The sequence below is a fragment of the Carassius carassius genome, chromosome 16 (assembly GCF_963082965.1).
Source record: "Carassius carassius chromosome 16, fCarCar2.1, whole genome shotgun sequence".
In the NCBI taxonomy this organism is placed as follows: domain Eukaryota; kingdom Metazoa; phylum Chordata; class Actinopteri; order Cypriniformes; family Cyprinidae; genus Carassius; species Carassius carassius.
In genome coordinates this window covers 24,347,564-24,491,742 of record NC_081770.1, presented here as the reverse complement: position 1 = coordinate 24,491,742, position 144,179 = coordinate 24,347,564, and the positions used below count along the sequence as shown (strand labels likewise).

Below are 144,179 nucleotides of genomic sequence, written 5' to 3'. Positions count from 1 at the left end.
ATGCTTTCACCAGAGAGCATAATTTGTAAACTAATATGTTTGAGTCTAATAATTATCACCATATGGCTCTTTTCTTGCTTGATAGCTCACCTGATATAGCATTACACCTGTGACAGAATAAAAATGATAAAGGCTTGTTGAAATAGCATGGTTGCTACAGAAAATGTATTTTTATTAGGGATACATAATATTGTGCCAATATCCAGTATGCTGATATTTTTTTCTATTCATTTTGGCTGATAGATGATATCAATACCGATAAATCCACTTCTGTTTGGAAACGACACCAAGTCGCTTATGAACAAATGGTTTTTAATTGTGTTTAGTTTTTAACTAATTAAAAAAAAAAATTTTTTGGGGGGGGGGGGGGGTGGTCTTTGGGTTGGGTAATCATCATTACGGAAAAAGTTCATTTCAAGACCACACTGCTGTGATAAACTTTTTGCTAACACACAGAACATGCAAGTTATTCATCTTACCGATAAGGCATATTGGCATAATCTTCAGCTGATGCCGATGTACACATTTTTTGCCATTATCGGCTGATTCTGGTAACGTTCCGATAATAACGTTCATCCTTAGTTTTTATTTAGTTTTTGCCTTTGTTACTATCTACTAGGGTATAAAGTTTAGTGCTGGTGGTACATTATTTTCAAACACGATAGAGCATTAAACTTTTAGCACCGCTAATCAGACATTAAAGGACAATGATACTAAAAACAGCAAAGTTTCTGAAAAGTTTTGTGTACAGACAAAAACTTTGTCAAAACGTTTACAAAATGTTTTAAAATGCTGTATTATCTTTACAAGGACTTGCACATACAATGCGCATACACTTCAATCACAGTTTTAACAATTTTATGCTTTTGTAGTTTACCAAAAGATGATGACTTTATCATTTTCTAAAAACCTGTAATTTGAAACCCGTTTTCAAAGTTTGAGTCTTCAGGCCCCCAAAACACTTTTGTGTGTAAATGAACAGCCAAAATGCATAAAATGTTTTCCATTTTTAGTAGTTAACTGTGTAAAAGCATCCTTAATCTCCAAACTGCTACAACTGTGTTAGCATGTTACTAAGCTAATGGCTCACTAGCCACTCGGATAATCTCAAAAAGACAAAACAGAAGAATTTTGGGTGAAATTTTATATGATCTCTTTTTTATTTGTTAATTTATTGCAAACTGATATTGTAATGTAGCATAAAAATACTGATTGGACATTGTCTTTAAATTAGGAATGTGCATATAATGCCTAAAATCGCTGCCTGTTTGAAACAATATAAATATACATTTTTTAGATGTAAACACTATTGTTTCCCCATATACTACCGTATGTCTTGTTTCATCAATCCTTTCCCCGGTGCACATTCAATCTTGTAACAGAGGAAGCTAGCATACACTCAAGCACATTTTCTTCTGTCTCTGAGGGAAAGGGTCTGTGTGTTCAGCAGAGAGCACTGTGGACAGATGGGTAATTGTGAGGATATCAGGCCCGTCCTGTGATACAAAGAGATATGGGCACTTCCAAGGACGAGTGTTTGAATTGTTTTTGTGTTATGCACCTTGAAGTTGGGCTTCCCAGCACCTGCACTGATCAAGAGGACGGGGTATGTGGGAATTTGCTCGACCCTGATTATTTTGACTCTTGACACAGGACTCACATATTTCAGATATTTCAGAATGTTGCTCTGCTAACATTTTTACCGGCCTCACCCTATTGAATGATCAATTTATATTTACCTGCAATGCATTTTTAAACTTGCGTATAAATAAATAAAACATGTATATATATTGAACAATATTCGAGATATATACAGAAGTCCACATTTGAACACTGCTTTTTTCTTAAGAGAAGAAAATAAAAATTAAAAAACGGAGGCAAAACATGACTGAATCGCCTGTCATTCTTAGAGCTTCCAAGACTATCATTTTTGCAAATCTGAGAAAATCTCCAGTCTGTTTTGTGTTTAGTAGCTGTTTACATCATGTGGCACGCATCTGCTTGTCAGAGAGTGTTTGTCATTGGCATACCGACCGTGACAGTAACGACGCTACACGCCCCCCTCCCCCGAGCATGTCTTAACCTGCGTTTTATTGCTCTTGACTAGCGCCCATAAAAGAGGGTTTATTTTGTGGGTGGCCATTTTGTAACTAAATTGAACCTCATATAAAGAAGCCCAGAGGCCTGGAGCAGCTACGATAGAGATGGAAAGTCTTGCGGTTGCAGAAACAAGTAAACTTGTGCCTAAAAACCATGGTATTCCCTGGCATGTGTGCATGAGAATATCCTGGACGTGCCTCAGCAGCGCACCTTATTGCAGGAGGTTAAAGGTCAAAAGTGGGCAGTGAAGGCGGGGGTACAAGCCCTGAGGCAGTAATGTGTGTTACAGAGTCTTTGTCCATCCTGGTCAGGGAGAAATGAAGTTGTGCGCAGTGGTGTGCATATTAATAAATATCATTTATAATGAATATCACTGCACTACAAAATAGGATTTACTTACTCAGTATTTTGTCTTGTTTTCCAGTACAAATATCTGAACATTCTTCAATCAAGGTACATTTACTTGATAAGTAAAGTTCTGAAAGATTTTAAAGGTTATGTTCACCCAAAAATTATTCATTTCCTTTCCCGTAATTTGGTTCAAACATGTATAAGAAGATGTATAAGAAAAAAAAATTGGTTATCAAACAGTCTACACTGACTACATAGCCACTGACTTACATAGTATGGAAGAAAGTACTATGGAAGTCAATGGCTACCATCAAGTGGCTGCCAACATTATTCAAAATATTTGTGCTCAGCAGAAGAAAGACATACAGGTTTGGAACAACATTTGGGGTGAGTAATAAGAGATTTGTAATTTTTAGGTGAATCATACTTTGAGCCATACCAATTCTTGTTTTCTAAAACATATATCATAATTAAGTAAGTTTGTGCTTAAAACAAGCAATATATTTGTAAGTGGGTCGGAAGAAAAAAAAACTTGTTTTCTTTATAAATGTAGTTTTTAATATTTTCCTTTAGCTGACTGACATATTTCTTGTTTTAAGCACAAAGTCATTTAATTTTGATACATATTTATATTTTAGAAAACAAGACTAAAGATCTAAAGTCATTTTGCTTCTCAATATAACTTTATTAAAAAATGTGTAGATATTTGTACTGGAAAAAAAAATATATATATATATATATATTATTTTTTATTCCTATTAAAATATCTACTTGAGGAATGTTACTTTTAAAAGTATTGCATTACATTATTGTGTTACTCCATGAAAAAAAGTAATTTGTGTCAGTTGCTTTTTATGGAAAGGAATGCATTAGGTTACTTTTGCATACTTTTTACAACCTGAACTGGGTTTGGTTATTTGTATTTAATAACAAAAATCCCAAAAGTTGTAGTTTTGCCAACTGTAAAGACCTTTCACACCAAAAGTGAAATGAATAAGCCTCAACCTGAAAGAAGGGCCTCTCCCAATTTCTCTCAACATGGAGACAGAAGAGCTATCAGTGGATAAATGCGTAACATGTTACTTATTTGAAAAAGTAACTCAATTTAAATAGTAATGAGTTACTTTACTAGTTACTTGAAAAAAGTAATCTGATTGCGTATATTGCGTTTCCCCCAACACTGGGTATGCATATATAGTTTTTATTATATACTATTAATTTGACACAATTAATTCTTAATTAGTTTTGCATTTCGGATTTTGCAATTTATGATTATTATTGGTTGATTTTAATCATGAATAATATATTTATACAGTGGTGGCCAAAATTATTAGAACGACAGATCTGGAACTTTTTTTTTTTCATTGTATAATGTTCATGAAACATGCAGATGGTTGCTCTGAGCACAACACATATCAGAGTCGTACTGTTTTTATCCAATTTTAACTTAAATATTTGGTACGTCCATCTTTTGCAGCAATTACAGCAGCACATCTCTCTGGCACAGTGTCAATACATTTCTTAGAACTTCAATGCTAATGTATCCCATGCCATCCCATAATCAGAAATTTACTTTAAAGTTGTTCAAATATTTTTTCTTTTTTATTTAATTTTGTTTGGTTTTTAGTTGTTTTGCAAACTCATTTTTTTTTTTTTTTTTGCACTGTGTAGTTCTGTCTTTACTGTAAGCATCTTTTTGTGTTGCAATCTTGGCCTGTTCAGAGCTGTCATCAGTTATAGGAGTGCTGCTGGACTAAGCACTCTTAGCCTTTCTTATCTTAATACATTATCATAACAGATGTACATAGCCCTGCTAGTTAAAACAACTCATCTTCATCTACATTTAGACGTTTGACTGCTTTTTTAGGTGGAGGAATCAAACCCCTGGATGGAGTTCTCAGAGGTCAGTTCTATGTAAACTTTTATCATACATATATAGTTGGTAAGCAATTCCTTGACAACTGACCATTGCTGACCATCTCTACCATAACAACTGTTCCCAACTGCCAACCAACCCAAGCTCAATGTAAAAAAAGCATGCCTGCGGCGTCATTTCTGCTAAAAGTCAACACAGAGGAAATATATTTATAGAATCACTTTCAGAACAAATTTCCCTGCTGATGAATGCTAAAATTATATAAAAAAAAAAAATCATGAATCCACATGATTTTAAATATCTTGAGCATTTAAAGTGGCAGACAAAATTTCAGCATACACTTACAGTATAATAAACAGGAAGTTAACATGCATTGGTGTGAACACTAATAAAGTTATCAGAATAGTTATTATTCTTGGTGTATTCAGTAATATATATATATATATATATATATATATATATCTTTCAGTTTATGGTTTTAGTTAACAATAATAACCCTGATTCATGAGCGCATTTTACTAAAAATCACACTATTCACAGAAATGTCCAGTTCAGTGTTATGGGATGGATATTTATTACACATTTATTAAGAGTGTAGTTGAGAAAAGAAACACCAGAGAGAAGAAATTTGAAAAGGACAGGCAAAGGACCTAAATTTGGGACTCAAACTCAGGTCATCTGAAGCTCACAGGAATATTGCTCCGTCCGTCTTTAGCTCCATCAAGCTTTGCTAAAAGCTTTTCATATACTGTTGTTGTGTCTTTGATAGTCACCGGCAATTTAGCATTTAAGTCCATTTTATCTTATCTGTCTTTACAGTTAATGGTCCACGTAGCTTGATTCATTCACCGTTTTCATCTTCCTCGCTCCCTTTCCCCCTCCAACCTCAAATTTACTCTGAGAAGTGAAGAGTTTGATGCTGTATATCTGCCAGTGCTGACCTGTATATGAGTGCAGGAGGGGGCCGCTGAACGAGGGGCCCGTTTCAGCCATTATCAGACCCAGCCATCAGTCTCAACTCAAATTTCATCCATCCCCCACCTCCCCATACCTCTTTACACTCCACGCACCTCCTCTTTTCCACCTTCCTCCACATTGTGACCCCCTGCAACCCTGACCCTGAATTATCAGTGCCAGCTTTTTCAAATAAATAAAATTCCTCCATCTTTTCCCATTTTCCCAACTGAGCGCTGTATAATGGGAACCACATTATACGCGCTGCTGCGTTTCGTTTTTTTAAGTGATTTAAGGCTCATGTTGAATAGTGTCTGTTGGGACAGTTTCGCAGTGTGCTGTGACATCCATCCACACAAGTGTCTACGAATGAACTGCATATTCTGCTCCAGAAACATTATTGTCTTTGTCTTTATTTCATCTCAGACTCTTGGTCTTGGATTCAGCTTCTTCTCTGATGTTTAAACTCTTGCTAAAGTCCTCAATTCTGAAACATTGTAGTTCTGCCATGACACACAATACACAGCGTTTCTGGAAGGAGCGTTTCAATGCCTGCCTGTTTAATTACTTCATTCCTTCAATTTTAGTTATGAGCAAAACGTCATGGAGGCCATTAGCTGTGTTTTTCCTCTTGTTGCTTTTCTTTGCTGGTCATTAATGCAAAACAAACCCTGACAGGGTGATTAGGACCTCAATGTAAAGGAGTGTAGTGAAGCGAAGAGGTGAAGAGTTTTTTTTTGCCATTTAAACCCTCTTGGCTGTATATAATCACACTTTTTGCATCCATTTACCAAATAAACAAAAAGAAAATAGTAGTGCTGTCAAATGCTTAATCGCAATGAATCACATCCAAAATACATTTTTTGATTACATAATAATGTGTATGTGTACTGTGTTTATTTATTATGTATATATAAATGCACACACATACTGTACATATTTGGAAAATTTGTACAGCACTAGAAAACACACATTAAAAATAATTTTGAGCTGAAATTTATTTGCTATAAAGTTCAATTTATTAAGATTAGTTAACAAATCTATCATGAACTAATTTAATAACCTCACATTTTTACAGTATTTGCAAATATTATGTTTATTTTAAAATATTTTAATTGTATTAAATTCAATTAATTAATTATATTGTTGATGAATAATTTATGTAAATATATTGTTTGCAATTTGTGTTTGTTTGATTGTTGATATTTGTAAATATAGACTCAAAATCATTTATTCTAAAGTGCCATGTAATGAAGAAACATACAACACTATATTAGAAAATATTGAATGTTGAAGATGAATTTTGCAAAATATTTAGATAAATCCTGAAAGGAACTTTTGTTAGGAATTGTTTGTACTGATAACTAAAGTTTCAAAATCTAGGATTAAACCTCAAAATCCAGAACAGTTCAGAAAAGTTAGATTAAATTCGATCTTTGTGGACATGCTGTTTTAATTACAGAGTACAAGCATAACATTTTGGTAGGGAATAACAGTCACAGAAGAGTGGTTTTTCCATTTTATTTTCTCAACAGATGTCACATTTTTCTTCCAAAGAGTACACATTTTTACATCCAAAAAAAAGAGAAAAAGAGACTTGGCTATGTGCACAACAAAAGAGAGAAACAACAAGCATCCCAAAGCAAGCATGGGACTTGAAAGCGGTTTTGAAAATGTTTCAAATATTTAAAAGCCCCTCATGCTGTGTAAAGCAGTTGCTCTTTCCAGTTCAAACGTTTAGATGTGCTAGACGCTGACATCTTCAACACACATACTGTATACGGTCACAAATATGTGGTGCAGGGCTAAAAAAGGGGCTGCTGAGAGTAGGGAGAATTTGACAGTTGACCTTTCCTCAATTTGGATTAGATTACTGGCTCCATTTCTCTTAACACAACTTTACTGCGCTGATAATGCTCATAAACTTGCAATTCCACATTGACACTTTTGGCTTAAACACATTCACACTTTCACAGAGAAAAACTATCAGTCTCATTGTACACGGGTCTTGTTATATTCTTTTTGAAGTAAACGCTTAATGAAGATTCATGGGGAAGCTGATTAATTCTGCCAAACAGATCAAATTAAATAGGTTGAAAAAGTTTTTTGGCATAGTATTTTTTAATCATTCAGTACCCTGGTAAATATATCAAAGTACCATGGTATTAGCACCTGATACCATCACTGTACCATAGTTATGTTTTTGTTAGTTTTCATAGTCTGGTTGAAACAAATTAGCAAAGCCATCTGCATTCAGCTTGGCAACGAATTAAAAAAAACCTGGCTTTGAAGACTTTCCCTAGTTTGTGTTTGGGGCCTGTGAAGCATGAGTACAGGACATTTTTAGAAAGCTGGCATGTAAAAAAAAAAAAAAAACACAGCTTTGTTAAAAGTATTTGTTATCCATATCCTTATATAGTACTAGTGTGTTTGTTAATGAGTGGAATTTGTTTGAGGTCAAAAATGACTCCGGGTGTTTATAGTCTTGCAAAGTGTGTCTTTGTCAGATGCAGGACGAAGACTGTACTCGTATAAAGTGAGTTTGTTTTGATTTAGAAGTAAAAGCATTTTAACTTGTTGCACTCAAGTGAGAGAAGAAAGAATGTTTGCTACAATCTCATGTTTACAAGTCAAAACAAACACAACAACTAAACACAAAAAGGGACACAGAAATGGCACTTAAAGGAAAAGTTCACCCAAAAATGAAAATTTTGGTTTCTTTTACTCTCATAACTCATGTGATTTTCTTTCTACAACATTTAGCTGTTTTTGTTTTATACATGGAAGACAATCATTCAGTTTTGGAAAGACATGAGGGTGTCAATACCAGTATTTTTGGTGAACTGTTCCTTTAAAAATACAAAAACATAATGACAGCTTTAACATAACGGCGTAAACTAGACAGCTTAAGAAAATGTCTCTTCATGTTTTTTTTTTTTTTAATCTCACAGCAAATAATCTCCTGTGCAGGACAGATGGGGTAGAGGAACAGAGGGATGTTTAAAACCTGTTTGAAGCATCTTTTAAGAGGCTGATCACTTTCAGCTTCTGTAGGCACCTCTTAGGCACAGTCCCAATGTCTCTGATCAGTGCAATTTGTTTCTGGACAAAAAAAGTCCAGGCGTCCAGTCTCCGTTTGACTCCTGTCTACCACTTCCAGATCCAGCTACACAATTAATGAGCTACCTTTAAAGAAACCTGTTTTCCAGCCTATCAACACGGTGTTTGGTAATGTCTGACCACTTCTCAGAGAGAAATTCTTGATAAGAGTCTGATATTTATGGTTATAAAAAGCGCTTTAAGGCATCTGTGAAAAATGTTGATGGCAAATGCACCTGGTTTAAATACTGGCAGTCAGTTTAAGTGTTTGGCTAGGATGCATTAAAATTTTCACAAACCCACCAGAGTTTATCTAGTGTATGCATCGCACCTGCCTGCAGGAGTCATGGAGCACATTGCCCTCTGTGGGCTGGAGGTATGAATAGCGCAATATGGTTTTTACACATACAAAGGTTTTGTACAAGCTACATTATTGTTGGCTGGACACTGTCCTTGTATTAAAGGTGTCTCGTATTCCAAGGCATTTTGCACTAAAGATGGGCAAGGGGTGATGTCATTTTGTTTCGGATGTGTCAGACCATTCTCTGGACTGGTTTTTACTCCCTCTAGCTCCAGATGAGATGTCTCATGTAAGTCCATATCAACTGGAGCCTTCAATCTCCTTCTGCGCCGGATAACCACCACAGTAGCTACAATGGCCACAACCATCACCACTGCCACAGCTGCCACGATGGGTGTGAGAGAGGAAGAATGTTCAGTCCTGTTAAAACTTGGCACGGGGGAGGAGTGTGGAATTCCTGTTGTGCGAGCCTCCATGCAGGCACTAACTGAGACATGGACAGGCTCTCCCAGAGGACTAGCACATACAGAATAGGTGCTATTTGGCTGTAGCCCTCTAAGTGTGTATTCAGGGTAAGTTGGAGGTACATTCAGCTGTAGTGGCCGTCGGTCGGGGCCTGACAAGTTTCGGTATGTCAGACGGATTCCTCGGATGTGTGGTCGTGTGTGGATGTAACGGTGAAGGTCTAATGAAATGGAAGTGCTGGTTATATGAAGGGAGCTGATTGTGCTGGGCTGGACTGTAGCAATGGTCTCGATAGAAACTCTTGTTGAAGGTGGAGGAAAGAAGCTTGGATTTTGAATCTCACAGTAGAGTCCTGACATTGAAGGTGGACACAGGCAAACAACCACCCCATTTGAGTCAAATATACACGTTCCCCCATTTAGACAAATATTGGAGGGGCATATAATGTCCTCTTCTTCAGAACCTTCTATGATTTCTCCGGGGAAGGCAGTGGTCTGGGAAAGAGGAAAGCTGTCTGTGTCTGCTGAGGGCATCTCACTTGGTGGCACCGGGGGAATGACGTGTGTGGTGCCTGCTGGTGTGGTGGAGTTTGTGGGCTTGCTTGTAGTACTGCTTGTCCCTGCACTTGTCAACTCAATGGTCGTAGTGGGACAGCCAAAATCTTTATGCTCCAACTTTGCCAAAAACTTTCCTGAGTTTATTGGTGGAAAGTGGCAACGAGTCTCCTCCATTCTAAGCAGTTCTATTTGAGCATCCTTTACCCATGCTGGAAACCAGGCCAGGGGGCAGAGGCAGTTAAATGGGTTTTCTGCTGCAGTGAGCTTCTCAAGTTTGGGGAAAAGGTTGAAGAAGCCCTCGGGGAAGCCTTGCAAATTAAGGTTGCTCAAGTCAAGCTCTAGCAAATTAACCAAATTTTGGAAGTCTTCTCGTTTCATGGATCTCAAGGGATTCCCAGTTAAATTGAGGGTTCGTAGGCCCCCCATTGCCTTCAGTGTAGGTTGAATCTCTACAAGCAAGTTCTGGGAAACATCCAGAACATGTAGGTTTACCAGGCTGCTTAGCAGCTCCTCATTTAGACTGGTCAGTCGCAGTCCAGCTATTTTAAGAGACTCAAGGTGTGGTGTCTGTAAATCTTTAGGTCCAATAGGTGGGATACTATTATAACTAAGGTCCAAGTGGAGCAGCTTGGGCAGTTGCAAAGCTGGCAATACACTAATCTGATTCCCCTGTAGCTTCAGCTCCAGTAGGTTCTCTAGTCCCTCAAATGCAGCTGGGTGAATGCTCTGAATGTGGTTACTGTAGAGATACAGCCTTTCCAGGTTGACCAGTCCAGCAAAGCTGTCTTTGGAAATGTGGGTGATGTGGTTTGAAGAGAGATCCAGGTTGTGTAGAGAGGAGAGTGGACTGAACACCCCATCAGGGATTTCACTGAGGGCATTCTGACTCAAGTCAAGCATTCTAAGCTCGCCAAGCTCTGTAAAGTCCTGCTGCTGCAAAGTATTGATGTTGTTCTGAAAGATGTAGAGGTTCATTGTGGACGAGGGCAGGCCACGAGGCATGTTGCTCAAGTTCCGCTGGACACAGAAGTTGAAACCATTGGAGTTGCACATGCACTCTTGAGGACATCTGCTGCTCAGAGATCCACACAGTAAGTGAAACAAAATGAGATGAGACAGTGGAGATAATGGCCGCATGGTTGATCACTGCCTAGCCTTTGTGACTTAATCCTGCAACAGAGAAAAAAAACAGATGCCCAATGTCAAAACTTTATAGATGATCTTGTATTGTATATATGAGTTTGCACATTATTAGGCCTTTGACATGGTTGTCCAGTCCTAATCCTGGAAGAGTACTGTCCTGTCCAGTCCTGCAGAGTTTAACTTCAGCCCTAATTAAACACACATGAAATAGCAAATCAAGGTTTTGCTTTCAGGGCATCTACTATAAGCTTTCCGTAATGGAGCAGATTGGGGCCCTCCAGGAGCAAGGCTGCACCCCCCTGGCCTATGCAGATCATGGTAATATTAATAATAAACATTTCAGTGTTTGATATTCAGATGGTTTTCCTTGCTAAACCATTTTGGTATTCTTTTTGGACCATGCAAAATGTAAAATCTGGGTCCTGAACCAAAACCATTTTTGAACAATTCCTATATATAGCTTACAAACAGAAAATGGCACACATGAAGCTTTTGTTGAAGCTTTGAAACTCCATCTTTACACAGAGAAAACAACAACCATCCTATCCTGAAGGGCAGTCCTCCAGTTGTGATGACCAGCATTGTTATGCCAAATGTAACATATTTATACTGTGGCAGAAAGTCTGTAAGTGTTTTTGAGTCAGTTCTGAATTAGTCACTGATGCCTCCTTAGTTAAGATAAATAAATAGGTGCATGAATCTCTGCACTATAATTGAAGGTTGTTTCACTTTGTGGCAAAAAAACTTTTTGTCTTTATTTTCCTTCACCATTTTCTAAGACCATCCAACAATGTATGTGGTCTATGGCTCAGCTGGCCGAATTTCTGTTGACCTGCCTTGCACTCAGTTTCACTCTTTCCACTGTTTGCTTAATGAGTTCATCTCAGAGAGTTTAGACCTCATCCCAAAATATGTCCTTAGTGCAGCCCACCCAGCATTTCAAAGCCCAGCACAAACAAACCTGGAGATTCTTCAATTATTAAACTTACATTGTCTAAACATAAGTAGCTTTCTAAACGTGCAAAAATAAATAATTGCTAGCTTAAGTGGTGCCCCTTAATTTCCAATGAAAGTCCTTGTGTTATTTTGTGTGTGTTCATTTTTGTTTTTTGTTCAACAGTCTCTTTGATTTTTTTGTGAACAAAGGCCTAGGCCAAGCCATTGCCATCTTCTCTACCGCTGTTATAACAATGTGTATGTTTGTGAGTACAAAGAATAATTTACTGTTCCAACAAGAGTCCTGGCTGCTAAAGGGCCACTCTATTGAGGGAGATGAACAACCATTCGTTTGGCAGGTACACTCAATCTTTTCATCCTTGTTTTCTGTCCAAGTTTTCTTTTGTGAACCTCTTTTTCTCGCATCAACCATTTATCTTTTTTTCTCTGCCCCTTCGTTACCTCCTCCTGTTGAAGGGCAATGGCTCGGTTATTAGGAAAACTTGTGATTATAGTTTAACTCTGTTTTATTTTTAATCTGATCCGATAGGAAAAGCCTGTTTGACTGTGTTATGTTCCTTTGTTTTGGAACATATCTACTTATTAGCTGGTCCAAGCTAGACATTGGCTGGTCGACCAGGCATCACTTTCCAAAAATCAGCTTGACAAGCTAGTTTAGTTCTACCAGCTAATTGCCAGCTGTTCTCAACTAGATGATAAACATGTTAAGCTCGACTTTCCTGCAGGGATGGGAAGGAGAGTGAATATGTATGAGTTTGCCATTTGTTTAGATGAACTGACATTCAGTTTGGTCCAATTATTGAAACTGTAATTATTCTACTGTTTCATCTTAGTCATATAATTCATCATTTGGTTTCCCTCTCCAGCTTATTTGATATATATTTTCTCTTTTATATTTTAGGCACTGTACTTTCAGCTGCAGTTTTAAACATCTCTTGTATGTTTTGGCTTTCCATTCCATCTTCCTTCTTGCTATATAATGTGTTTGGAATCTTTGCAGGTTGCTTGACTTTTGAACAGAATCTGGAGCTTTCATAAAAGGGAGTTGCTACCTTCCAATCTTTTCTCTTCTGTCTTCTCTCGCCCTCCTTCCATTCTCCCTTTCTTCTCCGGCAAATGCACAATCCCACCGGCACGGCAGGAATTTTGCAATAACCCTAAAAATCCATCTTCATCACAGGAAGGCATGGGGCCTTCTAAGGGTTTGACATTTCTCTCTCTCACTCATTCTTTATTTGTTTCAGGGTTCATGTACTGGTTTGGCAATCTTCTGTCAGAACCGATTGCATGAAAACAGGTTTGACGGGATGGCATGAGGTGAAGAAGGAGGTCACAGGTGAAGGAGAGCTGAATGTCATCAAGACTTCTGTTTTCTTCGTAGGTCACACATCAGAGTGATCTTAGTCTTAGTCACTGATTTAATAAAAAATGCAGAATGCTACAGAATGCTGAATATATATATATTTTCATACAATTAAAGACACAAAGTTGTTTTGGATCCCATTGAATTTCATCGTACTGACAAAATTCACATTTTTTTAATTTAAATCCGTAGGCCTATGTTCTAAGTCACCAGGACACCACAGTTAGCAGAAGCTAGAGATTACGGTTTATAAAGTTTTATTTACAAAAATGCACTGATTTGCTTCAAAGGGCCTTTGTTAACCCTCCGGAGCTGTGTGGAACACTTTCTTATGATGGATTTATGCACTTATATTGGACTTTAAAATCTTAAACCCCATTCACTGCCATTATATATTGCTTGGAAGAGCCAGGGTATTTTTTAATATAACTCCAATTGTATTCGTCTGAAAGAAGAAAGTCATATACACCTAGGATGGCTTGAGGGTGAGTAAATTAGGGGTTCATTTGAATTTTTGCATGAACTATCCTTTTAAGTAAGTCTGATGATTTACCGCACTCTTTTAGCCTCTCATCAAACATGTGAACACCAGCATGCTTACACACTCCCAAAAATCACCACACAGGTATCACCTCAACACACACACACTCCATCTGGGTTTGGCTCAGCATTGTTTTATTTATAAGCCATGAATGATGAATGAATGCCTAGCTGAATGAGAAATAATAATAATAATAAAACATCTGTTTGTATTCTTATTCTTATTAGACTTCTCATTACTTCTGACAAGAATGTTTTTTAATTAGTGAGTGATGAGAGAGAGGACATGGAAAGGGGATAAAACAAGATTTAGAGACTGGAAAGACAATATGAGATACCTCAAATGACCCTGTTTACAGAGTATTTGTGTGGGTTTTGTTTTTCACTCATTCCTTTTCATCCTTTATCCTTCCTTTAAAAACTGATTTTGAATGGCGAAGTTCTAAATAAATATAGCCTAAACCGAAATCTTAACCTAAATTCTGCAAAGAGGCTAAGAAAGTATTTGTGTATTTTGTGAATGTGATCATCCTGAAGAGTCCACAGACAGCAGAACAGTTGTTGGGGGAATGAACTAAACTAAAAATGACTAACTTTACATCATATAATAGTTTAGTTGTTTACTTTTTCAAACAAAAGATATGGACTTACTTCAACACTGGTAACTGATTCATTTTAGTGATTCAGTTCATTCTTTTAAATTAACCAGTATAAATATAATTGTCTGATTCAGTTTAAACTTTGTCCAGGTGGCCCTGTTCAGCTTTTTATCTAAAGTTTAAGTATCAAGTTAAATACTGCTGTTAATGAACATTTTTAACCAAAATCATAGGGGTAGTTAGTTGTTAGCTAGCCTAGTCCAGTTAAAGTTAAATACTCTGTTTATCTATATATGATATAACCTGTTATTTGATTTCAAAGATATTGAATAAAATATCCCCTTTAGTAGTTAGCTTAAAGCTGGTAGATTGCGGTATAGCTATGATTGCTAGACTATATCACAACAAATTAACACAAATATTTTGCAATTAGCTTGTTGTAGCCTTTAGCTAAACAGTAGCTTGTAGTATAGCTAACTGCTAGTTAGCAGCTTGCAGTGTTGCTTACTATATTTAGCTACAAATTTGTTAGTAGCTTGTAGTATAGCTAAATATCGTTGGTAGTAGTGTAGCTAACTGCATAATGCTAGAACTTATTTTTAGTAATCTAAGTAGTAGAGTAAATACTTTTTCTAAATAGTAGCTTGGCAATTGAACTGTTGTTAAAATGTGGGACACGCACACAAACACTCATAGTTTCACTCACTCGCATACAAGTGGATAGAGGTGTGAATTTGTATTTCTATAAATAACATACTTGTAATGCTACTTTCCTGAGATTACTCAGCCACACACACACACATATTGCCACACAGATAAATATACATTTCCGTCAGCAGCTCCTTAGCACAGCTGCATTGTGTTACCCAGAATGCATTGGGACAGTCTCTCCGGGTGACAGCGCACTCCCATTAAGTAACTGTTTTGTGATTAGGGTAGGGGAAGGATTTAAGGGAGGGAAGCCAAAAGAGAAACAGACATGTGCAGTTAAATGTGGATTCTGTACGAGTGTGCGCATGCTTGTAAGCAGCTGTTTGTGTTTAAAACAGATTCATCAGGGCAACTGTGATTTTCCTCATGGTTCACTTCAACCACAACAGAAGCTTCTAAAGCAGAGCCAGAGCCAAGTCTTTGCTTTCCTCGACTAGCACTAAAATCACAAATAAGATTGTTTTAGTATCTTAACTCTTTCTCCAGTAGACATCAATGAGACTAAATGCAAAGCAAACAGAGACTACAAATCCGAAACCAAATAATCTGAGCTCTGCTTTTTACATTAATGTTATAGCGCTAGCTTACTGTATGTCAACAATTTTTTGCATTTACAACCCATCTTTTTTTGATGGATTTAAACCATTGGGAATTGATTGGATCATGAAAAGTGGCAATATACAGTCGTACCATAAGCATTTTGGCTCTTTTATATTACCGGATAACATGCACAGCCTTGATGACATCAGCAAAGCAGGAAAGTCGTTTAAGAGGTGAAGTCATAGTAATATGACTATTGTAATATTTACTTTATTTTATATTACAAATATATAATTAGTAAAAATAAATACAATAAAATATTATACAAATAATATATCTAAAAAAAAATGCATTTTCATGAAAAATAGCAAGAACAGCATTTTGTGAATCTTGTGCAATAACACCAGGAATGCTGAATTTCTTAAAAAAGTAAAAATAATAATAATGTGTTGATTATGTAATCTTCGAAAACCCAACTCAAGAATGGGCTAAAATAGAGTAATTGAACTGTTTTGAAAAAAAAAAAAAAGGAGGATTCATTTACAGTAAACCTAGGGTTGTGAGAGAAAAAAAAAACTTAAAGAATCATTAAATTATAAGTTCACCAATTTTAAGACAGCTTTGTATTCCCAGAGAGAGAGAGAGAGAGAAAAAAATATATATATACAGTATATATATATAAGACACTATTATAAAAATGTTTTTATCTTTTTTTTTTTTTACCTTTAATAGGTAGGACAGCAGGAAGAAAGACAGGAAACAGTGGGAGAGGTGAGAAGAGAACAGAGGTAGGAAAGTACCTTTAGCTGAGACTCAAACTCATGCTTTCTGTGCAGTTGTGCCTTCATGTTTGATCTACTGTCTACAAAGCTATGGTTCTGACAAAGCTTAATTTACGCTCAGGATACTTAAATGCTAATCAAAAAATGGTAATCAATATGCCAAAAAACATGTTTACTACACATTTACTACAGTAAAACCATGGTTAAATTTTGTGAGGGGTAAATAAACCCCTTTTGATGTTTATTATATTTCTGTGGTACCTACACCAAGATATCCCTGTTTATTTGTCAGCAAAAAGTCCGTAAAACACATCATGCGGTGGACTTTCAACAACTTCAGGGCTTTTTTTTTGCATCCCTGCTCACTGACAGTCTTTAAAACTCATTGAGCCCAGTGCTTTATGAGTGTTTACATTTTCCACCTTTTTTTCCCTCTATTTGCGTAGCATCATTTTAAAGGCGCAAATGCAATTTATTAATGTTACAATGTCAAGACCTAAAATTTTAGGTTCCGATTTCTTTGGACTCTTGAAATAAAACAACCATAATTAGGTCCACTTAACAAGTAGTTTCACCCAAAACATTAACACACACACACACACACTCCAAGCCCTCCAGACAAACACTCTCTCAAATACACACAAAAGACGCTAAAAAGGCGGAGAGTTGCTTAAACCAGACTAAATGCAATAAAGGTAGACCGTCCTCCCCCAACTTTGCCCAGGGCCTGTAGGCAGTTCAAGTTACAATCTACTCCATGTGCATGTGCACACCTGCTAGCCATGCACATCGGTGGAGACACCGCATTTCTGTGAGAAACTTAACAAGACAAAAGACCAAAGAAGACCAACTTACACATGCCGCTGACACACGCCAGCCTGTCATATACTGTTACAAAGGTAACAGTGGTAGATCTATCTATGTATCTATCTATGTATCTATCTATCTATCTATCTATCTATCTACAGTATCGATATCTACCTACCTACTTACTGTGGTAAAAACTATGACTGGAAACTATAGCATGTCTGGCACGCGAAGCATTTTCAGATGGGTGTGTTTATGAAAGATGTCATTTGGTGTTATAAGCATCCTTTTGTGTTGCACATTTCTTTCTGAAGGGCTGCATTTGAAAGGTCAGCGTGTTTGCTACTTGGTTGCCTGTAATATGTTGCTGCTATGACTAGCATGCTGTTAGGTGGCATAATCTGACGCTTGGCATTGTGTGTGCATGATTCAGATTTGCTGTGTGCCTCTCTCTTTATGAATACGCACTACAAAAAAGTACAGGTTGTTTCCACACTCATCCCTTAAACACAGACAATGTAGATCAGAAACACATTTGCATACAGATATTAATACTTGTTCAGAGTTTATTTCTATATACTCCATTGGGCAAAGAAGTAGTTTGCTATGGAGTAGTTAAATTATGTTTTTTTATTTTATTAAAAGAACAAAGCACCTTTTTATGATGCTATCTATATCTCTTTTAAAGCTTGAAAGCCTTTTTATTATAACTACATGCAAAATAGCATGAAAAATAGGCTTCAAATATTAAACACTCTTCCTAATACACATTCAAATTCTTCATTAACATAATTTTTTTTTTCATCAAAATTATATATATATATAAAACTGTACCAATAAAATGTGCAATCAATCATTGATTTGTTTACAAAGGGCAAACTGCACTTGAACTGTGTTTTGACAAATTAAGAGTGAGGGAGAGCTGTTTGTACTTGTCTATACATGTCTCTTTCTCTCTTGCTCTCTCTCTCTCTGTGTGTGTATGGGTTTAAGACAGGTTCCGTGTAGTTTTTAAACTGTTCTTCTGGCTTACTGTCAGACTAAATCTGTGTGTAATAGAATTAATCATAACAGCTTTCACCTTGACATCTCTCAAAGAAAAACAAACACACACACACACACCATAAAGGAATATTTATCTGACTGAGGTGAACACTTGTACACCTGCTAAACACATTCAACAGCAAGTTATTCAAGTTAACACATCGTTTATTGTTATTCCGTGTACTACGTAACACATAATAGGTGTCAAAACACTGCTGGCATGACACCATAGATCTTAATGCCATGACTCATATGCAAGTGCACAGATTTCAGGCGCTAGTGTCAGTCACCAGTCAAAGCCTTTAGAGTTAAATTATGTTTAAAATTGATCTGCAGTCCAAGAGTCCAGCAGATGTTTACTCGCACTGCACAGGTGTGGAAAGCATCCATGCCAGGTAAAGAGAATGAGACAGAAACTATAAACTAAACCAAAAGCAAACCGACTATTTCATGGAAAGGAGCTGTTTTTAGGCTATACCAAATTCGTTTAAATTTGAATATGAATTGAATGTGAACGTAAAGTTGAACATTAATTGAACTGAGCTAGATAAAGAGAAAAACAATGAAATCAGAGTTAACCATAAAAATGATTGCATGCAAAACATTCATTTGAATTTGAATGTGAAACTGATGAATGTGAACGAGAAGTGAATTAGCCCAAATTAACTGAAAAAATATTGTAAAAAAGGAAATATATTTAAATATTTTTCTTGAACAAAATCAAATCTCATATATATATTGCATGGAATGTCATGCTAGTTATGTACAAGGAATTAATTTGAATATGAATTAAATGTGAACCTGAAGCTGGGATCCAAGGCATTGAATAGGTGCCGTCAGAATGGGAGTCCAAACAGCTGATAAAAACCGCACAATAATCCACAAGGAATCCGTAAATTAATATCTTTTTGAGCAGAAAAAGCTCCATGTTTGTAAAAAACAGATTCATCATTAAGATGTTTTTAACTTTAAACTGTTGCTTCCAGCAAAAATAGACAGTCCTCTATCCATAACATTGATGTACAGTATCTACTGAATCAGGAGAGAAATATGCACAGATCAAGCACTGTTTACAAAGAAAACAGTTGATGCATTTTGATATGAGAGGACAATAGGGGGTTCATTACAAGTAATGTAATGCTAAATTTCTCCAAATCTGTTCTGATGAAGAAACAAACTCTTCTTCATCTTGGATACATTTTCAGCATTTTTTAGGTGAGCTGTAACCTTTAATGTGAATCTGAATATGAATTTAGTGTGCCTGTAGTTGAAAGAAATTTAATTGAACAGAGTGCAAAAGGGAAAGAACTCACGGCTGGGACGTGCTGGAACAAATCGCCCCACCGCCCCCTTCTTGCTCCACAGGGGGTGTCCTGTCTTCTGACCAGCTGTGTCAGCTTGAGCGTTTCCTGTGTCAGGGGCTCTAAAGACTTCAGTCTCTCAGACCAAATCTCAAATCTGATATGTAATCAAATAATCGCATTTGTGATACTGTGCAAATGATCTCCTTTGTTGAAAAGGTCAGATGTTCTTGCTTGGCCTGAATTAAAAAGATGCTCTTCACACAGAACTCAAATGCCTTTAAAACAAAGCGGCAAACCAAACCAAATACCAAAATACTACAAAGTCAACACAGAGGCACTGTTTAGAGCTCAACACCTCAGTCCTGAATTACATAGCAGATCTATTTACACCCGACAGCCCATTAAAACAAATAAACGAATGTGATACCAGACTCAGTTCAACTCCAGTGATGATGAGGTATGTTGGAACAAGACCAAATCAATTTCTCTGCCTGTCTCGACCTGTTTGTTCCATGCATGGTGACATTGGGGCTCCCTGGGAGAACATTTACCTTCTTTGAATGATGTAGCTGTTGCTTGTGATGTGTAGACATGGAGTAAGTGTGGCTAAAGTAACTTAATACTTTAGGGAAGTTCTCTGTCACTCTCCAGCACACTGATCTGTTTGTGTGCTGTTGCAGCTCACTGAAAAGCAATGAAAGACAGTCCAGTACAATGTGTGTGTGTTTGAAGACTTATCTGATCCTGTCCTGGCAGTCTGCTGATAAATTTGTTTTGAGACCATTCAGTTGTGGCACTGATCGATTAAAGTGTACAAGTGACCTCAGTGTGACTCCATCAGTATTCACAAGTTAGTTTTGTGACTTTGCCGTTTGAATATGCAGAGGGATTAGCCATTCATAATAGATGTCGCTTACATCTAAAAAGGATAAATCTGTCATCATGCACTCATAATATCACTGTCTTTCTTCTGTGAAACAGAGCTTTTTTATTCAAACAATGAAAGTCGGTGTGGTCCAATGTTATTTGGTCAACATTGGGTACAAAAGAAGATTTAAAGATCATATTTTGTGATAGAATTGAACTATCCATGAAAGTTTTTGAGGTTATACGGTTTATGATGTTTTTGGAAAAGTCTGTTATGCTCACAGATGCTGCATTTATTTGATCAAAAATACAGTAAGAGTTATATTCTGAAAAATATATCTACAATTAAAAATGACTCTTTTCTGTTTTAATCTATATTTAACATGCAATTTATTCCTGTGATCCAAATCTAAATTTCCTGCACCCATTACTTCAGACTTCATTGTCACTGTGATACATTTATTCAGGAATCTTTGATAAGTAGAAAAAGAGAAAATAATTTATTTGAAGTAGAAGTGTTTTAAAAACTTTTAAGTGTATAGTTAGTCACTTTTGATCAATTGAATGCAAGAAAAAAGCTTAATGACTTTTTGAAAGCAGTACATATTTTTGAGCATCTTTTTTATACCAGTCATGTGCATGTTTATTATGTTTTTAATATAACCCACTGTTTCATCGTTAATATAACTCATGCAGCAGCCAAAGTAATCACAGAAGCAGATCCCTTTGATCAAACAGCATTCTCTTGAGTAACTGCGCTTGAAGGACGGCAGACGGATGTTTGCTGTTCTTAACTTGTGAAAACCTGAACACCGCCCAACAGACGCAGCCAAAGGCCATAACTCTGTCCTCTAGCGAATAACAAGATGTTACAGTTCATATTCAGAAAGAAAAAAAGATTTTAAAAAGAGTGGAAGCTGTTCTCAGTGCACCTGGGAGATGTTTTGCTTGCAGGGTATCCTTAAAGGTAAATTGCGTAATTTCCTCCTCAAAAAAAAAAAAAAAAACTGCAAAACAATGATTGTTTTCAAACAGGTTTCTGCTTTTCTCTTCTATTGGTTGAATAAACAGATAGCTCTGCCCCAAACTCACACTATTGGTTGAGCTAGTGTTGCTATGTGCTGTTGGTCGGGACTTCTCAGGGGATTCAATCAACATATGGCTTTTGTAAATCTGTCTTTGCATATTAAGAAAGTATTTTAGCATAGTATTCAGTCTTGTCCATGCTTATTTCTAACATTGTTCTGACCTCTGTTATGCTTTATGTGTGTGTTTATTTTTCTTTGTTTCTCTTGGCATTGGCTCGTGCCTTCACTCTGCTCATGATCACACACACAGCAGGGCTACAATCGAAAGTCTGTTTTTACAAGTGGACACCATGGCAGAACATACATAAAATAAATCCTAAAAGCCACATCATGAGATAATAAAGTACTTTGGCTTTTCTTCACCAGTCTTGCTTATCTCTTGTCAGCAGTGGTGGGGAAGCTTACATTTAAGATGGATTTATATTAAACTCAACTACATTTTCTTACTGTACATTTAAGATCTATATTAAATACAATTAAAAAACACTAAAACATTGTAATGATCAGCCTGTGAAGATCCTGAAAATTTAGTACAATTACTACACTTAGTTTCTCCTTTTAGTTAGTTATTTCCAACACTCCTGGTCCAAACGTTATTACAAAAACTAAGTTAAGACCAAGTTTAGTTATTGAAGAAAGCTTCAAACTCATAGAGGACATGGATATTCTCTCCAGTATGGACAATCTTGATCTGAATGTTTATTTTATATTCATTATATGTTATTTTTGATGCTTCTGTTTGTGTTTTGAACTTTTTGAGCAGATTTTTGAGGTATAATTTGAAGTAAAATATGTTAAACAGTAACTAAAAGTATAATGAAAGAACTAATAATAATGAAAAAGAACATCCAAGGGCCAGGAAATACACTGAACTTGTTCTGAGCTTTCTGACACTATTAAGGTTGAATGTTGTCCCATTGTTTCGTGCTTAATGCCCCTGTATTGCAACTCTTTGTTTACCCAACACTTGAAGGAGGAAGAAACCAAAGGAAAATCAAATCCCAGTCTTAGTAGGAGGGCTCGTGCTTTGGCAGTCACTACTGCAACAGATTTTTGTGATTTTGAGTGATCAGTATAATCCAAACAAGAAGTGGCGTGTTTCTAGAGTTTCCATCTGACCTTTAACAACAGAGTCGCACTCAAGACACAAAAGGCCCAATTTTTACAATCAAAGTGTTTCTAGCTAATCAACCTTCAGATGTCAGACACTTGATTCTACTGTGGACTAATTAAGGCCATTCTTAACTTAGCATCTGCACACACTTATTCCTGCTCGCTGTGTTTTAATGTCCATCATGCAGTTATTAACTATGACTGGGAAGCTCCTTTTGAGATACTCCCCTATTTAGTTGTCATGGTGGCATGACCCAAACACTTATTAGCTGACCCTTGGGATTAGTCCAAGCCTGGCCAGGGGGGGTTAAGCCTTCACCTCCAAATGCCCACTATAACATCCCACTAGTCCCTATAATTAAATTGCTGAGACACCGCGTCAGGAATGTTTGCCTGTGCTTTTTGCTTGCTCTCCTTCAATATATCTGTCTTTACTTTTCTCATACGCTCATCCCTCCTTCGTAGCCTAAGTGCCCCCTTCGTGTTTGCCTCTCCCAAACGATGACTGGCAGCCTGCCAGCTGATCTCTAAGTCAGACCAAACAAATATGAGAAGAACGTGTGAACATGCTTACTACAATTATCGCACATTACATAAAGAAATGCAGCCCAGATTACTAATGAGGGATCAGATTTAACTCGCAGCTGGGTTCCTGGTCTGCTTTGACGTCATTCATAAACAATATCTTACTAAACAAGCAAATAATCTCTTGGATTTTCTGCTCAAAGAGTCAGTAGAGTGCAGTGTAAATGTGTGCTTATGCAATCTGTTAAACTGTTGAAACTTCATCTGCACACAGCCAAAAAATAAAGGTTCGTCAAAGCGTTCTTAACTCTTCCAGAAGAGTATATTACGTTTTTGAGATGCTAATGTGGTTCTGATGGTTGATGACTAAAATAGTTTGTTACATTATATGAGATCTTTAGACCAGCATATTGGTTTCTGGGTTCCTGGCAGCAAAATATGGTTTTCTAAAAGACATGCTAAAGATTAAAAAGCTAAAGTCCTCTTCATAGAGCGTGCACACTCAAAAAACTGTTTTTTTTATTGGCATTGATGAAGAATCTTTACTAACCATGGGATCTCTGCACTGCACATATTATTAAAATGTTCTTCATGCGTTGTGATAATCTAGTGGGTATTTAAAGGTTATGACCATTTGAGCATCTCCTTCAGACTTCTAACCAACCACAGAGCGATGAAAAGTGGCATACAGCTGAGGAGGATTACCAGAACTATTCAGAATCACTAAAATGAATGGCCAAAATCTCAGCATGTCACTCAACCCTTGCTGTAAAGTACTTCTTAATAGAGTCCTCCACAAAACTTTTCTTCTCAATTGTTGGGGTGTCTTTGAAGCAACACAGATAATGGGTTTAAAAGCCAGAATGACTGAGCATAATCTACTTTACGCCCCATGCACTGTTTAACCCTTTTACATAACTGAAATTGATAACAAAAAAAAGATGTTACGATACTTTGCTATGATGCTGCTGATGGTCTTGCGCAATGCTGTTTTGTGGCGTCCCAACACTGTTTATGTGTATAGTCTATTTGTGCTGTCTAAAAGTGATGTAGATTCAAAGCACTTTGTTTCGTAGATGTACCGACCGATAATGAACAGAACTGTTGTGGTTATCTCCTCAGGAGAATGCGACTAACGTCTAATCTAACTTTGTGGTTAAAAGCACAAAGTGGTGTATTTGCAATCTGTTCACACATGCACATAGGTAAAACCAAGCAAACCATAATAGGGATGTCAGCCCCAGAACACACCACCATATTTGCACACAATGTAATAAATATGTAATGTAGTGTATGTATGTAATATAATATAACATAAAAGTGTTGTTATAGCTACTTTATTCACATTCTTATAACTTCTTGGCTCACTATTATGATTTGTCGCTTCTAACTAGCATGCATTTGTTATGTTTAATTGTGTTTGTTTTTATTATGACGCATAATGAGATAGAGGAACGTACTTTAATTCTCAACCATGATTTATTACCGACCAAGCAGTTCTTGCACAACATGATATATTGAATGACTTGGGATACCTGGTACGAAGCGCATAATTTTAAAACTGACGTGCTTTAGTGAAGCCACTCTAAAAGCTCACGAGACCAAGTAAGAAACTTTTAGCACTGCTATTCACTGTCAACATTTGTTTTCCTAAACAAAAGTTTCAGAATTAAAAATGAATTCCATATTATTAATATGGATATGTAACACACTGAAATGTTTTGTGCAACCCATATAGATCTATTAAAGAAACCATGAAGATATGGGTTTATTATATTTAATATTTTCTTATGTTTACATTCTGTCATATTCGGCGAGCATCTATAAATAATTCGTTGCAGTGCTTACCTCTAAAATGCGAAAAGGGAAGCAAGCGTGCGTTGTTTTATCCACAAGAGACCACGTAGCGTAATAAAGAAAATGACTCTGAAGACTCTTGTACGGTCATTCATTAGGCAGGAATCATTTCTCCTGAAGGGAAGCTCTGACACACATCACCATACAGCGCACAAACGGAGCCTCCCCGTTCCGTACAGGTTGCGTCCAACCAGACGTCTGAACTTTATGAACACGGTGGTGTTTTTACTGAGTGGCAGGAGCGCAACACCTCCAGAGTTTTAGGGAGGAGGAGCAACACTCTTCAGGCTTGACACAACTCTCCGTCGCCGGGCTGTGGTGACAAGGGGTATGTGCCCAATAATAAAATGTTAGAAATATGCAGTGTAGCCTGCTTATGTGCGTATGCAGTAGGTTACGTAGGCAGTTTGTTAGGTGCTGACACATTATATCGCGGGCAAAACTTGTCATTGTTTACTTTCAGTAAGTAGCCTAAACGTATGAAGCACAGCTCACACAACACATAGCCTATCTCACAAAACACATATGAATATGGCATATGAATTAGGCTAGCTACCGTTTTTTTCTGGAAGTGTTTTAAACCAAGCAGCTTCTGTTGAACGCGGCAAAATCTGTGAGGAAATCTTTCGCCCTCGCGCAGAATTCCCGTTGACATTTCGCCCGCGAATTAACCGAAAAACGACGAACAGATCCTTTAGTGCAGTTGTTTTTTTTTGTTGTTGTTTTTTTTTTGTGGTAATTTGCGCTTTAGATTTTTACAACAGTTGCAATAATAGCAGTGTTATCTTGTTTTTTTTTGTCTTTTTTTTTTTGAGTAGCATTTTGTTTACTTGGAGGTTTACTTGTCGTGTTAAGCTGGAGGATCTGTCACTTAGTTGTATTAGTGTGAACGTTATTTATAGCTTGTGTCTTGGGAAATCATCTATGGGGTCACTACTTCCGATATGCACCCGCACTGAGACACCATTGCCAAACCAGGACTTGAACTTGTCAGAATTTTTTCCTTTTTTAATGCAACATGCTGTATTTAGCAAACAGTGATGTAAGAAACACTTTAAGTTCGAATGGTGCTGAATGTAATATTATATGTGAGATGCATATAACTATTGGAATGCATAGCAGTTTAGAGTTGTTTACAAGAGATGAAGTTCACTCCTTCCCTTGAAAGTTTTTTAAGCACTAAATTGATGTGTACACTTTGGGTTTTTGAGTTATAGACTTTGTCCATTAAATTCTTAAAGGGGATTTTGGCTTTAGCCCTGTGAGTCAACAGTTTTGCTCTCTGTTTGTACCACTGGGATATTTATGAGATGACTTTGACAATGTCGGCCAAACATGAAACTCAGCTCTTAAGCATAAGCATGAGTGTATTGTTATGTATTAAAGCAGCTCTGCTTCATGTAACTGAATTAATAAGTGTGCTGAACTTTTCAACTAGCCTTTGGCAAAAGCGTACAGTGATTATACATTTTCCTCAGTTTATGTATGCATGTCATGAACCCACTCACATGCAAGTGTGCAGCACTCACGTACTCCATCCAACATATCCAAATCCTATATAGGCCTAGCCAGTCACTTTGAGTTTAGTTAGTTGTGACAGAGGAGGAATGGATTAAATTTCCAAAAGGTATAGTACTGCAAGCAGTTGTTATTTATGACTGAGCCAAAGAACAAAGAAAGGCCATCAAAACCTTAATATGATATAAAAAATATATTAAATTACACAATGATTAAAGTCTTATATAATTCATTGATTTGTATCATTCAATACAGGGACTACTAAATAATACTTAATAATGATCAAGTATTTTTGAATAAAACAACACATTTTAACAATAATTTCTGGTAATAAAAATTAAACACTTGTCATATGAATTTTAAGTTTTTTTTTTTACCAGTATATGTCTTGTTTTCTAGTAAAAATATCTAAACATTCTAATATTAAGTTAAATTTAAGTGAAAAGTAAGAATTATGTGTATATTGTTAATACATATACGGTATCTATAAATATACACTATGGTTAAAAGTTTGGGTCATTTTTTATTTTTCTTCAATTAAAATGTCTTATGCTCACCAAGGCTGCATTATGACTGAACCAATTTCTTATTATTATCAATGTTGAAAACAATTGTGCTGCTTAGTATTTTTTTCCCAGTATTCTTTGATTATTAGAACGTTCATAAAACGTTTAGCTATTTAAAATCTTTACTAACCTTATAAATGTCTATACTGCCCATTTTGACCAATTCAATGTCCTTTCTGATTTATAATTTCCAAGCATCATACTGACCCCATTTGAATGTAATATACAGAAAAATAGAAGCTAATATCTGTATATCGACACACAAGATGCAGTCATTCAAAAAACGGTATTTAGCGCCATCACCTGATCAGATATGATATAAACTGTGCAAATTATCTGTAACACGGGTTCAAACTCAAAGTGTGGCCACTCACAATATGTCTCTGTCTAACTCTCTGTAGTGTAACTCTTAATATTAAACGTTTCAGGAACACTGTTGGTGTCTTTGACCTCCAAATGACTTGACTCGGTGTAATCCCTCGCTCTCTCCTCCTTCTCTATTTACCTCAGATCCTCAGTCAACCTATTTTCCCTCTCAGCTGTAGTAGAACTGATGCAAACATATTTAAAAAATGACAGATTGGCACTCTGTAATTTGAAACGTAACATATTTTAATAGTTTACTTTGTGATAGGCTACATGAGTTTGGGGCTGTTTGGATCTTATTCATATTCTAGGCACTTTAATAAATAGCTGTTTGCTAATGCTAGTTAGAAATGTTAGACTTTTCTGGACTCACTGTACTTCTACAGTGGAAGTTTCTCTTAAAGTCATTTCACACCACAAGCTTTTGTTTGGTGCTAATTTATTTGTATTTTTTTCTCTCTCTCTCATGGAAAAAGTGAAATTGCTGAATGGAATCTGGCTTGCAGCGTGCAGCTCTGTTTGTGTGTATTGGTTCATGTTCCTCAGGGGAGCCTGTTAAACAGCTTTGGACCTTCGCCAAATACCGCCTGCTAGAAACCAACAAATCAGCTCACAGCCTCACACACTTCCTCTCTCTCTCTTTCTGGTTTATACCTATACTATCTCATTCAACCAGATTTTTTTTGCCTTCTCTTTTCTGCCTTCTCATTATTAGCTTTCATTCCTCCTCCACGATTGTTTTACCCTTCTTTTCCTTATTTGTTTACTTTACTCGCTTATCAGATAGAGAAGGTCAGACAGCCAGAACGCTGAGGTACACTCTCTCTCTCTCTCTCTCTCTCTCTCTCTCTCTCTCTCTCTCTCTCTCTCTCTCTCTCTCTCTCTCTCTCTCTCTCTCACACACACACACACACACCTACTCACTTTCTCTAAGAGTGATAATGCTTTATTTATCACACACGTCCATGTTGCACTACAGTTACAATGTAAAAATGTTTTGATAACATACATTAGATAATATTTTAATACATGCTATTTTATAATAAATGTGTTTTTAATAAAGGATTAAATAAATTAATAATGTTAGATATACTGTATATTAGCCTATCAGCATATTATAATGATTTCTGATAGATCCTGTGAATACACTGAAGACTGGAGTAATTCAGCTTTGCAATCACAAGAATATATTGCATTTTGTAATATTAAAATAGAAAGCAGTTCATTTAAATTGTCATAATATTTCACACTACTACTACTGATTTTACTGTGTTCAATCAAATAAATGCAGCCTTGTTCGTCTTCAAAAACATTTTAATAATAATTTTAATAATTCCATTTCAAAATAGAGGAACAAACTCAACGTGATGAGAAAATGAGTGAACAAAAAAAACAGTCAAACAAAACAGCTGGATTAATTGTTTATACCCCGGTGCATGCTGGGAAGAGGGCAAATGAGGCTCAACCAACCAACTGGCCAAACAATTTAATAAATAAATAGAATTATTATACTATTTGAACACCAACAAAAAAGCATTAATTCAACCCATGCTTGATGTTAAGACATCCATTCCTGTTTTTTTTTTCTGTTTGTGAATCCGTCCCTCCCTCTCACTTTTTGCCCATCTGTCTGGGTTCAGTTTAACTAGTTGTAACTATTTTGACTGTAAACGTCTCCCCTCTGCTGTATTAATAGAAGAGCATGTGTAATGATAGAACCACCTGGCTAAAACACAGCAAACGGATCTAACACATTCACATACTCTCTCTCTCTCTCACACACACACATGCTTTTCACACACACACACACACTTTCCCACGCATCTAAACACAGCCTGTTACATCTCTGGAGAGTTTCCCTGCTCCTGGACTATGTTGTTGCACCAGATCCAACAGAATATCTCACATATAAATGATTATAAATAATAACTATAAAAATGAATGTGGTCAGGAATTGAATTGACACATTGTCAAATGTGCTTGGTTGAATGCTTATTAGTACTTAATTAGTTATACTTTAATATTTTGGTAAATTTGTAGCAGCCTACTGTAGTTTGCCATTGAAATTTATATATTATTTTGATTGAGTACTATATTGTTACAGCACTGATTTGAGTTTCTCAGTTAAGGATTTGCAGCAGGTGTGTGTGTGTGTGTGTGTTTGTGTGTGTGGCAGCAGCACTTTACTGAGGCGTCAGAGAACAGCTGTGTTCACGCGAGAGCGGTACGTCTGATTATCAATACAGCATTCTGTATGTGTGTGTGATTCTGCTAAATGATTGTACGCAGTGGCAGACCGGCCAACTGGAGCACCGGGAGTTTTCTAGCTCAGTCAGTGCAGCCACAGCGACTTAAAAGCACTTGTCAATGTCATTTTTTTTAAACCAATCAAATTGAAGAAGGCGGGATTTACTGTTCACTGAAGCTGAGCTGAATGCGAACTGAGGTAAGATGTCAACAGCTAAATATAATGAGACAATTCAGCAATAGTTTTCAGGCATGCAAACTATAGGCCTACTGGCCTTTTCGAGTTTCTCAGATTTTAATGCCATTTACATTGTTTGCCACAGCAGACATTTGTATCGTTATATTTCTATATTTCTTATGTGTTTAAGAAATGTAAAAAAAAAAAAAAAAACCCTGTAAAACTATAGTTCTCAAACTTACTCTAGAACATATGGAAATCTGAAGACTTTCGCTTTCAAGTACTGTGATTAGAAAAGTTATATTTTTATATTAAATATATTTTCATGTAAATGGTTTAATGTTTAAATGCTTTTTTTTTTCTGATCAAAGCTGAATTTTCAGAATCTTTACTCCAGTCTTCAGTGTCACATGATCCTTCAAACAACCTTGTTGAATAAAAGTATTGACTGAATGGTGATGTTTCACATTTTCCACAAAAATATCAAGCAGCACAACTGTTTTCAACAGTGATAATAATTAGGAAAAAATTATTTGAGCAAATAAGCATATTAGAATCATTTCTGAAGGATACTGTGACACTGAAGGCCAGAGTAATTATGCTGAAAATTCCACTTTGATCAAAGAAATAATTATTGTTTACAGCTATTCTAAATTATAACTCTATATATTTCACATATTACAGTTTACTGTGTTTTTCATCATCATAAAATTCCTAGATGGACTGATATTATGGTAGGCATTTAACTTTAGCGATATTAAACTCTCCCTCTAAGAGATGTGTAAAAATATTATTTACAAATTGCCATATACAGTACACCAGGAAATACAAATTATAATGTAAGGAAGTATGACAGTCATTCATTATCATTAATTATAATAATAATAATAATAAATGTCTGTATTGTGTTTATATTTGTATGTTAGTAAGTGGTGTTAAAAATGTTTCTAATGAGCTGCGGTGGGTTTGCTCTGTGCCAAAAAGTCCATGGCCACATTTTAGCCCCAGTGTGCCCCTGATTCTACCCACTGTCCATGAGCACACAGCTGATGGTGATGATGACCCAGCCACAACCCCACCCCCCACCCCAGCCTGTGACCTCAGGGTTACCTTCGTTCCCACAGATCCAATGTACATGTCCTAGTCGCTTGCCATGGGAACCCACAGGCTTTATGGAAATCTCTAACCCCTCTACTGCCTGTCAGTAGCGAAGAGTGAAAAGACCTTGAGTAAATATTTTATCTTCAGGTCTGAGATCAGTGGGTCTACTTTAATTTATGATATATATATATATATATATATATATATATATATATATATATATATATATATATATATATATATATATATATATATATGTATATATATGTATATATATGTATATATATATATATATATATAAAAGCACATATATGTTTGCCTGTGTGTGCGTGAGTGGAATGTTCTGTTAATGCTTGTGGTTTGGATTGGGCTGCAAAAATTCAATTAACAAATCCACAAGCCCTGTTGAAAAATCCAGCATATGCTGGTTAGGTGTGTTTTGAAGCATTGGTCATGAGCTGGTTTAAGATGGTCCTGAGCAGGAGCTAGTTGTTTAGGACCAGCTAAGAATCAACCAGCTCATGCCCAATTAAGGACCAGCTTAAACCAGTTTAAACCAGCAGCCATGCTTCAAACATACAGTACCTAACCAGCATATGCTGTGTTTTCAACAGGGAGTACACACAGATATGCACAATATACTCCTAGATCTGGCACAAAAATGCTAAATAGCTAAAACACAACCCAGGTCTCAATAGGCTAAACAATCATGATTTATATGAAACAGGTTGTAGATGTTTTAGCACTTGAACTTTAGCGTGCATTTCACACCTTCTTTGAAGTCTGTGTGTTGATGACACTCTGTCTTAATTAAAGAAATGAATGAAGACCTTTGGGTTATTTTTTTTAAAGCTTAAAGCTTTGAAGTCTTGGGTGTGATTCAAAAACAACACTGAGTTTTTGCTTCTGATGCTTGTTTGTGATGGGGAAAAAAGTTTACCAAGAGTCACAACAGAGGGGGTGGTTGTTTATGAAAACAGAAATTGCGAAGCTTTTGCTAGATGTAAAATGTAAAGTGACACCAGAAATTTCAAAGGTCCAAACTTAAAACACAGACACTACTTTCACACTGTCCTGGTGTGGAGAAATTAAAATGATAGGTTTCAATTCTCAGGACGAGATTTTCCTCACTGGTTGAATTGAGAACAGTATTTTCCAAGACTGATTTCTTTTTTAAAGTTGATCTTATGCAGCAAGGGTTCATTCCGTCCTGAGAGAGCTGAAGGGAGTAAATGGACCACTCATTTACAAATTCACTGTAAAAAGCAATGGACCCTTTTCACAAGACTAATGAAGTTCTTAGCAATGCATATTACTAATCAAAATGGAAATAATCACGGCCACCCCGATCGTAATTGCGATCTATTATAAATAATAATAATAGTTTCTTAGATTTTGATCAAAATTACCTCGATCGATCATGGCAAAACGATTACGTTCGGACTGCGAAACTATCGCGACAGTTGAATCACTTGTCACTGACTTACAGGCAAATGCGCTATTGCGAGAGTTTCCGTAGCACGCGTTTCTTCCCAGCATTTCACATACAAACACATTTTCCCACACAAACACATATTTTCAGTTTCAACTATTTGTGTCTGAAGTTTTATCATTGTCCTGTGTAACAAACTGGTAACGTAGGTGTAAAAAAGGCCCCCTCGTGGCCGCTAAGCATCAGACACTTTACTGGGACTCTCTCTCTCCTACGGGAAGATTACTCGCTTCACCTGGACTCTTAGCCAATCACAAGTTGACTCAGGATCGCTGCACGCTGGTAGCATTCTGTCCGAGACTTTTGCCAGTAGTGTACGCTAACCGCACGGACTTACAGTACAACCCGTTTTGATACAACTGCTTTATCCTGTGTGAGTCTTTACAAGTAAGAATCTGTATTTTGTTGTTCCTTTACTGTCATTGCTGAGGCTAGATTGGTAGTGTTTTGTCTGTTTAGTGTTGCTAATTTAAGCTCTGGTTTTTTCTGCCCGATTAGGCCTCGCGTTGTGATGCTTCGTCCTATGTATAAATGTATATGTCTCCACTCGGGCATTATTCTTTGGTTACACATTGTAGAATACCAGTTAAGCACCTTCTGCGCATAGTTTGTAAGCTATTGCGGTGATATTTGCCTTTAATCAAGTTAATCGGTTATAAAGCACGCACCTTCCACATGTACACTGGTCATCACGTGACACCTCTCAGAGCGGCCTGTTGTAATTATTTATGTGACCAGCAGAGGGAGCCATTGTATAGCGAACGGTTTATGCTTCTCATTGTTATAGTTGTAGCAGCTTAGAACCATTGCCCAACCTTTTTCATTCTTTTAATGCCAGTTTCGGCCATGTTAAAATAATATTATTGTATTTTATTTCTGCTGTATTTTAGAATAGGATACAGTTAATACAAATAATGGTTTGTTGCATGATAATAATTCATATTCATTCAACTAATTATGTTTGTTTTTACTTCTTTATTTGTTTCAGAACCACACATCAATGTACATATTCAATCATGCAGTTGTAAATTCATTAAATACTTCCAACGAAGAAATCTTGCGTGATTCTGACCGATCACTCGCTGTGAGCTCTATCTAACAATCCACAAACTATCTAAAATCAAAGAAGCCAGTCCTCTTCTACACAAAGTGGTCCTTCGAGCCGGAGCCAGAGCCTGCAGCGGAGCAAGATGTCTACCAGCTCGGATAACGAGTATAGTGCACGATCTAGGAGGCAGCGGCCCTCCCTAATTACTTGCAAGATTATGACTTGTCTGATCTCCCGACCAGATCTCAAACCATGAAGCCTTCTGTGTCACAGCCCAGGGAGCGGCTAGACGAAGAGGACCACAGCAGACCTGATTCACGCTCTGCACCACCAGAAAGTCAGCTGCACCACAGCCCAGCGCGATGGTCAGTCACTGATAAATGGGAATCTTCTGCAGATGAGTGGAGAAGGGAGTGCCGCATACTAGTGTGTGAAAGGGAAGATCTCCTGGTATCAATTGAGGAATTAAAAATACAGAACGAGCAACTCAGAGCCAGGGCAGAGCCCAGCAATTCCCGTTCAGAGCCACGTACTGTAGCTGCAAAAGATAGACTTTACAGAGAAGGGCTGGATTATGGAGGTGCTTCAACCCAGTACAAATCAGTCTACTTCCGAGACAGGGAGACACCACCACAACGGTCCTCTGACAGACATCATGATTACAGTAGAGAGACAAAGGACTACAAGGAAACAAACAGGTATGACTCTCCCTCACCATAGCGCTCTCCCGAGCCAGTACTCATCCAGCACCAGGCTTCGTGACGAAGCTATGAGTCCAGAGAAGGGCGCTACAGTTCTCAACATAATTATGAGCAGTGCAGCCACCGCCGCTCACCCGAGCGCTACGCAAGTTACAGAGACTCTTGTTATTCCTCCAGAGAATACAGAGAACCATCATGCCGAGGTGACTACTCTCCTGCACGCCGCTTCAGCTACTCTCCAGATCAGCGTGAGAGATGTAGTCCCCCTTCACCTTGGCACGAGCCCAGACGCAGATGCTCATTGACTCCCCCTGGTGGACAGGAAAGAACATACAGAGGGCCTACTCCTACAATCCCGAACTTCAACCGTCCTAACCCAAGAGACTTTGCGAGACTTTGTATTGCCTTAGACAATCTCATTCCTAGAGATGCCACTGAACGTTTCAAGTTCCAGATATTAGTGGATCATTTGAATCTGGAGGAAGCATTGCTGGTGGCAGATTCTTACAGTAATTCTGACTACCCCTTCACTGACACTATGGCAGCTTTAAACCAGCAGTACGGGCAGCCACACCAACTCACCCTTCAGCGTATTGCCGAACTGATGGATGGCCCCAACATTCAGAGTGGAGACATCAAGTCATTCAGGTTGTTCGCCCTGAACGTCATATCCCTGAGCATGTTGGAGCAGCTCGGTTTAAAGGGGCAAGTTGAGCTGGACTCTGGTTCTCATGTCACCCGTCTACAGGGAAAGCTACCCCACGACCTGAGGTCCAGTTTCAGGCGTTACATCCGCCCGCTCCGCATTCCTATCCCCACTCTTCTGGACCTAGCAGATTGGTTGGAATACGAGCTCCAGATCCAGGAGGATATAGCACAATATCGCTTGAGAAAGGACACTGGAACTAGGCCCAAAGACTCCAAGAATACTGTAAAGTTGTCACCTAAGGCCTCAGTCCTCCTGCTGGGGGCTGAACCCAAACCTGTTAGGGAGCCAGCCAAATTCACTCCTCCAACCAGTCTAGAAGCAAAGAAGTTCTGCCCATTCTGTAAAAACTACAAGCACACTCTGAATAATTGCGCAAATTTCAGACTGCTCAGCGCCACCCAGAAACGTAACTGGATTCAGGACAACAACCGATGTTGGCGATGTGGCAGAGAACACCGATCAGCTGAATGTGATCTGAAGATGTGCTGTAAATCATGCAACAGCAGACACCTGCTTGCGCTGCACGATGTCAGCGAGAGAAGATTAGTCAAGACGGACGAAGCTGAGAGAAGGTCTGACTAGGTGAAGTCCAGTGAGAGCAATCCTTTATCCGTACCAAGTGCAGACCAAGTGCTATACATTGGCAAGCCACTGCAGGGCCTGTGTGTGCTTCTCAAGGTCAGTAAAGTTATCCTCCGCCATGGTGACCAAACTCTAGAGACATACGCTGTGCTAGACGACGGCTCTGAATGCACCCTGCTCCTCCAACCAGCTGTCCAACAACTGGGACTTGAAGGCCAGCCTGAGGATTTGCCCCTGCATACAGTAAGACAGGAGCTGCAGACGCTTCATGGGGCGGCTGTCTCATTAAGCATCTCTCCAGCCTGTTCTCCAGCCATGGTATACAACATTCAAGGAGCCTTTACTGCACCCAAGCTCGGGCTAGGCCAGCACACGTATCCCTTTAAAGCACTGCAGAGCAAATACAGACATTTGAAGAAGCTTTCTATTCCTTCATTCAAGGACATTGTCCCACTACTGCTTATTGGTTCAGACCACCCTCACTTGGTGACTCCAGTTGAGCCAGTCATCTTTGGTCCTCCTGGTGCACCGGTTGCTGTCCGCACCCGTCTCGGATGGACACTGCAAGGTCCGACAAACAATCTAAAGCAGTACCTTATCGAGCAACGCTGTATGTTCACCACCTTAGGGCCACCTCCAGCTGACATCTACCAGCATGTCGAGAGGCTGTGGCAGCTGGTGGCAACCTCCCATGGCACAGCGAAAAGGCCAGTACGAGGTCGCGGCAGGACAAGGAGGCCCTTGAATGCTTGGATAAACAGACGTTGCAAATACAGGTTAATGGTGTCCACCACTATGCAACTCCTCTCCTCCGGGTGAAGAACTTTCCCCAGCTCTGCACACCAAAGGAGGCAGTACTTCCTCAGCTCCGGAATACAGAAAGGCGGCTGGCGAAGAACCCTGAGACGGCCAAAGTTTACAATGCAGAGATCCAGAGACTTGAACAGGCTGGTTATGTTGCGAAACTACCCCCTGGCACAGAGAACACCTCAAGCAGCTGGTACATCCCTCACCACCTTGTCGAGCACAATGGCAAGCACCAAGGGGTTTTTAATTGCTCTTTCCAGTATGGCACCACTGACTTGAACAAACTCCTGCTCCCTGGTCCAACCCTTGGTCCACCACTCCTTTCAGTTCTCCTATATTCAGAGAACACTGTGTGGCCTTCAGCAGTGACATACGGGGAATGTTTCACCAAGTCAGGCTCCTACCAGATGATGAGCCTCTTCTCCGCTTCCTCTGGAGGGAGCTCAAGCGTGATGAACAACCTACAGTCTATCAGTGGAAAGTGCTTCCCTTCTGCACTACCTGTAGCCCCTGCTGTGCTACGTATGCCCTACAGAAGCATGTCACAGACCATACTCAGCCAGCTGACGCAGTGAGAGACTCTGTGTTAAGACATTTCTATGTTGATAACTGGCTACAAAGTATGCCTACAGTTGAAGATGCTAAGCCTATCATTAACAAGCTGCAGACTCTTCTTGCCGAAGGAGGCTTTGAGTTACGCCAGTGGGCCAGTGCACATCCAGACAACATCCGTCACCTCCCTGCTGAGGCAAGATCGGCTAGTGCTGAAAAGTGGATCGCCCAAGGTCACCCAGATCAAGAAGAATCAGCCCTGGGCCTGCAGTGGGACTGTCGAAAGGACACTCTGTCCTTCAAGTGTCGAGAGGCTGTAGCCGCTGAAGACATTGTCACTATGCGCTCCATCTATAAAAATGGTGGCAAGCCAATACAACCCCCTTGGCTTTTTAGTACCTTACACCACCAGGACAAAAGTTGTCATCCAACACCTGTGGGACAAAAGGCATGACTGGGACGACCCGACTCTGCCAGATCACCTGCCAGCTGCATGGAGAGAGTGGGAGGACGAGTTACCTCACCTACAGAGCATAGCACTTCCGAGGTGTTACACTGGCCGTGAGTTAGACTCTCCTACCTGTGAGCGTGAGATCCACGTGTTCTGTGATGCCTCAGAGCAAGCCTATGGCTCTGTGGCATACCTCCGAACCAAGAATCCTCATGGAGTCGTCCAAGTAGCTTTTGTCACCGCAAGATCCAGAGTTGCTCCAAGAAAGCAGCAGTCAATCCCACGCCTGGAGTTATGTGCTGCTCTGACTGGAGCACAAATAGCTCAGATCCTCAAATCTGAACTCACACTGCCCATCCAGCGGGTGATGCTCTGGTCAGACTCTACTACCGTGCTCAAGTGGCTGCAGTCAGAGTCATGCCGATTCAAAGTGTTTGTTGGTACATGCGTGGCAGAGATTCAAGATCTCACTGAGGGCGACACATGGCGATACGTGGACTCTGCACAGAACCCTGCCGATGACATAACACGTGGCAAACCTCTCAACACATTGACACCAGACAGCCGCTGGGGTCAAGGCCCAACCTTCTTGTGGTGTGAACCAGACAAATGGCCACAAAGTCCTCAGATTCAGAAAGAGGCAGATCAGAGTGAAGAGCTCAAGAAACCTCAGTTCTGCGGCTTCACTACTACCATGCCAAGTCTTCTCCCAGACGCTAAGCAGTTCTCTTCCTTCAGAGACCTCCTGACCGCCACAACGAAGACTCTACATGGGGCGGCCCCAGGCAACGTCACAGCCTACAGGCAAGCCCAGCTGGCTCGGCTACAACAGGTCCAACAAGACAGTTTTCCTATTGACTATACCCTGCTGCAGTCAGGGAAACTAGTCGCCAAGAGCAGCAGACTTCTCAAGCTTGCACCAGAGTTCGACCACAGTGACAAGCTCATCCGTGTTGGGGGACGTCTGCGCCATAGTAACCAGCTGGAACCGGATACTGTTCACCCGGTGGTGCTGGATGCCAAACACCCAGTCACGCAGTTGCTCATCCAAGAGTATGATTACCGTCTGCACCATCCAGGCCCAGAGAGGGTCTTCTCAGAGATGCGCCGCAAGTATTGGCTACCAGGAGGGCGAGAGGCTATCCGTCGCTTCCAGCGCAAGTGCTAAGGGTGTCAGAAATGGCGCGGTAAGCCACAAATCCCAAAAGTGGCAGACCTGCCTCCATCCAGAGTTCAACTTTTCAAGCCAGCATTTTATTCAACAGGAGTAGATTGCTTCGGGCCATACTCTGTAGCGATTGTAAGGAGGAGTGAAAAGTGCTGGGGAATAATCTTTAAATGCATGACCACCCGAGCCAAGCATATCGACATGCTCTCCAGTTTGAATGCAGACTCATTCCTCATGGCCCTAAGACGGTTTATCGCCCACAGAGGAAAGCCGTTCGAGCTGATTTCAGACCAGGGGACTAACTTCAGAGGTGGTGATCGAGAGCTCCGTGACGCATTCGCCGACTTTGCTCCAGACATCAAAGCTCAACTCGCCTCTCAGCAAATCGACTGGAAATTTAATCCACCTAACGCCCCCCACTTTGGCGGCTGCCAAATACGCTCTGTAAAACAAGCCCTGCAAGAAAGGCGAATTGAGATTGAAGGGATTCTCAACTCCAAACCATCAGGCTACATATCTGCAGACATCACCAACACCGATCCAATAACTCCCAACTCACTGCTCATTGGGCGGCCAGATGCCTCTCTCCCACAGGTGGTGTATCCTGACTCCGAGCTCCTGAGTAGTAGGCGTTGGCGCCATAGCCAGCTGTTGGCTGACCACTTCTGGAAGCATTTTATCCGTTTCTATCTGCCCAGCCTCCAGGCCCGACAGAAGTGGAATGCTGAAAACCCAGACCTGCACATCGGCAAGACAGTTCTCATCATTGACCCACAGCTCCCTCGCTCACTGTGGCCAGTGGGTACAGTGACCAGCGTCTTTCCTGGCCTCGACGGTAAAGTACGATCTGCTGAAGTGAATGTAAGAGACCGGGCATACACCCGCCCTGTGGCTCGACTAATCCAGCTTCCAGAGTTGTCAAACTAATCACTACCGGACGAGTGGGTGCCTTTTCTTCTTCTGCAGATTACCTTCAGTTATCTGGGGGCGGCTGTAAAAAAGGCCCCCTCGTGGCCGCTAAGCATCAGACACTTTACTGGGACTCTCTCTCTCCTACGGGAAGATAACTCGCTTCACCTGGACTCTTAGCCAATCACAAGTTGACTCAGGATCGCTGCACGCTGGTAGCATTCTGTCCGAGACTTTTGCCAGTAGTGTAAGCTAACCGCACGGACTTACAACCCGTTTTGATACAACTGCTTTATCCTGTGTGAGTATTTACAAGTAAGAATCTGTATTTTGTTGTTCCTTTACTGTCATTGCTGAGGCTAGATTGGTAGTGTTTTGTCTGTTTAGTGTTGCTAATTTAAGCTCAGGTTTTTTCTGCCCGATTAGGCCTCGCGTTGTGATGCTTCTTCCTATGTATAAATGTATAAGTCTCCACTCGGGCATTATTCTTTGGTTACACATTGTAGAATACCAGTTAAGCACCTTCTGCGCATAGTTTGTAAGCTATTGCGGTGATATTCGCCTTTAATCCAGTTAATCGGTTATAGAGCACGCACCTTCCACATGTACACTGGTCATCACGTGACACCTCTCAGAGCGGCCTGTTGTAGTTATTTATGTGACCAGCAGAGGGAGCCATTGTATATCGAATGGTTTATGCTTCTCATTGTTATAGTTGTAGCAGTTTAGAACCATTGCCCAACCTTTTTCATTCTTTTAATGCCAGTTTCGGCCATGTTAAAATAATATTATTGTATTTTATTTCTGCTGTATTTTAGAATAGGATACAGTTTGTTGCATGATAATCATTTATATTCATTCAACTATTTATGTTTGTTTTTACTTCTTTATTTGTTTCAGAACCACACATTAATGTACATATTCAATCATGCAGTTGTAAATTCAATAAATACTTCCAACGAAGAAATCTCGCTGTGAGCTCTACCTAACGATCCACAAACTATCTAAAATCAAAGAAGCCAGTCCTCTTCTACACAGTAGGGAGCAGTTAACTTAGCTAGCTTCATATTAGCTGACTCGGATGCTCAAAACTATGTTTATTTTATCTCTGAATATATCACGTTAAATGTATGTTTTAATCATGAAACATTTAATGTGATTCTACATACCGATATAATTACTATATGTTATATACAGTAACGTTACTTTTCTATGTAAACACGCTAACGTTAGATGGATGTGAATAACCGTTGCGATCTCATCATATTTGCGTTGTCTCGCGCATGATGCAGAGTTCTAGATATAGATAAAGTCAAGATAAAATTTGATACCTACAACAAAAACATCTAATATTTGCTCGATGATAATCCTAAATTTTTTGCTGTTTTTCAAACATGTTAATGTTGATATGTTTCAACATGAAACTTATGTTTTGATTTGTATTTATGTCAGTCAGTCAGTGAAATGTGTTCTGTTTTCAAAGTGAATTTCCTAAGTTTTATTTTATTAAATAACTTGAGGGTGAGTAAGTATTATGACGCTCAGGATTTTGGTAAACTTTAATAAAAAATTTCCATTGTAGGCTAGCTATTGTACATTATACATCATTGTGATTTGGGCACATACAATACTTTAAAAAGTATTTTAAGGTTGGATAAGTGCCATGTTTTTTTGCTAAATTATGTTTTTTGTGTCACCCCAAAGTAACTACTGGCCCCTGCCTGGCCACCCCTATGAAGAATTCCTGGCTCCGCCACTGGAATACAACATGCACCAACTTAACATGAAAAACATTGTTAACATTGTTAATAAATTGTAACCGGTACAGAAAGTGTTTTGTTAAAACATATGTATTGATTGTTATAATTCTCACAAAATTGTTTTTCCACATGCACCTGATATGATGCCTAAGTGTGTTGAGTATGTTTCCCCTTTAATTGCTGTGATGTCATCATGAGCCTACATAATTTCCTGTTATGCCCCCTCCTCGTCCTCTTGGCATTGTAATTGCATGGAAGAGATCTCGGAGTAAAACCGTCGCCTGTTGTCCCGTGTCTGTTTTCACAACGCAGAGAAAAGTGATTTTATAACTGGTGTCGCGAGCCACCGGTTACACGTGGTGCCGTGATCCTTCGGATAAATTGTTAATAAATTGTGACCAAAACATTTCCTTGATGCACACGTACATGACTGAGATGTCTATTTGACGTCTACAAGACATATTTTTTTTAGAGGTTGTGCTCATCTGCAATACACCTATAGGTAAATATACGTTTAGATGTCTTTAAGATGTTTATGGTTTAGAATGTATGCAAAACTGACATCTTACAGACGTCTGCCAGATGCTTGTACACAGCAGATGCTTTCCAGATCAAGTTATCTTTAACAAACATCTTGCAGACGTACGTGAGCTATCTGGGTTCAGTTAAACCTATTCAAATCTTTAAGTAATCAGTGCTTTATTGTGGCTCATAATTTAACTTATTATGTAAACAGCTCGCCCTGATTCACTGACTGAACAATAATTAATAAGAGTCACCAGCAGGGTGCAGCATTTAAACAGGAATGTCTAAAGACATTTCTTTTCCTGACCAAACGAAAAAGTAAAACTTTAACCATCATTGATCGTTTCCTTGTAGGATATCAACATTTTTTCATACATTTCATGAGTATGCAGGTCACATTCCTATGTAAATCACGTAATTCATTTATGCTGGTGTGTCATAAAAGAGGCCCACATGATGTTGTGTTACTGTGTGACCACTTGTTGGAGCTATATACAGTATCTTCAGAAAAGGATCATTACTGAGAAAGCTTGCAGTCTAGTCTTCAGGTGCTAGTGGCTAGTGATTGTATTTTAGGCTTCAAAATTCATAAAGCTTGTTGATTATATTGATAAAATGTCTAAGAATCATAAACTTTTGTTGGTCACAGAGTTTATTTTATGAGGCGCCGTGTAGGATTTAAATTTTAATCAGTACATACATAAAACACGTGCATATACACCTATAAATTACTCACATATACATGCATACTACTGGATGTTCAAAAATACATATATTAAATACACATGAACACTAATATGAAATCGATACCAATACATATAATGTTAGCAATGTACGCATACACACTTGTGAATTATTTGCGTATGTAACCGGTACAGAAAGTGTTTTGTTAAAACATATGTATTGATTGTTATAATTCTCACAAAATTGTTTTTCCACATGCACCTGATATGATGCCTAAGTGTGTTGAGTATGTTTCCCCTTTAATTGCTGTGATGTCATCATGAGCCTACATAATTTCCTGTTATGCCCCCTCCTCGTCCTCTTGGCATTGTAATTGCATGGAAGAGATCTCGGAGTAAAACCGTCGCCTGTTGTCCCGTGTCTGTTTTCACAACGCAGAGAAAAGTGATTTTATAACTGGTGTCGCGAGCCACCGGTTACACGTGGTGCCGTGATCCTTCGGATTTCGCATGATCGTCTGATTACCGATCGTCGAAGTTGCTGCTTCAACAGACTACAGTGTGCCATGAAAGATCGCTGGATGTGAGAGTGTTTCGCCGTTCGCGGAGGCCGCAGCTCATTTCATCTCGTCCGATCTCATCATCAGGGTTCTATCTTCTGTTGCTCATATCACAGACGGTAAAGGTTGAACGGTTGCCCTTTTATGAAGTATGATGAAAAACTGTTTTGACTTTTAGTAAAACGTGTTGAACTTTTTTTTTTTTTCTTTTGCACTGCTGCACGCTCATCACTGACGGGATATTTTTGTGATCGCATTTTTTTATTTCTCCTCGTGCAACGCTGTACTGAACTGTTCTTTGCGTTGCTGCAAGCTGAAGGACAGTGTTTTTGTGATCGTCGTCACATAATTTTTTTTTTTCCTCCCTAAAACTAACATTGGACTGTTTTGAGAGAGTCTAAATGAGTATTTCTGCAAACTACATTTATCTGCATATTAGTTAAGTGATTTCAGTGTTTGTTTTTTTTTTTTTTGTCTTGTTTTTTTTCCTTCTCATTTTTTTTTAAACTGTTATTGCATTTATCTTTCTTTTTCCTATTCGAACTGAGTCATGTTTGAGGACACTGTCAGTCAGGATAATTTTAGCCCTGTACAAAGACCTAGTGCCATGTTACCAGTAGGCAGGGGTAGTGGGGCTGTACTTAATCGTCCTGACAATATGTATGGAGTTTCACCACAATGTTTTGGGAGAGGGAGGACATTCTTTACTGCAGATATTGACCATGTACATGCATCTGATTCAGCTATTGGTACCTCAGGGAGCCCAGCTGCTTGCTCAACCCCTTTTGCACGCCCTAACACTGATCGTGCAGTTACCTCTGAGTCTTTGGGGAGTATTATTTCAGATTTGGCACAGAAAATTGGTGAAAGCATTTCAGCCAGTCTCAGCTTAACGCAACAGCCCAGCCCAGTGCAATCTAAGTCAAATGTACAGCATTCAGGTGAATGTTTTGATGCTTCTAATTTGAAAGTCATTGTCCAACATGATGTTGCGCCTCCACCGTTCTTTAAAGGTGATCAAAGTGATTCATTTACTGTACATGAATGGGAAGATTTGATGTACAGTTATTTGAACAGAAAGATATGCACTGATGAAACTGCCTCTGATCTCATTTTGAGCAGGTTAGCTGGAAAAGCGAGAGATGTAGTCAAAGTGTCTTTGCGCAGCTTCCCTGGGCCGACTGCTGCAGTGCTCCCCACCACCTTGTTCGATATACTGAAGCGCAATTTCAGTGAGTTGATGTATTCAAATATGCCTATGTCTGACTTTTATAACACCCTGCCTAGGGCGAATGAGAGCCCAATGGACTACTGGATACGGCTCAATAAGGCGATTGATGTGGCTGATGAGTGTTTGCGTAGACGGAACAAGTGTGTTGAGGACCCTGCTACTGAAGCTGTTATGATGTTTATCTCACACTGTCCAGATCCTGGCCTTGCTTTGTCTTTTCAGTTCAAGCCTGCTGAACAGTGGAGTGTTGCTGAAGTTCAACAGCGACTGGATAGTCATCGCAGGACTCTGAAGAGAGCTTTTGCTAGAACTTCACGCTCATTGCCTGTATCTGCTTGCCATCAGAACACTGTAACTGTCTGTGACGAATCTGTGTCAAGTTCTCCCAAACAGCCTGAACTCTCAAGCCAGATACCAAGTTTAACTGGTCAGTTGAACCCCAACGCTGCTCATTTTACTCCTGATGCTAGTATGCAGCAGTTGGTTGGCATGATGGACAGAGTTTTATCTCTCTGCACTGCCTCACTGTCCTCGCCCATCCCAAACTGTCCTGTCAGAACTTCAGACCCCAAGCCCAGTCTGAGCTCAGCATGTAGAGTATGTCAGTCTAAAGAGCACAGTACACATACTCATTGTATGCGCCAGAGGCTTTGTCGTAACTGCTTCAAACCTGGACACTTTAAGAGCAATTGTCCTAGGACGACAGGCCTTGAGCTGCCGCCTTCAGCCATTCAGTTAAACTAAATAGCCCATGTACGGAGAGGGATAACATGGGCAGTGGCGTATTTCCCCCAAAAGATGAGTCAGACCCACATGAGATTTTTGTAAATAGTTGCAAATTGTTGCCACCCGACAAAACAGTGCTGTATGTGGGATCTCAGAAAATTGATGGAGCTAGTGAACTCTTTTATGCCCCTGTGACTGTCGGTGGCCAGTCCGTGCTGAACGGTATGCTAGATTCTGCCGATGGAGTTCTCCCTCAACCCTCAGTGATTCCTGGTAATGTGGTCCTGGTGGGCTGCAGTGGTCTGACTGCTCAGCCTAAGTGCACATATGACCTGGAAATCGAAGTCTACGGGTTCAAGTTTATCGTACCAACCTTAGTAGTTTCTGGACAGAAGGATGAGTTCATTATCGGCAGTAATGTAATCAAATGTGTGCTTCAGAAGATGAAAGCCGAAAAGAGATACTGGGAACTAATTTCCTGTCAAAACAGCAACCCTGAGTGTGAAGAATTTCTTGAGCTCTTGAGCGGTGTTTCTCGTTGGTCTGGTCCCCAACAGCCCGCTAAGCTCGGCACAGTTAGGCTTCTTCAGGCCGTTACCTTGCTTCCCAGGTGTGAGCACCTTGTCTGGGAAAAACTACCTGCTAACACTAATGTCTCCACAGGAAGCTCCGTCATCGTCGAGCCCACTACGTCACGTTCAGCGCCACGTCATGTTCTTGTTGGACGTGTGGTGACTCCTATGTGGGGTGATCGATGGGTGCCGATGAAGATCTTAAATCCCACCAGGCTCCAATAACTCTTCGACGTAATGCTAAGCTGGCTGATGTGTCTCCTTGTTTGGCAGTGATGGATGTTACAGTTTCACAAGATGTGTGCAGACCTCAAGTTCCTGATGCAGCTTTCCCCAAGCCTATTCCAACTGTTGATCCTGTGCAGTTACTGCATGAGTATGGTTTGGAGGGCATTGATATCGAAGGGTGTGAGGTCTTCAAGTCATGGAAGGAGAAGTTGGCGAGTCTTATCGTGTCCTATCGTGATGTTTTCTCCAGGGACAGACTCGATTGTGGAGAGGTGAAGGACTTTGTACACAGAATTCATCTGAGCGATGAGCGTCCGTTTCGTCTGCCATATCGCCGATCCCCTCCTGCCCACTACCAGAAGTTGAGAGAGGTACTTTCTGAAATGGAAGAGAAAGGCATCATTAGCAAATCCGTCAGCGAGTATGCATCTCCTTTGGTAATGGTATGGAAGAAGGATGGATCTCTCAGAGTCTGTACGGACTTTCGCTGGCTTAATGCAAAGACCATTAAGGATGCTCATCCTTTGCCTCATCAGGCAGACTGCCTGGCTGCTCTAGGAGGCAATCTTTTCTTCAGCTCTGTTGATTTGACGTCAGGATTTTACAACGTCCCGCTCCATGTTTCTGATCATCATTACACCGCATTTACAACACCAATGGGCTTGTACGAAAACAACCATCTTCCCCAAGGCCTGTGTAACAGCCCAGCATCATTTATGCGCATGATGCTCATTGTGTTTGGAGATCTAAATTTTTCCAGCCTCCTTTGCTATCTAGATGATTTTTTGGTTTTCGCCCGCTCTGAAGAGGAGGCTTTGAAACGCTTAGAAGTAGTGTTTTCACGGTTGAGAGCTAGTAATTTGAAGTTGGCTCCGAAAAAGTGTCACTTTCTCAGGCGCTCCATCAAATTTCTGGGCCATGTGATCAGCGGATCTGGAGTTTCCGTGGATGAAGACAAGGTAGCAGTCATTTCAGCCTTTCAAAAGAATGACCTGATGAAGGAAGATAATGTCACACCTTCGCCTAAGAAACTACGATCATTTCTGGGCATGGTTCTATACTACCAGAGCTTCATCCCTGGCTGTACACGTGTCGCAAAGCCATTGTTCAATTTGACGGCCGGTCAAAAACGTTTGACGAAAGGCACAAGTAGCCGTAATCGATCTGGCACTTATCGGGAGTTGTCTCCCCAGGACTGGACTCCTGATTGTAATGTTGCCTTCGAAGAGTTAAAGAGAGCCCTTGTCGAGAGCGTGGTCCTGGCACACCCTGACTTTGAGCGTCCATTTATTCTTTGCACTGATGCATCGTTGGACGGTTTAGGGGCAGTACTTTCTTAAGTTCCCAGTGGTGAGGACAAAGCACGTCCCATAGCTTTCGCCAGCAAGTCTTTGAGCCGCAGCCAAGCCAATTACCCTGCACACAGACTAGAATTCTTGGCCCTCAAGTGGGCAGTGTGCGACAAGTTCAGTCACTGGCTAAGAGGTCATGAGTTTACCGTGTGGACGGACAATAATCCGCTCACGTACATCTTGACAAAACCTAAATTAGATGCTTGTGAGCAGCGCTGGGTTTCAAAACTTGCCCCGTACAACTTTAAAATCAAGTACGTTCCTGGACGATTGAATGTTGTGGCGGATGCGCTCAGTCGAGACCCATTCGTCAACCCAGTGAGTCAACGACTTCTGTCCGAGCCTTACTCTGAACTACTGAAGTATGTACACAGTGTGGGAGATGATTCTGTGCAGAGGACATTCCATCTCGCGTGCCAGCCACAGACACTTGAAACTGAACTCAATCTAAGTTCTGAGATAAACTTTTCCATGACTTCTGAGGATGTTTCATCTATCTTGTCTCTCTGTGATGATTGGGATTCAGGAGCTGCATCCAGAGCAACATCCGTGGGTGGTCATTTGACTTCTTCGATTCCCGACTGTCAAGACGTAATCCATGCCTTTTCATTGTCTGAACTTCAGTGTCAGCAGCACAAAGATGCAGTTATTTCGAGGGTGGCTTTCTATGTCAGCAGGAAGCGCGGACCTACCAGGCGTGAGCGTGCGAATGAGGATTTGCTAGTTTTGAGGATTTTGAGGCAGTGGGAAAAACTCTGTTTGCTTCATGGCATCCTGTATAGAGCTGTCAAAGATCCACTCTCTAAGCATAAAAAGTTTCAATTCGTCCTGCCTGCCTCTATGAAACAGCAAGCACTCTCTGGTGTTCATGATCTGGCCGGTCACCAAGGTCAGCCACGTACCCTGTCTTTAGCCTGCCAGAGGTTCTATTGGCCTGGGATGGAACGTGATGTGCGTGATTATGTCAAGACTTGTGCCCGTTGTGTCCTGAGTAAAACTCCGCAGCCAGCAGCAAGAGCGCCCTTGGAGAGCATCAAGACCACTGCCCCATTGGAGCTTGTCTGTATTGATTTCTGGTCTGCTGAAGATAGGCGCAATAAATCTGTGGATGTCTTGGTAATTACAGATCATTTCACCAAGTTAGCTCACGCTTTTCCTTGCCGAAACCAATGTGCTAAAAGTGTTGCTAAGAAACTCTGGGATGGCTTCTTTTGTATCTATGGATTTCCCCAGCGTATCCATTCGGACCAGGGAGCAAATTTTGAGAGTGGGCTGATAGCAGAGCTTCTTGATATTGCCGGCGTTGACAAGTCACGGACTTCACCGTACCACCCAATGGGGAATGGTGGGACTGAAAGGTTCAACAGAACATTAGGTAACATGCTGAGATCGCTTCCACCCAGATCCAAGCAAAAGTGGCCACAGTTGGTACAAACAATGACATTCATGTATAACTGCACTGCCCATGAAACTACTGGGTTTGCCCCTTTTTACCTGATGTTCGGGAGGGTGCCGAGATTGCCTGTTGACCTTATGTTTCGAAGCGTGCTTCGTGATGAGTCAATCTGTGATTACAATGACTATGTTCAATCTCTTGTCAGTGATCTACAGTCTGCTATGGCGCTGGCTCAAAAGAACTCTACTGCTGAACAAAAACATCAGTCTGATCAGTACAATAAGAGAGTCAAAGGATTGCCCCTGTCAGTTGGTGATCATGTTCTCATTGCCAACAGAGGCTGTAGAGGTAAACGGAAGCTTGCCGATAAATGGGAGCCCACCATGTATTCCGTTGTTGACTCCAAACCTTCACTGCACATTTACAAGATCCGTGACAAATCTGGTCATGAGAAAGTGGTACATCAGAATCTATTGTTGCCAGTTAACTTTCTTCCTTTGCCTTCAACTGAGTTTTCTGTTGGTGAAAGTGCTAGTGGTGGTCCTTGTTCCACATCTTCTCAATCTGTATGTGATGTGGTTGAGTCAACCTTACCTGTCGCTGATGATTTGTCACATGCTGAGTCCATGTCTGTCATTTCTCACATTGCTGTTTGTGACTATGATCGTACTGCTTCTTGGGTCTCATCCCATTCTTCTCAAACTGTTTCTGAAGCACAAAATGAGTTTTCTGTTGACCTTGACACTGTATCTAGTGCCTTTTCTACTGTTCCTGACAGTTCACGTAATCCTTTGGTTGACCATAACTCTGACGATCGTTACACTACCAGGTTTGGTAGAGTACTTAGACCTGTTCATAGGCTGATTGAGTCAATGATTCAACTCGAAACCTTACTTGGTGTGGAGTCTGTATCTCCTGTTATTCATGTATAGGGTTGTGTATAGTATTATACTATCTCTGGTAATACATCTCAACCAAAGTGTAATCTTCTCTATTTTATTGTGTATACTAATCCTGTTTATGTACTTGGTATGAGTTTTTCAAAGTGTAATGGGCACTTTGTGTATGCCTGCAAAATGTGTAGAAGTTTGGCCAACTTTCTCCATATTTGTATCCCTTGTTTGGGTAACTCTCTAGGTGGAGTCTTCACTGTTTTTAAAGTGTAGACCATGTAACTCAAGTGACCAGTGTTTTATTTGTTATACTCTTAAGAATTTTGTGTGAATTCTGGGGGGTGAGTGTAACCGGTACAGAAAGTGTTTTGTTAAAACATATGTATTGATTGTTATAATTCTCACAAAATTGTTTTTCCACATGCACCTGATATGATGCCTAAGTGTGTTGAGTATGTTTCCCCTTTAATTGCTGTGATGTCATCATGAGCCTACATAATTTCCTGTTATGCCCCCTCCTCTTCCTCTTGGCATTGTAATTGCATGGAAGAGATCTCGGAGTAAAACCCAGTGAAACCGTCGCCTGTTGTCCCGTGTCTGTTTTCACAACGCAGAGAAAAGTGATTTTATAACTGGTGTCGCGAGCCACCGGTTACACGTATACATAAACTTGACACATGCAGACACTCGCATATACATATAAACTTGATCCGTGCATACAGGGGCGTCGGACTGGGGGTAAAACCAGTACTGATTAACAGGGCCCCGAAGGAAGAGAGGGCCCTTGAAAAGTCTGGAATATATATTTTCAAGGGGGGGGGGCCTTAGGACTGCCTATGCATAGGGCCCGGGATCTTGTGCAGCGCCTCTGCGTGCATATACACCTATTCAACACACACACACATACATATAAACTCGCATACAAACACACCTGCACATACTCGCACATACATATAAACTTGATCTGTGCATATACACCTATTAAACACTCGCACATACATATAAACTCGATGTGTGCATATACACATCCATAAAACACTCGCACATACATAAAAAATAACATTTACTAACATAATGCATATGTTTTTCTTATCTGAATTGTTTATTTGTGTACATATGTATATGCAAGTGATTTCATATGTGGATGTGCATGAATTTTCAGTGTAAACGGAAGGCGTTTCAGTGTAAAAGGAAGTCGTTTAAGCGTGAACGGAAGTAACCACATTTGCAATCATGGACCGGGATCTGTGTCATTCCTAATAGTTTGCTCAATCATTAAAAAAAAAGTTTTTAATAACAAAGCGAAAGCTGAATGTTTTTTGTTTGTTTGTTTTTTAAATACACACATGAACTGGAATATTAAGATTCTTAATCTATTTTTTTTTTCCCAAAACTGATACATTTAGTAGATAAAATGTTCTATATAGTTAAAAAAAGGTTGTAAAATGTCTTTATACACTTTTTGTCTGTAATCATATACTGCATTGTGGTGCACTTTGAGATGAATTATCCACGGACCATGCTCTTTTTTTACAATACCCTTTAATCACGAAACATGTTTTATTAGGTTGTGCTTGATTTGATTACCTTTGATTATCTTGATTTCAAAAGTGTGGATTTCAGGAAAAGAATGTAGTAAAACTTTTAAACTGGTTAATAATACAACATTTGTATCAAATAGGCTTTTTTTTTTTTGCATATGATGTTTAAATATTACACTGATAAAGTACACATCCACCATCCCCTGCATCAGATAATAAAAAACAAACAGCTTCTCCACATGAACTGTAGGCTCTCGTGCACTTCCATGTGAAACCTTTAAGGAGAAAAAAAGTTAAATAGTTGTTACTGCATACCAGTCTTTATATATAGTTCTTTATTCTCAATGACACCAAATATCTGAGACACATTTCAGAACACCGGCGAGTTCAAAGACCATGATATCATACTCACCAGCAGTAAGTTAATTGGCAGTTTCGATCTAGAAAAAGGTGAGAATCAATTTTTTGATTTCACTAAATTTCACAATTTCACTTCTATGCAATCTTCACGAAATACCTACCAACGCTATAAAAATTACACAGAGAGAGTAAAATGTACTGCCTCTAGTTAAAAATATAAAATGTGTCCCCGACTAAGTCCCAGTCCCACTTGAGCTTAGCCATTTTCAGAAATAAAACCCTTTCGCACGAGTTTAAAATGTTCTAGCTGAGCCCCAGCGTGAGTTTCTTTAGGCGACCGTTATTTTAGAATGTACCGCCTTAATGTTTCCATGGCGACGCGTCATGCTTGTCATGTGACAACACAGCCACAATAGATCTGTATGACACATGGATCGCTTTTATTTTATTTTTCCCGTTTTATTCAAAATATTTGCAAACATACTCACTATATTATGAAATCTATGATATTCCGATTCTGAAATATGTGCAAATAGCTTAAACACTTTTATATCTATAATTTTATATTCATAATTCTGAAAATGGCTAAGCTCACTAGTGGAACTGGGACTTAGTTGGGAACACATTTTACATTTTTTAACTAGAGGCAGTTAAACTCTCTCTCTCTCTCTCTCTCTCTCTCTCTCTCTCCGTGTGTAATTTGCATAGCGTTTGGAAGGTATTTTCTAGATTGAAACTGCCAGTTACCTTACTGCTGTGTTTAATAGGTGTATATGCATGGATCAAGTTTGTATGTGCAGGTGTGTTTATATGCAGCGAGTTTATATGTATGTGCGAGTGTTTAATAGGTGTATATGCACGGATCAAGTTTATATGTATGTAAGAGGTAGGACATTAGGACACAGTAGATACCAACTCAGAGCACGTCATTGCTCATCCAGCTATTTAGTGTGACGTAGTCACAGAGCAATAAGCTAAGCTAGAATTCCAGCATAGTGTGTCGGTACAGCGTGGGGAATGAAAGCACCAGGATCGATGGTTCAAACCAGTGCTGTTGTCATTGCTTGAGGCTGGAGATTGGCCAGTGGATAAAACGGTTGTTCTGGGCAAACTGTTGCTGTAACACCGTGAGATTGTGGTGAAGACTCATTGTGCAAACATTTGTTTGCTATTCAGGACGTGTGTCCAGTCACTGTTTTTCCTATTTAGTTTTAGCTATACAAACTGCCTACCATCTTTTATACTACCGTTTGCTGAACGCCCTAGGGGATGAGAGGAGAGGGAGAGTGCGGGTCTCGTGTTTTACATTGTATGTTTGTTTTTGTTCTGTTTTGACTCTCTCTGATAACTTGCATATACAATGTGAGGTTCTCTAATTGAAATAATAGGGTGAGGTGTAGTTTTCCAAAGAGACAAACGCCTGCAGTGGTGTGTGTGTGAAGTGAAGAAGGAATATTGATGTGAATCACGTGTGATATATTAATTGGATTGTTTTACCGGTGTATTCTTAAATTATTTATTACAAGTGACGTGTGGTGTGCTTTAAATTCTGACACGTCTCAGGAGGGAAACTCCGTGCACGCCCTTAACCATTTGGTGTTTTGATTGAGGGAAGTTTCATAAAGTATAACAGTTGTCTTTTAAAAATTGTTTATATAATTGAACTATTGTGAAATAAATAAATGTATATATTTTTTGACATACCAGCTTCCATCTGCGTCCTTTAATTAGGGTGGCTTGCGTGAAACCAGGTAGTCCTTTTGAACTGAATATTGTATAATTTGATTTAAGTAGTATAGAGGGTGTTTGATAGACTCACCAAGGTCACATGTATATGCGAGTGTCTGTAGGTGTATGCACGTGTCAAGTTTATATGTATACGTAAGTTATTCACAAGTGTGTATGCATACATTGCTAACATTATATGTATTGGTATCGATTTCATATTAGTGTTCACGTGTATTTAATATAGGCTATGTATTTTTGGACATCCAGTAGTATGCATGTATATGTGAGTAATTTATAGGTGTATATGCACGTGTTTTATGTATGCATTGATAAGCGAAGTTTTTTAATTTAAATCCTACACGGCGCCTCATATTATTTCCTGGAGTAATGCCAAACCCAATGGATAAATCCTTTAGCTTTTTGTGAAGAGAACAAGGGTGATGAGTTGGCCTGCCGCCCACTCAAACAGGAAGTTGGAAGGATGTAGAACTATGTGTTCATATTACCGGCGGTGTACCTGGTAAAGGTAATCTAATTCATATTAATTTTAGCATAGTCAAAACTGGCTCTATCCTGATTTGCACAATATCCAGTGTGAGAGGCTACAATTCAGAATAGTGCATCACAAAATGTCCTTATAAAAATCTAGCACAGTTCTATCCAAAACAAAAAGAAATGCAAGGCTGAGATCATTGTTTAAGAATATGAACCTTACATGTAAAATTAATCCTTAAGTTATAGTAATGACTGTAAAATAGAACAATTCACAAACAAAAATAGATTTATATACATATATTTACAAATCTGCAGTTTCACTTAATACTCTTTTTAGATTACCGAAGCAAATTTGAGTTGAGGAAAAAAAATCAGCAATACTTAAAAGAGTAAATCAGTTGTGAAACACATAACTCATAAAAATATAAAAATGAAAAACATAATGCACATAAATCAAACCTTTGTTCTGGCCAACAGAAATGGTAAATTAATTTACAGTTTCAGTATACAAGGTAATTATGACACCAGATGACAACCTGCCCCAACAGAGATTTATGGAAAAACACATTTGCTTTGAAAACCCATTTCAACCTTTCAGTTAAAATTGTTATTTATGTTTGTGTATGTACTTTTGAGTAAATTTCATAAAACTATAAATTTCAACTTTCAAGTTGTAATAGAGCCTATAAAAGGTTATTGTAATGTTTTATGTGGGCCTCTTTACGTCCTTCCAGATGTCTATTAGTTGCTGTGGGGATCCCAGGATTGTCGTAATAACTCTAAAAAAATCTTCTCGATTATATTGTCCCAAATAGGCTCTAAACTGTGAAGGGTCTGGGGGAGATGAGGGTGCAATGCCCAATTGTTTCAGACATGCGCCCACATATGCATCTTCTATGTTAAAGGGCTTTATTTCCTTGGAAGCCTCAACTAATTTTTCTGGCAGGTCATTGGAGAAAACATATGCCATTCCCAGCAGGTACGTGGGGTATGTCGGTTCAGGGTACAATTCCTCTGAGACGTACCATTTAGAGTTTTTGTCTCTGACGACAGGGCGGTTCCACATCAAATACCCTGTGATGTAGTTCTGTCTGGGTGTGTTGGGTGACAATAAGAGGCTCATCAGGTTCTCCAGGTTTATGTACATATCAGAATCAGCCTTCATAGCATAAGTTGCTTGAGGGCAACGAGTGGCCAGCCAGTCCATGATCACCATGGTCTTTATGGTCAGATTAAAGTACGAGTCCACAAAGTTGCTCTGCAGTAAATCTCTGTGTTGTCGACTCTCTTCCTCCAGCTGCTGTTGAGTTTCAGCTCCTCCAGTCAAACCCACCAAGAACAGAGTCAGCACTGCTTTTCCCTGCACTGAGCTCTCAGTCCCCCATGTGCTGCGGATGGCGTTACGAGCCTCCAGCTGATGGGGGGCCACAGGGACCATCAAGACCAAGAACGGATCCTGCTTACATTTATCAGGTTCATCCAGGATGAAATTATAGTTGCTTGGATGAGCCACATGATGATAGATAGTTGTGCCTCTTGGTTGGATTTGTTGATTTGGCAAAGGTGCTAATAAATCATTTTGAGAACGATCAGCCAAATTGCTGTTAATTACCTCAGCATGAGTCCAATTCCTGATTTTAGTCAACCAGGTTTGAGAGTATGCAATTGTCTCGAAAGAGAAATCTGAGACATAAGCAACAGCAGACAGTAAAAATGCTAATGTGAGCAGCAGAATAAATGTCTTTTTAATGTGATGCATAAACGAGCCACTATCCTGAGCCAAGCTGCAGAGGAAAAAAAGAGAAACGGAAATAGTGAGACCACAGTTGAAATGTGCTTTTCAAATAGGCCTGTAATTTATTACCAACACAAATCTTTACCCTAATCTTTTTAGGTTTCATGAAATTAAGGTAGGCCTACATGTGCTTCATTTTTTTCAGTTAAAGATGGCTTGTAGCTCAGTTCAGTAAATCAGATGTATGTGATTTGATTGATTCAGTGAGGTGAATCATCGAAGTATAGATTTCTTAATCGCGGGCTGGAGGACAGAAAGTTCTATTTTAAAAGTAGTTTTATTCTACAGATTCCCATATGATCTTCTGTTCTGCCAACGTTTCTGAAGCAGGCATCTGATAAACATGCTAGGCTAGTTAATGCTAGGCTAGTCATCATATTCATGAATAGTGGGAGAAAGGGTTTGGCTGTAGGTGGATCAAAATTACATTTCTGAATTACATTACATATGCCTATGCCTGCAGGTTATTTGCACTGGTGGTGTTTAATTTCCTGGTAAACCAGCTAACTTGACATATATTTAAGATACAATTAAAAAGCAATTCTTACACTGATAAAACGTGTACCTTACAGCATACACTATTCTATGTAAGTTTCTGAATATATATATATTTATATATATATATATATATATATATATATATATATATATATATATATATATATATATATATATATAAATCATGTAAATGTAATCATGTAAATGTAAATCATGTAAATGTAAATCATGTAAATGTAGTACATCATGTAAATGTAAAAGTAAAAGTAGTTATAGTTTGACTGCCAGTACTGGCAGTTTTGTTATGAAATCTCAAGTCCTAACATGCTACTTTATTCCCTGCTTCAAAAAAACATTTCTTCTTCCTCTGTATCATCTTACATTTGTCTTTCAGTTTCCCTTTTCCATTACAAACTTAAAGACACTGAACAAAAACAAAGTGAAGTATACATAAAAATATATGTTTACATCTGGTCACCTTCTAATTAATGCAGATATGCTCAGTTTTAGCATAGCTAATTGTTCTAATCTGACTTCAGTCCGATTAATTTCAAAGCACATCGAGTTTCTTAAATCGCAAAAAGACTGTACGTAAATAACACAAATAACATGAAGCATAATCGCTTACCTTTGCCAAATGCTTTTAGTAGCCATTCTGGGGAGTTCAGCTATGATCTTACTGCTTTACATATCCCCTGCTGAAATACTGGTCTAGTACCTAGTAATACTTTAGGTAGGGGTGGAGTTAGCAAGCAATTGTTTTTGCACCTGTGATTTACAGGTGAACAAACCCAAAACCAAAACATATCTTTCTTTATTGATACTCATTTTGTAAGTATCATAGATAGATAGATAGATAGATAGATAGATATAGACAGCCTAAAACTACACACATCAGGAACCTATGGGAACATCCTCTCTAAGGTATTGTCCTCATTATGTGGGATTTGTTTTGTTGCTGTGAGTAACATAATAGCTACACATTTAGCAAGAGCCCTTTTATTGTCAGAAGTTATTGAATTTGAGTCTTACAGGCAATGAGGTGAAACACGTAATCCTTGAAGGTCCATATATTCAATGGAATAATGTTTCCTTGCCAAATGTACTTGAACAATGATGCTTGCTCATCTCCAGGAAGCCTGCCATATTTCTTTTTGGTTTGTTTAGACTAATGTCTGGAGTTTCACTGGATACTTTAGCTTTTGTTCACGTAGGGTTAGCACAAGCTGATGTGCAAAAGCGGAAGCAACGTTGTGAAACCAGTATTTCTGGTTGTTTTCAGCTTGATGAGCCAATACCCCGAACAGTTGATAAATTGAATGTTTTGTTCGCAATACACAATATACTTTTTGTATAGTGTTGTCATAGCAGTGCAGAATCCACCCATGCAGTTTCAGTTAATGTAACAAAAGGATTTATGTAGTCCTAACCCAAGTTAAAATCAACATTTTTTACATATTTAAGTGGACTGAAAACATGCATTATATTTGCATTATAAGTTGCTTGTTTTAGGAGTCAGTTATTTGTTTAATATGTAAACATACTCAACATATCTGTAATTTAATACCATACTGCAGCAGATAATGCAAACTTTAAAAAACAGGACAAACAGGCCTAATAACTGCTAGTCATATTATTGTACTGATTTTACTGACCAACTACAAACAAACTATGAAAGTTCTTCATATAATGGATATGTGAAATGCAAGCAAAATAAAACAAATAGGAATAACCAGACGTGACTGTTTAATTTCTGGAAAAACAAATATAGTCCTACTAATGGGTTTTATGTTCACAAATAGGCCGCACATTAATGACGCATGAAGAGCATGTAAAGAGTTCTTATTATGCACTACCAAACATGGTGCTCAAAGTCTACGTTGCTTTAAGATATGATATGACCAACATATGACTATTTGCATTCATAAAAAGGAATGAACCATTCTTTCAGTCAAAAAAAAAAAGAACCACAATTTCAAACTGTTCTTATTCTTGACAAATTATGCTTGCTCCTTGTTTTAAAATATATATTTTTAAGTAACACTTAATTTTAATGCATCCTTGTTACACATATTACATGTAAGTTATGCCAGAGACAATTTATAAGAGACATGCCACTTCCTCAATCCTCAATACAACTATATAAGGAAAACCCGTAACGGCAAAGATGGCGGTTGTATGCACATGTCTCGCCCCTCCCGCTGGAAAGCCAGTCATCTGCTTTTAACAGTCAAGCCAGGAAACATTTAAGCCTATTGTCTGGTTCCACTGAAGTATGCGCACAGTTGAGGAACCCTTGCGCATGCGTAGTAAAAGTATAACCTGTGGGGAAAAGTGCATTTTAAACCTTATTTTGGGGCAAAGTCATCAAAAATTTGCAACGATTTTTATCATATTTTACTGCTGTTTCTATACATGCAGTTTTTATGTCCCAGTGACCAGTGAAGGTGCAGTTCTGACTCTATGCCCATTCATTTAGATAGGAGCCTGGTCTTGTTATTCTGAAATAGCTGCCCAAATTCATTCAAATAAGCTGATTAAAAAAACGGAGTGTAAATAGTGTAGACTCAGCCAACAAGGCAGGCTATTTGCATTAAGTGTAAATAGACACTCCGTATTTGAATAACTCCACCCACCAATGTGTGATTGGGACAGTCTGAAAACTGAAAACAGACACTTATTAAACTAATCAGTTTTGGTGGCTTAGGTGGTAAGGCGTGTGCTTTTTGACGCGATCGACCTGAGTTCAAACCCACCTTATGCAGAACTTTTTTTCTCCCTTTTCATATCTTCATATCGCATCGGAAAGGAGTTTATTTTCAATAAAAATTTAGGAAATAATAAAAAATTTGAAAATAAAGTATTGAGTAGGGTTAGGGTACGTGAAGGGAGGGCTTTATTGTCCCAATATGGTGGCATCCATTTAATAATTTCAATTAAAATTATAATTTACACTCTGTAATATGATGTTATGATGTTTCTGTGTTTGTAGTTTTTTAACGTATTTGTAGTTTTGAACCAAATCCTTTGCCAAAGCGCAGTGGATGGGTTATATTAGCCATTATAGTTTGTGGATCCATACTTCACAAATCTACACAAAATAAGGCCCTCGTTTTGTAATGAATGTATTAAGTCTTAGTTTTTGTGCAATGGATGGGTAATATTATATTAGCCATTAGTGTTTGTGGATCAATAAAAATATACCTGAAATAAGGTGCATTCACACCAGAGGAAGGTTTCCTAGAACTATTGGCGGAAGTTCCTGCTTTTTGGCGTGTTTGTATTTAGTTCTAGGAACTGTGTTTGGGGGAACTAAATTAGCTCCTACTTCAGAGTATGGTCTAAAAAAGTTTTATAGGAACTATCAGTGATGTAAGTGTACACTGATTGGTCAAATCAATGCGAAACACAAAGATAATGGCATTTACCTGTTGTCTGCAGCATTGTGTTCTTTTTTCAGTCTCAATGATAACACTTCAAGTTGTCATAGGATATTTAGTCAGATTTTCACGTTATTTTCATTTGTGTAAATTGTGTTTATGTAGCAAGGGAAAAGTGGTATGGCCCCTTTAAGAGCGTTTCTTCGGGGGTGGAGTTGTGCACACGATTAGATTTCCGTGTGCTTTATAAGACCTGAAGAGCAGTTGTTTGCATGGGCTACGGGCTTTGTTTGCCGGTTGAGACTTCAAAGGTAATCATTGTTGCTACTTTCACTCATTCTGTATTTATTGCCCCTGAAGTGACGTGCACATAGTAACATCTTTTAGGGGATTTCTGTTTGCCTTGTTTGTAGGCTGTTTCCCTTATGCTCATGTATAGGCGCTGTATATTGAGTGAGAGGTAGGTCAGAATGACTTTAGTTTGAAGGTTGTAACCTGCTTTTAACCATTTTTATGGATGTGTTTTAGGCTGATTAGATCTCCCTGATGGTCGTGGGGCTGGTGGACGTACGTTAGTGACCATTGAAAGTGATACTGTTCAACCTTTTAGAGCATCGGTAGGGTTTTATGTGTGTTTGGAGTGATTCAGCTGGGGGAGTGGCAATATTTGTGTAGTTGATGTTTATTTGATCTTATATTTATTTTATATTTATTTGATGTAACATTTTGTCTATTTTGTTTTCCTTAGGATTTTCAGTTATTTGCCACTGCTGTCTTTCCTCCCCCTTTTTTTTCCCTTTTGAGATATGTAAACCTTTTCTTTTTTTGTTTAGTTTGGTTGGTAAGGATTTGTTTATTAATGTTATTTAATATTGTGACATGTCTAGTAAGGATGGGTATTGTTACTTTTATTAGTCCGCACCAGGGCTGTTTAAGCTAGTATGGTCAGTTTCCTGAGCATCAGTTTTACTCTGAGAACCAACTAACTTGTTTTATTTTTTGTCTTTTGTTTTAGTGGATCACTGAGGGGTGCTGGTAGGATCGCGGGTGTGTTGTGGCTGCTGTTGATAAGGTACACAATGAACCTGTGTCTATAATTTAACTTAACTCTCCCTGAGAGGGATTCAGGGTGGTGTAGTCAGGGTATGTTAATTGGGCATTTTAATTTCCCATAGAATTTCTAGTGCCCTCTCGCGCTACAAATTGGCGTAGTCGGCAGGGTTTGTGACACAGAGACATCTTTCTCTTAGTTTTTAGGAGTGTTTTTTTGTGTTATTCTCTCTGTAGGGGAGTGAAAGACTGCAGTTGGCCAGGGCCCTTTTGGACAACGCACCCTAACTCTTCCACCAGTGGTGGTTGGGAAAGTGATTTGTCGTTTGTTTTCCACCAATATGGATGACGAACTACAGGATTTGCGAGATCTGGTGATACAACTGAGGGCGGACAATGAGAGACTAATACAGGAACGGACTGAGGTAGTGACACCCCCAGTGGGGGCCTCTATGGTTAATTCTGTTGTACCTGATAGACCTGTTACTCCCACAGTTCCTGAGCGTCTGTTGTATGTGCCAAGAGAAAGAAAATGTCCATTATTTCGTGGGAGTCTGGGAATTGATGTTGTTGATTGGATTGAGGAGGTACGTGCAAGTATGCAGGCTCGGCATCTAGCCCCCGTAGATCAAGCTTATTTCATTTATGATCACTTAGATGGAGAAGCTAAGAATGAGATAAGGTATAGATCTAGAAGTGAAAGGGAAGATCCAGAAAAGATTTTGTCCATTCTGCAAGAATTGTATGGTTGTTCTCAATCTTATGTTGCCTTGCAGGAGGACTTTTTCTGCAGAAAGCAGTGCATGCCCTGTTCAGTTTAGTGGAACGGGTGGTCCAGTGTGCTTCCAATGGGTTACCTAATTCTGCTGTTCTACTTAGGGATCAATTTGTTGAACATGGTAATGATCCAAATCTTCGTAGGACCTTAAAGCAGGTGGTTCGGGATAAACCAGGTTGCACTTTGCTTGATGTAAGGGCTGTAGCCATCCGTTGGGAACAGGAAGGTAGGCCAGTAACTGATAGAACTAGGAGTTATTCAGTGTCTATTTGTGCTTTGCAGACCTCTAGGGTCCCTGATACACAAGTGCTTTCTTCTCCTCAATTGACAGAGATTGCGGAGTTAAAAGAGATGAAGGTTAAACAACAGCGACAGCTTAATGAACTTTCTGAACGTTTTATGTCTTTTCAACAGCCTTTTAGGTGTAATTCTTCACGTAATGGCCCAGTAATATGTAGGCGATGCCAACAACCGGGCCATTTTGCTAGTAACTGTGATAATGAACGTATTGTCGCTCAGGTTCAGTACCACCAGCCCCGTCATCAGCCTCGTCCCCCACGGACCTTGTCCTCTTCCAATCAGCCGACAGAAAACTAGCACCCACTGTTTTGCAGAGCCACAGAACAGGACGGGATATTACTGGCTCAAGTGTTCAAAAGCCTGTAAGTAAAGAAATTGTCTCACATCTAGTGGCTGTATGCCCATCGATTACTGTGTCTATGGGAGGGGTGGAGGTAAATTGCCTTTTAGATACCGGGTCCATGGTCTCTACTATCTCTGATAAGTTTTTTTTTTTTCAAAACTTTGCGGAAAATCCACATGCATGCCAATGGTTACAGCTGAAGGCTGCTAATGGCCTAGACATCCCTTACATTGGCTATGTAGAGCTAGATGTTCAGGTACTGGGTAAGGTTATTCCCTAGCGAGGGATTTTGGTGGTTCAGAGCCCCCAAACTCCCTCACCTACTAGTGTGCCTGGGGTTTTGGGTATGAACATCATAAGAGAATGTTATTCCAAATTGTTTGGTCAATATGACTCTGATCTCTTTGATCTTCCCCAAGTTGCCCAAGCCCCTGATGTTTTACAGCAACCTCTGCAGTGGTGTCATCAAATCCAGTCTGTTGAGTGTATAGGATGTTTGGCCATACCCAGCTGAGTCAGTGAAGTTTATTGCAGTTACCTGTGCTCAGCAGATATTTTCTCCATGCAACACAGCTTTTTTTGAACCCTCTATTGGATGTAGTTCCCTTCCTTCAGGTGTGTTACTTTACCCAGCCGTGGTTAAGGTTATTAGGGGTACTGCCTACGTTCCTAGAGTGTATGTTAACTGCCACTAAGCTTCAACCCAGATGTTTATTAGGTATTTTACACCAGGCACAAATTGTCAGTCTACCTTCAGGCATTTCAGAAATACCTGTAGAACCAATTGGTTGGAGACTGGCTACAGTGAATTCCCAGGCAGGACAAATTGACCCAGTATGTGAGTTTATCCAGGCTGTAGATTTGCAGGCCTTGTCTGAGCCAGAGCAGCTAAAAATGAGGGATTTGTTGTATAAATATTCTTCTGTATTTTCAGCACATGAGGGTGTACTGATCTCATAGCTCATAAAATCCCTTTAGAAGATGATGTGCCTATTTGTCAAAGGTACAGACGTATCCCTCCATCAGATTATGATTCTGTCAAAGCCCATATTAACCAACTTTTAGAGGCCCAGGTGATTCGTGAGACCTGCAGTCCCTATGCCTCTCCCATAGTTCTTGTGAAGAAAAAAGACGGTAGCCTACGGATGTGTGTGGACTACCGGCAGTTGAACAGCAAGACTCGGCGGGATGCTTTTCCTTTACCCCGTATCAAAGAATCCTTGGATGCTTTATCTGGAGCCAAGTGGTTCTCTACGTTGGATTTGGCAAGTGGATATAATCAGGTGCCAATGGCCGAAAAGGATAAGAGTAAGACTGCATTTTGCACCCTCTTTGGCCTATTTGAATTTAATCGCATGCCGTTTGGACTGTGTAATGCGCCAAGCACATTTCAGAGGCTAATGGAATGTCTTTTTGGGGCACAACATTTCCAGTCTTTACTGTTATATCTTGATGATGTTAATGTGTTTTCATCTACTATAGATCAACATCTTGGCTGTCTGGAATCTGTGTTGTCCTGTTTGCAAAGGGAGGGGCTTAAAGTATAGCTGGAAAAGTGATGTTTTTTCTGGACTCTCAGTAAAATACCTCGGTCATGTCATCTCCTAAGGTGGTGTATCTACATATCCTGAGAAGGTGGCTGCGGTGTCCACTTGGGGCCATCCTACCACAGTGTCTGAGTTGAGATCCTAGGGTTCGCTAGCTACTATCATCGCTTTGTTCAAGGGCTTGCCAGATTGTCTGCTCCCTTGCATCGCCTCGTTGTCTCTCTTGGTGGAAAACACAAGAAGGGGAAAGGACCGTTGATAGGAGCAGCATGGACCGAAGAATGTGAGGAGAGTTTTATGCACTTGAAAGCCTCCCTGACTACAGCTACAGTGTTGGCATATGCCAACTTCTCTCTACCCTTTATCTTAGAGATTGATGCTAGTCATAGGGGCCTTGGAGCTGTACTTTCCCAAGACCAAGGAGGAGGAGTAAGACCTGTTGCTTATGCCAGTAAAGCCCTCTCCCCTTCAGAACGAAACATGTCCAACTATAGTTCAATGAAGCTTGAGTTCTTGGCCTTAAAATGGGTTCCGGGAATATCTGTTGGGGCATAAGTGCGTCGTGTGGACTGACAATAAGCCTCTCAGCTATTTTTGACTTGGAAGGGCTCCTATATCATAGAGTTCTACGGTCTGATGGATGGGAGCAACAATATCAGTTAGTTTTGCCCGAAGCTCTGAGGGAAGAAGTTTTACAGCAGTTGCATCATGGCCATGGGCACCAGGGTAATGTGAGGACGACCGAGTTGGTGCGACAGAGGTGCTACTGGCCCGGGATGTATGAACACATAAAACAGTGGTGCTATCGCTGTCAGCGATGTACAATGGCAAAACCCAGGCAGTCTGCAGCCCAGGCCCCAATGGGACATCTTCTGGCTTCTAAACCAAATCATATTTTGGCCATAGACTTTACACTCCTTGATCGTTCTAGGGATGGAAGGAAGCATGTCTTGATTATGGCTGACGTTTTTTCTAAGTTTACACAGGCAGTTTCTACTAGAGACCAACGGGCCCATACAGTGGCTGGGATACTAGTCCGTGAATGGTTTAATAAGTTTGGTGTGCCGGCCCGCATTCACTCGGACCAAGGTCGGAATTTTGAAAGTGCATTGATCAGACAGCTGTGCGAACTTTATGGGGTTCAGAGGACCCACACTACCCCTTACCATCCGCAAGGGAATGGACAATGCGAGAGGTTCAACCGAACACTGCATGGACTTTTGCAAACCCTCCAGCCAGACCAGAAATGTGATTGGCCTCTCTATCTACCCCAGATTTGTAGCGCGAGAGGGCACTAGAAATTCTATGGGAAATTAAAATGCCCAATCAACATAGCCTTACTACACCACCTGGAATCCCTCTCAGGTAGAGTTAAGTTAAATTATAGACACAGGTTCATTGTGTACCTTATCAACAGAAGGAACAGAGACATGTTTCTCAAATATGACAAAATTCACAATTTATTGACAAGACATGATATAGAAAATGACACACCCAATTATGGGCCTGAATTCTTAGTCAGGGCAATCACACTTGGAGCTGTAATGTTAAAATAGAGAACACCAACTTTGAGAAACAAAAACCAATCCAAAAGAAAAAAAAAACTAACGGACACTCAAGGAGGGCTGACCGGCCGCTGGCGTGAGCCCACACTATTGCCCCTGTGACATTCACCAGTACTCGTGCCTAAATAAAGAAAACACACACACACACACACACACACAAAGAGAAATTAATGTGCACAACAGTGTACGTGCAGCACCACAGGAGAGTATCAACCAAAGAGACCACACCCGCGATCCTACCAGCACCCCTCAGTGATCCACTAAAACAAAAAAACAAAAAATAAAACAAATTAGTTGGTTCTCAGAGTAAAACTGAAGCTCAGGAAACTGACCATACTAGCTTAAACAGCCCTGGTGCGGACTAATAACAGTAACAATACCCAGCCTTACTAGACATGTCACAATATTAAATAACATTAATAAACAGACCTTAACCAACCAAACAAAACAAAAAAAGAAAAGGTTTACATATCCCAAAAGGGAAAACAAGGGGGAGGAAAGACAGCAGTGGCAAATAACTGAAAATCCTAAGGAAAACAAAATAGACAAAATGTTACATCAAATAAATATCAAATAAATATAAGATCAAATAAACATCAACTACACAAATATTGCCACTCCCCCAGCTGAATCACTCCAAACACTCATAAAACCCTACCGATGCTCTAAAAGGTTGAACAGTATCACTTTCAATGGTCACTAACATACGTCTACCAGCCCCACGACCATCAGGGAGATCTAATCAGCCTAAAACACATCCATAAAAATGGTTAAAAGCAGGTTACAACCTTCAAACTAAAGTCATTCTGACCTACCTCTCACTCAATATACAGCGCCTATACACGAGCATAAGGGAAACAGCCTACAAACAAGGCAAACAGAAATCCCCTAAAAGATGTTACTATGTGCACGTCACTTCAGGGGCAATAAATACAGAATGAGTGAAAGTAGCAACAATGATTACCTTTGAAGTCTCAACCGGCAAACAAAGCCCGTAGCCCATGCAAACAACTGCTCTTCAGGTCTTATAAAGCACACGGAAATCTAATCGTGTGCACAACTCCGCCCCCGAAGAAACGCTCTTAAAGAGGCCATACCACTTTTCCCTTGATACATTTACATTTAATATCTGCTTTTACAAAATCCACGGCTAGACATCACATACACACAAAAAAAAGAAAAGAAAAAAAGAAAGAAAATTCCAATGTCCTTGTCCATGTCCTCCATTCACCAGTTGTTTATGTCTGTAGCTAAATAAAGACCCATCTCTTTAAGCTGGCTTACACATAACATACTAATGTGCTTTTAATATCCAAATCCGTTAAAGGATTTTTAGGCTGCATTAATTAGGTAAACCGGTACCGGGAACACTTCCCATAACACCCGATGTACTTGCTACATCATTAGAAGAATGGCATCTACACTAATATTAGTCTCTCTTATTCCGAGGTCACTGTAGCCACCAGATCCAGTCTGTATCCAGATCAGAGGGTCAGTGCAGTCACCCGGATCCAGTACGTATCCAAAGCAGATGGTGGATCAGCACCTAGAAAGGACCTCTACAGCCCTGAAAGACAGCGGAGACCAGGACAACTAGAGCCCCAGATACAGATCCCCTGTAAAGACCTTGTCTCAGATGACCACCAGGACAAGACCACAAGAAACAGATGATTCTTCTGCACAATCTGACTTGCTACAGCTTGGAATTGAACTACTGGTTTCGGCTGGTCAGAGGAGAACTGGCCCCCTATCTGATCCTGGTTTCTCCTAAGGTTTTATTCTCCATTCTGTCACCGATGGAGTTTCGGTTCCTTGCCGCTGTCGCCTCTGGCTTGCTTAGTTGGGGTCACTTCATCTACAGTGATATCATTGACTTGATTGCAAATAAATGCACAAACACTATTTAAAATGAACAGAGATGACATCACTGAATTCAATGATGAACTGTCATTTTGCATTATTGATACACTGTTTTCCTTATAAATGTTGTTCAGTTGCTTTGACGCAATGTATTTTGTATAAAGCGCTATATAAATAAAGGTGACTTGACTTGACTTCAGAGTTATTAACAAACCACATATTTGAAGTCTAAATAAGTACATTCTCACTGAAAAACTCCTAAAGCTACATTCTGTAATATGGTAACAGTATTACTTTTAAAATGATAGCGGGTTTGGGCTTCCGCCGTGACGCTCGCTGTAGAAAATACTGCAGACAAAGTGATGCAAACAGTGAAATGGTCAGGGCTCCGGTGTCACTTGAATACCACACTCATCTCAGCCAATCAGATTTGAGGACCAGAAAATAGTCTTTTTGAACTGTAACCGACCATTTAATTAGAAGAACCATGCTGTGTGTTTTTGAACAGAATTGGCTCATAAACTTAATCCATTTAAGGTATCAGGCTTCACTGGTCCCGCTGCATTGTTTTGATGCAGCAAAACATTATTGGTTTTTAAACTGAAATTTTGTATTTTTAATTCTTGTTTGTTTCTGGTCACGTTCTTTTATTTGGGTCTCTTTACATCCTTCCAAATATTCAGTATCTGCTGTGGAGATCCCACTCTTACTGAAATGATCCTGAGAAAATCCTCTCGCTTATATTGTCCCATATGGAGTCTAAATTGTGAAGGGTCTGGAGGAGATGAGAGTGCAAAGCCCAATCGTATCAGACAAACACCCACATATGCGTCTTCTATATTAAAGCCCATTACTTCCTTGGAAATTTCCACTATTTTTTCTGGCAGGTCATTGGAGAAAATATATCCTGATCCCTGCACATATGTGGGGTATATTGGTTCAGGGTACAGCTTCTCTGAGACGTACCATTTAGATTTTTTGTCTCTGATGACAGGCCTGTCCCACATCAAATACCCTGTGATGTAGTTCTGTCTGGGTGTGTTGGGTGACAATAAGAGGCTCATCAGGTTCTCCAGGTTTATGTATATATCAGAATCAGCCTTCATAGCATAAGTTGCTTGAGGGCAACTAGTGGCTAGCCAGTCCATGATCACCATGGTCTTTATGGTCAGATTGAAGTAGGAGTCCACAAAGTTGCTCTGCACTAAATCTCTGTGTCGTCGACTCTCTTCCTCCAGCTTCTGTTGAGCTTCAGCTCCTCCAGTCAAACCCACCAAGAATAGAGTCAGCACTGCTTTTCCCTGCACTGAGCTCTCAGTCCCCCATGTGCTGCGGATGGCATTATGAGCATTGACCTCATGGGGGGCCACAGGGACCGTCAAGATCAAGAACGGATCCCACTGACTACATTTATCAGGTTCGTTCAGGATGAAATGGTAATTGAGTGGATGAGCCACATGATAATGCAGTCCAATGTGTTTGGTCACAGTGGGGGATGCAGTCATATAATAGGAGCTTTTTTGAGTTACAGCATTATTTAAGGTTTCAGGGGGCTTAGCAGACCTGACACAGAGTTCAAAATTGTAAAGTATGACACACAAGGAGAAAGTCAATGTAAGCAAGATGAGACCATTTATGTGTCTGTAAAAAAAGATAAAGAAACAAACAAAAGATATTCTACATAAGAAATCATAATTATAGTTGTTTACTTATTAACCTAGTAGCAAGCATAACACTCTTAGGAAAATAGAGGAGAACATTCTTTTTTGGAATACAAAACCTTTTTATATTTTTTCTTTAAAAAATTGAGTTTATTCTCAAGAATGTTTCATGAATGTGATTGTTCAATATTCTAACTTTTTAGTTGCACCAATGCAAAATCCATTTCTAGAGACATTCTGAAGCCATTTCAAAAATATTCTGCATTAAATTGAACTGGATATGTTACTTTAATGCACAAAATCCAGAAAGAAGCATTTAAAAATGCACTCACCTTTTCACTGTGGTCAGCATGGTTATTTTATGCCACATACCTGACAACCCTTCACTTGATAACTTTTACTGTTCCTCGGTTTTCTACTGAACCAAAAATTTGCATCTGTGCTGCAAATTTAACATCAAGATTTGCTTATTGATTTACCAACATATATTCCTGGTCTTGATCCTGCCTGCAAATTCTTAAAGAGAAAAGTTCACATTAGCAATACCCTTCACGTTTATTACTGTACTGTAGATGACACTGTTTTTACAATGGCACAGTGTCTCAAAGTGTTTGCAAAATGCGATCAGATAAGACTTGCCATTTCAACAGTATACTTTAAAAATCCATAACTTAACTTAATCTTGCTCACTTTCCATTTTTTCCACCTTTTTACTTTTTTAAACATATTTTTCAGTCTTTCAGTAATAGTAGTTCCACCATTATAATTTACAAGCAAAACATTGTTGAACAAATGCTGTTATAGTTATACACTTGTTATGTGATTCATATAACAATACTCAAATACAATTTTCACAGAACAGCAGCAAATGTTTTCACCCTCATACTGCATAAACACATAAGATCTACTTGATAATGGATAGAATCACATTTCAAATTCATGCAGGGGCACATCTACACCGAACACGTCATACTGTATGTTGCAGATTCAAATGTACAACGCCGATGGGAGGGGAAAATTCTGCATGTGATTTACTGATAATGCGCACATTAAAGAACTAAGACTTAGCCAGATAATTTTCGTAACGACCAGTGCAATCTACTAAGAGCAGCACATATTAAAGCATATGCTTTTAGATAAGCTTTTTTGTGTGTTAAATAATGGCACAAATAAATTTGTAATTTGATGAGTGCAAACGTAAGTTTGATTTATAAATACTCAAATAAATTTTGCATCTGAAAGAGAAGCTTCTACAAATGCATATTCAATAAGGTCAGGCAAAAAAATAACTGTCCACAGCTTTTCAATGCTAATTCTTCATTGTACATCTTTAGTAAATCTTGACAGTATTTGTAACGCCAAAACTATTTAGTGCAGGTGCAAGCTGTTAGTAAATTTGGCCCCATGATCCAAGACACAGGAATGAAAAGAGTCTAACCTAAGCAGGAGGTGGTGCACTGGCCGCTGCAGTGAATAGAGAAGTATCAGGCTGTAATTTCAATAGTGTGTGACCCACGAATTACAGTTCTGGTTATCTAAGTGACCCTTTGCTGTGTTCAGTTTGAGTCCTGCCTTGTCTATTTGCTGCAGCATAGATTGCAGGATGTTATCACAATTCACAAGTGTTGCTTTTTATTCTTTATTCGACTGAAAACGGTAACTGCTTTAGTTTCTGCTGGTTGGAGCTTATAATAATATGGAGCTTATAATGTGACAAAACAAATTGAATTTGTATTGTGTAAATTTGAATTATTGACAAGTTTCATTTAACAACACTGAGTATTATGTAGCATTTAACATACTTCTGAATTAGATTGTTTTTTACCTGAATATTAAACATTTTAAATTTAACAGAACAAAAAAAAAAGAAAAAAAAATTATGGCATGGCAGTTTTATAGACATGAATTTTCAATCAGCATTTTTTTTAGACTGCAAATATCCAGTTTTTAAAAATACAGATTCATTTTTCTTTTTCCGGCTAGTTACAGCAGCAGTTTTAATCTGTAAAGAAATCTATTTAGCAGAATGAGTTTGAAGGCAGAATACTGTTAGGTATAACATTAAGACAAATAAATAATCTCATTCCATTTTCCATCATTCCATTTTCTGTTTTTACAAAGATTATTTTGTGTTGACTGCATTTGTGAGGCTTAAAGGAACACTCCACTATTTTTTTTTAAATAGGCTCATTTTCCAACTCCCCTAGAGTTAAACAGTTAAGTTTTACCATTTTCATTCAATCATCATTCAGCTGATCTCTTGGTCTGGTGGTAGCACTTTAGCTGTAGCTAAGTATAGATCGTTGAATCGGATTAGACCGTTAGCATCTCGTTCAAAAATGACACAAGTGTTTCTATTTGAATTCTGTAGTTACATCGTTTACTAAGACAGACGGAAAATGTTGCGATTTTCTAGGCCGAAATCACTAGGAACTATACTCTCATTCCAGTGTAATAATCAAGGAACTTTGCTGCCGTACCATGGGTGCAGCGGGCGCAATGATATTACGCAGCACCTAAAAATAGGCTACCGTTGGAAGTTAGCTGGGGACTATTATTAAGCGCTGTGTATTATCATCGCAAATGTAGTAAAGAAGAGATAGGATCCAAATGCAAATGAAAGTTAGAGTTTATTGAGGGAGCAAGTCTCTTTGTAACGGGAACACAGGAAGCTGCAGGTTATGCAAAATAAATAGTCTCTTTAAACAGGAACACAGGTGGATAGCAGAAGTCTTTTAGAAAGGATAACAGGTCGGACTCAGAAGAAGGTCCCCTATAAACGGGTCAGCAGCTCCCTTGCAACTCTCTCGTTCGTGGCTGGTATGCAGCAGATAATCAGGGAGACCGGCTAGTAGACTTCTAGACCTCTCGTCCCCATGTACTGAGTGGCAGCAATGCGTAGAACACAGCTCAGGGCGTTCGTCGACAGCGGGAGGGCTGGACACAGAGTAGAAGAGAAGGTTAATAGACAGTGGAATGGCTTAGCTGACCTGAACCAGACTGTTGACAGGACTTGGACAAGACAAGACAAGACGGATACAGCAGGGTTCATAAATAGCCACCAGCATCATACTCTAACGAAATAATCAGGCAAAAGGCAATAAAACAGGGAACATTAAATAGCAAGCGGGCTAGATGAGAGAACAGGTGAAACGATTCAGCGAGATAAAAGCTAATGAGAATCAGCTGAAGGGGAAAAAGGGAAAAGCAAGGTAGTGACCAGCAGAGGGGGGAGAAGGAAAGGAAAAGCCAGAGAGAAGAAACAGACTCATGACAGCAAACCAGATTCTGACTTCTTGTTTTAAGATCTTATCTCTAACTATAACATTTACATTTAGTAATATTGCAGATGCTTTTATCCAAACCAACTTACAATTGGGGGATACATAAAGCGATTCTTCTTAAAGAGGCAAACAGACACAGGAAGTGTTTGTAATACCAAGTTTTAGACATTGTTCAAATAAGTACAAAAGAGAAGGAACAAATAAAATAGATTTTCTCACTTGAAAATTGCCAGAGATTCAGCATTCCAGATAGGGGTGGGAAAATCATTCCATCAGCCAGGAATTGTGATCGACAATGTTCTTGAAAGTGATTTTGAGCCTCTCTGTGATGGTGCCACGAAGCATCGCTCACTAGTGGATCTCAGACTTCTGGAGGGGATGTAGATTTGTATTAGTGAGTGAAAGTAGAGGGGTGCTGAGTCTGTGGCTGTTCTATATGCAAGGAATATAAAGAGATGTGAAACATGGGCTCTTTTGGGATCATTGAAGACCAGTCATGATGCTGCATTCTGAATCATATGTAGAGGTTTGATTATACAGTAGTTAGAAAGGGCCTGATCTTTCTGATGTTGTGCAATACAAACCTGCAAGATCGAGCAGTCTTTGCAATGTGGTCTTTGAAGGTCAGCTGGTCATCAGAGGTTACACCAAGATTTCTGACAGAAGTTGATGGGGAAATTGTAGAAGAGTCTAGCTAAGAAATCATACTGTAGAGTTGGAGTGGCAGGGAAGACAAGACGTTGGATCATCTGGTTGACATGAAAGATAGAGCTGAGTGTCATCAGCATAGAAAGGGTAGGAGAATCAATGTGCCTGTATGATGGTACCCAGTGATGTCATGTATATGAAGAAGAGGAGGGGTCCAAAAACTGATCCCTGAGGAAACCCAGTGACAAGTTGTTGTGCTTTGCATACCTCCCCTCCCCAAGCCACCATGAAAGACCTATCAGTGAGATAGGATACAAACAAGTGAAGTAAAATCCATGTGATACCCAGTGATGAGAGGGCAGACATAAGGATCTGATGATTGACAGTATCAAAAGCAGCAGATAGATCCAGAAGAATAAGAAAGAATAAGAACTGATGATTTGAAATCAGCTTTTGTAAGTGGGGAAGATGCCAGTGTGGAGAGATGTGTTGATGATGTATGTGAGTACTGGAAAAAGTGTAGGAGAGATTGCTTAGAGGAGGTGTGAGGGGATTGGGTCTAGAGGGCATGTTGTAGGATGGCTGGAGAGGAGAAGTTTTGATACTTCTGCCTCAGTGAGGTGACAGAAGGAGAAGATGGGAGTTTTAGCTGTGGGTGTGGTTGGTTTGAAGTCCTGTGTGTGGGGGGCTGAGAACTGACTACTGATCATTCTGGTTTTGTCTGTGTCTGTCATTGCTGCATCTCTAGATCACGAGCGTACGCTGGCGCGTTTGGCAGCCGCTGCTCACCTGGCCTGTTGTTTGTTTGCTCTACCTGAAGTTGAAGCTGAAATGAAGCTGATTATGTTTTTCACTGCTCGTCCTATCGGATTATAACGTGCATGGACGTTGCTCCCGACTGAATAGTTAATCTCCCGAAGATACTGTTCTCACTCACCTACAATCTTGGAAAACCCGGGCGTACTTTTTTCGCCTAGCCCAACTCGAGCCATCGACTGCCGCGACGAGCAGATCTTCCCTCGGCGTGTGCGTGTGTAAGTTTCCCCTTCCTCACTGCTGTACGCTTTTTCTGTTTGGGCAATTGGCTACTGATGTTTTCAATCTGGCTGTCCCGGGGTGCCCGAGGTTCATGTGGAGTATAAATGCGTCTGTTTCCGACTCTCACCATTCTATGGATACTGTGGATTGTTACTTCCACCTGTGACTTTTTTTTTTTTTTTTTTTTTAATATGTCGCAGCAGAATAGGCCTATGTCTCTAACATACTCTATGAAAGAACTCCGTGACTTTATGTCGCCATCTCTTCGTCTGCCTGCTAAGGTGTACAAGCTGTGCACCGCCCTGGGCATTTCTCGCCCGCGACGTTATGTGCATCGAGGAAGCCACCGCATTTTCCTTACCAATCCCGGGAACTCTGATGGTACCATCCCCACAGTTGTCTCTATGCGGCCCGCTGGCTCCTCGCCTAGGCATCGCTCTGCTCGAAGTATTGACTATCGGAATCTTATCCTGCTTTCGTCGCCTGTTTGCGAACTTCCGGTGACTCAGATTCCTGTGCGCTTGGCTTCTCGTTCCATCTCAGCCAAAACCGTCCTTTCCCGTGGTGGAGTGGATTCGGCGTGTCTCCGTTCACTTTGCTTTAATGGACATTTCTCTACTAATTCAACAACTCGATCTTTGCCAGTTAAATTTGCTCTCATAAATGCCCGTTCTGTAGCTAATAAGACATCCATTCTAAATGACATTATCACATCACATGAGTTGGACATTTTATTTGTGACTGAAACTTGGCTTCGTACTGGTGATTTATCCCCTTTCACCGAATTATGTCCTCCTCAGTGGGGTTTCCTTAATTCCCCAAGGATCTCTGGCCGTGGTGGTGGCCTAGCTACAGTTTTTAAAAATATATTCAAATGCAAAATCCTTCCTGTAAAAAACTACCCCTCTTTTGAAGTTCAGCTGTTTATACTTGCAAATTGTCTGCAAACACCCCTGTTATGTGCACTGGTCTACAGATCACCTAAAGCTACTGGCTGCTTCATACATGATTTCTCTGACCTTCTGTCTGCCTTGGCCATTCAGTCTGACAAGATGCTGATTCTTGGTGATTTTAATATTCATGTCTGTTGCCCAACTAAGCCGATGGTGAATGAATTTTTAGCGTTACTCGACTCTTTTAACCTTACTCAATCAATTTGTGGCTCTACTCATATCAAGGGACACACATTGGACCTTGTTCTGTCATCAGGGATATCAGTCGACAAACTTGATATCACTAATGTTGCTATCTCCGATCACTTTCTGATTGAATTTGAATTTTCTAGCTACAGTCCTCCCTCTGTCCCTCCCCTTTCTTACGTTTTAGCTCGTTCATTTAACTCCGCTACAGCTTCTCTTTTCTCAAATTCTTTTAAGTTTGCTCTCCCTCCCTCCCTCTCTGCTGACTTGCCATCATGCACTAATATTGATGAGCTTGTCTCTAGTTTTAACCTGTCTTGTACTAATACATTGGATCAGATAGCCCCTGTAAAATTAAAACGAGTAAAGTCAAACACTTTAACACCTTGGGTGGATAGTTCCATACAAGTTTTCCGTCAAGCCTGTAGACAGGCTGAAAGGAAATGGAAAAAAGATAAGCTTCAGGTCTCTTATGACATATTTCTGCAACATCTGAAAGCATATCAAGTCACTGTTAAAAAGGCAAAAGCTAATTATTTCAGTGAAATTATTAACTCACAGGCTAATAGACCCAAAGTTATTTTTAAAGCTATCGATTCATTCTTAAATCCGGCTAATACAGTTGATACATCATTAACTTGTGATGAGTTTTCTGATTATTTTATCCGAAAAATTGACCTTATCAGATCTAGCATCACAACCCAGGGTTGCATCTCAGTTACATCTTGCATTCCTACCAGCTTTCTCCAGCATTTCACTCCTCTGTCTTCCCCTGAGTTGTCTGAGATAGTTTCTCATCTTAAGCCTTCTTGCTGCCCTTCTGATATTATTCCCTCTCGTCTCTTTAAAGAGGTCTTTGATGTCCTTTCTCCAATAGTGTTAGCTATAGTAAACTGTTCCTTACACACTGGTGTTGTTCCATCTGGTTTTAAGCATGCAGTAGTACAACCACTATTGAAAAAAAAACAATCTTGACCCTAATGATCCTGGAAATTTCAGACCTATTTCTAAATTATCATTTATTTCAAAAATCCTGGAAAAAGCTGTTTTCAAGCAGATCTCCTCTTTCTTGACTAATTTTAACATATTGGATAAATTCCAATCTGGTTTCAGAGCTCTACACAGCACAGAATCCGCACTACTTAAAGTGTATAATGACATTCTTCTTACCATTGACTCTGGATCAAGTGCATTACTTATCCTCTTTGACCTTAGCGCTGCCTTCGACACTATTGATCATGGTATTCTTATTGATCGCCTGGAAAATAGTGTCGGACTACAGGGCCCTGTCTTACACTGGTTTAAATCATACCTGACAGAGAGAACATTCTCTGTTAAACTGGGTGATAAATCATCCCCTCCAGTGGATATTAAATATGGTGTCCCTCAAGGATCAGTTCTTGGTCCCCTGTTATTCTCCCTATACATGCTGCCCCTTGGCTCCATTCTTGAAAAGCACAACTTAAGATACCATTGCTATGCCGATGATACATTATTGTATTTACCCATTTCCCCTGGTTGTACTTCAGATATCGAAACAATTTTTAGCTGCTTGGAAGACATTAAATCATGGATGGCAGAAAATTTCCTTTTTTATTTGGATCCCCCACCACTTCAAAACACTGGAGTAATGCCCTTGGCCCTTGGTCATCTAACTTGCAGAATATGGTCAGAAATCTAGGTGTCATTTTTGATAGTTCTCTTAATTTTAATAAACAAGTTAGCTCTGTTGTTAAAGGTAGTTTTTATCAGCTTAGAACAGTAGCTAAGCTTAAGCACTTTTTATCCAAGAAAGATCTTGAAACCGTAATTCATGCTTTTGTTTCCTCACGCTTAGACTACTGTAATTCTCTGTACACAGGTCTAACCAAACATAATTTAAATAGACTTCAGTTAGTCCAGAATGCTGCTGCAAGACTCCTCACAGGCACCAAAAAGTGTGAGCACATAACCCCAGTTTTGGCTGAGCTCCACTGGTTACCAGTGAAATTCAGAATCGATTTTAAAATCTTACTTTTTGTTTTTAAAGCTCTACAAGGTCAAGCCCCTTTGTATATTTCTGAGCTTTTGTCTACTTACTCTGCCGCCCGACCACTCAGGTCTACAACCCAACAGCTACTTGCTATCCCCAAGACACGTCTTAAAACCAGAGGGGACAGAGCTTTTTCTGTAATAGCTCCTAAACTCTGGAACTCCCTCCCACTTCATATTAAGTCCTGTAATACAATTGCCAGTTTTAAGACAAACCTAAAAACATACTTTTACTCTCTTGCTTTTAATTCTCTTTAAAACAATTTTTTATTTATTTATTTTTTTTTTTTGATATGTTATGTTCTATAGCCTTATATTTATGTTTATGTTTTATTCAATTATTTAAGTGTATTCAAGGAGTCTTGTACTAATTTTTATGTATTGTCAAGGCATATTGTTTCTGCCTTCCCTGTTTTAACCTGTAAAGCACTTTGGGTCAACTGTTGTTCGGTTAAATGTGCTATACAAATAAAATGACTTGACTTGACTTGACTTGAATATAGCAAAATCATCAGCTGTTATAGAAGTGGTGGGAGGTGGTGGAGGGGGACAGGTGAGAGAATTTAATGTTTTGAAGAGATTACGTGTGTCTGGAGCACTGTTGATTTTGTTGTGGAAGTATGACGATTTGGCAGTATGGACTTCATTAGAGAAAGATGTAAGCAAAGACTGATACATCCTCAGGTCTGACGGATCTTTTGAATTGCACCATTTTCTCTCGGCTGGCCTGAGCTTTAACCAGGGGTTAGAAGGGGCAGCCCGTATAGCTTTGGTACGCTTCTGAAGACCATCTTTCAAGAGTTTGGATCTGCTGCTTGGAGAGGCCTTTTTGGGCTGCTGAAGTTGCTGCCCCGATGTGAAAAGAATGGGTGAAGAAATTCTTTGCTGAGATGCCGACAATTGCAGGAGGTTTGCAATTGAGGTGTTTTTGGAACCAGAATCGAGTGACTGCTTTTTTGGAGTCGTCTACGAATAGTGGTTCGTGCAGGAATTTACCTGAGAATTCCTAAGGCAGAGGTATTCTAAGAATGATTGGTAAGATTGGATTGGAGAAGGGAGATTGAAAATGTAGATAAAATTACCGTTTTTGGCTTGTCTGTCTTATTTTGTTTGATTAAGAAAATAAATTGTTTTGTTGTCAAGTAAGGTTAGGTCTGATACAGTCGGGTTGATTTTTTATTTGAATTTAGAAGAAATCGTGAGCTCCGAGCATCTAAGAAAACTGGCATCGAGTGTGTTGGCTATACTGAGGGGCTTGGTATTTGTTCAGATACATTTTGGGAGGATATCTAACATTATGGGTTGTCTAGTGTCAGGATTAGTGGGCTGGGATCACTGGATCCCTTTGATCAGGAGGGAGATTTGTGAATTGCCTATTTCAGGTGAGGGAGTGCTGAACATCAGTTTGTGGAAAAACTGGACTTCACTCAGATAGCCTTTGATGGACCCTTAACGCCATTGAGAAAAGAAATAAAAGAGGTAATTGAAAGTAGGGAAAAATCTGGGGACGGAGTGTTGTATGTGAGGTGGAATGTTCAGTTTGTTCAGTTTTGAGGTGCAGTTTGTTCATTTAGGGTTACTGTAGAAACATGGTGGCGACTTCCATGTAGAGGACCCGCGGTGTATGTAGATATAAATAGCTCAATCTAAGGTAATAAAAACATAACTGCTCATTAAGTAAGTTCTTTATATTCACATTTATGTGTTTATTTAATCAGAACAAAAGCTGCACATATGTTACTCACCTGTTCAGATGGTATTTTTGGGATATAACTGCCTAGTGTAACAAACGGACACTGGGACAAGAAGGTAAGAGTAGGTTAGTTTATTTGATGTAGAAATGGAGAGTATGGGAGAAATTGTAGGACAAACGGGATGGGGGAATCCAGAGCCGTTGGTGGGGTGACCAGGGGGAACAGATACGTTTCACACACCTCAGGGTTCACACAGGAGGGGAAACTTGGAGGATGGAGCGCTGGAGACACACGGGAGAGATGCTGGAGAAACACTGGAGAGACACTGGGACCTAGGAGAGGAATCAATGACAGGTAAGTAGCAAGGTTTGTATAGAATTGGTGCAAGTAGCTTTACAACTGGGTAGGTTCCGTTATGCAGCTACAAGATCGGATGGTGAGTGTGACAGAGGTGTATGTGTCACAGTGTCTGGGTTGTGTTCCCTGGGTTCCCACTAGGTGTCCTCAGTTCCCACGGTGTTTATCATATTATCACTTCCTGTCTCCTTATTTGGTCACCTTCCTCCTTGTTTAGTTAATTGATTGTTTCCCCACCTGTCTCCTGTTTCCCCATAATCCTTTTGTGTATTTATACCTGGTCTGTCTGAGTCTTAGTCACGGAGTCCTTGTTTAATGTTGTATATTAATTCATGTCCGTCAGTTCTTGCCCTTGCCTTGTCTTCGTTTGGTTTGGTTTATGTTTGGATGGATGTTTTTGGTTACGACTCATGCCTGGACTGTGTATTCTCTTTGGATTACCCCCTTATTAAAGACGTACTCGCAATTGGTTCTCTCTCCTGTGTTTTCCGTAACACCGATCGTGACAGAAGGACTCCGTCACAGTAAGAACCAGCGGTATGTCTGCCTATGTCTCATCCCCAGCCACAGAGCGGGAGAGAGACGGTTTTGAGGGAACTCGCCTGGTGGTTTTCTGGGGGACCAGGGGAGGTCGCCGAGGAGGGAGTGGTCGAGAGGAGACCCAGCATCACTCTCAACCATGGCCTCCCTTCGACCCGGGTCTCGTGTGGGATAGATCAGAGCCACCGTCTCACCATGGCGGACGGAGAGGGGAGAGGAAGCGCACGTCCGCCACGGTGGCGCCACTGCCAATGATTGCCGCGAGTCCAGCGCCACGGTGCAAGATGGCCGCCAGCTCAGCGCCAACGCCCAAGAAGGCCGCTGACTCATTCTTGGATTATTTCGCTACGCTGTCCAAGATTCTAGAGATTCCCAAGACGGTCAACGTCATGGCTGCTGAGCCAACGCCTCAGCACAAGATGGCTGCCAGCCCAGCGCCACAGCACAAGATGGCTGCCAGCCCAGTGCCACAGCACAAGATGGCTGCCAGCCCAGCGCCACAGCACAAGATGGCTGCCAGCCCAGCGCCACAGCACAAGATGGCTGCCAGCCCAGAGCCACAGCACAAGATGGCTGCCAGTCCAGAGCCACAGCACAAGATGGCTGCCAGTCCAGAGCCACAGCACAAGATGGCTGCCAGTCCAGAGCCACAGCACAAGAGGGCTGCCAGTCCAGAGCCACAGCACAAGATGGCTGCCAGCCCAGAGCCACAGGAGGCCGGAGGCCGAGGCGGTGCCCGATGCTGTTCCGGAGGCCGAGGCGATGCCCGATGCTGTTCCGGAGGCCGAGGCGGTGCCCGATGCCGTTCCGGAGGCCGATGTTGTTCCGGAGGCCGAGGCGGTGCCCGATGCCGTTCCGGAGGCCGATGCTGTTCCGGAGGCCGAGGTGGTGCCCGATGCTGTTCCGGAGGCCGAGGCGGTGCCCGATGCTGTTCCGGAGACCGAGGCGGTGCCCGATGCTGTTCCGGAGGTCGAGGCGGTGCCCGATGCGGTTCCGGAGGCCGAGGCGGTGCCCGTTCCCGATGCGGTGCCCGAGGCCACTCCCGATGCGGTGCCCGAGACCGGTCTAGAGTCAGGGCTAGTTCCTGTTGACCTTCCAGAGTCGAGTCAGGTTCCAGTTGACCCTCCAGAGTCGAGTCAGATCCTCGTGGACCTTTCAGAGTCAGGTCAAGTCACTGGGTGGCCTTCTGCTCCGCCCTGTTGGACTCCGGCATCGACCACAGGGGCGTGGTGGTCATCTGCTCCGCCCTGGGGGGCTTCCGCTCTGACCACACGGACATGGTGGTCTTCTGCTCCGCCCTGGGGGGCGCATGCCCTGACTACACGGTTGTGGTGGTCTTCCGCTCCGCCCTGGGGGACTCTGGCGTCGACCACGAAGAGGTGGTGGACCTCTGCTCCGCCCTGGGGGGCTTCTGCTCTGACCACACGGACAGGGTGGTCTTCTGCTCCGCCCTGGGGGGCGCTTGCCCTGACTACACGGTTGTGGTGGTCTTCCGCTCCGCCCTGGGGGACTCTGGCGTCGACCACGAGGAGGTGGTGGTCCTCTGCTCCGCCCTGGGGGGCTTCTGCTCTGACCACACGGACATGGTGGTCTTCTGCTCCGCCCTGGGGGGCGCTTGCCCTGACTACACGGTTGTGGTGGTCTTCCGCTCCGCCCTGGAGGACTCTGGCCTTGACCACAAGGGTGTGGTGGTCGTCTGCTCCGCCCTGGGGGGCTTCATGTTGTTTTTTTCCTTTTGTTTTTGTGTTAATGTCTGTCCCTGTTCCTTTCTGTTAGTCTGGCCCTCCGTCCCTCCCCCTGAGCCTCCACCTGTCGTCCTCCCTCCTGGTCTTTCTGTGTTGTGTTTACATTCTGGTGCCTGTTCCCCATGTTTTTCTTTTCTGGTCCTCCGTCCCTCCCCCTGAGCCTCCACCTGTCCGCCTCCCTCCTGGTCTCTGTTTTGTGTCTGTCTTGGAGCGTCTGGGAGCCACTCCGTAGAAGGGGGGTACTGTCACAGTGTCTGGGTTGTGTTCCCTGGGTTCCCACTAGGTGTCCTCAGTTCCCACTGTGTTTATCATATTATCACTTCCTGTCTCCTTATTTGGTCACCTTCCTCCTTGTTTAGTTAATTGATTGTTTCCCCACCTGTCTCCTGTTTCCCCATAATCCTTTTGTGTATTTATACCTGGTCTGTCTGAGTCTTAGTCACGGAGTCCTTGTTTAATGTTGTATATTAATTCATGTCCGTCAGTTCTTGCCCTTGCCTTGTCTTCGTTTAGTTTGGTTTATGTTTGGATGGATGTTTTTGGTTACGACTCATGCCTGGACTGTGTATTCTCTTTGGATTACCCCCTTATTAAAGACGTACTCGCAATTGGTTCTCTCTCCTGTGTTTTCCGTAACACCGATCGTGACAGTATGCTTTTATGTGGAGGTGAGTTGAGGAGGGAATGGTGTACAGGTGCCGGTGATTAGAACTCAGGTGAGGGAGTGCATTGGGATTGGCTAATTTGTGAGCATGACCAATCTGTGACACCTAGGAGGATGTATTTCTTGTCATGTTGATATACAGTGACAGTGACTGATGTGGTGGTCATATTTCAAATCCACAAGTATACAAAAATACAGAACCTAAATAAAATAAATCAACAGCACATTTTCATTTTTCTGCATTCCATGCTATTTACGTACAGCTCACCAGTCACAGTTGGTTTTTCATTCTAACTCCAAAAAGCATTACCTGTGGAAGATCTATTTGTCCAGAAGCTACTTATAAAACACATTATATACAGTACAGACCAAAAGTTTGGACACACCTTCTCATTCAAAGAGTTATCTTTATTTTCATGACATATTTAAATTGTAGAGTCACACTGAAGGCATCAAGGGCTATTTGACCAAGAAGGAGAGTGATGGGGTGCTGTGCCAGATGACCTGGCCTCCACAGTCACCGTTCCTGAACCCAATCGAGATGGTTTAGGGGTGAGCTGGACCGCAGACAGAAGGCAAAAGGGCCAACAAGTGCTAAGCATCTCTCGGGGAACTCCTTCAAGACTGTTGGAAGACCATTTCAGGCGACTACCTCTTGAAGCTCATCAAGAGAATGCCAATAGTGTGCAAAGCAGTAATCAAAGCAAAAGGTGGCTACTTTGAAGAACCTAGAATATGACATATTTTCAGTTGTTTCACACTTTTTTGTTATGTATATAATTCCATATATAATTCCACATGTGTTAATTCATAGTTTTGATGCCTTCAGTGTGAATCTACAATTTTCATAGTCATGAAAATAAAGAAAACTCTTTGAATGAGAAGGTGTGTCCAAACTTTTGGTCTGTACTGTATATGTATATATATATACAGTACGCAAAAATCACGGTTCGGTACGTACCTCGGTTTTAAAGTCACGGTTCGGTTCATTTTCGGTACAGTAAGGGAAAGAAATGCAAACATTAAACTGCAGGTTGTTTATTACTATAAACTTTTTTTTACAATTTGTATACACTTTTTTTTAAATACTTTTTTAATAAAATATAAATAAAATAAAAAAAGAATAAGAAATAAAATACTGCTGCAAAGTTCTCCACTAATAAAATACTCTCAGTCTCAAACCAATATCATATAATAAAATATAATGAAAAATAGAAATAAATAACTATGATTACAGTGCAGCATTACCAATCCCAGCTTGTATGCCTGCTCATATTTAAAAAAATATATATCACTTTACCAGCATCAACAGTTTCAGTTTTTAGACCTGCTCAGATTTCGTTATTGCGTTGGACCGATCGGAATTAAGAGCAAAGGTCTGTTTAAATGCTGACGGGAGCTGCGTTTGAATTACAATCGTTTTTTCCTAGTTGTAGTGATGTTCACACTCACGTGATGCCTTTTGAAAACCTTAGGCCGGTGACACACTGCCATATTGCACCTGTCAAACATAGTCTATTTTGCCTAGGCTTTATATTTATGCTCAACATGAAGTATAGATATTGTTGTCATGAAGACAAGATCCTGGTCTGTCGGCGGCCTCCCTCTATGTCACCTACAGTAGCAGCAGCGCGCCAGCACCGCTTCAGGCACGATTCTGGTGTGTAAAGACACAGAAAACTCGAAGCAGCCGTCACGCAACTGACACGCAGAAGAAACGCCACGCTCGTCGCTCACGCCACGCAGCCAGAGTGTCACCAGCCTTAGAATCAGCTGCAGGGCGGGATTTGCGCCACTTAATATGTTCGTTTGGAAACACGAAAATGTAACTACGTTCCGCGTACAAAATATTGCACTCGGTCATTCGGTACACACGTGCACCATACCGAAAGCCCTGTACTGAAACGGTCCGGTACGAATACACGTACTGTTACACCCCTATATATATATATATATATAACTGGTATATATATATACATATATATAACTGGTAATAGTGGGGGCGCTCAATAAATTGTAGCGGCCTGAAGTTCATTTATTTATTTTCATTTTATTGTAATATTTTATGGTTTGCAGTGTTGAAATAAAGAAATTCACATTCAAGACATGAAAATAATAAGAAAGAATAAAAATAGAAACCCTCAAATCTCCTCGTCAGCTCTTGTTACTGAACAAATTATAACAAACTCCCTAACTGCTCATCAGGAGAGGCAACGGAGGCACAGCCTATATTTAAAATTGTAAGGTGAAAAAAATGCTTACAATTTAATGTTAATAAATAAGTTATTAAGTAAGTTATTTTTAATTAAAATAAGTTAATAATATGCAACACAACAAAATGTAACAATATCCAAACACACATCATTTTAAACATTATATACAACATTTATATTTAAATGTGTATGTTGCATGTTCATGTAGAATTTTAATAGCCTTTTTAGAGTAAAAGTAGGCGATTTCAGAGAGGCTAACTATAGCAAGCTAACTTTGAAAGCATATCCCATCCTCCCAGTAAATCACTTCTCAAAGCCTGCCTCCTCCAAAAAGTAATTGAGTAACGCACTTAAGTTTATTAGTTACTTTTTTAGGGAGTAACGCAATATTGTAATGCACTACTTTTAAAAGTATCTTTCCCCAACAATGATTACAGTAATAACGACTTCCATTCTCAGTCGGTCTGCTGTAGCATAACGGCAGTAGCGCTGGATGTAGTTACTGAGAAACGCCCCCAAATAAAGGTAACTTAAAATACTTGATGTATGTTACGTTAGGCTACCAATACATGCCAACACAATAATACATTACAATTGCCAGGTATTTTCATTTTAAGTGATGCAGAAAAAACTTTCATGACTTTGTCATGGTTAATGTACAAATAATAGTAATTATCTACCATAAATCTGTTTATTTTTATTTTATTAAATATATTTAAAACATACAATACATGTGTTCACATTTATAAGTGCATGTATCTTTGCGGACACTTTCAAATGTCCTTGTCCCATTATAATTTATTATCATTGTCTTTCATACGAACAAAGTACTATCCCTCTACTGTATTCCACAGCAATCGATTTTGCTATTGAAGCCCTTCCTGATATCACAACTTTTCGAGTGCATCGTAGCCATTCATTTATTGAAGATGTATTGTGTCTTCATTTTGCTCAATCCTTTTCCTAGTGTGCTGGTTTATCTGTTCATTTGTGTCCCTTCACATTTTGCCAGAACTCTATTACTTTCTCTGGTGACCCCGCGATTGCTGTAATGAGTTTGGAAAGGTCCGTACTTTTAGGATCATTTACATAGGTCTGAAACTGAGAAGGATCTGGAGCGCCAGAGGGATTTATGACCAACCGTTTCAGACAAGCGCCCACATATGCGTCTTCTATATTAAAGGGCTTTATGGCCTCTGAAGCCTCCACTATTTTAGGAGGAAGATCATTGGAGAAAACATATCCCATTCCAAGCACATACGTGGGGTATCTCGATTCGGGGTACAGCTCCTCTGAAACATACCATTTAGAGTTTTTGTCTCTGATGACAGGCTGGTTCCACATCAAATACCCTGTGATGTAGTTCTGTCTGGGTGTGTTGGGTGACAATAAGAGGCTCATCAGGTTCTCCGGGTTTATGTACATATCAGAATCAACCTTCATAGCATAAGCTGCTTGAGGGCAACGAGTGGCCAGCCAGTCCATGATCACCATGGTCTTTATGGTCAGATTGAAGTAGGAGTCCACAAAGTTGCTCTGCACTAAATCTCTGTGTTGTTGACTCTCTTCCTCCAGCTGCTGTTGAGTTTCAGCTCCTCCAGTCAAACCCACCAAGAACAGAGTCAGCACTGCTTTTCCCTGCACTGAGCTCTCATTCCCCCATGTGCTGCGGATGGCTTTACGAGCATTGACCTCATGGGGGGCCACAGGGACCATCAAGACCAAGAACGGATCCTGCTTACATTTATCAGGTTCATCAAGGATGAAACGATAGTTGCGTGGATGTGCTACATATTGGTCGATTGAATTTTCTTCTGTTTTAATGGACGCAGTGGGTTTTTTCTCTGTGTTAGACTTTTCATTCCTTTTTTTAGTAAAAAAATTCCAGACATTTCTTTTGCCAGACAAGCCCTCAGACACCACTTTATAGAATTTAGTTTGGTTTGCATCGTTAAACCAGGAGAGATGGAAAGTGACTGGTCTGAGAGAGAAATTGTAAGTATAAGCAATAATAGACAAAAGTAATGCCACTGTGACCAGCGCAACAAAGCCTGGTTTGATATGACACATAAAAACCCTCCCTTGAGTCAAGCAGCACCTGAGGGAAAAGAAAGAGAAACAGAAAGGTTAAAATACAAAATAATCTGACCTGGACTAGATTTAGCCTGAATGAACTGGAGAAAAAAAATTAAAATTAAATTTTAAGCTAAACAGAAATATTACAATTTAAAAAATAATAATAATAATAATAATGACAAAAGCACATAAAATGAAACGAACGAAATGAAAACTGGACAGAGTGAAATGTAGGTTAAAAAGACAATAAACAAATGAAGTGTAGTTTTTAAGTAAATACATTTAAATTAATTGGAAAAATAAATTGAATTAATAAATACAAATGCACTCAGAATTATTATTATTTATTTTTTTTACAAAATCTGTCACTGGGGTACCATTTTTCAAGAGGTACAACTTTGTATATTATTTACTCCTAAAGGGTGCATTTTATACCTTTATATATTAGTGCTTTATATTACTACTTTATGTAAATTCACAATATTTCTGAAAAAATATGTATAAAATAATATATATTTTTAATAAAATCTATTAATTAGAGATGCTTTTGATTAGTAAAATTTTATGAAACCATTCAAATGGAATCCAGAAAATTAATGGCAAAAACATTTACTTTAGAAATTGTTCAAAATAAAACTACATTTAAAAAAAATTTAACATTACAAAAATTTAATTTTTGTTAAACATTTAATAAACTGCTGTTACATTGTAGAAGTTTCTTGAGTTCAATGACTTAATGTTAAAATGGATATTAAATTAATATTAAAACTGAAAAATCAAAACTGAATTCAGAAATATTTAAATTTAATAAACTGAAAAATAAAAGTGATAGATTACATTTCTGAAGGAAAAATGTAACAAGCTGGGCCTTATTGACACAAAACTGCTCCACTGATCATGTGCTAGTTACTCCACTACACACTTTAGATCACTTCCTCACGCTTAACCTCATAAACCTCCTGACACAACACATACCCCTACACGTCATCTTTTATCTTCGCTTCCTCTCCCTTCAATGTTATCATCTCTTGACATTAACGGTGCTACTAATACTTTCTACTCCACTCTTACAGTACACCTTGTTTAGACACTGTTTGCCCCTTGTCTTCCAGGCCAGCCTGTACTACCCTTTCTGCCCCTTGGTTCTCCGTGAACATCATTCTAAGCTCAGGGTTTCTAAAATTGTATGGCACAAATCAAAAAATCATACTGACCTTAATGTGTATCAGTCACTTCTCTCTCCCTTAACTGATAATGTCTCCACTGCTAAATGTACATACTATCACACGTCACAACTCTCGCATGCTCTTTGATACATTTTCCTCCCTCCTTTGTCCTTCTCCTCCTCCTCTTTCATCAACTCTAACAGCTGACGACTTTGCCACGTCCTTCTTTAATAAAATTACAACCCTTAGTGTACAATTCTCCACACCACAAATTTTTAAGCACATCTTACCAGCAAACATACACGTTCACGTCCTTCTCTCCAATTTTTAAGGCAGAAGTCTCCAAACTCATGCTTTCTGATCATCCTACTACTTGTCCACTTGATCCTATTTCATCTCATCTCCTTCAAGCCATTTCTACTGCAACTGTACCTGCACTCACATCATTAACGCATCCCTTCATACTGGAGTTTTTCCCTCAACATTTAAAAAGCATCGTATCGTACCACTACTTAAGAAACATACCCTCAACCCAAGTCTTTTATAGAAGTACAGACCGGTGTTGTGTTCAGCAAAGTTTCTGCCTTTCTCACACAGAACCACCTCTTTGAAAGCAAGTTGTCTGGCTTCAGAAGTGGACATTCCACTAAGACTATAGTATCTTTGCATATATATATATATATATATATATATATATATATATATATATATATATATATATATATATATATATATATATATATATATATATTCTGCACCGCTATATTGTTCAGCATAAGAAGACATTTAAAAGGGGTTAAATGGGTTACTGTCATCTTCTATTTGTTTAGTTTATGAAGCAGCATCTTTATAGCTTGCATTTTTTCTAAAACTCTTAGTTCCTGTTTATCTGTTTGTCAGTTTCACTCTGCATTGAGAATATGGTTCAATATTTTTTTGCTAGGTTGCCTTTACTTCTTTAATGCTTGAGAACAATTTAAAGTTGTACTTTTTTTTAACTTTCACTCAAGTATGTTTTTGGCCAGATACATACTGATTTTGTGTAGACTCTGAGTGACTGATTTCTATTTGGTAATATTGCTTAACTGATATTGCTAAACTGTTTTCTAAAGAAAAACAAAGTTGTACTTTTTTTTACTTCCACTCAAGTATGTTTTTGGCCAGATACATACTGATTTTGTGTAGACTCTGCAGTGACTGATTTTTATTTGGTAATATTGCTTAACTGATATTGCTAAACTGTTTTCTAAAGAAAAACAAAGGAACTTCATAACACGTAACATCAAAACTTTTATCATAAACATCTTTGTTTTATTAATTTATATCATTTAGCATTTAACCACATAATAAATATTTTCATTTTTATTACGCAGCTAATTATTTTATGTATTTTCTTTCTTTGCTCTTGCTTTCTTGCACTTATGATTGTGTGGTTCCAGGGGATATTTGTCTTCACCATCACCAGAGAAGGTGATTATCCTTATTTAAAGGTTTCTAACATCACAGAAGGCAGATTAAAAGATTTTTAATATCATTTGGGGTATCAAAAAGTACTTGGTGTTACCCAGTTTTTTGTACCAGGCAAAATGTGAACTGAAAGGTGTTGGATTTACCATTTCCGACATGATCACTTGATCTAACGTTTTCGGTCAGTAAGATATCAACACAGTCTAACACTATAAAATTGCCTAAAAACAGAATATGAAAACACTTCCTCTACTGAATGAGTCTTTGTATAAAAATCACAGTTTAAACCACATATTAAAAAAAAAAAACAGGATTGAACGTACCTCTTCCGTATGCACTCGATCGCCATTACTGCGTGTTTGACTTCTTATCTGAAGGAACCAATGGCAAATGAGTCAGTTGTTTTCCCCTACATTACCTGAGTTTCTTTGTTACTTCTCTTAATCATTTAACCGGGTGGGGCCAAAGGGTGACAAATACTCAGAAAAGGAATAGAAATATCCACAAGAGAAGGAAGCTCTACTTGGCCTTTGTATAAATAAATCTTAAATATCTATTGGCAGCTGATAGTAAACTAAAAGATGATATTAAATATAAGAATATGCCTAATTATGGCAGTAGCCACCGCTGAGGTTTTCTGAGGAACCTGCTACTTTGTGCAGGATATTGCACAATGCCAAGATAAGTGCCTTTCTATGCGCTGCCTAGGTGGGCTGAAACTCTCGTAAACGTTAAAATGTCTGAGATGTGTTGTGCAAAGTAAGCACACTTCCTGTTCACAGTTGTTTCTTACCGCATTTCCTTGATAATACTTTCTGACGACCTTAAAATATGAATCGGGATCTTTCAGATGTCGAAAGAAGTGATATGTTTGAAAGAGTAGCTTTTTAATAGATATGGAAATTCGAATGTATTCATTTGACTTATCTCCAAATTTCTATGGTTTCACTTCCTTAAAGTCAGCTGAGGTGTACAAGACCCAGAAACAGCTGCCAAGTCAGCTCAAAAAACTAGATAACCGAACAGAGACATATTGTCACATTTTAGTCTAAAACCTAGAAAACTGTTGATTTTCAAAGATTCTATTTAATTTGTAGCCGAAATATTAAATTTAATAGCTGTGTTTAGGCAAATATGAATGCAAACACTCCTGTATTTTTAGGTTTATTTACTCTTGGGGAAACTGAATAATGAAACAAATCTTAGGGAAGGCAAAAGGCATCATAAGCTTTTGTATCATAACCCTAACCCTAACCTAAGTATACACCGTAGACCCACTGAAACCAATGGAGCTACAATTAACTCTGGCTTCCGATGCTTTTGGGAATTGCAGCCCTGGACATCGCATTTGCATTAGATTTGTCTTTGGGCCACATGCAGGAAAAATGACTGCATAACATTGCTTTTTTTTTTTTTTAAATATCCAAAATCCATATGCTCAAAAAAATTTTTTTAATTAAATTAAACACACAGAGAAGTTTTAATTACAGCTGGCATTTATGTATTAATGAACTATTATGCACACAATTGAGGCTCTTCAGACCAGAGATGAAGCACAGAACAAAGAGAATCATTAGCTGCTGTTCATAACATTTCAAACACATCACTAATCTGATATAACTGGAGTGTGTGTGAGCCCTGAACTGGGTCAGGAATGCTATTCCAGAGCTAAATATGAAAACGGTCTACCTCCTTTAGTGGTCTTTGCTATCCTCATTCAACTGCATTGTCACATAAATTCATGGATCCATATATTAAAAATGGTGCACTCATGTCTGAAATAGGGCTAGGAATAAGCCATATACTAAATAATACATTGAATATGGAGTGTGTTGTTGTGTCATGATGTTTTATAGTATTTACAGCTATAATTTAATATTTGGATTCATGGGCAACAACTGTTGTAATTTGTAATATTTGTTTAAAATATTTTATTATTATTATTTTTCAGTTGATGCATTAATGCATTCAGATGTTGACAAAATAATATTTCTAGTTGGATTCACACCTCTGTACTGTGAAATCTACACTGTTAGATAAAGATAACAGAAACCATAGTCACACTCACACATTTATTCTCAAAGGCCTGCTCTGCAACATAACACCAGTCGTTGATAGATTAAATAATACATATACTTCCAAAAAAACAATCTAAAACACCTTTAATAATTAAAGGCTGATTTTGAATTAATGCCATGAAATTTATAGCTGTAGTTGCTCATCTAAATGTAATTTAAAAATTACATGCAACATTCATAATCTTGCACTTTTCTAAACTCATTCGTCACCCCACACAGTTGTGTCATGATGTTTTATAGTATTTACAGCTATAATTTAATATTAAGCTACTTTTATATTTGGATTCATGGGCAGCAACTGTTTTAATTTGTAATAATTGTTTAAAATATTTTATTATTTTTCAGTTGATGCATTAATGCATTCAAATGTTGACAAAATAATATTTCTAGTTGGATTCACACCTCTGTACTGTGAAATCTACACTGTTAGATAAAGATAACAGAAACCATAGTCACACTCACACATTTATACTTAAAGGCCTGCTCTGCAACCGAAAACCTTTTTTTGTGTACAATTTTGTGTACATGCCATGAAATTTAAAGCTGTAGTGGCTCATCTAAATGTAATTTACAAATTAAATGCAACATTCATAATCTTGCACTTTTCTAAATTCATTTGTCACCCCACACAGCATTAGTTTCCCTCCCCTTTCTCAGTTTCAATCTTCAGTCTGTTTGCTTAAAGGGGCCATATGATGTGATTTCAATTTTTCCTTTCTCTTTGGAGTGTTACAAGCTCTTGGTGCATGAAGAAGATCTGTAAAGTTGCAAAGACTAAAGTCTCAAACCCAAAGAGATGTTCTTTATCAAAGTTAAGACTCTGTCACGCACTAAAACGGCTCATACAAACCGCCCCCACATGTCTACATCACTATGTGGAAATATTTGCGTAAAGCCGCCAAAATGTTACACAAAGAAAGAAGGCCTGGTTTCAGTAACCGCAGTTCGAGTTGAAGCAGTCATGTCATGGAGATGCTGTGTGTATCTAGGAGAAAGCAAAAGCACTTTATTTGTCCTTTTGAAAGTAGATGCATTTTGGAATCTTTAAGATTAATTACCACAGAACAGCAACGCATTTAATGGACGACCATTTCGTGAACTTAGGAGAAGAGGTAATTCTGACTTTGCTACGACAATCTGGCACTTCTGAATCAGCTACTGGAAGTATGTTTTTTTATTAGTTGAAGTATTTGCTATTGACTATTCAAATACGGAGTTTTGCGTTGTATATGTGTGTGTGTGTGAAAGAGAGAGAGAGCCCTTGCCCTTAACTGCCCTTGCCTTATCTTTTGCAAACATATGAGGTTTATCTCTGTGTCTGTCACACGGCTCTGTTCCCCTTTCGGTCTTGAACTGATAGTAAAACTGAGGACATTATTAACTGTCTTTACATTTATTTTGAAATAAGAAGCTCACGATTATGGAAAAGGTGTTCTTGCTGCGGTGTTCAGCCAATCACAATACACTGGGTCAGTTGGCCAATCAGAGCAGACTGCACTTGTCAGAAGGAGGGACTTTGTAGAAAACGACACATAGAGGACCTACAATAATGTACAGTATTTAAAAAGTGTTTTTTGAACATCAAAGCATGTCAATATATTCTCTTACACCAAATACACCAAATAATGATCTTTAAAAAAGAACATCATATGACCCCTTTAAAATATATGATACGAGACGATGCATATTGCTACAGTGACGTTGCGAGAGGGGGCTTGGGGACGGGGACCATTCACCTCACAAATAAAATATGTCTTATCATTTTTTATTTATTCTCCAAGTGCTAGAAGTCCATCTGTCTGTGATGAAAAGCAGTCTGTGCTGCTGGCTGTGGCAGATTACCGCTTACCTTAACTAAACCTAGTATTGAAGCCCTCGTTTTATGATTTGGATATTTAACGAACATGATTCAATCACCCACATGATCTAATTCCTAAATGACTGCTTGAGTACGATCCAAAAAAAATAATTCAAATCTGCATTCGCACTGCATCCGCTATATATGAAACATCTTTACAAAGTCTTTTGTGTCGTTATTTCTGTTACAAACATGCAAAGTACTAGGGTAAAAGTTTATAGTTTGAATATAAACGTTGTCTACAGTAGCGATCAAAATAGAGTGCCCTAATTGTATTTATTTATTGTCTCTATTGGTACAAAAATACTGACAGCCAATTAGAGTCAATCAATCCGGCAAACGCGTGCACGCCAGAATGATATATGCTTATATAAAGGAACCACTGAAAGATGCATGCTGTTTTTTCCTCAAGAAGCAGAGCTGTGCATTCCTTCTGGGGGTGGGGCTTAAACATTTTCCACAACAATTATAAGAAGAACATTCCATAAATTACTTTGATTTATACATTTAAAATACTTTTACAAATACAATTAATGTATTTATTGTTATTAATATTATTTACATTTTGAGATAAACTGTTACCTAATATTAAATTGCTAATTTACTATAATCGTAAACAGTTTTTCACACGTTTCTCTGAAAGCACTTGGGTGAATCAAATGAAACTATATACCTCACCGAAGCCATAAATTCTGGTTCAAGAATACAAAAAAATCTGGCACATTAACTTTCTGAGATGTTTATTCTGGTGGTACAAAATATTCTGCTCTGCTACTTTTTGTTTTAACCACTTCACAGTTTGTCCCTCACAAACACCTGTACTCCACACCATGTGTGAGACCAGATGAGGCCATATGTGAATGATAAAATGCTTTTCCTGTTTTCTATAATATAATGTGCATCTTCTCCATTACTCAAAAGGTTCTTTATTGCGATAAAAAAAAAGATTATTTAGGTAATTAAAATGTTATTTCCAGTAAGAAAGAAGAGGTTGTTTTAAGAACTGATCACTGAGGCGTTCTTTGGGGTTCTTCTACGGTATTGCTACAAACCATACCCTCTTTTGGAACCTTTATTTTTCTTATGTTTGTTAACATAAGTAGGCTACTTGAGCTAACACAATTTGTCATTGCTGAGTCTTCATTGCTGTTTCAACACGGGGATAACCAGGGAATAAGTATTTACTGTATGTCCTGACGTCGTAAAGATAGCACTGTGGGTGGGACTTTGAGAAACTGACAAATTATCAAACATGACGTGTGTGGTATGCACCTACAGAATAAAAGGTATACACCGTTTTTTTTAAATAGATGAAAACAGTGTCATGTAAAGACCCTTAGTTTTCCCTCTTTATAGGTGCATTCCAAACTCTTCATGTTTGATAATTTGAAGTAAGTTCAGCATCTGTTTGCGGGTGTGACTTTATAGTTAATCATTATATTTTATTGGAAAAGTCATATACATTTGGTTTTCATGATTCTACATTTAAATGATTGAAGCATTACATTTTCAAAAGAAGACAAGTTTGTTTGTTTTAAGGGTTGCTACTCTAGCAAAGCTAGTCTACTCTGTGGGGTACCTGGACCATTATGATTTTTTAAATTATTTCTAGTGGTTAAAAAAAAAGAAAAGAAAAAGAGTTAAACTTAAAAGTGACTGGTTTCAGTCTCACTGACCTGATCACCTCATCAAGCTCTTCATGATTAGAAACTTCCTAGCAGGTGTGAGTTGGAGCAGGTCGGAGCTAAACTCTTATAGTGCACAGTGAAAGAAAATACAATCTGATGTGTAGATATAATTTGATAGAAGTGCACAAAAAAATCAAAAAAAAAATCTAGTTTTCCATCTAAACCTTTTTTTAAATGAGCAAGTGATTCACATGTGATTCTGTCTGGGATCTAAGGCATTTTTAGACAAGATTAGAAATAAGATTAAAGTTTCTCACAATTCAATTATTAAAATGAAAATGAACTGTGTCACTGTGAGTCATCGCAGTGCGTTTCCCTTTTCTCAGCTGCTGCTGCTCTCTAGAGAAGTGTTTCACATCTACATACTGACAGTGGGTTGAGTCAGCACTACTACTGTGTAGAATATATAGGCTACATGCACTTTTAGAGAGCATTTGTCACACTTCTAATTTCCCCTTCCATCTTTCTATTTCTATCCAGTGGCGCAAAAATGGGGTATGCAGTGTATGCAGCGCATAGGGGCGCCAGACGGGAGGGGGGCGCCATTGTGCCAAAACATTTCTTTGAAAATATTTAATAAAATGTTTAAAATAATTAAAAAATAATGTTTGTTAAAAATATAATGTTTGTTTAGCATTATTAATTAGTAATGAGTAATTTTTATTTTATTATATAAAGTGATATCAACTGACTATCCTCGACATACTTTAAAAGAGCCGTTGCTCTGTGACAGACAGTCACATGTCAAAAATGGACAGAGGAGGGAAGCGTTCTGGGGCGCAGAACAGAAAACGTAAAAAACAACATGAGAAACAATGCCTTAAAATGAGGACATCAATGTCCAAGTGGATAAAAAGAGATTGGTAAGCTTAAAATATAATTTGTATCACTGTAAGTCTTGAAGTTAATCAACATTTAACGTTGTTGTTAGTGAGGGCATAGTTAATTAGCTATCCCCGTTGCTCAATAAATAAAAAAAGCCGTTGCGGTATGTTTGTGAATGGGCGTTTGATTTAAATTCCAGAAAAAGGAAGAGACTGTCAAAAATGATAGCTGAGCCTCTCATCACCAAGCACAACCTAGTGGGCCTTTTGTCTCATCCTCTGTTAATGCGGACAAGACCATTATGTCAAGGGACGGATGCACGGCTTTCTATGGGCTAAAGCTGCACAATAATAAAACATAAAATCGACAAAGCCCTGCTGGAACCGGACTGGACAACCAGGCTGTAACGTCATATGAACCACTCTTCGGTTCGGTAACTTTTAGATCCAACCAGTCTTCCACCGGAGCTGTTTTCGTGAGTTTTGTGGTCTACGCGCGACCATAAAATGCTCCGCTGTCACTCAGGCATTAAAGCTGTGTCTGTTCATTTGATTTTGAACTTTCTCCTCTACGTTTGACTATCTATTAGATGCGGTTTGTGAGTAAATTACCTCATCCAGATCTATTTTAATAAAAACATGCTTGTGATGGTCGGAGAGGGGTGCTTATTTGGAACAATTTTTTTTTCTTTTTTTTTCTTTTGAAAATAACGGTGTATAAAATTACATCTGTAATTTACTGATTAGGAAATAAAATCATGAACATGGCTGTTCATTAAAAATGAAAGTACTTTAATGTTTTAATCACAAAAATATATGTTTGGTAGTTTTTAACCACTAGCCTATTTCACTGTGTATATATGCAAGTAGTTTCATAGGCTACTGAAAGTTGGCATTGTAGTATATAACAGTAACATAATGGTACATTTACTCAGCAAGGAAGATGGAGAGGAGGACAATGAAGAGCAGGTGAAAGAGAATAGCAAAGCAGGTCAAGAGAACAGGTAGGAATAGACCACACAGGATTCTTTGACTAAATGTATATTTCAGACTTAAGGCATAAATATTGTGAAATATCTGGTCCATTTACTCAGCCATGAAGATGAAGAGCACAGAGAGAAAACAAATGAGCAGGTAGGAACTGTCACACAAGATATTTTGACTTAGGTTTGGTTTGGTCATGACATACTTTTTATATGTTCTCTGAGGTAGGCTACACTTCTAATGCAAGTACAGTTTTTGTGCACCAAAAACTCATAAAATTGTAAAATAATATCATTTTTCACCCTGTCTCTGACTGAAAAAGGTTTGTTTATGAATGAGAGAGCTAGAGAGTGTGGCCAAGGGTGAAAAGCAGGCATCTGTCTTTCTAAAGACATGTAAATGCTCTTGTCATTACACAATTACCTAAAATTGGATTCCTCATGTCATGACCACGTTAAACAACATTAAGAAACATTACATTGTTGGGATTGTTTTTTTTTTAATTATTATTATTATATTTATATATTTTTTAAAATAAATATCTGGTCCATTTACTCAGCCATGAAGATGGGGAGGACAGCAGAGAAATGATAGAAAATGAGTTCAGAGCAGGTGAAGAGAACAGGTAGGAATGGACCATAGGATTTTATGACTTATCAATGACAAATGACAATATCAAGAATCATTGCAGATTAAGGTATTGCAGAGGTATACATTTTGTGAAACATCGGTTTTGTTTTCTCAGTCGTGCAGATGAAGAGGACAGAGAGAAAGTAAATGTCTCGAGAGCAGGTCAAGAGAACAGGTAGGACTGGCCATGCAAGATATTATGAATTACAGAACATTACAGATTAGGGTTGTAGACTTAGTTATTGGTTTGTCTTGTAAAAATCTAGTGCATGGAAAGATGGAGAGCCACACCCTCAAAATGACATCAGAGGAGAGGAGATAGATATAACAGGAGAATGCAGAGATGCAACAGAGGAGGTAACAGAGGAAAGACCTTACTCAGAGGACCCATCAGACTGGCCTGCACCCCATCAAATTATTGACACTTTTAGGCAACAATTGACTGAGAAAGGGCCTTTGAAATGTCCTGATGGGCCATATCCTAGATCGGAGAAGAGTAACATGCACTTTTCTAAGGCTTATTGTTATCGCTTATTATCAAATGGGGAGAGAGTTGAGCGAGACTGGTTGTTGTATTCCAAGAAATCAAATAAAGTATATTGCTTTGCATGTAAATTATTTGGTGGAGTCAAAGCATGTGACAAACGGCTTGTGTTGGGATACAATAACTGGCAATGTCTATCAAAAACCCTACAGCATCATGAAACAAGTAACCATCATATAGATGCTTACCTTTCTTGGAAAGAATTGGCAACTCGTTTGCAGTTAGGAAGAACAATTGATAGTGAATTACAAAAGGTGATTGCAGCAGAAAAGTCCCGCTGGAAAAATGTATTGACAAGAGTGATTGACTGCATTCTTTTTTTAGCTGAAAGAAACTTGCCCCTGAGAGGGAAGAAAGAACAATTAGGGAACGCTAAAAATGGCAATTTCCTTGGCTTAATTGAGCTGCTTGCACGTTATGATGTTACAATGGCAGAGCATCTAAGAGAAACATCTTCCAAAAAAGTAACATCTTACCTGTCGTGGTGTACTCAAAATGAGTTTTTGCAGTCTATATCTGCATGCATTGTCAGCAAAATCTGTACACGCATTAAAGCAGCAAAATATTTTGCTGTTGAATTTGACTGCACTCCTGACATTTCGAAACAGGAGCAGGCCTCTGTTATAATAAGATATGTCCACACAGATGAAGGTAAAAAAGCAAGTGTGCAGGAATCATTTGTTGGTTTCACTGCTGTGAAGGACACAACTGGTCAGGGCCTAGCAGAGAAACTGATTGAAGTGATTGAGAAGAATTTAGGATTGGAGTTAAGGAATTGTCGAGGACAGAGTTATGACAATGGATCCAATATGAGCGGGATTAAGAAAGGGGTCCAAGCTTTGATTCTAGACAAAAACCCAGAGGCATTATTCATTCCTTGTTGTAGCCACAGCCTTAATCTGCTTTTGTGTGATGCAGCATCCTCTAACAGAGAATGTTTAACTTTCTTTGGCACTCTTCAGAGATTGTATACAATCTTCTCTTCATCAGTCAAGAGATGGGACATCCTAAAAGAATTTCTGGAAATTACACTGAAGCCACTGAGTGACACCAGGTGGGAGGCAAAACTGGATTCTGTTAAAGCCTTGCGCTTTCAGCTTGGGGGAGCTCTTGATGCCTTGGAAAAGCTTGAAAAAGTGTCTAAAGATGGTAAAATTGCATCAGAGGCTAAATCACTCTCTGAAGAAATTGTGCGCATGGAATTTCTTGTGTGTTTGTCAATTTGGTATGACATTTTGGCTGAGATCACACATGTAAGCAAGGCACTACAAGCAGCAGATGTTTCTTTGGACACAGCCATTATGCTGGTCAATTCTCTGAAAGAGTTCTTGGTTCAGTACAGAGAGGAGGGATTTCAAAAATCCATGTCCATAGCACGCAGAATGGCAACTGAATTGAATGCAAGCACAGAGTTCAGGAGAAAACGCCTCCGCAAACAAAAAAAATTCCATGATGAAACCAACAGTTACAGTGATGATGAAGACCCTGAGATGCATTTGAGGTGTAGGGTGTTTAATGTAATTGTTGACACAGCTATCCAGGAGCTTGGTGATAGGTTTAAAAATATTGGCCATGTCTCTGACAAATTTAGTTTTTTAATCAAGATGGAAACCATGACAAAAGATGAACTGGAGGAATCTGTAACGAGGTATGCACTAACATCAAGTGACATTTCAAGAGACATAATTCAGGAAATCTACCCTGCAAGCCGAATTCTCAAAGGGCACAAAAAAGCCATTGACAAGCTGAGCTTTATTTTGCAGGAAAATCTAGACAAGGTCTTTCCAAATTTGACAGTAGCCTTAAGAGTGTTTCTAACAATGCCACTAACAGTTGCCTCTGCTGAAAGATCTTTCAGCAAACTGAAACTTATTAAATCATACCTTCGTTCAACTATGAACAATGATCGCTTGACCCACCTGGCAATCATCTCCATTGAAAACAACCTAGCAAGATCAACTTCATTTGATGAAATACTTGAAAAATGGGCAAGTACAAAAGCAAGGCATGTCAAAGTGCTGTAATTGGGGAGGATAAAGAGAGAAAAGGTGGGGGTGGGGGGGATTAGTGCAATTAGATGTGATATAAAATGTATGGTTTCTATTGTAATCAACTGTTTTTAAAATATACTTTATGTACTTTTACATTTATTTTACTTTTATTAGTTAAATTGTTTTCTAAATTGTATATTTGTTACACTTTGAAGCAGTTTGAAAAGTGTTTAGACAAAAAAAAAGTATGCTTATAGTTATAGATGGAAATATTTTGGCACCATCACATGCCTATTTTAAAATATAGTTGGATTGACTCCAGAGGCGATATAACTTGTCTATGAATTTCTTTCAATTGTATTTATATTATGTGTGTGTGTACCTGGTAACAGTTGCAAAGACATGTTTTTGACCCCCATGAGGAAAAGCTCATAGTTTATTTATTTTTTTGTTGTCCACAAATGTAGTCCATCATCCTAGTAAAAACAACAGTCACAAAGATCACATAATTTTTTCACAGCATTAAGAATGCTTTGATGAGTTCTGTTCAATAAAGGCATAAAAGATAGTTATTGTCTGTGTTGTTAGTGTGTCACATATACTTTTTTGGTTGTTGGAGGGGGGATGGGGGGGGGGGCGCCAACCATGATCTTGCATACCCCTCAGCAAATGTACAGTTGCGCCCCTGTTTCTATCACTCACTCTCTGGTTGTGATAATCAACTCTATGAATATATGATAATATATAATTGATACATTATTGTCAGGGTTCTGTCACTTCAGTCTAGTGTTATTCATGGTTTTGTGACTGAGCCCTGATACTCTCCTCATGTCATTGTTTTCATGTGAGTGCGCGGCTTCGAGACTGCTCGAGCCGTGCGCTCTTGTCTGCGTGTCCTGTTTCTTGTTGGAGCGTGGTGTTCGGATCCCGGTGTGGTGAGAAATCCAGTCCCCCCGCGAAATCGAGTCCGCTTAGGACCAAGGCGGTAGCTGTTTTAAATGCCTGATCAAAAGTTGTTGTCGGGATAACTTGTTGTATGGCTAATCGGAGCTGCGGTAGCTTGTTGTTTCAAGCTAAAATAATTTAGTAAAAGCAACATACAGAATGTAATCGATCAAAATGTTTTTTAAATGTCATAAAACTAGCAACATCTCATAAATAATGCATTGTAATTAGTTTTAATATTCGGTTACTAGAACGCCTCAGCACAGCTTTTGAATATATTTTCCAGTTCTAAAATAATAATGATAATAATTCAGTTGTGATGACTAAAACACGTTTAGCCCACAAATTCAAAAGATTGTGGGATAGTAGAAAGATAATTATTAAGAAAATGAACCTACGTACAATATATATATATATATATACACACACACACACACACTTTGATTTTTATTTATTTTGAATTACTACCTAATTCATGTAATTTTTTTACATTATTTTCAATATTGTAATAAGTACTTATGTTGTTATATATGGTTTTGCTTACAAGCAGTTCATGTATTGCAATTGCTGATTGTATATTATTTAAGAAACTATTGTTTTCAAAGAAAATCATACAGCAATTATCACACTACATAAATTCATTATGATGACAGAAATTACAATTGTAATTGACTTTAACTCATATAACACAGTACATAAAATAGTACAACAGTTACTTGTACTATTACAAATCAATAATAGTAAGCGAATAATGGCTGTTTGTGCACTGAAAGTAACTAAAAATACAGCTAGTTTATAATTGTTAATTATAAATTGCAATTATAATATAATTCTACACATTTTTTTTTACATATAAATGTTCAAGCAATATGCACACTATCAATGTAAGACATTTATACATTTTTCAAAATGCATAACATTTTCAAAGAATCTTTACAGAAAGACATACTGTTGTGTCTATATGGTCAAAAACACCCTCACTGTTTTAATAGTTGGTGCTAAATGCATTAGTCGTCATACTGACAGCAAGCAAGCTTAAGGCAACGGTGGTTAATAAAGAAAAATCTGTAAGATGTCGATACTGGAGTAAAAAAACCTTTGGAGAAACCAGACTAACCAAAAACACTGGGGACCAGTTCTCCTCTGTATATTCAGTCTGAACATTTGGTACAATATCATTGGTAGTTAACAGTGTTACTGCATTGATTCAGCTGTAAGGTTAGAGGTTAATTGTGCCATGTACAGGCAGCAACATTGTTTTCTCTGTGGCCCAGGTGAGGCATGCAGTGGCAGTGAAGAGTGCTAAGGTGCAGTCATCCATTCATAAATTCTTGCTTTTTTGCTGAAACTGGAAACAGTTCATCCTATGTGAAGTCCATTGTGGAAGATTGTGGAATCATCAGTCTCAACGTAACTCGAGAGCGTCTCGGGACAGAGCTTCTGTGGTAAAGAAAAATATAAAAATGTTTAGGAACTGTAATATAATAACATTTTTTTCCTCTCTGCCTTTGTAATATACAGTATGCTGGAAGACTTTCTTGACATCGTACAGAACGGAATACAACAGAAGCAGGAAACATCAAAAATCACTGTTAACCGTAGAGCATCGGTTTACAATTCTTGCAAAAATCAAGTTATGATTTATGTGTATGTTGTTATAAAAACAATCAAACAGACGTAAATGTAATCTGTTAAACTCAGTCTATTTTGCATTCAAACATTGCTTTAAATAAAGAGACAGGTGATTTATTTGAGCAGAGCTTGTTTTCTGCCCCCACTATTTGGAAAGGCCAATACGAAAATACAAATTTACATATATATATATATATATATATATATATATATATATATATAATCTATCCTATAATGAAAATGTCCTTTGATTCATTGTGCCTCAATTTACTATTAATTTCATTCATAATTGTTCACTTACTGAACGCTATTATAAAAGTATATGTGTTTTTTTATGTTAAATAAAAGATAAACATGAGAAAAGAGTCGTCTCTTCACTTAAAATGCATCTTGAACAATCGGGTCCCACCTAGCGAGGACCCCTAAGATGGCAGCCATCGCGATGCCTGTGCGCAAGGCACAACGGATGCACTTGTCCCGAGCGAAGGACACGAGACAGTAATGTACACTAAAAATCTTCGTCAGATTTGAGATCGTTTTAACTACCTGCAAAATCCGTTCATATGTGGCAGAAATAGCAGATGGAGTTGATAAAACGCCTGAACAATGAATACAGACCTCATCTCGTGTCAAAGATCGCGAGAAAAAAGGCTTGAACAATCGGGTCCCACCTAGCGAGGACCCCTAAGATGATTTATTATTACTATCACTACTAACGTTACTACTATTATTTGTATGTGTGTATTGTCGGTGTCATTTTACTGTACAAGGACAGTGGATAATAATAGTAGTTAATAAGAAAATCAGCTCAAATCATTAATCACCACTGCCCTCCACACCCAAATGGCAGCCACTGCGATGCCTGCGTGTGCAGGACGGGTTTAAGCACACCTCTAGTTCTGTCATACTCGTCCACAATTCACACGTAGATTTTTAGTGTGAATTACTACCTGTCTTGTTTCCTTCGTTCGTGACAACTGCCTCCGTTGCGACTTGCGCACAGGCATCGCGACGGCCGCCATCTTAGGGGTCCTCACTAGGTGGGACCCGATTGTTCAAAATACTTTTAAAGTCCTGTTAAATTTTGACCCTACTATAAAATAAATAAAAAAAATTAAACAGATTCAATATGTGGCTTATGAGAGATCTGTCCCTATATGGGCGTGTTCTACTCTCAAAAGCAGAAGGGCTTTCAAGGTCTGTTTATATATCTATGTCAGCAGATGTTCCAAAAAAAAGTTGTCAGGGAATTGTAAGATACTTTATGATTTTATTTGGAAGGAGAAAATACATTATTTACGGAATGATATTATAAATAATAACAATGTTTGGAATGTTTTCCCCAATTACATATTTAACTCTTTGGGTGACATTAATTTTCTTTTAGAATGTAATTTTTTAGTCCTTCGCTCGGGACAACTGCCTACGTTGTGCCTTGCGCACAGGCATCGAGACAGCCGCCATCTTAGGGGTCCTCGATAGGTGGGACCCGATTGTTCAAGATGCATTTTAAGTGAAGAGACGACTCTTTTCTCATGTTTATCTTTTATTTAACATAGAAAAACACATATACTTATATAATAGCGTTCAGTAAGTGAATAATTATGAATGAAATTAATAGTAAATTAAGGCACAATGCATCAAAGGACATTTTCATTATAGGATAGATTATATATATATATATATATATATATGTAAATTTGTATTTTCGTATTAGCCTTTCCAAATAGTGGGGGCAGAAAACAAGCTCTGCTCAAATAAATCACCTGTCTCTTTATTTAAAGTTTAACAGATTACATTTACGTCTGTTTGATTGTTTTTATAACAACATACACATAAATCATAACTTGATTTTTGCAAGAATTGTAAACCGATGCTCTACGGTTAATAGTGATTTTTGATGTTTCCTGCTTCTGTTGTATTCCGTTCTGTATGATGTCAAGAAAGTCTTCCAGCATACTGTATATTACAAAGGCAGAGAGGAAAAAAATGTTATTATATTACAGTTCCTAAACATTTTTATATTTTTCTTTACCACAGAAGCTCTGTCCCGAGACGCTCTCGAGTTACGTTGAGACTGATGATTCCACAATCTTCCACAATGGACTTCACATAGGATGAACTGTTTCCAGTTTCAGCAAAAAAGCAAGAATTTATGAATGGATGACTGCACCTTAGCACTCTTCACTGCCACTGCATGCCTCACCTGGGCCACAGAGAAAACAATGTTGCTGCCTGTACATGGCACAATTAACCTCTAACCTTACAGCTGAATCAATGCAGTAACACTGTTAACTACCAATGATATTGTACCAAATGTTCAGACTGAATATACAGAGGAGAACTGGTCCCCAGTGTTTTTGGTTAGTCTGGTTTCTCCAAAGGTTTTTTTACTCCAGTATCGACATCTTACAGATTTTTCTTTATTAACCACCGTTGCCTTAAGCTTGCTTGCTGTCTGTATGACGACTAATGCATTTAGCACCAACTATTAAAACAGTGAGGGTGTTTTTGACCATATAGACACAACAGTATGTCTTTCTGTAAAGATTCTTTGAAAATGTTATGCATTTTGAAAAATGTATAAATGTCTTACATTGATAGTGTGCATATTGCTTGAACATTTATATGTAAAAAAAATAAAAAAAACCAGTAGATTCATTATATTATAATTGCAATTTATAATTATATAGCAATTATTGCTATCTATATAAACTATCTTGTTGTATTTTTAGTTACTTTCAGTGCACAAACAACCATTATTCACTTACTATACTTAATTGTATAAATATAATAGGCATACTGACATACTTCATGTAAAATTAATATAACGTTCGTTTTACATAAAATAATAATATATCTGTATATAATACAACAATAATACGGTTCTGCACAAGCAATTGCGATATTATATCATTTAGATTAACAATATAAATTTACACACACACACATCGAGTAGCTGTATGCTATATACTATATACGGCTATATACTAGCCTATGAAACATGTAATTTAAAGTACATAAATGGTCATTATAGCAAAGTTCAAACGACATAAATAAAAACGCGAGTTAGCAGGAATTGTAATCAGGCGCTAAAAAATAATACCCATTAAATGTTCGTTGAGCCAATGGGATCACTCGGGGTCCTAAGCGGACTCGATTTCTCGGGGGGACTCGATAGTTTCTCATGACACCGGCAGAGTTTCGGTTGCGTGTCGGGGACCGGACACTCGCGCCCCATGTTCTCTTTTATTGTGGTAACATGCAGTCTCAAAGTGTTGTCTTGTATTGTTGCACACAGCTCGAGTTATCGGTTCTGTGCTTTCTTGTTCTATTTTGTCTTGTGCTGTCGCACGCAGCTTAGTTTTTACTTGCTGTCTGGTGTGAACACGCGGTTTATGAGCTTGCTCATTAGCTGCGTGTTTGTGTCTAATTCAAGCACATGGTTTGTGATTTGGTTTGCTGGCCATGTGCTTGTTTTTGTTTTGTGTGAGCACATGGCTTTTGTCTTCGTTCCTATGTGCCATGTGCTCTCGTCAATTGTCTTGACCCCACCCATCTTGTTACCTGGTTATTGATGTAATTTTCCCCACGTGTTCCCTCGTTATCCTCCTCATTAGCTCCCTATTTATTGTCCTTGTGTGTTCAGTCTGGTTGCTAGTTCGTCGTCGAATATTTGTCTGTGCACATCGTGTCTTGCCTTGCTTTGCCAGTCAAGTTTTGTTTGTTTTCCCCTACGGGGTAGTTTTTGTTTGTTTATTTTATTATTACTACTATTAAAGAGCCCTTCTCTCTGCATCATTGAGTCCTCGCCTCATCCCTCTACCCAAACCCTGACACATTATATACATTATTATATTAAATAATTTTATTTATTATACTATTAACTCTAACCCTTGCTCAGGTTGCTCTATTCTTCTTTTTATTTATTATATAATAATAATAAACCTTGCTATGTGTACTGCGTTAAGCTAAAGGAGACTTGTTATAGCACTTGCATATCATTGCTCTTTTATTGATTTTGATTGCTTCCATTGTCCTCATTTGTAAGTCTCTCTAAATAAGAATTTGGGTTTTCTGCCTCTCCCTGCATAGTATATGGATTGTATTATTTTTTATTGTGCAAAATAAACTAAACAAGAGCTCTTTTGTCTCCCTCTGGTGGCTGGACATAGTGATTCTCCAATGAAGGTGACTCTAGTCAGCAGGGTGGCGCTCTGACACACTAAACTATGCTTCTACAGTATTTCAAACACCATGATTGTAACATTTAACTGACACAATCAGACAGATTAGAAATTATATCAATCGTGTATTAACAATTATAAATTCTTAACAGAGCAATGCCATTCCTTGAATTTAAGTACATTTTCTTGAACCAAACCAATTATTATACAGTGTACCCAAAACAGAGCAATAAATTACATAATAGCAATGTCTAATATCAAAATTTCATAACCCCAACCTTTTAAAGCAAAGGAACAGGAAGTATATTTTTAATTGATTTAACCATTTTGATGAAACACATCCATTGTGGTATCCAAGATTAGTTTGTTCAGGATGCCTTTCGGATTTTGTTTTGAGCAAATTCTTCAGCCCAGTGCAAAATGTCTGTAATATCTGTGAGTTTGGCTGCTTTTCCTACACCTTTAGCCACGTCGGTTGAGCCGTCTGCATTTCCTCCCAAGCGTGCACACACAGAATGAGCCCATTTAAGGGCCGAGCCACTGGCAGAGCCCTAGAAAGAGAGTATGAAGACAATCACATACCTGTGGATGATTATATCATAGTTGTGAGATTTTGTGTGTGCTGTACCTTGGGTACTTGGCAGACACAAAGCACCTTCCCTGACAACTGCAGGTGAGACAACAACATAACCATGGAGTCTGGAGTACTTTTGCTCATCTGGAGCACAGTCTTCATCAGCACCTAAACGAGATTGCATGTATAAAAATTGTTTACATTCGACACAAATACATTTATCAAACATCACCACAAAACTTAAAACTTATCGGTAATTACCGATATTGAGTCCGTATGGATCAAGTCCACCACCACAGGTTTATTAGAGTGTTTGACCAGCAGCTCTTTGGCTTTCATGGCCGCCTGAAGCAGGAAATAAAAACAGATAACATATCAAAATCTCACAAAGCAGGTGTGACAGGAATGACTACCCAGCATCTCTTTTTCTTGAAGGGATACTCCACCCCAAAATGAAAATTTTGTCATTAATCACCCCCCCCCCCCCCATCTCGTTCCAAACCCGTAAAAGCTTTTTTCGTCTTCGGAACACAATTTAAGATATTTTGGATTAAAACCAGGAGGCTTGTAACTGTGCCATAGACTGCCAAGTAAGTTACACTGTCAAAGTCCAGAAAAGTATGAATAGCATCGTCAGAATAGTCCATCTGCCATCAGTGGTTCAATATTATTCAATTTAATTACTTGGCAGTCTATGGGACAGTCAAAAGCCTCCCAGTTTGCATCCAAAATATCTTAAATTGTGTTCCGAAGACGAACAAAGCTTTTACGGGTTTGGAACAGCATGGGGGTATGTGATTAATGACAAAATTTTCATTTTGGGGTGGAGTATCCCTTTAACACTGCATTTGTATAACAATTTTATTTACATTAGTAACTGTAATCAAATTACACAAACCTAAAATGTAATGAATTACATTACAGTGTTATCAAAAAGTAATTTAAATACAATAACATGTATACGTGTAACACATTATACACAACTCTGGGCATCATAAACCTTATTCAGACAGGACTAGTTTTACAGTGGGTCATTGAAGAAATTTGACATATTTTACGATTTTAATCCTGCCTGTATCTGCCATGTCTGTGTTTTTTTCTCATACAACCGCTGTAATAATTTGAGAGCAAATTACCCAGTTTTTCGGCAAACTCAGTGATAATCTGAGAAAACTTTAATCCAGTCCAAATGCGAATGTCTGTGATTACAGACAATATTTTTTTTCACAATGTGTTTCATTGTGTATTTTGGCCAACATGAACTACCGTAGATGCTCTTACCATGCACATTTTTTATATGTTTGCCTCCCAGCAAAGAAATAAAAAATAGTAATCAAATCAAAGAGCCAAATCACGTAACTTAAACTGTTAAAACTGGCTACTGTAATGGCTACTGTAATATCAGCGTCAGGTAAGATTACGCCCCCTTATTCCTGCACTCAATTACATAGTTTTAATTACATATGTACGAAAATGTAAACATACTTTCCTACAAATACATAAAAATATAAAATAGTTAAACTACAGTAACCACAGATTAACTATGGTTTTGCTATATTAGCATAGCAGGCTATTTATAGTAAAGCTGTGGTTATACTAATAGGAATCAATCCAAATGATATGCAATGCACGCATTCATACTGTAGGCTCGTTTCCATTACAGATTTGCGCAAAACTTTGGTGATAATTTTATAAATGTTTATAAAAAAGTATTATGAAATGACGGTGGATTCTGGAATAAACACAAGCATTGACTAGAGTGGCCACAATCAGCTTCACTAGCCATATCAGAGTAAATTTTCTAAGCATTTATGGTATGGAAAGCCCACTGTACTGGAGAGCGGCCACGTATGAAGTGTTACTTAGAGGCTATAGTACATTGAAGAACGATCATCTGACTTTCCACATACGCCATGTGACCTGTAAATGCGAAAAAAAGAAAAAAAGTTTCCACTGCAGTTTTTCAAATTATTACTTTTTAGTATTGCCTGAAAAACCAACTCATGCGAGCAGAAAACCTTTTTTGCAAAATATATGCGCTTTTTTTGTGAAATTTACATAAGACATATTTACAAATGGGATAGGGTAATGGGAACGCGCCTGTGTGATCTATACAATGCCCAGATTTACAAAACAGACCCTCACACCTCCATAATAATCATGGAGATGTTAGCCCCATCCAAATTAGTACATGAAAATGACAGACGTCATGTGATAAGAATCAAAACCCAAACATAGTTTAGAAAACTAGTCCCATCCGAATAGGGATATAGACTGTATTTTTACCCTATAGACACATCTACCTCTTTGATCTCCAATTTTCTGATGGTGTTGTTGCTAGTCTTCTGCATTGCTTTCAGTCGAGTCTGCAAATCTCGCCTCTGCCATTGTGGGATAGGTGTGATATCAACTACCTATAATGCATCACACATAGGATACAGACCAAAGAAATTCATACATCACAAACTGAACCTGCAATGAAGACGAGAAGTTATGGAGAGCTACATACATTCATCAGGAGGCCAACTTCTTTAGAGAGCCTCTGTGCTGCTGGTATAGACAGGGAGCTTGCAGCTCCTACCTGGACTGCCAGAGACTCCAACTCCTCTTGCATGTCTTGGGCCGTCTCACGAGCCTGCATCACAGGAACAGTTAGTATAACAGAAATCGAACTGGTACGCAAAGTAGATTTTGATATTCAAACCTTTTTGGCTTCATCTCCAGTAACAGCAAGGATACGGCTAATGCCTTTCACCATCTGTCGCTCAGACACAATAACAAAGTCCTTAATTGCTCCCGTCCTCAATAAATGCCTGATGAAAACAACAATATATTGGTGAATTTGGCTTCAGCTTGGAAAAAGCCAAATGCTTTTGTGGTTTGCCCAAAGGACAGGTTGCCAACCCTGTTCCTGGAGGGCTACCATCCTGCAGAGTTTAATTGCTAACCTAAGGCAAGCACACCTGAACCAGCTAAACAAAATGTTCTGGACTTTATTGCTTTATTATTAAAACTACAGGCAGGTTTGTTGGAGCAAAGTTGGAAATGCAGGAAGAAACTCTCCAGGAATAGGGCTGGCTACCCTTGTTTCCAAAGGGTTCCAGCAGTTTCGGAAGAACCTTACGTGCCACAGCAAAGCTCCACTGAAGCTTGTTCAGTGCTGTTTGAGTTGAGCAGATCTGAAACAGGCACGGCTATGGACACTACTCGCACTGGGTCTGGATAGACCTAAAACAAACAACAGATCAAAACTTCACATTTATGATGCATTTCCACTGCAGTTCAGTACCACTTTAGAGTGGGTGGGATTATTCACATGTCGTTATAATTGTGCCACCTCTACTGCCATGACTTTCTCATTACACGTTGCCCTATCAAGCTCTCAGTGGACTTCCGCAAAAGACAACAAAACTTTTTGGTTGTTAAAAACAAGTGTGCTTGTTCAAAACAGTTGCGTTCGATCCTTCGCTCTCTGTGCTAATTTAAATCAAGTGGTTCTTTTGTGTTTGTGTCACAAGTTCAGTGACACATGTAGTGACGATTCTCTCCAGCCAATCAGTGATCAGCCAAGTTTACATGTTACGTTTTGGTAACGGTACTGTGAACTGTACCAAGCCGTACCATGCAGTGGAAAGGGCCAATAGATCCACCAGCAGGGTGCAGGGTAACAAAATGTCCTTTTCTATGGGGGGAACTTTGGAGTGGAAAATCGTAGTCCATTCATTTTTAAATCAGGGTTGCCTAATTCTGCTCCTGAAGAACCCACTATTGTGTAGAGATTATTTTAAATCCTACTTAAAAACACCTAATCCAGCAAATAAAAGGCTTCAGGATCATAATTATCTGGACTTCAGGACTAGAATCTTTTAATAAAGTGTGTTGGTAGGGATGTCCCTAGCTAATCATCAGTTTCAGAGTTTCAGATTAAGCATTTTTTAAGTGATTGGTATTGGCTATCCCAAGGCTGATCTTTTATTTTATGTCAACTCTCATGTGTAGATGACTTGACTGACAGACTGCAATTCTAACATCACAAGGTTAATCTATTAATCTAACTTTATCTCCACTACTGTTTTTCTTTGCTCCTATTTTATATCTTGGAGTCTCTACTAAATAGATGATTACCTAAATCAGGCTGGGCTCCAGGATCCTGTTTGAAAACCACTGTACAATAGTAATTGTTATATCAGAACTACTCCTTAGTTACAGATGCCCATTTTTTACATTTAAGCCCATGCCCCTGTGGAACTCTCTGTATGTGCTTGTATACACTGGACTGATTTTAAAAACTTTAAAGTGTTCACCTATCAATAAGAAGGTACAAATATCAAATCAGGACTCAGTATTGGCAGATACTCAATATTAAATGACTTGGATCAGATCAGGGACACGATGAACTTGACCGGGACATCCTTAGATGTTGGGTCTCCAGGAGCAGAACTGGACTCCCCATTTTACACCCTGAAAATATATACCTCTAGGGATACAACAATCCAATATTCAATATTGGTCTGATATGGATAGGATTTTTGGTTGAATTGGTTTTGTATTTGCAGTATTTGAAATGAGAAAGTGGTATTGAGTCATCCCCATTTACCTGATCTATTGTTCTCAGATCCGTAATCTGTTTAGCTTTGGACAGGGGGATCTCCTCTACATACACCACATCATTTTGACGAATGATGTTCTGGACCACCTCCTCAACTTGCTGTAGCTCAGACACACCCAGGGAGCCCTTTAAAAAAAGTCAATACACATGTATTAAATATTTCGGAAATCATTAAATCACCAAGGCAGCCACCTAGCCAATGTACCTTCACGCTGAAGTCGAAGCGGAGCCGGTTGGCGGTGCAATGAGACCCTTGCTGGCTAACAGAAGGACCTAGCAACTCTCGCAGAGTAAAGTTCAGCAAGTGTGTGGCTGTGTGCTTGACCATGCAGCCCATTCGGTTAGCCTAGAGTTGGAAATGCAAAACTTACTGTAAGCTTTCTGCATAATGTATTACCATGGTGTTGGTACTTTTGCCCCTACTACTCCCACCTCATCCAAATGAAGTTGCACTTGGTCTCCAGTTCTCAAAGTCTCTGCTGCTGTTACCTGATGTACCACATAACCCCCAGCCAGACTGACAGACTTTACAGGGAACAGCACATCCTTCAAAGAATAACCACAATGGTGAATCTTGTGCTTATACATGAAAATAAGACATCTCAGATGGAATGTGATCAGTAACCTGCAGTCCGTCCTTGGTGAAGTAACCCTGATCATGCGCCTGTCCACCCTGCTCTGCGTAAAAGCTGGTCTGGTCCAGAATCACACCACAGTTCTGACCCTCATTCACCTCTGAAACCAGAGACCCATCACAGTAGAGTGCCAGGACTGACGCTCTGCAAGGCTGAAACACTGACAGAGAAAAATGGGTCAGGATCCTCATTCAGTCTTATACGATGCCCAAACCAGGTGTGATGCCATTAAGTGACAAGCAATAAATTCATATCAATGATAGTTTTTGTTCTAATCACCTGAAATGCTAGCTCACTGGTCCAAATCCTGCTCCACCTAGCTACATATGGTGCTTTACCACTGCGTGGTATGGCTCGGCACAGCTCAACTCAATTTGGTACTGTACCCAGTGTTAAACCCCCCAAAAGTTAACTGTACCGTGCCATACCACACAGTGGAAAAGTGCCAATAGATGCTGCCAGGGTGTTGCTATGCTAAGTGATTTAGCATGTTGTTATACAGTTATTGAGGTGTTTTCTTAATATTTTTGGATTGTTTTGTAACACAGCTATTTGATTGCTAAGGTGTTTTGACTGATTCTTTAATTTAGTTAAAAAGGTGTTCTGGGTGTTTTTGTGTGTGTTGCAGTTGCTATGGTGTTCTGAGTGAAAGTGTGCATGGTGTTTCTTAGCTTACTGTTATGTAATTTCTGAGGTCTTCCAAGTGTGTTCTAATTTGCTAGTGTTCGGTAACTGAGGTGTTCCGAGTGTATTTTAGTGTGCTGCTGCACGGTAACTGAGGTGTTCCGAGTGTATTTTAGTGTGCTGCTGCACGGTAACTGAGGTGTTCGGAGTGTGTTTTAGTGTGCTGCGCGGTAACTGAGGTGTTCAGAGTGTTTTTTAGTGTGCTGCTGCGCGGTAACTGAGGTGTTCCGAGTGTATTTTAGTGTGCTGCTGCACGGTAACTGAGGTGTTCCGAGTGTTTTTTAGTGTGCTGCTGTGCGGTAACTGAGGTGTTCCGAGTGTGTTTTAGTGTGCTGCTGCGCGGTAACTGAGGTGTTCCGAGTGTTTTTTAGTGTGCTGCTGCGCGGTAACTGAGGTGTTCAGAGTGTTTTTTAGTGTGCTGCTGCGCGGTAACTGAGGTGTTCCGAGTGTGTTTTAGTGTGCTGCTGCGCGGTAACTGAGGTGTTCCGAGTGTGTTTTAGTGTGCTGTGCGGTAACTGAGGTGTTCAGAGTGTTTTTTAGTGTGCTGCTGCGCGGTAACTGAGGTGTTCCGAGTGTATTTTAGTGTGCTGCTGCACGGTAACTGAGGTGTTCGGAGTGTTTTTTAGTGTGCTGCTGTGCGGTAACGGAGGTGTTCCGAGTGTGTTTTAGTGTGCTGCTGTGCGGTTACTGAGGTGTTCCGAGTGTTTTTTAGTGTGCTGCTGTGCGGTAACTGAGGTGTTCCGAGTGTGTTTTAGTGTGCTGCTGTGCGGTAACTGAGGTGTTCCGAGTGTGTTTTAGTGTGCTGCTGCGCGGTAACTGAGGTGTTCCGAGTGTGTTTTAGTGTGCTGCTGCGCGGTAACTGAGGTGTTCCGAGTGTGTTTTAGTGTGCTGCTGCGCGGTAACTGAGGTGTTCAGAGTGTGTTTTAGTGTGCTGCTGCGCGGTAACTGAGGTGTTCCAAGTGTGTTTTAGTGTGCTGCTGTGCGGTAACTGAGGTGTTCCGAGTGTATTTTAGTGTGCTGCTGCGCGGTAACTGATGTGTTCCGAGTGTATTTTAGTGTGCTGCTGCGCGGTAACTGAGGTGTTCCGAGTGTGTTTTAGTGTGCTGCTGCGCGGTAACGGAGGTGTTCCGAGTGTATTTTAGTGTGCTGCTGTGTGGTAACGTAGGTGTTCCGAGTGTGTTTTAGTGTGCTGCTGCGCGGTAACTGAGGTGTTCCGAGTGTATTTTAATGTGCAGCTGCGCGGTAACTGAAGTGTTCCGAGTGTATTTTAGTGTGCTGCTGCGGGGTAACTGAGGTGTTCCGAGTGTGTTTTAGTGTGCTGCTGCGCGGTAACTGATGTGTTCCAAGTGTATTTTAGTGTGCTGCTGTGCGGTAACTGAGGTGTTCCGAGTGTGTTTTAGTGTGCTGCTGCGCGGTAACGGAGGTGTTCCGAGTGTATTTTAGTGTGCTGCTGTGTGGTAACGGAGGTGTTCCGAGTGTGTTTTAGTGTGCTGCTGTGCGGTAACTGAGGTGTTCCGAGTGTATTTTAGTGTGCTGCTGCGCGGTAACTGATGTGTTCCGAGTGTATTTTAGTGTGCTGCTGCGGGGTAACTGAGGTGTTTCGAGTGTGTTTTAGTGTGCTGCTGCGCGGTAACGGAGGTGTTCCGAGTGTTTTTTAGTGTGCTGCAGCGCGGTAACTGAGGTGTTCCAAGTGTGTTTTAGTGTGCTGCTGCGCGGTAACGGAGGTGTTCCGAGTGTGTTTAAGTGTGCTACTGCGCGGTAACTGATGTGTTCCGAGTGTGTTTTAGTGTGCTGCTGCGCGGTAACTGAGGTGTTCCGAGTGTGTTTTAGTGTGCTGCTGCGCGGTAACCGAGGTGTTCCGAGTGTTTTTTAGTGTGCTGCTGCGCGGTAACCGAGGTGTTCCGAGTGTTTTTTAGTGTGCTGCTGCGCGGTAACTGAGGTGTTCCGAGTGTTTTTTAGTGTGCTGCTGCGCGGTAACGGAGGTGTTCCGAGTGTTTTTTAGTGTGCTGCTGCACGGTAACGGAGTTGTTCCGAGTGTTTTTTAGTGTGCTGCTGCGCAGTAACGGAGTTGTTTCGAGTGTTTTTTAGTGGGCTGCATAATATGAACTCACAATTGAATGTAACATAAAACAAATGATTACTTTTCGTTAAAATCTTTAATTATGCCAAAAAAGCTCACATTTATGTGTCTTTTTGTGCACTGTAGCAGCCATGTTGCCGAGATAATTCATACCCCTTCGTTTGAAGTGTGGTCCTGAAAAATCTTCATTTGAACGGTTATCTGGCCCTTCCCCTTACCCCTACCCCTCCAACGGTCATGTTACTCAAAGACATGTTTGCAAAAATTTGCTAATATTTGCTAACGTCATATCATTACAGACTGCATGATAGTGCCACAGCATATGTCTGATTAGGGTGATAACTGCCGTAGACATTGATGGGGCCTAATCCCCCCCAATAACTAGAAATCGCTGAACCATTTTCTCAAATATTGCCTATTCGAGAGAGAAAGAGAGAGAGAGAGAAATGGAAGTTGCATGTATTCGCGTCTGTGCCTTTATCTTTTAAGAGTGAGTTTACTTAAAAACAGCAATTGTATCCTCTCGTCGCCCTCTCTTCGCTGGTAAATATAATGTAGCGATTCAGTATTTAAACTGTATTTAATAAAAGTCATGGGGCAGCGTTGACAAGTTTATTTTCTCCTGGATGTGTGAGCTGCGCGATTTCCGATATGTGTGTGTGTGTCAGTAAGCAGCTCATTAATACAGAACGATAATTAAAGGCTCTAATGCACACCAGCACACCAATATATGTGTGTATTGTAAGAGCTAGAAGACGAATGATGATGTGTGATGGCATAGTAGTGGTGTCCCAATCCTTAGGGGAATATTTTGTCCCCCTACTCCTTGACACTCTGTTTCAAGGGACAAGGGAAAGGGGTAGGCGGAGGGGTAGGGGAAGGGGAAGGGGTATAAAATAAAATTGGCATTGGGCCTTAATGAAGTGTTTAGAGTGTTTTTTAGTGTGTTGTTGTGTGGTTACCTAGGTGTTCAGAGTGTTTTTAGTCTGTTATTTGCTTCAAGATAAAAAGATTTAGTCTCACGTCTGGACAAGACACAGTTTAAAATATTTAACTGCCAGACATTATCTTTTCACCCTCCAGTACCATATTTTCCATCAGTCCCTATACTGTAACAGTATTTTGGGGAGTCGTCCGTGTGAGGAACTCCTTGATTTTGTAGCTCCGCCAGACTATGAAGATCCAGCTGGTCAACCCTATCTTCTTCATCATCCTCCTCTGACTGAGATTTCAACTGAGGAAAAAAAACCCCAACAAAATTAGATATGTCCCAAAAACAGAGTTTATTAATAAATGAGCCCATATTCATCCACAAACCAGATATTACATTATGGAAAGCAAAATGCTATCCCAAGTACCTTCTCATATTCCTCTTCAAGCACTGCCATCTCTTTTTTATCAACCATCTTGCCCTTCTCCTCCAGCATCAGGTCAATGAGATCTAGAGGGAAGCCCAGGTTACGATGTAGCGACCAGGCAACTGCAGCTGATAGAAACAACAACACAATGGACACAGAGTGTAAAACAAATATAGAGAAAAAAACACAAAGAGAAATATCAGCATAAATGAACCTGCACAGATAATAAAGAGGTATAAGAAAAGTGAATTACACAGCTTTGCGGGCTTTACCTGGAAAAATGGCTGAGTCTTTGTCCATATTGCTGATGGTCCTGTCAATCACCCTCCTGCCCTGCTTCAGTGAGGACAGGAACTGGGCTTCATTCTGATTAATGAGATCCATGATCTACAGAGGAAGCACAACATTTTTTTGAAAAAAAGTTTAGAAAACAAGATGAAGTATCTGCACTAGCAGCTTTCTTAAACTGAAAAAGTGCAATGATACATTGATATATCATAAGTCATAATTTGAAGCTTCATTTTGAGATTTGAAATTTTTTTGTGTTTTTGAATTATTAGTGTTTTACTTTAATATTTATTCCAATTGCATGTTAAAACACGGTAACACATACCATTCAAAAATATATATATTATTTTTTTAAAGTATCACCAAGGCAACATTTATTTGATCAAAGATAATTCTACAAATTAAAATAACCGTTTTCTGTGTTAAAATGTAATTTATTCCTGTGACGCAAAGCTGTATTTTCAGCATCATTACTGAAGTCTTCAATACCACATGAATCACATGATCCTTCAGAAATTATTCAAATATGCTGATTTTCTGCTGAAGACACCTTTCCTGTTATTATCAATGTTAAAATCAATGCTCCACTTATTTGAAATAGAAACCTTTTGTAACATTATACATTTCTTTACTCTCACTTTTGGTAGCTATAGTGTATTCTTGATAGATAAAATGTGTTTTTTTTTTAAGAATTTACTAATTAATATATAATAATACATGTAAAACGGTGGTGCTTTTTGAACATGCATACCCTCTCAGACTCTGTGTGCAGCTCAGGATAGGAATCTCCCTGAGAAAAGAGGAAATATGAAACTCAATGTAAATACACACAATGCAGTGATACAAGTAATAACTTAGTCGTAATCATCTCACCAGTATATGAGCTACAGTAGGCACCAGGCTTGCAAGTGCACCTTCAGATGCCTGCAGCACTTCTGTAGAAAACCTTACGGCACGTCTCAAAATACGTCTCAGCACCAGCCTATGACAAAGAGCACATATAGCTTGAATTTTATACTTTAAATGACTCTGCGTACTTTGATGAAGTCAGACTTACTCAGCGCCTGTCATGCCTGGGTAAACTCCATCAGCAATGCACACGCTGAGTGTCCGAATGTGGTCGGCCACGACTCGATAGGCCATGTCGACCTGACCCATATCAGCCTCTCCAGTCCTGCCTTGATATGCAGGAGCCTTAGAGCACTGCATGCACCAACAATAGATGCAATGTGGTTTAGTTTTCTATTTAACCTGCAATATTATTCCTGTAAAAGGTTAATGAAGGTTAGAGACCTGATGGATGGCGGACATTAAAGGTGTGAAAAGATCTGTGTCATAGTTGGAGCGTTTCCCCTGCAGGACGGTCACCAGCCGCTCTAAACCCATCCCAGTATCCACACTGCACTGGGGCAGAGGTCGCAGGCTACCACTGACCTCCCTGCAACACAGAGATGGACATATTCACTAGTGTGCATTATTCCTACCATTAACATTTTGTAGATTTAAATAAAGCTGAAATAAAATATAAATATTCGATGAAAGATTAAAACTAAATTTAAAAAAAACTAACAAAAATGACATAAAATTTAAAAAAATGTCAATGAAACCTGAAAAAAATAAAAGCTTATATAAATGTTCGGAAATGAAAATAGTAAATGTTGTCTTGATTTTTTTTTTTTAAAGCAAAATAAAATAAAATCATAAACTTATAATTAAAGAATGAACTGATGAATAATAAATAAACTAATAAAAATAAAATTAGCACACAACAAGATTACTAAAAACTGAAAATATAAAAATAAAAGCTAATAAATGGAACAGGAAATATTGCCTTGGTTGAAGCTAAATAAAAACTACAACTGAACTAAATTTTTAAAAAAAAATACAATAAAATGTAAATTATATATATATATATGTATATGTATATATATATATATATAAACTGAAATTAAAATATCAAACATAAAAAGTATAAAAAGTATTAAAAAAAAAACTAAAATGGCAAAAGCACATGTATATATACATATATGATTGATAAAAGACCATAGCTAATGTTTGTAAAGCTTGAAAGAAAATTTTAAATAAATTTGAAAATATACAAATAAAACCTAATTCAAAATATGAATACAAACTACAATAAATAGTAAAATAATGCCCTAACCTGTTATACTGCATGAATACTAGATTCCAAATTTCCACTACATCTGGACTGTCTGCGTTGACCAGTGAGGCGGCGTTCCGATTCCCAAGGTGATCGTAGTGAATCTCCGTGCAGGGGCCACACGGACCCGTCTCGCCCATTTCCCAGAAGTTATCCTTCATTCCGAACGGCAACACGTGATCCGGCGGCACTCTGCACGTGAACGTCACAACAATCCAATGAGTCTCCGACAGAAAACAAATGTGTTTGTCAACTTTGTTTTGCACTTACCCCATGCTGAGCCAGATTTGTCGCGTTTCCTCATCGGCAGGGAGTCCATTCACCACATCTCCAGAGAAGTACGAGACGTACAAGCGATCTGCGGGAATGCCGTACTCTTCCGTTAAAAGTCTCCAAGCCATTCCACAGGCTTCCACCTGTATTATGAATTATTAATTAATTCAAAAATATGCAAAAGTATTGAGTTCCACTAGAAAACTACATTTGCTTTCATTCTTGGAGGAACAAAATAGTTCTGCAAAAGAGCAGATGTTTTGTGTGAGAATGCAAAGTTTCTCATGGGAACAAAATACTTTTTGCGAGAGAAATGTTTCTCGAGGGAATGCAATAGTTTTACGAGAAAATGCTAAGTTTCTCTTGGGAATGCAATAGATTTGTGAAAGAATGACGAAGCTTCATGGGGGAATGCATTACTTTCGCAAGAGAATGCAAAGTTTACTGGGCGAATGCAATAGTTTTAGGCATGAGGCATCCAGATATAATAATTAAGAAAACAAATGCCTCATTAATTGAACTCAATAATTGGCCAAACCTTGAAGTAATCACCAAATGACCAGTTCCCCAGCATCTCAAAGAAGGTGTGATGGTACACATCTTTCCCCACATCCTCCAGGTCATTGTGTTTGCCTCCGGCACGGACACACTTCTGACTGTTCACCACCCGCCGGTACGATGCCATCTCACTGCGGGGGTCCGGACAGCCCAGGAGAATGGGTTTGAACTACAAGACAACACACAGACCATGAGAAACCTACCCTAGAAAATAATATTACAGAAGACAGTCACCCTAAAAAGCACTTTAATCTCTCTTAAAAATTGTTTTTATTATTTTTCAGGCTGTAAGTAAAAGCACAATGTTTGTCTATATTACAATATTTTGACTAGTAAATTATTTCTATTCATTGAGTCTCTACTATTTCATTTATATGGGCCTTTCTACAGAATTACTGCAAACTGCTGTCCCACAACCACAAAACACATTTAAAAAGCATTTTAAGTATTCAAATCATAGATGTTTATTAAGATTCTTCTATTATATATTGAAACCCACAATAATATTAGCTTAATATATTGAAAATCATCATTTATTGGGTCCTTTCTATTGGGAGTAGGCTGTCCTAAACCTAACCCCTAAAACTTAACTTATGAAAATGATACTAAAATTATTTTTATATTTGTATCCATTGTTTTTAAAAGTATCTTTTTGATTGTTTTAAAGTGAAGTACAAAAAACAAAACAATTATTTTAGATTTTCTTTGTAAATTGTGAAACTTTATAAAAAAATTAAAAACCTACAAAACTTTGTCACTACCGAAACAATGTGTGTTGTAGTCTATTGGATGAGACTGATTTTACCTAAACCCATAAATTTATGATCAGAAAATATTCCTGTGTCCCCCCTTTCATATCTGCAAGGTGTGAGTAGATAGGTCCCATCATTTTGAGGTAAATTTGTTCAAAAGTCTGTAAAATCTGTGTGTAACTTTAAGGAATGTCACTACCGAAAACCTTTTTTTATTCCAAAATACTTTGTTTTTATATGTATAACACTGTTCAGAACTGTGCTAGCTAACCATGTGCTGATTAGCATCTTTAAGCTAGGTTCAAAAGTATCTCAAAATGTCATTACCGAAGCATGTCATCATTGTTTCGGTAGTGATAAAAGGGAACACATAATCCTCATATTTAGGGCAAATAAACAACATTTTATTACAGTAATTTTTTTTTGTAGTGTTTTAGTATTCAAGTTAAAATTCTGTAATGTAATGTGATGTGGTTGCTACCAAATCCTTACTGTCACTACAGAAAATGTGCTGTCAATATAAAAACATGGGATGTTTCGGTAAAAATAAAGTATACTGTATAATCGACTAAGATGATATGATTAATGAGTTTTTAGTGGATAGTTAATTAACATTAGTATGATAACATTTTTGCCTTTTACAAAGAAAAACTGGATTCAAATTCAAAATACAAATCTCATTAATAGCACTTGTGGATTATGGATTTACCTCTGTTTTTCTTTTTTTAAATAGCAAAAAATATATATTTAGAATCTAGATGTAAGCAAAATCTTAAAAGGTCAATAAACCCTTCTAATTAAGTGATTATTATTGTGTTTCGGTAGTGACAAATTTGGGGAGAAGACAAATATTCTTAAACTTTCTGAAAATACAACACATACAAAATCCAAATCCAAGTACCTTATATATTACACAATTTGCATACATGCAATTTTTGGGGAAAAAAAGATTTTTTTTGCGACATTTCGTGAAATTTAAGTTTTAAATTGTTTACGTTTTTAAGTTGTTCAAATATAGGCATTGTTTAGGCATCTTAATGAACATAATAATAAGCAAATATAATAATTTAATCCAAAATACATACTAGACTTTTTCACCATCCACAATATAATATTTTAAAGTGTAAACCTTATTTGTGACCCTGGACAACAAAATCAGTCTTAAGTGTCAGTTTTTCAAAATTGAGATTTATACATCATATGAAAACTGAATAAATAAGCTTTCCATTGATGTATGGTTTATTAGGATCGGACAATACTTGGCCGAGATACAACTATTTCAAAATCTAGACTCAGAGGGTGCAAAAAACTTTTAACTTGTCAAGATTAATTCTTAGCAATGCATATTACTAATCAAAAATTAAGGTTTGATATATTTACAATAGGAAATTTACATAATATATTTACATGATCTTTAGTTACAGAAACACGGTAGAACCGGTGTACTTTGACGCGTTTGTTCGTTATTATGTTGGCCCTATCCTGCAGGTGATGTGATGTTGGTGTGTACCTGGTTCATCCCTGCGTTGACGAACAGAAGGCTCGGGTCTCCTCTCGGACGCACGGGCGAAGACGACACAACCCGGTGTTCATAACCTTCCTTGAAAAAGTCGATAAATTTCCGCCGTACTCTTTTGGAGGTGAATTCTTTATGAGATTGTGGGTAGGACAGAGCCGAGCACCGTCTCACACCCGCAGATAAAACGCTTAATTTTGTATTTAAAAGCGCACAGTAGAGCTGTTTCACCAGCCCTATGCGCGCAGCCATCTTGCTGCGTCACAGCGTCAAACAGCAGCATCCAATCAGCGACGAGAACGAAACTGAAACTAAACATGACGACGAATATATTCTAAATAAATAATATAAAACGCAAATATATGACTTCTAATATATATATATATATATATATATATATATATATATATATATATATATATATATATAAACACTTCAAATGTATATAAATGTTATGCATATAAACAAATGTGATAAAGCAGTAGGATTTTAGTTTTTCTAAGCTTTTAAAGCAAATGATGAATCGACCTCAAGTTTATACAGTATCACAGTGTACAAGCACTCAAGTTATTAAAAATCTTGGTGATATAAGAATATGAAATCTTGAAAAATATACACTGCGTCCCTCAACAGGAACATATGTAAAGAACATCAACCAAAAATAAATAAGATCAGTAAATTACTTGAAATATTTTACTTCATCAAATGCTTTGTTTTTTTATATATATACATATATATATATATATATATATGAATATATTTTCACATTTTATGGCCTTTCAGCAGCCATTATTTACATATTCAGTGCTTTATTCTAACATCCTGATTTGATGCTCAAAAAGCATTTAATATGATTATGCTGACAACAGCTGTGCACTTTCCTATTTTTGTAACTTTCTCCAGGTTTTTTTTTTTTTTTTTGGACAAATACAACATAAAATATTATTTATTTGTAATTGAACAGTATAATAGAATAAAAAATGTAAACAGATTTTGTGTCACTTGAAATCAATTTAATGCATCCTTGTTAAAAAAATAAAAAGTTCTTTAAAAAAATTACTGTCCCCAAACTTTTCAACAGTAACCGAAGTTTAAATATACACTACTTTATAAGAAAACATCAACACACACGTCAAAGTATATAGTTTATTATTATATGATCACATTTGTTACCAGCCAACTACAAAATTGTAGTAGCTTGTGTTGCATTTCTGCATTATGAAATGTTCCTTCCTTTGACCCTCTTGAGAACATGCAAACAAAGTTAAAAAGAGCGAAGTGTCTTTCACTCAAGCACTGCTTTCGGTTAACACTTTGAGCGGTTTTGTGATAACTTTAGGAGATGTGTCCAGTCACCTCATATATTGTTATGCTTCCTCCCTTAACAATCCTCACTTGCTAAAAACAGTCAGCATATTCGCTACAGTAGCAGAGAATACATAAGTAAATAATGCATAAAAACAATTAAGGCACTTGGGCTGTCGGGTGTATTCTGTCAAACAGATGTCCCTTCTTTTGACTCTTCGGCTTCCTGTTGACAGAAATAAAACTGATTCATTCCGTATGAAATATATGCTTAGCAAAGATTGACAGCCCGACGTTTGTGATTGTTTGAAAAGTGTTTCTAATGTACCTTGCCGTCTACTGGTTCCTTTAGGTTCTTCATGGCCTCTTTCTCTCTGTCCAGCTCTTCTTGAGTGCTCTTCAGCAGCTGTTGAAGTTTAGTGGCTGCCTGGCCGAGGTCTCGCGTCAGCTTCTTCTCTTTCTCCAGTCTCTCCTGGTATAGACACATACAAAGCACACATTGTTAGAGAGCAAAGCTCCTGTATATGCTGGTTTGAAGTTGAAGATGTGTTGTAGGAACCTTTAGCTCTTCAGTTGGTCCTTCTCCAGCAGCTTTCAACTCTTCTAACTGAGCCTCGAGATCCCTGACGCACTTCTGAGCCTGAGAGGAGAAACACAATTGTAAATAAAGGATCTATAAATAAATAAATAAATCTACCTACCGGTAGTATTCTAAATAAGTTCATTGAAAAATAATAATATAAAAAAAATAAATAAATAATAGTCAAATTAAAGGGATAGTTCTCTCAAAACTCCACTGAACGTAAACCGCATATGCAGTTCGGTGTCAGCTGCGCCACGTGGATACGCTGTTAACATTGTTTACGCTTTGATCTGAACGTAAAAAATATGTGTCTGTGCGTTGATCATAGTAGTACCCTTGCCATCTATGGAAGGTCAGAGAGCTCTCGGATTTCGTCAAAAATATCATGATGTGTGTTCAGAAGATCAATGAAGGTTTGGAACGACATGAGGATTTTTGGGTGAACTATCCAATTAAATTAGATAAAAAATAAATAAAATGAAAAAATAAAATAAAATACAAATAATCAAACCAAAATAAAAATTAAAAAAGCTATTAAATACTAACAAAATGTATTTTGTATATATTTTCATTTATTAAAATACTTAATTTAAAATAAAATTACTTCAAACTCATTAAAAAAATTCAACATCTAAATAGATTTTAAATTAAACTTAAATTTAATCAAAAAGAACAACCTGAATTAGAGGCCATAATACTAACCAAAATTTTACTAATATAAAAAAAAAAAAAAAAAAAAATAGAAAAAAAAATTTATATTATATTATATATATATATATATATATATATATATATATATTTTTTTTTTTAATTCAGGTCAATTTAACCAAAACAAACTTATTTAATACAGAAAATTAGACAAATAAATCAAGTTTCAGCCAAAATAGAATTACGTGTAAATTAAAATAAAGTAAATCCAAATCAAAATAAACCCAAAATGAAATTAAGTTGATCAAACTAAATACTTAAAGGGTTAGTTCACCCAGATAGCAAAATTATGTAATTAATAACTTACCCTCATGTCGTTCCAAACCAGTAAGAGCTCAGTTTATCTTTGGAACACAGTTTAAGATATTTTAGATTTATTCCGAGAGCTCTCAGTCCCTCCATTGAAACTGTGTGTACGGTATACTGTCCATGTTCAGAAAGGTAAGAAAAACATCATCAAAGTAGTCCATGTGACATCAGAGGGTCAGTTAGAATTTGTTAAAGCATCAAAAATAAATTTTGGTCCAAAAATAGCAAAAACGACGACTTTATTCAGCATTGTCTTCATCTTCAGTTCTCTCTTCACAGCAGTTCAGTCAGTGTACTGTTTGAGTAAATAAATTACTCCGGGATATTGGTTTGTTTGAACTCAGAGGTAGTGTCAGCCACATTAAAAAAGTTAACAGCTTAAGTCATTTGTGGATTAATGCGTATTGGAGACGCGAACCGTTTAAAACGATTCAGTTCGATTTGGTGAACTGAAGGATTCGTTCGTGAACCGGATATCCAGACTGCTTTGTTTTGAACTCTCTCACACAACAGACACGGAAGAGAAGACAATGCTGAATAAAGTTGTAGTTTTTGTTATTTTTGGGCCAAAATGTATTTTCGATGCTTCAACAAATTCTAACTGACCCTCTGATATCACATGGACTACTTTGATGGTGTTTTTCTTACCTTTCTGAACATGGACAGTATACCGTACACACAGTTTCAATGGAGGGACTGAGAGCTCTCGGACTAAATCTAAAATATCTTAAACTGTGTTCCAAAGATAAACTGAGCTCTTACTGGTTTGGAACGACATGAGGGTAAGTTATTAATTACATAATTTTGCTATCTGGGTGAACTAACCCTTTAAACAAAAACAGATCATTTGATTTAAAATTTAATTTTGGTCTTTTTAGCATTTTTATTGATTTGATATATGTTTACGTTTAATAGAGTCCTTTATAATATTAAAAGGACTAGCTTTTATATTGTCTTCCAGTGTGAAGAGATCCAAACAGCCCTCTAAAATGTGTCACCTGTTCATAGTTGCTTGCAACCTGCGGTCGAATATCCACTTCTGTCTGTAGTTTATTTGTTGCCTCCTCCAGCTGTGTTTTCACCTGTGAAGTTAGACATCGGTGAGTATCAGATGTAAGTTTGATTTAGTTACAGTTACAATCCCCAAACACACATCAGGACACAACAGCACACACATGTACACGTGTGCATGTGCATACTCTTAAACACACACACACACACAAAAAAAAGTATGCCAGAGAGCTGTCTTCAGGCCAGACAGCACATAATACATAAGACATGCTACACCCTCCTTCACCAACAGGCTTTTGAACACGAGATGAACGAAACAAGAGGCAGTTAATACACGCACAAGCAGTATTGACCTGAGCTGACTGTGTGCTCTCCTGTTTCTGTACTTGCCGAGTCACTTCTTGTAGCTCCTGCCTGACCTGTAACGCACAGTGGTCACTCAAAGTAGAAAGCCACGTGTGCAACCAGAGTCAACCTGATGTTAAACTTACCAGCGAAAGTTCTGCTCTCTGTTGCTGAGCCTCCGCTTTGGCTGATACCAGCTGGACATGAGTTTCTGATAACAATGCCTTCAGCTGAGAAAAATATAAAGAACGATAACCGAACCATAAAAAACAGCACCTTAAGTAAGACTGAGACTTCTTTTCTTAAATAATACTTCTTTAAATGTAACTAATATAATATAAACAAAACAAAAAAAGTAATAATAAAAAAAAATCTAAAATTACATTCAGCTCAAAAAAAAGGTACAAACTCGTAATTTAACAAAAAGTTAAAATTACTCCCAAAATAAATCAGATTTTTAATATAAATCTTCAAAATTCCCTTCAAAATGTACCAAGATCAACCAAAATGGAATTAAATGTAAATGCAAAAATATCAATATACTACAGTATTTTTACATTTAAAATCAAAATTATAATTAAAATAGTTAAATTTTAACCGTTTCATTTCAAATGAAATCAACAAATGAAATCAAATGAAAAAGAAATACAATTTTTTAATATAAAATCTCTTCAAAATAAATCAAGAAATGAAAATTGAATTGTGTAAATAAAATGACATTCAAAAAAGAAAGAAAAAAAAAACCTAACTTTATTAAGTCAGTTAGGGGTTTTACCTGAGACATCTCTTCTGCGTACGTTTGACTGATGGTTATGGACTCCAGTTGTTTCTCCAGCTGTGCTTCCAAAAGCATCACCTGCCCCTTCAGCTGCAGAGAACAGAGAAACCACAAGTGTTGTTAGAAAGAAGACCTCATTTGGTTTTAAAGCAGCATGAGTCAGAAACCCGAAAACAAGTCCCCAAAACTGAAGAACAGTGCTAAATGTAGGCATGTACCTGATCCGTGTCCTGTCTTTCCACATTCATCTTCTCTATTGTTTCCTCTAGGACCTTCACCTCATCCAGGGCCTGCGGGAGATCCATATAACTTAAGCACAACTGCATGGATGTAGTAAAAGGTGACAAATCCAGAATCAGTGTAGGATGTTCTTACCGCCTGTTTTTGATGCTCAGCATCTGCAATCTTTGACTTCCACTCAAGCTCACCGTCCTCCACACTCTTCTGCAGAACTTTCAGCATGCTCTCCTGAATAAAACACAGCATTTAATGGCTTAAATTTTTTCTTAGATATAATAAAAGGTAACATTTATAGAATTTAACATCAATTACATTCCGCTTCCTACAGATAAATAATGAATGTTTCATTCTACAGTCATGGCTTTTACAAAAAATAAATAATTCTAGATCACTTTTATTGTGAAATCAAATGAGGTGTGTGTCACAGTACCGTTCCACTGAGAGTTGATCTGTACTGTTCACACTCAGCCTGTAGTGACTTCTGGCTCTCCTCTGATAGAGCGAGCTTCTGCTGCAGATCCTGACACATATGAACATGAGACATGAGAAGAGGAAAAACCATTGGTTGCAGGTTTGTGTCCGTAGAGAGAATATCTCACCGTTGATTCTGAGCTTGATGCTGTGTGCTGCTGTTCTGCTGGACTCTGCTGACTGTGTGTCAGAGTCATCCGTGCTTCATGCGTGAATGCTTCCAGCCAATTCGACTGCAAAACACATATTTAAGTTAAATAACCTATACCTGCTAGAAAACTATTTAAAATGATACTTTTTAAATTCTAACCTGGTGTGTCTCTATGCTGATGTGAGGAAAGAGCTTCTGGAAGGCGTTTCTGGTGTCTGTCTGGAAAAAGCTCAGCTGCTGCTCAGTTTCACTCTATACACACACACACACACACACACACACACACACACACACCTTTGATCACTAAATGAAATTGAATAATGCCACAAGACAGTGGTAGTTTTTTGCCAGCTACAGCATTTTGTTGATAATGAACACCCCATTCTTAATGTTTTTTTGTGTATTTGGTAGATATACAATTGAGTGTGTGTTTATACTGTGTGTGTATATCAGGGTTACCTGTGCGGCCTTGGCTTGCCTCAGTCTTTCTTCACTCAGCCTCTCAGCAGCAGCCAGAGCCTCCACCGCGGTATAGTTCTTCTCACGCAGTTCCTGAACACACACCGACACACAACAATATATGGATAGATGAAAAAGAAAAATATTTTAGTAGATTTAGATGGACAGGCTGGGTAGATATGGGCGGACACATAGGTAGGTAGATATGGATAAACAACTAGGTACATATAAACTAGTTGGGTAGATATGGTCAAACAGGATGGGTAGATATGGATAGACCAATAAGTGGGTAGATATGAACAGTAAGGTAGTAAGATATGAATGGAGAGGTAGTTATAGATGGATTAGGTATATATACACACATATGAATGGACACATAGGTAGGTGTGGATGGATGAGTAGGTTCATATAAATGTATTAGGTAGATATGGTCAGACAGGATGGATAGATAAGGACTGACAGCTTTGGTAGATATAAACAGTAAAGTAAATGTATGGGCAGGTACATATAAATGGACAAGTAGGTAGGTAGAAATTTGTATATGAGAAATGAATAAGTAGATATGGATGTAAAGGTAGGGTAGATTCAGACTGACAGACAGACAGACTGGTTAGATATGGACCGAGGTAGTTAAGTATGTATGGAAGGATAGAGTAGAGATGGACTCACATTGCTCTTGGCCTTCATTCTCTCCATCTCTTCTTTAAGCTGTTGAAGTTCCTCCTCCAGTGAGATCATGCATGCATCCTTCTCCAGACTGACAGCACAAAACCAAATGTCATTATCAGAAGCATAAATGGAAAAAGTGGCAAACATCTAAAGGATGAAACTGACAATTTTTTTTGCTTACTTCTCAAATGGTGGCTCTGCTTCAACTCTATCAGTCTGTTGATATAAAATTATAAATCAATTAACATGTATTACACACATGAAAATATTATTCATTTATCAAATGCTCCACTCACACTTTCCATCTTTTCCAACTGGGCCTGTAGGGATGCCACCAAATCCTCGTTTTCTTTTAGACTGAGGGATAGAAAGGAAAAAAAATAAATCAAAATTGTCTCCAAAATATACTTAAAGAGAGCATTAGCTGTATTGTGTACCTAGTTTTAAGTTGGTCAATCTCTGCTGTGTATTCCCTCCGTTCAGTGTCGGCCACATTTACCCTGAAAAACAGGTCCATGCTTGGATCACAGACCAGAAAACTGCACATGCACATAAATTTGTAGTTCTACTAACTACAGATGTGACTGATTCCATATTAATTTGAAGATTTATTGAATTCAACATGAAAGACCATACCTATTCTGAGTTTCCTCAGCCTGCGTCCTCTTTACTGTGTCAAGCTCCTCCTTCAGCTGTTTAAACTCCACCTCTAGTGATGTCAGCTGGTCCTCCCTCTCTTTCAGACTGCAAACAAATACATCAAAATACTCATGTTACCATTAACTTAGTGATTTAATCATATGAATCCAAACAGAGTTCACATTACCTGTTTCTCAACTGTTCGCTCGCTTTCTGTACAGAATCAAAACAGAGATGAGAATGGTATTATTTTTCATTCCGAAAGTTACATGCAGTACAGTATCTGATATTAACCTGGTGTTGGTGCATTGCAAAAGGTAACATATCAGTGTCAAATAGCCTGTTTGTACCTGGATCTCAGCCTGTGCTGTTGCTTGTGTCTCCACAGAGGGCTTTTCCTCAGTAACTGTTGTTGTCTGAGACAGCTGTGCTCTCAATATCTCCAGCTCTTCACATCGGTCTTTAAGCTCTGTCTCTGTGGCAAGCATTCGCTCCTGGAGTTCTGTAAACAGAAGTAATTTCGGCCTTAGTTACAAAAAACATAAAATGCTACAAATAGAATATGGCTACTTTAAAGGTCTTCTACATCTCACTTTTTCTAACTGGGAACGGAGCCAAAGGAACACTCTTCTATTCATATTAAATGTAAGAAGATGTGCATGTTTGTGTGTACTGACCGGTGAGAGTCTTGGCTTGCTCTTTTGCTTCATCTACTTGAGCCTGAAAAATGGTGCTGCCGTGCTGAGCTTCACGGAGTTCCTCACTGATGCGATCCAACTTCTTCTGCAGAGCCTGCTGTGCTTCCACATGTGATGCCTAAACACAGGCATAGAAGGTAGTCAAATGAATAGTTCACCTCAAAGCAATTCATACAATACTTTGCTTAAAAGGCCTAAATTTAAGTTAAATCTAAAGCTATTGTACAACCTCATTTGGAATGTAGTGCTTTTTCGCCCTTTGAGGAACCTGACAGTCACTATTCATAATCTACTTTCATTGTATATGATAAAGCAAGTCATGTTTAGTCGGACCAATAAACTGTAAATAATAATCTACATTTTAGTAAACTATCTGTTTAATATCACAAATGTATAATTACTAAACATTCAACATGGGAGTTTTAACCAAAGGGGTTTTCATTTCATGCATAGCTAAGCTTAAAAAAAATACCCACCCACACACAGATAAACACAAACAGACAAAAGTCCTGAGAGAATTGCAAGGCATCAGAAAGACAGACAGGCATTGCTTTTAAAGGTTGCATAGATGGTGAAATTCCTACCCAGAATTATCATGGCACAAAGACCACAACCACCTCAAAAAGATGAGATAACAGTAAAGACATCAGGGGTCAGGGCTTACTTTTGTTTGTGCTAACTGTTCTTCGGCAGCCACCATCTTGGTTTCTAGAGTCTTCCTGCGCTCTTCTTCAGCATGCTGAGCGGCAGTGCGTTCTTTCAGCTCTCGGATGAGACGCACACAGTCCCGACGCAACTTTGCCAACTCTGCATTTTGCCTGTTTGAGTGAAAAACCCACCGATTTGTATAAAAGAAATGGTTAGATAAGACATTTTACACTTAGAGGCAGGTTAAATGTTAGTTTGGGGTGTATAGATGGTCCAATTCAAAGGTATCTGGTCCCTAGATATGGCTCCTTCTGTTCAGGTTATTGGATGTTCCCCACCCAGTTTGACATCCACCAGTTGCAATTTTTAGTATACATAATTCATGTCCATAGGGGAGTAGAAATAGTTCCTCCAAAGTTCTACACATCATTGGTTTCAATGCAATGTTATAATGGGACTTCATGTGAAATACCTGCTTTCTGCTTGGCTAGTGGCTTGGTTGAGGGCATCTCGGAGAATGGAGTTCTCCTGTTGCAGACGGGCCAGCTGAGCATTGGGTCCATTCTCTAACTGTTCTTGCAGGCTTTGGATCTGTGGCCACACACACAACCAAACATTCAATAACCTGCCAACATACCCAGCATAGTGAGAAAGAAAGTGTAAAATGCTGGTGACCTCTTCTGACCTTGCTGTTGAGCTGTTGTGTCTCCTTGACATGCTCCTGGTAGGAAGCCTGCATACGAGCCTGAAGAGCTGCAATCTCCTGGCCACGGGAGCTCAGCTCAGAGCTCATACGAGTCTCTACAGATGTCATCTTGCTCTTTGCGGAACTCAGCTCCTAAGAGCCAGAGCAATACGAGTTGGAGATACAGTTAACCACCCAGACCCTCAAGGTTAATGTCAAATTAGCAAATATGACATGTTTTTGAACAATGTTATTTTTGGTCCTAGGACAACATCCCTATCAACCAATCAGAATTTCAAGATAGGGAGGGGATAGGGTCAGAATTTAGGCCTTACAGTTGAGGAAAGGGTAATCACAACCAATCATCTATATTTTAAAGTAGTTAATAGTTATTGTACAGGGATACTGTAAAGCAGTGGTCACCAATCTCGGTCCTGGAGGGCCGCTGTCCTGCAGAGTTTAGCTCCAACAAGCTCCAACACACCTGTTTGAAAGTCAGTATGCCTAGTGAGATCTTGATTAGCTGGTTCAGGTGTGTAGTTGGGGTTGGAGCTAAACTCTGCAGGACAGCGGCCCTCCAGGACCGAAACTGGTGACCCCTGCTTTGAAGACTAGAGTTTGACAGGAACATTGTTCCATCCATCCATCTTCCAGAACGCTAGTCCTTTGTAGGGTTTTGGGATGCTAGAGCCCGTCTCACAATCTCAAGCATCCTAGGCAGGTTAACACCTTGGATGGATAGCCAGTCCATCACAGAACATTGCACCAGGAACAACAAAATATATATATTTTTTCAACAGTCACTCAAGACCTTGCTCTAAATCTTGATCTTGAGTAGAAACCAGTTTGAACATAATTTTTTGGCTATGCACACTGGCAGGTGTCACCTTGGTAAGCTCTTTGACACGGGTCTTGGCTACAGCTACGTTGCCCTGCTCAGTGGTCAGCTGTTTTTCCTTCTCCTCCAGCTGCTTCTTCAATGCCGCCAATGGGTCACCCTTCTGAGATGCCTGCAAATAAGAAAGAGATATGTTTGCTAACTAAAAGAGACAAGCATTAGGGGTTTGAAGAGGGGTTGATCAGATGTAGATTTTTTTTACCAGTTGCCAGGAGTCCTTTCCTGCCTTCTTGCTGATGATCTCAAAAAGTTTCAGGGTCTCTGACTCACTGAACGATGCACTATTGAGACTGGAGACCAGATTTTTATATGGCTGGGGGACATTGACCATTTCCACAGAAGCCACTTAAAAGAAATTCAAAATTAGGATGGACTTATGAGGGTATTGCAAAGAGTGTAAGCTTGAGCATCTACTATTACAGCTGTCCTAGATGGATATATCCAAAGGATACTCACCTGGCTCAGGTTTCTTCTTAGACTTCTTCTTGGTCGGAGCTTCAGTTTTGGGTTCTTCAGCTTTAGGGGGAGCAGCAACCTCAGGGGCGACTGCTGCTTTCACTGCCACCTCTGCAACCACTGGCTCCACCTTAACTACAACTTCTGGGACCTCCACAGGTTTGACGGGGGCCAGTTCCACCTTGGCCACCTTCTTTTTCTTCTCCTTGGGGGAAGGAGCCAGTGGAGCCACCACAGCACTTGCAGTGGAGGGGACAGGACACTCAACAATCTTAGGAGCTGGTTCAGGTACCACTGGTTTGGGTTTAACTTCAGGTTCAGGCTCGGGAACAGGCACAAATTCAGGTTGTGGTTCTGGTTCAACTTGGGGTACTGCTTTGGGCTCACTGTTCTCAACCACAGGTTCAAGGATAGGCTCAGGCTCAGATTCTGGAATGTACCCATTTGGCTTCTCCTCCTTTTTCTTGGCCTTGTTTTTCTTTTCAGATGCCTTTTTCTTCTTGTCAGAGCGCTGGGGTTGGATCTTGCCCGAGTCTTGCCGCTGTTTGGCCAGGGCTTCCTCAAAAGAGGTCTCCTTCATTGAAAAAGTTGACACAAGAGTAATGCCAATGGCAGAGAGCACCATGAAGCCACCGAACACCACAATTCCCAGAGTTTGAGGGTCGTAGACATCCATCTTTGCTCAGTCCTGTCCTTTCTAATCCTGATCCTACAAATATGTAAATAAGGACTATTTAATGTTAAGGATGGTTTAATGTTAACAACAACTCCCTAGCATTTCATACAAGTGCCAAGAACCATTTTAAACACAATCTTCTTGTTTTTTGGAAGACATAAAAAGCAACGCTAAAATTTATCCTGCATTTTTACATCATAGCATTTGCACTCAGATAAATGCCCAAATCATTCATTTATGTCCAGTAGTAGATGTCTTTAACAAATACATAATATTATTCAATAATTATATGTAGTTTTGTTACATTGGCCTTTTGGAATTGATACTGCCACCTATATGTGTGGATGCAGCATCAAGAATAAGCAAAAACTTTCAGTTACTGACAAACGTATCCTTCAAGCATATTTGTCCCCAACAAGACGAGACAAAAGACAAGACAAAATTTCTGCTTGGTTGTGCATTATTCATTTGGCTGGACTTGTATTGAGCTTACATGAAAGAGCAAAAAAGAAGACTAATAATTAAGGAACTATACCAAAACCACATGGTTGCGCAGTGTTGAGTGAAGGGCAGTAAAAAATGATGCCTTACCCTTGAGATGGTGTGAAAAATCTCTTCCTCTTGCAAATTTTGAGAAAAGTTATTTTCAACCATGCCAGCAACTCCATTATATTTTTCCCACTAGTTCAGATTATGCAACATGCAACCGAGACAACACTCCTCAACACTCTCTCTCTTACACAGAGAGGCATACATTCAGTTTCCAGGGGACAGGTCTGTGTGCAGCAGACCACAATAACCTTCCCCCAACCTCACGTTTGCATAAGCCAGTGCAACTCTTGCCTGGAATTTCTATAGAGGGGGTCTCTAAATGTCTGCCTCCGGCACTCAGGTAAGAGAGAAAGCTGACTGGGCTTACAGCATATAACTTAACATAGGCATTATAAATGTATACACTTCTTAGTTTTAATAGCCTTAAGGGATGCCTACAAAAGGCCCTGTTGTGGTAGCACAGTGTTGATATCAGATGGTGTTGAACAATTACCATGGTATTTATAAGGAACTTAAAAAAATGGTACTGGTTTGTTAGTGAAAACTTGTGAAATGTGATTATGAACATCTCAAATCTAGCGGTGATAAAAAAAAAATATATATATATATATATATATATATATATAGAAAAACTGTATTAACAAATTCCCCCCCCCCAATTACAAAACAAAATATTCCATAAAATATCACAATTTTGGATCCACGTGTGACAACCAGCAGAGAGAGCACTTGGCAGACAGGAAATGCAGAGTTCCTATATGCAGGACACATACTCCACATCTGAATGAAGGGGGCTGCTTTCCTATGCCGGACATTAACCCTGTCGGGAACACTGCTGACGTTACATAATAACTGCCAAAGGAATTCCACCTCTTCTGCTCTGTCTTAATAAACGTAATAAACAAAATAGGGCTAATATCCCCCAATTTTAACTTAATTTATTGTGGTTTTGTATATATATTTTTTTATTTTATTTTTTTAACCCTCTCTGCCACTTAAAGCCTCACCAATCAAAGGAGAAGATTTTCATGAAGAATAGAATGAAAGGCAATGGGAAACTTTGTAAAATGTGAAAGTAAACATGCATTTTGGATTATTACGTGTGAAAGGGTTAAAGTCTAAACATACTTGAAATGATGTAAAGCATTTTAATATTTTAAAAATCAAATGCAAAAGACACAAAGCAAACAATCCCGCTACTCAAAAGGGTACAAAGCCAGTAAGCAAAGCAAAACATATAAAAAGAAAGTCTGTCACTATAAAGTAAATGAAAGCACGCTCTCGCGCAGAAGAAAAACGATTTGAATCAGATCAAGTTCAAACTACTTGAGAATGCAAATTATTTTCAAACACAACTAACCTAAAACAAGGATTATATCAACAACACCACAAGTCAGACTGTCAAAATTTAGCAAGAGAACACAATAACTGCATTAGTGGTGAAAAACACACAGGAGTGATAAAAGCGTGCGCTTACCTGTGGTCAAACTCACAGTGATAAAACAATCGCCGCTGACTTTTGGAGTCGTGGCACTTTTGGCGAGTTGGCGCAGCGCCCGCCTGTGAAGTCGAGATGCTAACCTCTGATTGGATAAACGCCTGTCAATCACCGCTCTTTAAACCAATCGCGTCACGCGTAGTATCCAAAAGCATTCGGTGGGAAGCGCTGAAGCCTGTGTGAGTATTCGAGATGTATGATGAAAGTATTTGAAATATAAAGATAAAATATCGCATGTAATACTTAAAAAGCATTATTTAAACATTAAAGACACAAATTCTCTAATATTACCAGTCAAAAAGAATGCTATCATACGGAAACACATCAGTAATGCTAAGGTAGTTTGATGTTTCAGGAAGACTGGGCTAGATATCACACTTTTTTGTGGGATGGGATGGGAGAACTTTTTCTGGGACAGTTTGCCTACTGTTTTCCCCTCTCTCTTTTTAAAACACTTTAGAATTCATGTTTTTGTCATGTATTTACCTAAATGATAGTCAGATATGGTATAAATTGAGATTTTATCCCCATTTAATACTCCACTATAGGCACAAACCACATGGTCATCTTCATTCATGTATGTAGCACGAATGGTGCGAAAATATTACTTAGGGTTACTAAAGGTTATAGGGGTTGTTTGCTGATTAAATCCTTGCCGTTGCAGAAAATAACACTATTATTTGAGTTAAGGTGCAAGAAAGCATTTACTCTCAGCCTTGCCTGAACAAGAAGGGGAGAAAAGTGGGAAATGTGCTAGCTAAGCTATTGCAAAACCCATTATCTTTCCCCTATCAGCTTGAATAAAGCTTAAATGGCAATATGTTCCTCTCAAATGTGTGTAGGTGATGTAATTATTAGCTCTGGAAAGACTTCCAGTACTCTGAGATAACTGCAGTTTACACTGAGGGCAACGAAATGTCACAGAGTAACTGTTTACTAAATCAATAGTTCACATTATGTAGAAAAAGGGTCTTTTTGAGTTGTGCTTGAGTTTGTTAAGATGTAGGTTGTACTGTATGTGTATTGAAAGGCCTTGATGAAAAAAGAAATAAGTGACTGAAAAAAGTGTGTTTTTGGTTTTACCCCAGTTATTAATTTAGTAAAAGCAAACATAGGGCCCTTCGTTGCTGTCTGTTTGCTAAGAACAAATTTATACTGTATATCTTTGTATGATTATTATTAGTGGTGTTTGCTAAGGTGCAACTATTATTGCACATACTTAGGCTTAAAGATCTGAGTAAACCACTAAGAATGAGTTTTAAGCTTGAGCATACGTAACCTACTACACTGTTTGTGTAGATTTGAATGTCACCTCAAAACATGTACTGTAGCTTGTTAACGAGGCATGCAATTACGCATTACTACACTATGGAAGCCTGTTTTCCCTTTAAAATTAGATAAAGTTTGAAATAACAAATAAAGTCATATTGTAAGGCATAAAATGATATGACATGTAACATGTGACATGTTTGACATGTAAATTAGTAGCGCTGTTAAACGATTAATCGTGATTAACTGCATACTAAATGAACGTTTTTGTTTACTTAATATGTGTACTATACAATAGCTATACAATAAATATATAAACATAACACGTTTTCTGACATATATACATGCATTTGTGTGTATTTATAATAAATATACATAGTACAGATACATATTTTATGTAAACAAACTTTATCATACATATCATTTGACAGCACTATAAATTAGTAGAAAGTCAAAATAACGAGACAATACGAATGACAAAACAAAGAATAGACTAGCCAAATTAGAGAAAAGTAAATTTTTAGACAAATTCACAATTGCAATATAAAATGTTGCAATTTGAGAAGTATTTGCAGTTGCAAGATAAAAATTCATGATGTAAGATACAAAATAACAATGACTATAAATAAAGTCGCAACTGCAAGACATAAAGTCTCACTGTGAGAAATAAATTTGCAGTTATGCCTGTGAAGCCGAGATGCTAACCTCTGATTGGATAAACGCCTGTCAATCACCGCTCTTTAAACCAATCGCGTCACGCGTAGTATCCAAAAGCATTCGGTGGGAAGCGCTGAAGCCTGTGTGAGTATTCGAGATGTATGATGAAAGTATTTGAAATATAAAGATAAAATATCGCATGTAATACTTAAAAAGCATTATTTAAACATTAAAGACACAAATTATCTAATATTACCAGTCAAAAAGAATGCTATCATACGGAAACACATCAGTAATGCTAAGGTAGTTTGATGTTTCAGGAAGACTGGGCTAGATATCACACTTTTTTGTGGGATGGGATGGGAGAACTTTTTCTGGGACAGTTTGCCTACTGTTTTCCCCTCTCTCTTTTTAAAACACTTTAGAATTCATGTTTTTGTCATGTATTTACCTAAATGATAGTCAGATATGGTATAAATTGAGATTTTATCCCCATTTAATACTCCACTATAGGCACAAACCACATGGTCATCTTCATTCATGTATGTAGCACGAATGGTGCGAAAATATTACTTAGGGTTACTAAAGGTTATAGGGGTTGTTTGCTGATTAAATCCTTGCCGTTGCAGAAAATAACACTATTATTTGAGTTAAGGTGCAAGAAAGCATTTACTCTCAGCCTTGCCTGAACAAGAAGGGGAGAAAAGTGGGAAATGTGCTAGCTAAGCTATTGCAAAACCCATTATCTTTCCCCTATCAGCTTGAATAAAGCTTAAATGGCAAAAATAACAATGACTATAAATAAAGTCGCAACTGCAAGACATAAAGTCTCACTGTGAGAAATAAATTTGCAGTTATGAGGGGAAAATAGATGTAGTTGTTTTGAGATAAAATTGCAATTTCAAGTTATAGTCGCACTGCAAAAATATATATAAAAATATAGCCAAAATAGTGAGAAACAAAGTCAGATTTCCAGATATAAAATCAGAGAACTACAGTGACATTGAGAGACAAAAAAAAACACAATTATGAGAAAATAGTAAAGCAAGTGTGAGTATGACCTTAATCTGAAGTGGACACTGGCTTCTGAATAAAGAGGTCAGAAATTGCTAATACATTTCACAAATAATTACAAAGAAACAGCACATTGAATTAACACATTAAATTAAAGCAGAAAGACAAAAAACTTTTTTTTTTCTGGTAAAATAGTAATTTTTTCCATTGATTTTTAGTGTATTTTACTTTGTGTGTACTGCATCTGTACACATGAACAGGTAGTTGATTACACCAAATGATGTACATGATGATGTAATCTCTTCTAAAAAGAAAATTCGAGAGGTTTTATTCAGTCAACTTTCATTAAAACCTTGCATCAGTCCATGCTCCCCCGAAGATTTGCTCCAGAGGTCATGGAACTTTTGAAGATTCGTCTAAAACACTGTTAACATTGTACACATCCAACGACTCACACTAACACAGAATGTTTCCTTTTCTAAAAGGAACTATTTAATGCGAGGCAAGGTAAAACATCGTAGCTCATCAGGCGGGAGGAAGTCTCAGCCTCAGACGTCACGCCCACGAAACGTTGGCTAAACGTCTCATGCATATGGCACACAAAAATGGAAACACTTCAGGAGTCTCGTAGTCTTCATCGGATTGATTGAATTAAACAGGATTTCCGTGAGCATTCTTTAACGTTCCGCCTGAAAAACAAAGATACTATGACACCAAACCCCCTCACGAAAGAAGAAAGCCGCCATGTCTACAACTGTGGCGTTGAGTACTTATCAGTATCAACTAAACGCAGGATTTTCAAAAGTATGTTAAATATTTAAAGTTCAGTGCACAGAATCTTTAAACTATGTCTGAGAGTTTTACACACCGGTCTGTTATTGTGGTGACATTTCCACGCATCGAAACATGATGATGAAATGAAACAAACTGTGATTGGTTGTTTGACATGTCGGTCAAAGGGCCTCATGGGCGGGCCTTGGCCAATGAAAGCTGCCATGAATTCCAGATCTTCAGTTTATAGGTCTGGCTACAAGAGACTGGGTGGGAGGCAGTTCACACATCATTTCCAGACCTGATGAAGAAAAGGATGGTCTACAGATCAACAAACAGCCAAGGAATCTGTTTACTTAGTACCGAGACATCCATTCCTATGCCCCAGCCAATAAGTCTACTTTTAGGGTGTGTTGATGGGACGGTACATCAAAACAGCATAAGACGGATCGAAAACAAAATGAAAAATGGACTCAGGAGCAACTCAATACACCAAAATACCAATACGTGTCAACACACACAACGACAGCATTTCAGAGATAAGATTGCTTATATTCACTGCAAACACTTGCAAATTGAATGTGTTGAGGTAACATATTTGCTTAGGCTTCAGATACCCTGTTTGATCCCCATTGGTTTATGGTCTTTGGGAACAACCACATCTGCTTGCAGCGGTAAGTACAATTACAGAGCCGTGGAGGTAAGGGGGTGGAGTACGCGGGATGTTTGCTTTAGCCATCACTGACGAGGGGTGTTCCTTCAAACAAACCTTTATGGGAACCCCACGGGACATGCAGCTGAGCTACTCCAAACACCAGATGTGCATGTTCATCCTTCTGACTCAGACTATCGTGCAGATAGATATTTTCCACAGTAAAACAATTGACCATAATGACGGTTGTATTGTGGGGGTCGGGTAATAACACGTATGAAGGAAATTCAAAACAATCACACTACAGGATAATTTAATTAACAAAACAAAGAATTACATAAAGAAGTTTGACTAAAATATGCCTATTTTGTTTTGTTTCTTTGAACTGTGTTTGCATAAAAATTACTGTTAATGTCAAAACTATAAACAGCCATCATATCAATTTTTAGTTGTACAGAACATCATCATTGTTTTCAGATAAAAGTAAAAAAAAAAATGTTTTATCTTGTACAAATCAAATTAGAATGGTAAACTGTAAATTGGAACATTCTAAAAAGTATCACCACACTATAAAATTGTTTTCGATGATGTAGATAAAATGAATACATTTTACAAGAAAATACTATTTCTAAAATAAATAAATGATATTTATTTCAACGTTACTTGTCATTTTTTGTTATTATTTGTGAAAGTTTCTAGAAATGTATACGTAAAACTTTTTAAAGTAAATCTTACACCGAGGATCACTGCATTATTTATAAAATCCAAGTTAATTTATTAAAAAGGACAAAATAAATCTATAATTGACATTTCAAACATTGATTATTTCTATTATCTGTGAAAATAGCATGTGTATGATGAACATGTTCATGGGTGATTCATACTAGAAAAAAATACACTTTGGAATTGAATTTTAAGAAATACACATTTTTTTTTTTATTTAATTCAGTTTTAATTCTACCTACTTGAATTCACATTTGATTTACAATTCTGCTCCCTGTTTTCTTCTTCAGTTCAAAATCATGAATTGATATCATGAATTGATTTTGAAAGAAAAATACATTCTTGATTCATTTCTATATATATATAGAAAAACTATTCAAAACTTGATCCATGTGTAAGTTGTCACTCAGAGATAGACACACACACACACACACACACACACACACACACACACTGTGCTTTAGATGCTGAAGTTTGAGTCCAACACTCCTCCACTAAGGAGTCCAAAACACTTCTGCAGGAGACAGAGGAGATGAGGACAGGACAAGGAGGCACAGGATGAGCAGAATACATAACTAAACATGTGGATTCCGACTTGAGGCAAGAGGAAGAGAGGAAATTAAAACTAAAAGACTTACTGAGGAAGCAAAGATGTTAATTAACAAAACAACATCTTTGCTATAAAGTGTTTGCTTTAAAGAGATTTTTGTTGGCAGATCAATAATTTGTCTTTACACCAGACGTGGAACCTTCGGGTCGATAAAACCCTGCTGGACTATCGAAGTAGTAAAGATAAGCTGTTTTTCAGTGACTGGAATCAACAGTTATGCTTCGAATAGTAGGCCTACACCATATTTGTGACCCTGGACCACAAAACCAGACATAAGGGTAAATTAACATAAACAAATTAGCTTTCAATTGATGTATGGTTTGTTATGGTAGGAAGATTTTTGGCTGAGATACAACTATTAAAAAATCTGGAATCCGAGGGTGAAAAAATAAATAAATATAGAGAAAAAAAATTCTTTAAAGTTTAAGTTCTTAGCACTGCATATTACTAATCAAATTAAGTGTTGATATATTTACGGTAGAAAATGTAAAACATTTCTTCATGGAATATACACAAACAAATTATTGTTGGCTATAATATAACCATGCTACTTATGACTGGGTCACATTTATGAATTAGGCGTAATGTATAAACATAAACTTTATTTTTCTTTTTTTTTACCATTTTGGTCATTATTTGATTAGAAAGCAAAGTGTTAAGGTGTTTTTCACTCACTCACACACACACACACACGTTGCATAATAATATTTTATAACGTTTGGATTGGAATGTTATAAACTATGCACTGAAAATCAAAGTGATACATTTTTCAATTGATGTCTGTGCAAAATATCTTAACATGCGGCAGTTCGATCAACTAGAAAACACAAAAATGTTACAAATCGCAGCTGATTCTATATGAATACTGCGCATGCGCAGAATTCTGACTGCACCGCCGCTCCTGACCGATAGGGGACAGTGAAACGCCCGACATCCCACAGAAATCACCACAAAAGAATCAACTCCATTCTGTTTTCAAAGTGCCCTAGCCATCTATCATCTTGCTGCAGTAAGATTTTCCAGTAATGCTCAATAACTATGTCTAAGGCCTCTAAGGTTGTCCTGGGATTGTCGATAGTGCTCACTGTCAGCACCGTTGCAGGCGTTCATATCAAGCAGAACTGGGACAGGCAGGTAAAAACACTCTTGCCCTCCTAACTTAGCCATATGAGCACCATGCCTTTACGAGGCTCTATTTTTCATCTAATAATTAACTTACTGTTTACCAGTAGTGTGCAGTATGCATGCCATCAAAACAAGTAAAGATAGAGAATGTGTTTTAATCTAATGCATTAAGTCTCATCCTACGAAAAAACATACGAACGTTATTTTAATTTTAATATATTTAATATACGAAATGCTTTCGTTCGGAGAAGCATGTTTATTTTAACTCTGACAGTTGCTGTTGTTGCAGTGAATAACAGTCAAGCGAACGTTACTGTTTTAATATATATAAATAGAATTAAATTTAAAATAATTTATTTATTTTATTTAATATATATATATATATATATATATATATATATATATATATATATATATATATATATGTGTGTGTGTGTGTATAATATGTGTGTGTATATATATATATATATATATATATATATATATATATATATATATATATATATAAAATATGTATGTATGGAAACTTAATGAGCAGTGGGGAAAAAACGGAAAAGGAGCCGTTTTCTAATTTTTCTACTTTCAATTAAATCAAAAAACTAATGAATGAATGATACGCGGATTAATGACACGTTTATGTTTAATTTTTGTTACTGCTGAATGGTGTTGACATTTCCTTCAGCCTGAGCTGTGTTCATTTCACTTTAGTTGTGAAAGAGCTTTTACATTTAAAATTTATATATATATATATATATATATATATATATATATATAAGAAAAACAAACAAGGAAGTCCTGCCCAGATTTAAAAAGCAACTCAAAAGTAAGGCATTACTTTCAATAAAAAGTAAGGAGTCATGCAATATTGTAATGCATTTCTTTTCAAAGTAACTTTCCCCAACAGAGAAGCTACTCATTTTGGTTACTACTTTAAGTGCCTCATCTGAGTAGTATACAGGTCCTTCTCAAAAAATTAGCATATTGTGATAAAGATCATTATTTTCCATAATGTAATGATAAAAATTAAACTTTCATATATTTTAGATTAATTGCACACCAACTGAAATATTTCAGGTCTTTTATTGTTTTAATACTGATGATTTTGGCATACAGCTCATGAAAACCCAAAATTCCTATCTCAAAAAATTAGCATATCATGAAAAGGTTCTCTAAACGAGCTATTAACTTAATCATCTGAATCAACTAATTAACTCTAAACACCTGCAAAAGATTCCTGAGGCTTTTAAAAACTCCCAGCCTGGTTCATTACTCAAAACCGCAATCATGGGTAAGACTGCTGACCAGAAGGCCATCATTGACACCCTCAAGCGAGAGGGTAAGACACAGAAAGAAATTTCTGAACGAATAGGCTGTTCCCAGAGTGCTGTATCAAGGCACCTCAGTGGGAAGTCTGTGGGAAGGAAAAAGTGTGGCAAAAAACGCTGCACTACGAGAAGAGGTGACCGGACCCTGAGGAAGATTGTGGAGAAGGACCGATTCCAGACCTTGGGGGACCTGCGGAAGCAGTGGACTGAGTCTGGAGTAGAAACATCCAGAGCCACCGTGCACAGGCGTGTGCAGAAAATGGGCTACAGGTGCCGCATTCCCCAGGTCAAGCCACTTTTGAACCAGAAACAGAGGCAGAAGCACCTGAACTGGGCTACAGAGAAGCAGCACTGGACTTTTGGACAAATTTTGCATGTCATTCGGAAATCAAGGTGCCAGAGTCTGGAGGAAGACTGGAGAGAAGGAAATGCCAAAATACCTGAAGTCCAGTGTCAAGTATCCACAGTCAGTGATGGTCTGGGGTGCCATGTCAGCTGCTGGTGTTGGTCCACTGTGTTTTATCAAGGGCAGGGTCAATGCAGCTAGCTATCAGGAGATTTTGGAGCACTTCATGCTTCCATCTGCTGAAAAGCTTTATGGAGACGAAGATTTCATTTTTCAGCACGACCTGGCACCTGCTCACAGTGCCAAAACCACTGGTAAATGGTTTCCTGACCATGGTATTACTGTGCTCAATTGGCCTGCCAACTCTCCTGACCTGAACCCCATAGAGAATCTGTGGGATATTGTGAAGAGAAAGTTAAGGGACGCAAGACCCAACACTCTGGATGAGCTTAAGGCCGCTATCGAAGCATCCTGGGCCTCCATAACACCTCAGCAGTGCCACAGGCTGATTGCCTCCATGCCACGCCGCATTGAAGCAGTCATTTCTGCAAAAGGACTCCCGACCAAGTATTGAGTGCATAACTGAACATAATTATTTGAAGGTTGACTTTTTTTGTATTAAAAACACTTCTTTTATTGGTCAGATGAAATATGCAAATTTTTTGAGACAGGCATTTTGGGGTTTCATGAGCTGTATGCCAAAATCATCAGTATTAAAACAATAAAAGACTTGAAATATTTCAGTTGGTGTGCAATGAATCTAAAATATATTAAAGTTTAATTTTTATCATTACATTATGGAAAATAATGAACTATCACAATATGCAAATTT

General features: G+C 38.8%; 7 protein-coding genes and 2 long non-coding RNA genes across 11 annotated transcripts in view; 2 read left to right on the top strand and 7 right to left on the bottom strand.

Annotated features, from left to right (window-relative positions):
* Positions 1-7,383: 7,383 nt before the first annotated feature.
* Positions 7,384-25,141, bottom strand: LOC132159988 (vasorin-like). Its single transcript, XM_059569682.1, has 2 exons — positions 24,935-25,141; positions 7,384-10,873 (listed from the first exon to the last, which is right to left on the bottom strand). Exon 2 carries the CDS (start codon positions 10,838-10,840, stop codon positions 8,780-8,782), a length of 2,061 nt encoding a protein of 686 aa, XP_059425665.1. The 5' UTR covers positions 10,841-10,873; positions 24,935-25,141; the 3' UTR covers positions 7,384-8,779.
* Positions 25,142-53,753: 28,612 nt separating this feature from the next.
* Positions 53,754-56,841, bottom strand: LOC132159989 (beta-1,3-galactosyltransferase 1-like). Its single transcript, XM_059569683.1, has 3 exons — positions 56,714-56,841; positions 56,310-56,399; positions 53,754-55,172 (listed from the first exon to the last, which is right to left on the bottom strand). Exons 2-3 carry the CDS (start codon positions 56,333-56,335, stop codon positions 54,095-54,097), a joined length of 1,104 nt encoding a protein of 367 aa, XP_059425666.1. The 5' UTR covers positions 56,336-56,399; positions 56,714-56,841; the 3' UTR covers positions 53,754-54,094.
* Positions 56,842-66,769: 9,928 nt separating this feature from the next.
* On the bottom strand, positions 66,770-68,517 carry LOC132160215 (beta-1,3-galactosyltransferase 2-like). The gene is made up of 2 exons (XM_059569954.1): positions 68,498-68,517; positions 66,770-68,181 (listed from the first exon to the last, which is right to left on the bottom strand). The coding sequence occupies exons 1-2, from the start codon at positions 68,515-68,517 to the stop codon at positions 67,152-67,154; spliced, it is 1,050 nt and encodes a 349-aa protein (XP_059425937.1). The 3' UTR covers positions 66,770-67,151.
* A 15,669-nt stretch (positions 68,518-84,186) lies between these two features.
* On the bottom strand, positions 84,187-88,849 carry LOC132159987 (beta-1,3-galactosyltransferase 2-like). 2 transcript variants are annotated; one of them, XM_059569680.1, is made up of 2 exons: positions 88,551-88,849; positions 84,187-85,616 (listed from the first exon to the last, which is right to left on the bottom strand). In XM_059569680.1, the coding sequence occupies exons 1-2, from the start codon at positions 88,574-88,576 to the stop codon at positions 84,503-84,505; spliced, it is 1,140 nt and encodes a 379-aa protein (XP_059425663.1). In that variant the 5' UTR covers positions 88,577-88,849; the 3' UTR covers positions 84,187-84,502. The 2 variants fall into 2 exon arrangements, with proteins under 2 accessions (XP_059425663.1, XP_059425664.1); XM_059569681.1 differs by lacking the exon at positions 88,551-88,849 and adding an exon at positions 86,809-86,903.
* A 12,052-nt stretch (positions 88,850-100,901) lies between these two features.
* LOC132159159 (uncharacterized) lies at positions 100,902-101,914 on the bottom strand. Its single transcript, XR_009437805.1, has 2 exons — positions 101,780-101,914; positions 100,902-101,209 (listed from the first exon to the last, which is right to left on the bottom strand). It is a non-coding gene; the product is annotated as an uncharacterized LOC132159159 (long non-coding RNA).
* Positions 101,915-102,814: 900 nt separating this feature from the next.
* LOC132159158 (uncharacterized) lies at positions 102,815-104,002 on the top strand. The gene is made up of 2 exons (XR_009437804.1): positions 102,815-102,914; positions 103,442-104,002. It is a non-coding gene; the product is annotated as an uncharacterized LOC132159158 (long non-coding RNA).
* A 1,691-nt stretch (positions 104,003-105,693) lies between these two features.
* On the bottom strand, positions 105,694-121,362 carry aars2 (alanyl-tRNA synthetase 2, mitochondrial (putative)). Its single transcript, XM_059569679.1, has 22 exons — positions 121,071-121,362; positions 118,789-118,977; positions 118,248-118,393; positions 117,978-118,169; positions 117,110-117,254; positions 116,874-117,019; positions 116,690-116,798; positions 116,568-116,606; positions 115,801-115,915; positions 115,529-115,656; positions 115,257-115,404; positions 111,397-111,566; positions 111,204-111,317; positions 110,977-111,117; positions 110,760-110,897; positions 109,287-109,390; positions 108,867-108,975; positions 108,672-108,797; positions 108,466-108,576; positions 106,424-106,507; positions 106,217-106,330; positions 105,694-106,139 (listed from the first exon to the last, which is right to left on the bottom strand). Exons 1-22 carry the CDS (start codon positions 121,326-121,328, stop codon positions 105,957-105,959), a joined length of 3,009 nt encoding a protein of 1,002 aa, XP_059425662.1. The 5' UTR covers positions 121,329-121,362; the 3' UTR covers positions 105,694-105,956.
* Positions 121,363-122,208: 846 nt separating this feature from the next.
* Positions 122,209-134,955, bottom strand: LOC132159984 (ribosome-binding protein 1-like). 2 transcript variants are annotated; one of them, XM_059569677.1, is made up of 28 exons: positions 134,835-134,955; positions 132,130-132,838; positions 131,876-132,018; positions 131,663-131,785; positions 130,776-130,928; positions 130,563-130,681; positions 130,107-130,260; positions 129,422-129,560; positions 129,095-129,246; positions 128,932-128,957; positions 128,742-128,849; positions 128,543-128,605; positions 128,398-128,462; positions 128,287-128,311; positions 128,106-128,193; positions 127,437-127,529; positions 127,137-127,229; positions 126,955-127,059; positions 126,786-126,875; positions 126,491-126,583; positions 126,334-126,405; positions 126,113-126,205; positions 125,484-125,567; positions 125,346-125,411; positions 124,980-125,063; positions 122,941-123,021; positions 122,710-122,853; positions 122,209-122,607 (listed from the first exon to the last, which is right to left on the bottom strand). In XM_059569677.1, exons 2-28 carry the CDS (start codon positions 132,803-132,805, stop codon positions 122,572-122,574), a joined length of 3,168 nt encoding a protein of 1,055 aa, XP_059425660.1. In that variant the 5' UTR covers positions 132,806-132,838; positions 134,835-134,955; the 3' UTR covers positions 122,209-122,571. The 2 variants fall into 2 exon arrangements, with proteins under 2 accessions (XP_059425660.1, XP_059425661.1); XM_059569678.1 differs by lacking the exon at positions 125,346-125,411.
* Positions 134,956-141,483: 6,528 nt separating this feature from the next.
* Positions 141,484-144,179, top strand: part of LOC132159983 (protein PET117 homolog, mitochondrial-like) — a 2,903-nt gene continuing 207 nt past the window's right edge. Inside the window, exon 1 of the mRNA XM_059569676.1 lies at positions 141,484-141,685. Coding sequence (XP_059425659.1) covers positions 141,590-141,685 — 96 coding nt within the window. The 5' untranslated portion in view covers positions 141,484-141,589. The remainder of the gene's footprint in view (positions 141,686-144,179) is intronic.

Coding starts and splice junctions, on each gene's coding strand:
- aars2 (XM_059569679.1), bottom strand. CDS start 121,328: ATGGCTGCGCGCATAGGGCTGGTGAAACAGCTCTACTGTGCGCTTTTA. Junction 116,607..116,689: donor CTACTGTAGCTCATATACTG/GTGAGATGATTA, acceptor CTCTTTTCTCAG/GGAGATTCCTATCCTGAGCT. Junction 106,140..106,216: donor GTGTCTGCCAAGTACCCAAG/GTACAGCACACA, acceptor CTCTCTTTCTAG/GGCTCTGCCAGTGGCTCGGC.
- LOC132159988 (XM_059569682.1), bottom strand. CDS start 10,840: ATGCGGCCATTATCTCCACTGTCTCATCTCATTTTGTTTCACTTACTG.
- LOC132160215 (XM_059569954.1), bottom strand. CDS start 68,517: ATGCTGACCACAGTGAAAAG. Junction 68,182..68,497: donor ATGCTGACCACAGTGAAAAG/GTGAGTGCATTT, acceptor TTTCTTATGTAG/AATATCTTTTGTTTGTTTCT.
- LOC132159989 (XM_059569683.1), bottom strand. CDS start 56,335: ATGGCTACTAAAAGCATTTGGCAAAG. Junction 55,173..56,309: donor ACTAAAAGCATTTGGCAAAG/GTAAGCGATTAT, acceptor TTTCCTCTGCAG/CTTGGCTCAGGATAGTGGCT.
- LOC132159987 (XM_059569680.1), bottom strand. CDS start 88,576: ATGGCGATCGAGTGCATACGGAAGAG. Junction 85,617..88,550: donor ATCGAGTGCATACGGAAGAG/GTACGTTCAATC, acceptor CTTTTCCCTCAG/GTGCTGCTTGACTCAAGGGA.
- LOC132159984 (XM_059569677.1), bottom strand. CDS start 132,805: ATGGATGTCTACGACCCTCAAACTCTGGGAATTGTGGTGTTCGGTGGC. Junction 127,230..127,436: donor GGCAAGCCAAGGCCGCACAG/GTAACCCTGATA, acceptor GTGTGTGTATAG/AGTGAAACTGAGCAGCAGCT. Junction 123,022..124,979: donor TTGCAAGCAACTATGAACAG/GTGACACATTTT, acceptor TTCTCCTCTCAG/GCTCAGAAGTGCGTCAGGGA.